Source organism: Oryzias latipes, chromosome 13 (genome assembly GCF_002234675.1).
Source record: "Oryzias latipes chromosome 13, ASM223467v1".
NCBI classification, from domain to species: Eukaryota; Metazoa; Chordata; class Actinopteri; order Beloniformes; family Adrianichthyidae; genus Oryzias; species Oryzias latipes.
In genome coordinates this window covers 3,376,760-3,519,963 of record NC_019871.2, presented here as the reverse complement: position 1 = coordinate 3,519,963, position 143,204 = coordinate 3,376,760, and the positions used below count along the sequence as shown (strand labels likewise).

General features: G+C 42.1%; 9 protein-coding genes and 1 pseudogene across 13 annotated transcripts in view; 1 reads left to right on the top strand and 9 right to left on the bottom strand.

Annotated features, from left to right (window-relative positions):
- LOC101161177 (calcium-binding protein 8) overlaps positions 1-45,460 on the top strand; it is a 57,704-nt gene extending 12,244 nt beyond the window's left edge. Inside the window, exons 3-6 of the mRNA XM_004075238.3 lie at positions 5,652-5,795; positions 10,774-10,886; positions 34,075-34,231; positions 42,341-45,460. Coding sequence (XP_004075286.3) covers positions 5,652-5,795; positions 10,774-10,886; positions 34,075-34,231; positions 42,341-42,468 — 542 coding nt within the window. The 3' untranslated portion in view covers positions 42,469-45,460. The remainder of the gene's footprint in view (positions 1-5,651; positions 5,796-10,773; positions 10,887-34,074; positions 34,232-42,340) is intronic.
- Positions 45,461-50,782: 5,322 nt separating this feature from the next.
- On the bottom strand, positions 50,783-91,665 carry galnt17 (polypeptide N-acetylgalactosaminyltransferase 17). Its single transcript, XM_023961680.1, has 11 exons — positions 91,422-91,665; positions 88,748-88,931; positions 79,370-79,536; positions 60,562-60,736; positions 58,657-58,854; positions 58,394-58,511; positions 56,596-56,781; positions 56,354-56,491; positions 54,415-54,510; positions 51,941-52,102; positions 50,783-51,848 (listed from the first exon to the last, which is right to left on the bottom strand). The coding sequence occupies exons 1-11, from the start codon at positions 91,663-91,665 to the stop codon at positions 51,714-51,716; spliced, it is 1,803 nt and encodes a 600-aa protein (XP_023817448.1). The 3' UTR covers positions 50,783-51,713.
- Positions 91,666-97,481: 5,816 nt separating this feature from the next.
- On the bottom strand, positions 97,482-105,011 carry rhbdd1 (rhomboid domain containing 1). Of its 4 annotated transcripts, none has more exons than XM_023961752.1 (8): positions 104,725-105,011; positions 102,344-102,544; positions 101,997-102,276; positions 100,363-100,495; positions 100,020-100,108; positions 98,258-98,314; positions 97,864-97,995; positions 97,482-97,793 (listed from the first exon to the last, which is right to left on the bottom strand). In XM_023961752.1, the coding sequence occupies exons 2-8, from the start codon at positions 102,494-102,496 to the stop codon at positions 97,687-97,689; spliced, it is 951 nt and encodes a 316-aa protein (XP_023817520.1). In that variant the 5' UTR covers positions 102,497-102,544; positions 104,725-105,011; the 3' UTR covers positions 97,482-97,686. The 4 variants fall into 4 exon arrangements, with proteins under 4 accessions (XP_023817520.1, XP_023817521.1, XP_023817522.1 ...); XM_023961753.1 differs by having other exon boundaries at positions 102,344-102,497; XM_023961754.1 differs by having other exon boundaries at positions 104,881-105,011.
- A 182-nt stretch (positions 105,012-105,193) lies between these two features.
- Positions 105,194-112,045, bottom strand: LOC105355452. 2 transcript variants are annotated; one of them, XM_020708035.2, is made up of 5 exons: positions 111,670-112,045; positions 111,325-111,600; positions 110,298-110,624; positions 107,068-107,159; positions 105,194-106,994 (listed from the first exon to the last, which is right to left on the bottom strand). In XM_020708035.2, the coding sequence occupies exons 1-5, from the start codon at positions 111,752-111,754 to the stop codon at positions 106,878-106,880; spliced, it is 897 nt and encodes a 298-aa protein (XP_020563694.1). In that variant the 5' UTR covers positions 111,755-112,045; the 3' UTR covers positions 105,194-106,877. The 2 variants fall into 2 exon arrangements, with proteins under 2 accessions (XP_020563694.1, XP_020563695.1); XM_020708036.2 differs by having other exon boundaries at positions 105,194-106,989.
- A 2,548-nt stretch (positions 112,046-114,593) lies between these two features.
- On the bottom strand, positions 114,594-133,744 carry LOC101160182 (claudin-4-like). The gene is made up of 2 exons (XM_004075234.4): positions 133,555-133,744; positions 114,594-115,759 (listed from the first exon to the last, which is right to left on the bottom strand). Exon 2 carries the CDS (start codon positions 115,732-115,734, stop codon positions 115,099-115,101), a length of 636 nt encoding a protein of 211 aa, XP_004075282.1. The 5' UTR covers positions 115,735-115,759; positions 133,555-133,744; the 3' UTR covers positions 114,594-115,098.
- On the bottom strand, positions 123,204-124,802 carry LOC101160429 (claudin-4). The gene has a single exon (XM_004075235.4). The coding sequence runs from the start codon at positions 124,727-124,729 to the stop codon at positions 124,058-124,060; it is 672 nt and encodes a 223-aa protein (XP_004075283.1). The 5' UTR covers positions 124,730-124,802; the 3' UTR covers positions 123,204-124,057.
- On the bottom strand, positions 125,883-127,432 carry LOC101160678 (claudin-4-like). Its single transcript, XM_004075236.4, has one exon. The coding sequence runs from the start codon at positions 127,419-127,421 to the stop codon at positions 126,528-126,530; it is 894 nt and encodes a 297-aa protein (XP_004075284.2). The 5' UTR covers positions 127,422-127,432; the 3' UTR covers positions 125,883-126,527.
- Positions 129,113-130,775, bottom strand: LOC101160928 (claudin-4). The gene has a single exon (XM_004075237.4). It carries the CDS (start codon positions 130,314-130,316, stop codon positions 129,681-129,683), a length of 636 nt encoding a protein of 211 aa, XP_004075285.1. The 5' UTR covers positions 130,317-130,775; the 3' UTR covers positions 129,113-129,680.
- On the bottom strand, positions 132,502-133,530 carry LOC105355451 (annotated as a pseudogene).
- Positions 133,745-140,755: 7,011 nt separating the features above from the next.
- LOC101159933 (claudin-4) lies at positions 140,756-141,660 on the bottom strand. Its single transcript, XM_004075233.4, has one exon. It carries the CDS (start codon positions 141,567-141,569, stop codon positions 140,982-140,984), a length of 588 nt encoding a protein of 195 aa, XP_004075281.1. The 5' UTR covers positions 141,570-141,660; the 3' UTR covers positions 140,756-140,981.
- Between the last annotated feature and the right edge of the window lie 1,544 nt (positions 141,661-143,204).

The following is a 143,204-nucleotide window of genomic DNA, read 5'->3' as shown; positions in this document are numbered from 1 at the left end:
AGTGTTTTACTACCTTCTTAGAAGCCCAAAGCGCTTTACAGTCACTGTCCCACTCACCCATTTACACACTGATGGCAAACACCGGGGCCAACGTATTACCACCAGAACGGATGTGGGGGTTCACTGTTTAGCTCATGGACACTTCAACACATGGGGGAGCAGGGCGGGAACCAACCCTTCAGATCAGAGTTCGACTGCTCTACCTGTGCTATCATCACCATGGACCAATGACTGCCATGAGTGCTACGCCATGATGTGACGGTTCATCTGCGAGCTGCAGGCACAGGAAATCAGCAGGGAGTTGCAATGATCCGAAGACAAGTTCTGCAGAAGTGAACCTGGGAACAATCAAACTTTGAAATATCACACTTTAAAGAAACGCTCCTGTTTGTTTGAGACCTCCGGAGGGTCTCCAGAGAACATTAATGTTCTACCCTTATCAATGTTCTACCCTGCTTTGGACTTGAAAAAAACTTTAGTACTACAAAAAACACCTATAATCTTTCGCAGCTGAATTTCTCCTCCAAATGCCGATAAATTGGACCTTTACCTTCAGGTACGTTCAGACGTTTACTTGAGCACATTTCAGTCAGATTTGAGCTTCATACCTTTGATCTGCAGACAGAAAATGCTAAATTCATTTGTGAGTCGTCACGTTTCATGCAGATCATATATAAGCTCGGCCTCTGACCTCAGGCCGGCACATGTATGGACCAGAATTCAAAGTTTATGGATTTGTGAAGCCCCATTGTGCTAATATATAAGAGTCTGTGTTTTACTCAAAGGAGACTAAATGTTGGAGAAACAGCCTGAGGCGGGAAAATTATCCATGTGGGGCTTAGTCTTTATCAAATGATACATTTCTGCACAGGAAGGAAAACAGAAAAGCAGAAGCAGAACCCAACAGGACCAATGAGTGTGGTTACAATCACTGAGCGATCTACGACCTTCATACTTCCTGTGGGTCACCTGCGTGTCCCGCACAGGTCTGACCATTTCTGCCCCGCAGATGTGATGAAGGCATTCTTAACATTTATAGTTCCTGTCAGATAGACTGAAATATTGGGTTCTAGTTGGTTCAAGTCTTGATTGAGCATTTTGTTGTTTGGTTGGTTGAGAGCTTGTAGATTCTAATTACTTACAGAAGGTACTTTAAGCAGCCAAAAGTCTCTCTGCAACTTGCTGACACAGTTCATGATTTATGCTCCATTTATGCTTTGCTGTTCTGCCTCATTGGCTCGCAGACTGCTTCACAGCCGATGATTGACGAGCTGGTTTCCCTAAAGTCTGCTTTGAATTCAGATTAGCAGACTGGTTGTGCTTACGACTCAAATTAAGGTGAGTTTTTTACCGAAAGTCAACAGGCTTTTACCGTTTTACATCAGCTGTGTTGTGTTTTTCCCTTTATAATAAATAATTTTGGCCACGGTTCAAAGGGAGGATGAAGAACATCCTATTCTGTGTGGTGCATTTGGTTTTCTTCTGAGGTTTCCAGGCCTTTGCAAAACAGCAGATGCCCGTCAGTCGCTCTTCCTCTCATTGGCATATACCCTCTCCGCTCTGCAGTGGAAAGACTTTGGAAACATGCATTCATTCAGCGCTGTGAAGCCTGCTGCTGACTCCCCCCACTGATGACTTGATCAAATGGTGACATGCTGACTGAACTGCCTACAAGCGAGGTGTGACTTCACAGTCCAAGAGTCATCTCACCCTCACAGAGCTCAGCAGGTCCTTCACATGAAACCGAAAGTTCCAGAGTTTCAGATGTTTTTAAGCTAAAGCCACAGACAAATGTATGAGGACTGATGGAAACAGGCTGGAGTTCTGTCAAAGTGATCCTCTTAGAGCTTTTCTGCTCTCATGTTCTAGTTGGGAATGACATGTTGACGAATCATTTTTAACACTGCAAAATTCATCAGTGCACTCCACAGAGAAGACGCTTTCCTCACTGCCGGCTTTTATTACTGCAGCTCACTTGGTCTTGGATTCTTTACTCCGTCAACTCTGGAAAGTTTAGAAAAATGTAGAGGAAAGGTCATGTTCAAGAAAATATGAAGCTAGCAAACAATATTCCCAACAGCAATGATTCAAAGTCTGGTTTTATTTTTCCCAGTCAGGTTCAGGGTCTTAGCTATCTAGTCACAAATCAAAGTCAGATGTTTGGACTATGGTCACAAGTCAAAGTCAAGTGTATGGACTATGGTCACAAGTCAAAGTCCAGTGTTTGGACTATGGTCACAAGTCAAAGTCAGATGTTTGGACTACGGTCACAAGTCAAAGTCAGATGTTTGGACTATGGTCACAAGTCAAAGTCAGATGTTTGGACTATGGTCACAAGTCAAAGTCCAGTGTTTGGACTATGGTCACAAGTCAAAGTCAGATGTTTGGACTATGGTCACAAGTCAAAATCAGATGTTTGGACTATGGTCACAAGTCAAAGTCAGATGTTTGGACAATGGTCACAAGTCAAAGTCAGATGTTTGGACTATGGTCACAAGTCAAAGTCAGATGTTTGGACTATGGTCACAAGTCAAACTCAAGTGTATGGACTAAGGTCACAAGTCAAAGTCAGATGTATGGACTATGGTCACAAGTCAAAGTCAAGTGTATGGACTAAGGTCACAAGTCAAACTCAAGTGTATGGACTAAGGTCACAAGTCAAAGTCAGATGTATGGACTATGGTCACAAGTCAAAGTCAAGTGTATGGACTAAGGTCACAAGTCAAAGTCAGATGTTTGGACTATGGTCACAAGTCAAAGTCAAGTGTATGGACTATGGTCACAAGTCAAACTCAAGTGTATTGACTGTGGTCACAAGTCAAAGTCAGATGTGTGGACTATGGTCACAAGTCAAAGTTAAGTGTGGACTATGGTCACAATTCAAAGTTGAGTGTATGGACTATGGTCAAAAGTCAAGTGTATGGACTATGGTCACAATTCAAAGTCCAGTGTTTGGACTATGGTCGCAAGTCAAACTCAAGTGTATTGACTGTGGCCACAAGTCAAAGTCAGATGTTTGGACTATGGTCACAAGTCAAAGTCCAGTGTTTGGACTATGGTCACAAGTCAAAGTCAAGTGTTTGGACTATGGTCACAAGTCAAAGTCAGATGTTTGGACTATGGTTACAAGTCAAAATCAGATGTTTGGACTATGGTCACAAGTCAAAGTCAGATGTATGGACTATGGTCACAAGTCAAAGTCAGATGTTTGGACTATGGTCACAAGTCAAAGTCCAGTGTTTGGACTATGGTCACAAGTCAAAGTCAGATGTATGGACTATGGTCACAAGTCAAAGTCAGATGTTTGGACAATGGTCACAAGTCAAAGTCAGATGTTTGGACTATGGTCACAAGTCAAAGTCAGATGTTTGGACTATGGTCACAAGTCAAAGTCCAGTGTTTGGACTATGGTCACAAGTCAAAGTCAAGTGTATGGACTAAGGTCACAAGTCAAAGTCAGATGTATGGACTATGGTCACAAGTCAAAGTCCAGTGTTTGGACTATGGTCACAAGTCAAAGTCCAGTGTTTGGACTATGGTCACAAGTCAAAGTCAGATGTTTGGACTATGGTCACAAGTCAAAGTCCAGTGTTTGGACTATGGTCACAAGTCAAAGTCAAGTGTTTGGACTATGGTCACAAGTCAAAGTCAGATGTTTGGACTATGGTCACAAGTCAAAGTCAGATGTTTGGACTATGGTCACAAGTCAAAGTCCAGTATTTGGACTATGGTCACAAGTCAAAGTCAGATGTTTGGACTATGGTCACAAGTCAAAGTCAAGTGTATGGACTAAGGTCACAAGTCAAAGTCAGATGTTTGGTCTATGGTCACAAGTCAAAGTCAAGTGTATGGACTAAGGTCACAAGTCAAAGTCAAGTGATTGGACTAAGGTCACAAGTCAAAGTCCAGTGTATGGCCTAAGGTCACAAGTCAAAGTAAGATGTTTGGACTATGGTCACAAGTCAAAGTCCAGTGTTTGGACTATGGTCACAAGTCAAACTCAAGTGTATTGACTGTGGCCACAAGTCAAAGTCAGATGTGTGGACTATGGTCACAAGTCAAAGTCAGATGTTTGGACTATGGTCACAAGTCAAAGTCCAGTGTTTGGACTATGGTCACAAGTCAAAGTCAAGTGTTTGGACTATGGTCACAAGTCAAAGTCAGATGTTTGGACTATGGTCACAAGTCAAAATCAGATGTTTGGACTATGGTCACAAGTCAAAGTCAGATGTATGGACTATGGTCACAAGTCAAAGTCCAGTGTTTGGACTATGGTCACAAGTCAAAGTCAGATGTGTGGACTATGGTCACAAGTCAAAGTCAAGTGAATGGACTTAGGTCACAAGTCAAAGTCAAGTGTATGGACTAAGGTCACAAGTCAAAGTCCAGTGTTTGGACTATGGTCACAAGTCAAAGTCCAGTGTTTGGACTATGGTCACAAGTCAAAGTCAGATGTTTGGACTATGGTCACAAGTCAAAGTCAAGTGTATGGACTATGGTCACATGTCAAACTCAAGTGTATTGACTGTGGTCACAAGTCAAAGTCAGATGTGTGGACTATGGTCACAAGTCAAAGTTAAGTGTGGACTATGGTCACAATTCAAAGTCGAGTGTATGGACTATGGTCAAAAGTCAAGTGTATAGACTATGTTCACAAGTCAAAGTGAAGGACTTTGATCTCTAGTCATGAGCCAAAGTCAAGTGTTTAGTCCCACATCTGAGCCTCGAGGGCCGGCCTCCTGCTGGTTTTCCAGAAATCTTGCCCTATCTGCTGCTGATTACCTGCATCAGGTGTGTAAAGATCAGACATTTTGCATTATACCTGGAGAAAAAAAGCACTTCAGAAGACCAAACGAACTTTCAAAGAATGATGGCGCAGTTGGATGGGTGTAGGACTGTCGTGCTGCTGCCTATCTGGGTCTCCCTGTACCTTAAAGGGCATCCAAACCCTCTGCCTGGATACCAGTAAAAGACAGGATGAACTGAAAGGTGAACAACATTGTCAGCTGTAGAAGAGCAACGACCACAAAACATGCACATGAACCACAGACTTGCGGTTTTGACCGCAAGTAATGAGCAATGAACCAAATGTCATGGTTTCTGCAGCTCCCGAGCGGCCCACATCAGAGCCTGACTGCGACAGGCTGTAGCTTAATGTAAAAAAGATTTTAATTTTAAGAAAGAGGCACAGCCATCAAAGGTCACTGTGAACAGAAATCTAAATCATCGTTATTGGTTATAGGAATTATTATTATAAGTGACTGGAGAAATATGGGGAATCGCAGAAGGGGCTAAATGTTTACATTTAACACAATAAAAACACACAAAACAGATTTACAGTCCAGAAAATCAATCTTTGAAGGTTTTCACTCCTGATTTCAGGTAACATGTTTGATCCAGGCCACACTATAGTTTCTGGAAGGACAGAAAAAGAGGGGCAGCTCATGAGGAGGGTTTTAGAAAAGCAGCAGAGGAGACGACGGACGTGACTGCAGGTGCAGAAAATGAATCTGGAATTGATCTTGTTACTTTGAGGCAGCGGTGCAAAAACATTCATATCAGAAGGGGGTCAGACTTGTGTGTGTGTGTGTGTGGGGGGGGGGGGGGACTGATCAAAAATACTGAATAGATTTTCATGTTTGTGTTGACAGAGATCCGCGAGGCCTTCAAGGTCCTGGACCGCGACGGGAACGGCTTCATCTCCAAACAGGAGCTGGGAATGGCAATGCGGTCTCTGGGGTACATGCCCAGTGAGGTGGAGCTCGCCATCATCATGCAGAGACTGGACATGGATGGTGAGTCCCCCGCCGTCCCCCTCGAACACCTCCTGATCCTGAGGGAGAACGCCGGGCTAAATGTGGGAAACAATGGAGGTTTTATCATCAAAGACACGAAACATCAAAAGCAGGAACGCAGGAATCTGTCTGTGCTGCTTCCAGACGTCGCTGTCGGCGCTAACTGTGACTGACACTTCATAAAGGATCAAACCCAAACCTGCAGCAGGAAAGAAAGGAGACAAATGCAAATACCGTTTTCGCTGAGAAGCACCCCCATCTGTCCTTATAAGCGCCTTTCAACTTTATTACAGCAGGAGAATGAAGGAGTATTAAACTTTCAGAGGTGCTCTGCTCCTCTCGTGAATCACCTCAGACTCGGGGGGGAACATAACTGCCCCGGTTTCTCAGGCTGAGGTCTGACTGCGCCTCCTGTTGCATTGTGACGGAGGAGACCCGTCGAAGGTGCCCGCCCCCTGAGATCTGACACCCGGACCCCTCGGCCCGTTTATCTATTGTCCCCAGGTTTGTTTGTGTGAGTGTGAAGGCAAGATTAATGCTTTTGTTTCTTAACTTGCAAATTTCCTAATCGGTACCAAACAGCTAAGTCCAGTGCGATGCAGGACAGAAGCTGAATGTCTCAAGAGTTTTTATAGAAACTCACCACCGAAAGTGTGGGTGGAGTTTGACATGAAAAGAAAATGTAAAGCAGTAATTAAAGACCCAGCCCAATGAAAATGGTGTGGTTGGTGTTTTTAACGAGTTCTTGTAGCATTTTTCTGATGACATAAAGAAAAGAAAATTACACTTAAAATTGCATTTCTGAGTATTTTTCTATTTAAATATTAAATCTGGAGCAGAAGAAAAACATCGTATTTGTGACATCGAAAATCCGCTGGGCGGGGCTGCAAGCTCCCTGCTCCGCCCCATTCTGATGGATGCTGCGTGGTGGATAGCTCTGATATTGCTCGCCATTTTTGTTGTACTGGTTATGTTAGGTTAAGGGTTTGAGGGGCTGTATGCTATTGGGAGAGCATGTAAACAAAGAGCTCTCAGTTATTGGTAATAGGAAGAGGGGGGGGGGGTTGCTCTTACACCCTGATCTCATTCTATTTCCGCTTTGCACTGATATGCAACACTTTACTTCATCAGCACAAAGCGGTTTTCTCATTTTCAGGATCAATGGTTGAAGAACATCCGCGTTTTAGCTCCAGTGTTGATGTTCTGTGAATTTTTGTAAATCTGCTGACGCAACGACCGTAACTCCAGTGGGTTCTGAAGCGGAGAAAAGCGACTCTGCGCCGACATGCAACACTTGACATCCGCTGATTCTGAGGCTGAGCAAATGCGGCTTTGCACCGCAAACGTGTCAAAGTGTTGCATATCGGCACAAGTCGCTTTTTTCCATGTCAGAATCTGTTGAAATACGTCAATTGGGGGGAAAAAAAAGCGTTACGGTAATTCAAAGAGCTCTCGGCATTTCCTTTTCCGGCTTTGTCCCTTTTATCACCAGGGCTTTGGCTGCAGCGTCGAGGTTTAACTGTTTAACGTCATTCCGAACTGTTGCATTTAAGCACAAAGCTGCTCATCTGTTTGAATCCGCTGGAATTATGTTAATTGTGCAAACAGCTGATGAGTTTCTGTAGTGGGAGGAGCTTGTATTATTTTAAAGTTTCAGCGTTTTAAAGATTAAACATTTGGCAACAGTAACGGCAGTAAAAAAACAAAAACAACAATTACCTTGATGACTTCACCGCTGTAAAGAAGTCACATCATTACTAACGCAGTTGCTCTGATTGGCGTTATTCCAAACACATTTACAGCATTTTTTTGTTTTTGTATTAAGGATTTTTTTTTGGATTTTAATGAATTAATTTTTCTTTTTATCCAAATTCTGTGAATTTAATCAAAATTTGGATTTTAATGTAAAGAATTTAGCTCATAATTTAATTTTAGGCACATTTTAGAAAAAGCAAACTGAAAAAGGGAAATGAAAATTCTAATGTTTGTTTTAATTTGCTTAATAATAGAATTACATTTCCCTTTTCTTTACTTCTTTAGCAATTATTTAAGAAGCTTTTTTATGCCTGCCTGCTCTTTTGTTTATTTTGATTTTTCAATATTTTTTTCCATCACAAACAACTAAACCCTTTCTAACACTTTGTACTGTTTTTATTTTTCATTTAATTCAGTATTTATAGTAACAGTATTTTTTGGTCTTCTATGGCTGTAATTATCATGAGGGATGTGCTGAAACCACACAAAAACACAACACAATTAACATTACAAATTGATAAAAGGTGTGATTAGGATTTGAAATGTGTTAATAATTTAAAAGTCAAAACCTGTAAAATGAATATGTATCAATATTTTTTTCATTTTAAGCCTCATTTTCACATTTACATTTAAACAGCATGAAATCTTTGTACTTTTATCCAAGATCGCAGAAATATTTCCAGCTAGAATTGATCCTTTTCTAATTTTAACAACATAACTTACATTTTTGTGAAGGCTTTTCATATTTATATCACATATATTGACCCAAACAGTTTACATAACCGTTTTCTTTCTATTGATCAGTGTAACAATAAAAAAGGTTCTTTAACGTGTTCTCTCTGCTCTGTCGCACTGCTATTTTAGTGTTTTGAGCCGCTCAGCCACTAATGGCGTGTGGGAAGCTGATCACATCAGAATGACCGCTAACGAGATATTCACTCCATTCATGTCTTCAGCCACGTTGGCCTGGCGCCTCTGCTGTACGCCGCAGTGTTAGCCCGTCATGTGAAGCATTTCTATTGTTTTTTTTATGTGCAGCTGCATAATAGGCGCCTGGAGAGCAGCGTTCCCTTTTGTTGGAGCTGCGTCTGCTTCACATCACTCACAGCAGAGCGTGTACGTTAGCTGCCAACGACGCGCCGTGAGTGCAGCCTGAAAAGCCTCCGTAATTACCCAGACTTCTGACTTTAGGCTTTTATTTAGTTGGAGGAACTCCATTTGTCGCAGATTTAAAAGCATCTTCTCCTCGAACCTTCCCTGAACGGTTGAACCCTCTTTAGGTTTTGGTGAATCCATCATCATTTCATCAGTGACTGGGATTTTTCCACAGTTAAGAATTCTAAAAATAAATACATCATCCAAGTATTAATGAATCCAAGACAAGTGAGTGGTTTTTCTTTGCAGTTCTCTGTTCTGAGGTTGCACTGAGGATGTCTGCGCAGACAGAAGCAGCTGCATTAAGCCAAAACAGCTAAAGAGTCTGTGAATATCAAACTTTTTGGGTTTTATTAGATTGGTTTAAAGGACGGCAACTTTTATTTGGCAGCAACAGCTTTTTGAATCCTCCAGACAAGACCTGATGAAGGAGATTAAGTTTTCAGAGTGGAGGCAAACAAACCTCACTAGCTTAATGAAAATCTTCTGCAGACCTGATTCCAGATCTCCAGCTCGCACCTTCGGCTCCTGCAGTTCTCTGTTCTCTGCACGGAGGTCATTCTCGTCTTTCTTTGTCTCAGGACATCGCAGACTCTTCAGTCGGACTGTTCAGTTGTCAGGAAAATCCATCAGTTACTATGTTGTATGATAAAGTCCGACAAAATATAATTAAAATATGATTCTTCCTAAAAATTAGCCATTCATTCATTCATTCATATTCTATACCCGTTTTGTCCCTTTCGGGGTCACAGGGCTGCTGGAGCCTATCCCGGCCACTCGTGGGCGAACGTAGGGGACGTCCTGGACAGGTCGCCAGTCTGTCGCAGTCTTCCTAAATATAGATATTTTAAATTTCCTAACTGTTGATTTGAAAAAGGATTTGGCCAAAAACAAAGCAAAACATTGGTTTAGGCATAAAAAGTGTAAGGCACGGCGGTGGAACAATTATGGTTTGGATTATTTTTGTTAGTGCATCACAATTAAGGGTTTTGGCTGTACAAACATAAAAATCTGTGTAAATATGTGATGTAGTAAAAAAAAATTTAAACCACATGTTGTGTTTTATGCTGTTGTGATAAACTGTCACTCTGCCACATGGAGATTTCCCCACTGAGGTACAAAGAAAAAGTCTCATCTTATCTTCAATTCCATTGCAATCATTAGAAGAACTCACCAAAGAGGAAAACCCAGAAGCAGGAAGGACTCGAACAGATCTGGAGTTTTTCAGCAATAGAAAAAAACATTGACAATGGCGTGGAAAAAACACAAATAAAAAAGAACAAGAGCTAGAGGAATATTCATAATAATGCCAGAAAGATGACAAGAATGTGCATAAGAAACTACAATGGTGAGGGCAGAACGGACATTTCCTTAAAGAAGAAATAATTCCAGGCAGCTGGAAGAACCGGGAATGACTCCGTCTCTAAATGAACCCCGATTTGATAAAAGCAAGAAATTTAGTAGGTAGACCTTTTCTAATTGCAAAGTGTAATTGGTACAAAGACAGACAACAAAATCATTAAAACTGTTTATTTATCATGAAACTTAAAACCTGAAACCTATATTTAGAAAAAAACCTAAATATATTCATTGGTTCGGGGGCCAGCCTTACGCTCTGACGGCTTTTGTTCTCCTATTTGTCTTCAGTTGAAAATCTTTCACGCTATCAATGACTCTGAAAAAGTCTGAATTGTTTTAACAATAACTTATTTAACCTTTTGGTGTGCCTCAGGGCTCTATCTTGGAGAACCTTTACTTCCAATTTATCTCTATTTCTCTTGAAAATTCCTTCTGCTATGTAAAGTTTCACTATTAGGCCAATTCTACCCAACTTCCCCGTCTTCTTTGTTATCGGTTTAAACTCTTAGTTTGGTTCATGAAACAATATCCCCATTTAAAGCGCATGTCGGAGAAAATACAGTTAATAACGTCAACTTTATTGAGATCCAGCTATAATACAGTTATGTGTGTGGGCGAAAACGTCTTTCAGAAACTGTGGAAGTGGCGTGCTTGCTCAGATTTTAGCGTCTCCAGCGTTAACGTTTTTCTTTTTGCTTTTTGGCTCCAGGTGACGGACAGGTCGACTTTGAAGAGTTTATGACGATTCTCGGCCCCAAACTCCTGTCGTCTGAAACGAGAGAAGGTTTCCTGGGAAACACAATAGACACCATTTTCTGGCAGGTAAACCTCGCTTCCATCAAACATGTTTGTTCCTAAACACAGCAGAGTCATAAACCGCAGACGTTCCTGAACGCATCGATTCATGAATATCACCTGGATGTCAGTAGATTTTAGGTTTTCAGATGAAGTCTTCATTTTGCTGTTTTTTTCTGAACTTTGTTTTTACCACAGCTCTCTGCTCTGCTTTTTGTACATTTCAATAATTATTTAGAAATTAGCTTGTTTCATTTTCCTGGTCATATTTCTTCCTGATATAATCTCTAGTTTATGGAATTTGAGGAGGTTTTTGCTCCTAAAAATCAGCTTCTTATAGCAAATGTTACATCCATCCCTGATGTCACTGAAGTCATCAGTTCTGTTAAAAACCTGAGGAAGAATTAAGAATGAAAGAATTCCTGAAGGACAATCATGGAGATGATGATGAAAGACAATGATGAAGATGATGATGAAGGCAAACGATGGAGATGATGATGAAGGACAATCATAGAGATGATGATGAAAGACAATGATCCAAGGAATTCAGAGAGAAATGTCCTCCAGGGTTTGATCTTTTCTTCTGGTGTTTTTAGATAATCTGCTACTGAAGATCTTAATGTTTTTGCTCGGTTAAGTTTTGTTAATAGACTGTGGTTCATGAGTCAGCCTCTTTAACCATTAGTTTGTTTATCCTTTTAAAATAATTATTGCTTTCTTGGTAAGAGTCGGGCATTTTGGAGCGCCATAAGTGGAGTCAAGAAGATTTTAGTCTTTTTAATGGAAGAATTGAAAGTCAAAGCAACACAAAAAAAGGTCATGCAGTCTTAAAAAGAGAAAATTCCTCAGAAAAACTAAAACCCGTGGCTGATTTTTGGTGCACACCTGGAAATGAGCAAAAACTTCTTGTCGGTTGAGTTTTTTGTTTTTTTTTTGTCACTAAAGAAGATGCAAAACCTTTTTTTTAACAACCAACACGTGTTTTTGTGTGGCGTGTCGATGTAGCCGAAGCTTAATAAACCAAACATTTGATGGGATTTTTCCCAAAACAAAGGTGAACCAACATCCATGAGTATCTAGGAAGAGGCATTCGTCAAGGATGATTCCATGGAAGACAAACTTACCAAAAAGGTAATCTGGACTCATGTGGACTTCGCCTTGGCAAAACCTATTCAACTTCAAGAACTAAGTCCAGATAAGCCGTTACTAAAAGTTTTCATTTTCATTGATCATCTGTGTTTTTGCCTGTTGTGTCCACTTGACCTTCACTTCCTTTAAACTTTGTTTGCTTCAACACCGTTTGAAAAATGTTTCTAGATTCACGTGAACTTTTCCCAAACTTTTCTTGACATCCACAGCATTACTTTAAGCTATAGTCACATCCGGCCGTACAGGGGCTGTAGGTACCTAAAGTATTCTGCCTGCAATAACTTTTCGGGGTCCTGCGACTAATGATGACGTCACATTATGTGATTGGCTGTACGTTGGTCTGATGATGTTTGAGATAGTGATTGGTCCGCAGGGTTACACGCTAACACCGTTCTTCGTGAGAAACATGGATGACTTGTACATGGAAATATCCCACTATATATCACAAGGGACTTATTTGAACTCCCCTTTCAGCTTATCATCTGTGGCCAGCTGTGGAGACCAGCAGAAAATTGGATTCAAGGCATTTAGCATTTGTTTCAGTGCTAATTCTTTGTTTTTTTTTGGATGGTTGTTTATTTCAGTAACTTGAATAATACATAAAAATTGGGGGGGGGGGGGGTGAGCTGTTTATTTATTTTTATCTTATAAGTATATTAATACTTTCGATGTGTTTTAAAAAGGAAACTTTGCGATCATAACTGTCAGAAGCTGACATTTGGGCGAATTAAACCAGACTGCACACAATAAAAAAACAAATATTGTTTCTCATACAGTCATTCATTTACTCACGTTGGAAAAATAAGTTTATGTTGCCAATGTGTCTCCCTATTATACATTTGGTGTAACAAACAATTATGTCAGACACTCCTTAAAATTCAAAATGGCATTATTAATTATGAGGAAAAGAACTTTGGGTCACAAAATGAAACGTGAAATGAAAACATAGAGCCTATAGCCCTAGTGTTGATGCTACGTAGCTATGTAGTTTGTCCAAGGGGTGTTACCGTCGTGTGATGTCATCATTAGTCGCAGGAGCACGAACAGGACCCCGGACAGTTATTGCAGGCCGAATACTTTTGGTACCTTCGCGGGAATTGATCCGTCACACCAAAACATACAGTGTGGTTCAGATAACAGTTGGTGTCACGTGCTTTTATGTAAACCTTGACTTTTCCTTAGCAGACGGTCGGGTTTTTCCATTGTTCTCCCTTCCAGGGGGGTCTTTTGCTCCATGCGGTGGAACCGGTACGGCACATGTGGGCCCCCCACCTCCCCTTTCACATCCATTGACCCAATCATTCAGTCAAGTAAACATACATACAGGCTGCATGATGACTGTGTGCCTACATGTCTATGATATATGAAGGTCCCCTGTGTGAATTGACACGTGCTCCTCTATGCATTACATTACTGTATTGTCCGGACCGTAAGGTGCACTGAATTACAGGGCGCCTTAAGCGAAACAAAACAGTCATACAACATGACGACACAACCCAGAATGCCTAGAGGGGCCATAAGGCCAGTGAATGGTCAGAAAGATGTTGTTCATGTATTTTATCTGCAATAATCAGCCTTTGCAGAGAGAGCAAAACAACAAAAGTCAAACTTTGTTGACAGCAACTCTCAACACGTTGTAACATAAAGGACGAAATACAAAACAAAACTCTCACTTGTTCAATTTATTTTTATCGAAGAACAGCACGTATCACTCCACCCGGCTCCTGACTACATTACCCATAATGCTCCAACGATCCATCAAATGTCATGTTTGGTGTTTCCTCCTTCACTCCACCCTCTCGGCCTCCTCCTAAAGTCTTGGTGGCACACGCTGGAGCACAGGAGGAGAAACAAACTAAACAAAATGCGTCTTGCGGTCAAGAAATGGCGCATGCAAAGATGTGAATGCTTGTGCAGATATTTGACTTTGTAGAAAAAAGCCACATTTTTTTTCTTATTTATGTACATTTGCTTTAGATACTGTAATGTTAGGCTTCATGCAAGTCTTGTTTCTTTCCTGAATGCCTGTTTTCTTCTCTTTCTCTCTTCTTCTTCTTCAACTTTACGCCTTAACTTTTTCTATCCTCGTGTTTCCTCCACATCTCTCTTTGTCTTCAGTCTGGAGCTCAAAAGATCAAGTTTAGCCTCAAACACATAAATGGTTTATGCTGCGACTGTAGGAAAGGGTTTAATCCAACACAGGAGCCCATCTTCAGTAGAACAGGGCTAAAAAACAAACTCGTTTTCATTTTTAACTTCATTCTGATCCCAAGTGATGATAAAAAGATTACGTTTATTGATAATGTTTTTCCCGTTCCAGGCAGTCTTTAAATAAAGGTTTGAATTTTTTCAGTGCCCAGTCCTGCTGTCAAAGAGCCGTTTGTCATTTAAAATCTGTCTGAAGTTCAACAGGTTTATAGAAGCAAGCCGTTTATCTCTTTTATGCTCCTTTTTCATCAACCTTCATGGTCTGCACACTCACTTTTTAAAATCTTCTTGGAAACTCAGACGTCTGAAAAACCTGCAAGATCTGCCGTTAAACAAAAACTAAACAAACTTGATCCAAAGCCTGCAGAGAAATACTCTGTGGGCATCCGAGTGAAGCTGACGAGTCTTCATCGTTGAAGTGTTGTCCTCCTCAATCTTCATCAAACTTTGCTGACCTTCCCTGAGCTCATCTAATTATGATGATCTGCCTCTGATGAACCGTGAAGTCAATCTGAAGAGCGGCTTATCGACCACGTTTTCGGAACTTCTCCAGCTTCTGAAGCAGCATCAGGCTTCACATCCATCATGCTGACGCCCCCCCTCCCATCCCTTAAAGATCCATCGCCTCCTTTAGGAGCAAAACTGGGAATGAATATTCCCAGTTTTGCATGAGTCATGCTGACGTTCAGCTCCAGGTTTTTTCAGATTAAAATCTGCAGTTATCAAACCTTTTGGCCGATTTTTTGCATGTTTCCGCTCCTGGCATTGTGTGAGGCATTCATTTCCTGTCGGAGAAGAGGCACGGATCGCGTTCCGGCCCAGATCAGGCGAGGTGTGACATCCTCACCAGCTGGAGCGGCGGCCCGTGATTCACTCGCCGTCACACAATCGCCTACCTGCTCACTGGGGTCTGCGCTTCATCACCATCCTGGTGGAAAATGGATGAGCTGCCGACCGCGTTGGAATCAACTTCAAACATCAAAACTGATGCTTCATTTTTCTTTAATTAGACTCTTTGATGATCCTTCAGATTTCCACAAACAAATACCTTCAGTTCACCAAAAACCGATGTCAAATTGGATTAATTTTCTTTTTTTGTGAAGAACTTAGAAAGATTGGAATCATTTTGTGGAACAGTCAAACTCAAAAATGTTTTCCTTTATCTAATTTTCCATCTTTGAAAGAACTCAGTTGTGCCTCTGTTGTGTATATTTGGCCCTCAGGGGCCTTGTAGGAGCCTCAAGCATCGGCCTTGTCTGTTGCCGTCTTTTTTGATTTGTGAATGAGTGTGTGACTGGGTGAATGAGTGTGTGACTGTGTGAATGAGTGTGTGACTGGGTGAATGAGTGTGTGACTGGGTGAATGTGTGTGTGAAGGCCCGTACACACTGGGACGAATATTCGCCAGGCGTTATTCGCCAGCGTTTTTCGCCACGTTTTTTGTGTTCACACCCAGGCGATTTTCACTGACGATGAGCCGAGCGAACATGCAATTTCATTCCCTGACATTAGATGGCGCTTAATGTAAACAGAAATACTCCTGTACACAAGGTGGCGCTGCGCAACTTTACGATTCTTAAAGTCGCTTTTCACTCAGAAGAAGAGAGCAAGTATTTACACGCTTGTCAGAATCATACAAAGAAAACATGAATATTTCAAGCATCAGTAGCTCCAACTGGTGCTTGGTAAGGGGGATATTTTAGAATGTCCGTCATTATTTCTTCGCGGCTGTGTAGACGCTACTTGGCGTCTATCTTCTTCGCTGGTATGTGTGCTCAGCAAGGCAGTTTTGTGTTTGAGCGCCCCCAAGTTGTGTTTTACTGTAACTTCGAAATTCGTCCCGGTGTGAACAGGCCTTGACTGTGTGAATGAGTGTGTGACTGGGTGAATGAGTGTGTGACTGGGTGAATGTGTGTGTGACTGTGTGAATGAGTGTGTGACTGTGTGGGTGAATGAGTGTGTGACTGGGTCTGTGAATGTAAAACGCTTTGTAGGCCTTGTAGGTAGAAAAGTGCGATACAAGTATACGCCATTTACCATTTTATCAAAGGTTTGCGTGTTTAAAATGTGAACAAACTCGACAAAAACACTAAATGCTATGTTTTGTGTTCAAAACTTGCTGTTTTAAGGTGCTATAAATAAAGTGATGGACAGAGAAAAAAGACAGTTTTCTTTACGGTGCTTCTTAAATTTCTGGTTCTGATCCATTTTAGCTTTCAGTCAGTTTGAATTCCTCAAGTCTAAAAGCAAATGAAAAATGTTGAACACTGTCATTAAACTTATCAGCACAGTTTTGGGTCATTAAGAATACTTAAGTATTAATAAATCACATGATAAAGATGAAGTACTTAATAATTACTTAAAATAGACAAAACTCTATTTTAGAAATCAACATAGTACATGTAGATCAAGTCTCAAAGTTTAGAAATATGTGCAGATTATTATTCATGAACAATAACATGACTTTTTGGGGAAAGTGATATAAATCCTCAAAACCATTTTCAGTGCGAAGCGTCTCTGGTTTCTGGACTCCCACGTTGGTGTCGTATGTTGAGCTTTCTTAAGCCTTTTGGTTTGGATCTTCTCCGTTTTCCTCTGACCTGCTGGTTCTGTGTCCGTCCTTCCATCGGCTCACGTCTGGAATCAGCTCACCTGCCTTCACGCTCTTCCATCTCCAGCTGCCGCTCTGTAGATCTGCCACTTTGGACTCTTTTTGTCGTCTTCTGTGACCTGGATTCTTACTGCTTTTATCGCTTGCTGCCTTAATAATAGTGGAATAACTTTTCTTTGTTTTGAGTGAGCGGGATTTCTCAATGTTTCCTGAAGTTGGAGCACTTTTTCTAACCAAGAAACTTGATTGAGTTTGGTCTGTCAAACCTACAGAAACTCCTTTCACTCTCCGCAGTTTCACCCCTGACGACATTATTGCCTCAAGCTTCCACGCCAAAAAATGCTGAAATGGAAATAAAATGTCACCTAAAGAAGTGCTGACTGTGTGGACTGCGGCTTCCCTCCGGCCAGCTCTCCTCTAACAAGCAGCTGCTGGAGGGTTTGATGGATTCATCGCAGGATGCAAACTCGCTCTGAGGGTGTTAATGCTCCTGCTGGGAAGGTGGGGAGGGAGAGAAATCATTTCCCTGTTTGCCAGGCATGGCCTTGATTAGCGCGAAGGCGGATGGGAGGGGTGACGTCAGAGGCGGCTAATCAGCGGCGACGCGAACGCTCGCACTCGTCGTCCTCTTCCCACCACCTTCACCTCACCCTCCGACGGCCCGGCCCCCTGTCAGTGTAGTCGCTGTATGGCGCGCCCCTCTTCAGACCCTGACGCCGAGGTCGGAGGTGATCATGACGGGGAAATTGGTCCGTTAAGACTAACTGTGCCGCCACACGAGAGACGGCTCCTCGATGGATGTCTGACTGCAGAAATGTAGGGAAAGACAATAATGGCTGATTTCTACAGTTCTAACACAAAAAAGGTTTCTAAAACTGACAAAACCTTCACTAGAAATGACTAATCACTGAATACTCTTACATATTTTTTTAGAATTCAGAGCCATGGAGGTCAGTCTGTTTGTAAAAGCTTTGGTAACAGTCATCCGTTCAGGGTGGGTTTGGATGGGTGATGTGGCTTGTTGGGTTGGTTGTAGAGAGGAGCGGCTGCATCTTAAGGGGAGTAAAGTACAGAATCCCCGCAGCAGGTTGGTAGCGGTTGTAGGTGCCATGAATTAATTAACCATGGTGTCTATTATGGTGAATGAATATGTTTTTTGTGTGTTTTGATTATAGAATTATTGGCGGTCATTGTAATCAGCTGGTGGGTCACATGTTTGTGGGCGGAGACATTAAGTAATCTTTATTCACCTTTGGTCTTTCCAGTGTTAGATGGAAAGTGGGGTGAGGTGGGTTGCTGCAGTTTTTGTTGCAATTCTGCAGAGAGGAGAGGGATGGCGAGGGGCGGCGCTATATAGGACCTTAAGGATTTAGGGCCTAGAAACTTTTTGCACAGAGACAGGCAGGTTTTTCACCGATTAATCAAATGGTCATCTTTGATGTTTGTGGGCTGCATGGGGGGGTAGTGGTTAGAGCTCTTGAAGGTCCTGGTTCAAATCCCAACAGGGATCTTTCTGTGTGGAGTTGGCATGTTCTCCTCATGCGTTTGTGGGTTTTCTTCCAGCGAGCTAAGATGGGCTCCACCCCCCCCCCCCCCCCCACGCCCGCCCGCCCCATGACAGAAAAAGGATTCAGTGGATTCTATAAATGGGTGGATAGGTACTAAAAAAAGGTCACGAAGTCACATTTGTTCGTGCAATTTCCCAATTTCTAATTTATACATTTCCAAATGTTCCAACAGTTGTTGTTATTTTGTTGTGTGAAATTTTTACTCAGTTTGATATTTTCCTGCGTCTTATTCCAAAAGAAAAATACACAAATCTAAAAAATTTCCAAAAATCCGGACAGATGCAGATATTTTTCCAGAGCGTTGTACCACGCGGCTCGGAGGCCCAGACTCCGCCCCCTCCTGTTCCTTTAATTGCGTGTGAGTCAGCTCAGCTACCTCGGTGATTCACATCATTAAAGAGCGTTCTGGTCCAGACTGCAGCGCGGAGACGTGTCTGCAACACATTACTGCATTTTCTGCAAGATGCACACACCCACGCATGCTGGCAGGGCGCTGGTGTTACCGAGTGGCCAGACTTTAAATGATGCCTGCCAATCAAAAAAAACTGCACTACGATGAGGAGGAAGAAAGATGCTCATGGCAGCACAGGATGGAGGAGCCTGATCCTCATGCTTCATGATTTGTAATCTTTAGTTTGATTCTGATGATCAAAGCTGCATCTCGTACTGATTCAGATGAAAATGTTTCTACAAATAATCTTAGAAACTTTAAAGAATGACGGCCAGTCAGAGCCGTAGATCCGCTGGGATCAGTCAGGCCCGTGACCTCGAGGCTCACCGTCGCTTCTGCACAGATTTATCCGTTAATGGGGGTAATTTGTCCCTGATTAATCCCACGAATGGCAATTGGGTATCAATAATTTGCTCATTAGTTTAAAGCAAACTTCTTAACCCTTTAGTTCTGGAGCTTTAACTCCCGTGTTGATGCTCTTTCGACTACCGTAACTCTTCAACCGTTTATGCAATTAACAATAATTCCAACGGACTTTGAAGCGGGATAAAAAGCAGCTTTGCACTGCTGTGCAGCACTTTACAGTGGTGACGTGTTCACGCGTTTACCCTAAACCAGCTGACTCTGTTGCGGAGAGACGTGGCCGTTGGAATGACGTTAATTGCGTAAATGGGATCAGCTACGTTTACGACATTAAAGTGATAAATTCAAAATGTTGACAACAGTGCCATCAGCAACTATAATGCCAACAAAGAAATGCAAAAAAGTTTCCAATAGATCTGAAATTCACAAACAGCTTTCTTAAACTGATTTTGCCGTTAAGTCAGAAAAGTGCTTTCATAACAATATAGAAGGAAAATCTTTGAAATAGTACTGCGTTTGTGGTCTATCATGCCTACAGCAATAGGAACAAAATACCATTTCTAAGAACTTCATTACCATCGAAATAAAAACATGTTTGTCTTTTGGCTTATTGGGCCTGAGTAACCTACTGTAAGTTAATTCTGTGATTGCATGTCAAACTAAATGTTTTCCGTCAGTATCCTTACATGTTGCTGAGTTGGACAGCCTCATTCTTCCTTTGTTTCATCCCCGGTAAATGGAGTGGTGATTAGCTGCAGTGTTCATTTTAAAACGTGTTCACATTTTATAAAAAGACATTTGGCAGAACAGACAGAAAGAAAGTCTGGGTTTAATCTGACCTTAATTGGTTATTATTCAACAAACCTTCCGTCAACTCAACTAAAAGGACAATATATGAAAAAGTAATGCGCATAAGTTTGACCTTAAAGCTCTGCATTTCCATCCTTTTTTGCATTTTTAGCTTCATGTGAAGCAAAGGTGTTCTTTTTGGCTGGCAGAGTCGTGCACGGACGTGTTTTGTGTCGTTTGGCTTCGCAGCAAAAGCCTGAACTCAACAGATGGATGTATGCAGGCTCTTGGCACCTTCTCGCTCCCTGTGTGTCTCTGTGTTTAAGCCTCATGTGTGGCTTTGAGAAGAGCAGAGTGACACCAGCCATTATTTCTGATCTGAACCCTTTTCACACCATGAAGGTAAACAGATGCTTCATTGAAGGGCAGGGGGGTATTCCAGACAGCAGGTTATGGTAGCTTCCACAGTAACTTTGACGTTAAGCTTTCAGTTCCAGAAATGGAGGTATGTTTCAGGGTATGTTTAGTTGCCATAGCGACTCATGCTCTGAACATAACCTGGTCTGGAGCAGGTTTAGTTGAAGTTTAGTTTGTTTACAGAGAGGTGAAGCAGCATGGCGTGTCCATTTGAAGATGATTTAGTGGATGAAGAAGCTCAAATAATACTTTTTCCACCATGAGAGGGTGACAAGACCACATATGGATGTTGGAAAAATAAACTTTTTACTTTGATCTAAATTAATTATTTGCTTCAGTTAAGATAAATCTTTTTTTTTTACTTAAGTCAGTTTAAAAATAACATGTAGTTTTCAGACATTTATTTTACTTTCATTCAAATTAATTCAATTAAGTTGGTGTAACTTTGGTGCTCCTGTTATATTGGCACCCTAAGGAATTGTGGGATACCATTCCCTTTGCCTGTCTGGATGGATTTGGGTTTAAGTGTGGCTTTTTGACCAAATGTGTTTAGTTGTTTAGCTGTTTTACTGTGTTTTGTCTAGTTATTTGTCCTGTTATGTTTAATTCCTTCTGCACCATGAGTGAGAGGGAGGGAGAGGATGAGTTTATTTAGCACCACTACTGTTCAAAATTAAAGTCAGAGAAATAGTAAAAGACATGTTTCGTGCTGCATATGTATATTGTTTCTTTCTTTTTATTTTTATAAAATGAGTATATCTGCAGGCTCAAACTTAGACATATGAGAGTTTAAGAAGTACAATAAATTAAAACGGAAAAATATTTAATTAAATTGGAGTAATATGACATTTAGTTAGATAAATGTGTAAATTTGAATTGTAAAATAAATATTGAGTTGGGTAAACGTAAGAACTTAGTTTGGAAAAAAATTCAATCAAAGACTTGTTACCAGTAGAAGTAATTCATTTAAGTTTTTTGATTTGATTTGATTTGAAATGGTTTATTTCAAGGAATCAAATAAGAATAATACACAAAAACAATACAATCATCAGTTATACATTCATACAATGACCTATCGAACTTAGGATAATTAGACATATTAATAAATTTTGCTTAAAATGGAGTGAAAGGAAGCAAACTTATGTAATCCCACCCCTGTTCTACCGTAACCATTTTATTACATGATTTATCATCATCCGGTTCCTAACTTTTATCAGACAGAATTAAGAATCATTAGGTGTCAATAAAGCAATAAAGATGAATTACTTAATTATTATGTAAAAATAACTATTTCAGAAATCAACATGGCAAATGTAGATCATTTATTAAAAATAAATGCAGATTACATTACTTATAGAAGTCATTTATATGATTAAAAAAATAATACTATATCGGTAAAATAGACATAACACTGTTTCAAAAATCTTTCATAGCAATAATTGCTCAAGTATCAAAAGTTAAAATATGTGCAGAATTACATTACAAAAATCATCTTCTGTCAGCTGATGAATCCAATTTATCTATTGTTTTTAACATGTTGTGATTTTATTGTGTTTTACCTCTAACTTTGTACGGGGACCTTGGGTATTTTGAAAGGCGCTTTTAAATAAAATGTATTATTATTATTATTATTAGAAATCAATCAATTTAACCATTTTCAATAATTGATTAAGCATTTTTTTGTATAATAAGTTAATGCTCTGAAATAAATTAAAATAAAAAAGGGTCAATATTCTGTTAAATGACCAAGGTTGGTATTCCTTCTGCTGATTAACAGCCGTTCTTCTGGGTTTAAACAGAGTTTATAGATCTTTTCACTGTTATGTCTGCAGACATTAGATTCAGGTCCGTATCCTAATTCAGCTGTTATCAGCGGCGCTGAAAGCTGAGGTCAACTTGTCTGCAGGTCAGAACTCTGCTGACAATCAGGGTCACTTCAGACTTTTGGAGAAAGCGATGAATCCAGGCGTCACATTATCGTCATATTACAAGTTATATATATGCGTCACAATGAAAATAGATATGAGACAAAAACTCGTGCGTTTACTTTGTCAGTTCTTTTTCTCCAAGCAGAAACTCTTTCTTTTTCAGATGCAGCTGTATCACTTTTTTGATGGGCGTATAATCTTCATACGCCGTCATTAATTTCCGACTCCGTCTCACTGAAGTATTAGCGGTCTCTTTTTATCTCCACGCGTTTCCATGGTGACTCCGGAAATCGGCGATCCATTGAGAATGTCTTTATGTACTCACCGTGCACGTGCATTAACCCAAGTAGAGCGTAATTACGCCAACTCATATCCGGTCTTTTGGAACCGACATACCCCGAGTAAACAAGTTCAGGCAGATTTCAGCCAGAGTTAAGGCTTAAAGTCAGGCTAGTTTAAACATGTTTTCTGGACTACCCCCCAGGTTTTCTGCCAAAGTCAGAAAACAAACCTCCATTTTGAAGTGACCTAAATCCTCCTCAGCTCGGCTCTTTGTTTTAGGAAGACGTCATCAGTGACCTACTCTGGCATCAATGTTTTCATTTACCGCTGGCTGGTTGGTACCGCCAACCAACCAAGTAAACAACCAGCCAACAACAAACCACTTTTTTTTATTTCATCAACATTCTGTAGAACTCAAGGTGCCTGACATCAAATCCATACATAAACACACGTTAAAACAATGACAGGCCATAAAACACAATAGATTAAAAACAAAAAAATCAAAAGGTAATAGTTCCCAATAGTTTGGGAAGGAAATGTATAGACTGAGCAATAGAAAAGGTAATAAATGTACAAATGTTATAAAAAACAGAAAACATTTAAAAGCCAAATATTTAAATAAGTTCATAACATTAATAATTAGACAAAGGCTAAAGTTAAAGAGACGAGTCCTAAAAATCAAACGTTTGTCTCAAAGGTTCAGAGTCTTCCACAGTAAAGAAAATCATTGGAGGTACAGTACAGACCAAAGGTCTGGACACACCTTCTCATTCATTTGAATGAGAAGGTGTGTCCAAACCTTTGGTCTGTACTGTATCTCATATTCACAATTTGTTTTTTCTGTGGTCTAGAAAAGTAAAGTTAACCTACAAAAACAACATATAGGGGACAGAATTGTGACTATCTGAGGGTTTAAACATTTCAGGAGGAAATGATCCCGGTAATCCAGAATCTTAAATTAAAACTCATTTACATATTTTCCTTCCATCTCATCAAGTGCAGCCGCAGCCTGATGGGACAAACCCACAGCTGTGATCAGAAGAGTTAAAGCAAATGTTTGATTGGTCGACCAACATTTCTCCGTCCGGACAGCGGAGCTCTGACCTCAGCAGGAGCCTGACATTTCCAGCATGTCCAGAGTCTCCATTAAGACCTTCTGTGCTGAAAGCTCGGGACTCGCCGAACTCCGGAGGGAAACGTGTGACAAAGGACCCCGAAAGGTTCCCCGCACGCTGTGCCGCATTAAGCTACAGGGCGCGGCACCCCGGGGTGTCCTCAGATCCTTTCTGCAGCTGCACTCCAGGTCCTGCAGAGTCGTTCTCTGCACCTCCTCTTTCTCTCAGTGCTTTATCTGTAAAGGTCAGACGGAGCTCGGAGGTGAAAATGCTCAGTCTGTAGGCGGAAAGCTGTGACTAGAATGCGTTTTTGCTCTGCCATCATTGAGTGAAGGTTTTCTCATGAAGGTGTGACGCTCGATTTATGTTCCCTGTTTGAAAAAGGCAGAAGGAAAACGTTCGGTCGACTCGTCTCCGTGAAGCAGACAGGAGTCGCTGTAAACCTCAGCACCAGTCTTTTTTGGCTTTATTTACTGATCCTGAAGGAAGTTTTATTTTGAAAAACCACCAGTTTCTCTCCACCACATCCAGCTATGGTTGTGTTCGAATTCACTCATTAATAGACTTTGTAGGGTGTTTGCCATTTTCCGGCCGTGGCCAAATATACAATTTTCAAATCCAGTGCCCTGAAGATTTCCCACAATGCACTTGAATGATTTGTCACTCTCCTCGGTCACATGTCTTCTGTGCATTGACTTCCTTCTCAAAGAAGCTGCTCCAAACACTAAAATGAAAACAGCAAAGTTATTAAAACCAACAAACAAAAGTTTCTTTGCACAGAAAAGAGTCAGAGAGAAAACCAGAAATGAGTTTTGAACTTCAAAATAAAATAAATCTTTATAAACAAAGAGTCTTAACTTGAAATAATTATATTATTTTGTATTATATAATTATTATATTAATTATGACAGTTATTCCCAAACACTAAACCCTTCTACATATTATGTGACGACTGATTCTCTCTGTAATGTTAATATTAATGAAACATGGTGGATTACCATTTACTATTATTGCAAAAATCAGACAAGTTGATGCTTGTAGCTTCTGTTTTTAAGGTTAAATGTAAAGTATGAATCCAATTTTAACGGGTCCTACACATAATCTAACCTATAAAGGAAGTTTAAACCCCCTGCAGATATTTGAAATGAACGTTTCCCTCAAAAAGTTAAAGAAAAACGGTTAAGGACCGCCAATGACCGTATCTGGGGACTGGACTGAGCGCGTATGACGTCACACATGGAAAATGGTTTACTTCATGCTCCAAGTCATTTCAGTCGCCATTTTTATTCTCGCAATCTGGACGCCGTCATGTTGGAGTCAGACGACGTCACTAAGCAGTGATTGGTCTGAGTCAGTCTGAGTTTCTATGACAACCACTCTCACCAATCAGGAGTGGGCTTGTTGGGAGGCCACATCTCGACCACTTGAAAGCCGGCCACATGAAAATCTTTCAATCAAAAGATTTAAATGTTGGATGCTAGGGCCAGGCTCCTCCTACTTTTATTGAGGCATCTGATTGGTCAGTTTCTAACTTAAATAACTTGAACTACAGAAAAGAAAATCTTGGGGAAAAAAAGGGGGGATTTTCAAGAACATGTTAAAAAAAAAGGTATTGGAGCCAGAATGGTTCTTCTGACCAACAGAATGACGGAGTAGCAGCTGTTTGTTTCTCCATAGAAAGTCTGAGGGGTTTTGGTTTCTTGGAGCCAGCCGCTGCTTCCTGTTTGGAACACCAGGGGGGCGGGGCCACTCAGTCCAGGTCACATTTACTGTCAATCTGGACCGCTGATCTGAAGGATCTCTTTGCTGCTTGCCAGAAAATCACCTGTTTAGTGAAGGAAACCAAAGACACTCACCTGCCTATGAACACATCAACAACCTTTATAGCATAAGGTTTAATATGTTGGATGTACTCTGTATTTATTATTTTGGGAGGAACAGCAATCTGTTTAGAATTTGTCTAATAAAAGAATAACTGCTCCGGCTCCTGCTTTCTGAATGCCAGTGATTGATGATTGTTTCATTGTGAGCCTTTGATTTCCTGTTTTAAAACATCTGCATCGGTGTTGACCGCCCGCTAAACAAAGGATAAAATATTGATTCTCATCATGGAGCCTTCATGAAGGCTGATTGAGGTTTGCGCTGCCACAGGTGCGAGTGTTCATTACCTGAGCGTGAAGCTGGGAGATGGAAAACGGTATCGACGCTGCCGTCCCCGCCATGATTTATGCTGCGATTAGTGTAATTACCCGCCCACCGAGTGTTCTGCTTCCACGTCTGCACGAGCATCAGTCAGCGGTGAAGCTGCGGAAGGAGACACGCTAATTGCAAACTAAGATCACGTCTTGAAAAGTGCAGCTTTAATAAGACACGTATATCAGCTCCTTCATTCCTTTTAGATCCTAGTAATTTATAGCAGAAAAAGTTTTTACTTGAAATTAATTTACTTTGAGATTTAAGATTTGAGCTTTTGTTTCTAAGGAAAGGGGACATTTACATATTAATGAACAACAAATGTGTCACGGTGCCCCCGGCTGACTCCTCCCCCTCATCAGCTACACCTGATGCCTCCAGCTGCACCTCCTCATCCTCGTCGGGCCACAGGTTCTTAAGGAGACCACGGACCTGCAATCAACGCTAGTTCGTTGTACTTCCTCGGTGCATCTCCTGGCCTCGTAAAATTCTAGTTTCATGTTTGCCTTGTTCCATGCTAACCCAGTCTGTCTTACCTCGTCTCAGGATCCCATCTTCGCTTGGACCTTTCTGGTGGTTGCTCACGCCTCGTTGTCCACGTTCCTGTCGCTCCTCTGGTTTCAACGGTTAACGCCGCCAAGACCCTCCAACCATCTCCGCTGCCTACCACAGGAAACCTGGGACTCAGCTTCATCCTCGCAGCCTCATTAAAACCTGTTCCTCGTACCTCACTGCTTGCCTTGTGTCCTTCAGGGTTCCAGCAATTGAGTCAGTCTCTGCCTGCTAACCATGACAGAACGAAATAGCAAAGCTCCTGACTCAGCTGACTCGGACGGGCTCCGCCTTGCCATCACCCAACAAGGTATGTTGCTCGGCCGCCAGTCCGACGCCCTTACTCAAATGTCCGCCGCCCAACAGGAGTTATTCCGCCGCCTGGACAACATCACGCAAACTCTGGCCGGACTCACAGCCCAAGCATCCAGTTCCACCACCCCTGCTACGTCCCCGGTTTCCGGCGACACCATCGCCGTCACGTCCGCCTCCCCGGAGGAAAACATCCGGTCACAGCCAGAACCATTCTATGGTGACGTAGAAGCATGCAGCGGTTACCTACTACAATGCCGGTTGATCTTCCAACAAGCACCCAGGTATTACCATTCCGATCAACACAAAATCTCTTTGGTGGTCAATGCACTCCGCAGTAAGGCTCTCCAGTGGGCCCAGGCTTTCTTAGCCGCTAGTCCTCTCTCACATCTCCCCTTCGAAAGGTTCATCGGGGAGTTTTGCCTCGTTTTCGATCAACCCCGCAAACAGGAAGAAGCGACCCGTCGGTTACTCAGCCTCAAGCAGCGTAACCGTTCGGTGAGCGATCACATAGTTGACTTCCGCATTCTAGCAGTTGAAGCAGGCTGGCCGGACATTGCACTCAAGGGAATTTTCTATCAATCCCTAAATGAAAAAATTAAAGATCACCTCTGCACACAACCAGAAGCAGATAATTTTGAGGAGTTGGTGACCGCCGCGCTCCGTTCGGATATTCGGCTCCGCGAGCGTCAGGCGGAACGAAGCTTAATCCCTCATCGGATCCCCCCGGATGTTTCACGTCATCCGTTTCTGGTTCCCCAACAGACGGCAGCTAGCGCCGACACCTCTAGCTCTTTCCCGGACGAACCCATGCAGATACGACACTCCAAACTTTCCCCCGAAGAGAGACTCAAGCGACGCAACGAGGGGTTATGCTTTTATTGTGGGGATGCCAGTCACATTGTTTCTCAATGTCCCAACCGTTTAAACCCCCGAACCCCTCGCTGAGTGACAGGTCACGAGGGGATCTGCCTGAAAAGACCTCTAAGCCTTTTCTGTTCATGCCTGTCAAATTTCCAAGACCTAATCATGTCCATGAATTTTATGCTCTCATTGATTCAGGTGCTGAACACAGCCTCATTGATTCTAGTCTCGTTCATCAACTAGGTCTTCCGGTTGAATCTTTGGATACCCCCGTTAAGGCTGCCGGTTTGGGAGGGAAATTGCTTTCCAAAATCACTCTTCGTACTGAACCCATTCAGTTAATTTCATCCGGTAATCACCGTGAATACCACCAGTTTTACGTTACCAACTCACCCCAAACTCCGATTATCTTGGGGTATTCCTGGCTGCGTTTACATAATCCCCAAATAGACTGGTCTAGTTCTAGAGTTAGTAATTGGAGTACATACTGCATGGCTAACTGTTTGCATTCTGCTCTTCCCTCCTCCTCCACGGCTAACCCCTCTGATCAGGAGGATATTGATCTCACTAAGGTACCGCCTTGCTATCATGATCTGAAAACTGTGTTCAGTAAATCTAAGGCTTGTGCCCTACCCCCGCATAGGCCCTATGATTGCGCCATCGAACTCCTAAATGGAGCCCCCCTTCCTAAGGGAAGATTATTTAATCTTTCTGGGCCTGAAAGAACTGCTATGGAGAGTTACGTGCAGGAAGCTCTCTCCCTCGGTCACATTCGGCCGCCCCGTCGGGGCGGGGTTCTTTTTCGTTGAGAAAAAGGATAAGACCCTCAGGCCGTGTGTCGACTACCGCGAACTCAACCAAATTACTGTGAAAGATAAATACTCCCTGCCACTTATAAATTCTGTTTTTGATTCTGTCCAGGGAGCCAACATCTTCTCTAAGTTGGATCTCCGCAACGCCTACCACCTCGTTCGGGTTCGTGAGGGAGACGAGTGGAAAACTGCGTTCACCACTCCTCTCGGGCATTACGAGTACCTAGTCATGCCCTTCGGCCTTACCAACGCTCCTGCCATTTTTCAGCGTCTAGTCAATGACGTCCTCCGTGAATTTATAAACCGCTTTGTTTTCGTCTATTTAGATGACATCCTCATTTACTCCAGTAATCTCACAGATCATCGCCACCACGTCAGACTCGCCCCGCCAAACTTCCAACATGGCCGAGCCTGGTCGGGTCATATTTATAACATCCCTTGTGGGCCGCCCTTTTTTCCCCGGGGTTCCCCCCTCCTGGGCGGGGGCGGCGGGCCCCTGCCTTGCTCCTACCTGGACCAACCGTGGGCCGGGTGGGTGGCTGCCTGGAGTGCGGAGCGGGTCTCCCTTGGGGGGTCCTGGCTCGTACCTGGGGTCGGGGCGGGGGGATGCCCGGAACTCCTGGGTGGTGGTGGGGTGCTCGTCTGGGGCTGTGGGCGTCCCTCTCCGGTGGGGCCCTGCGTTGGGCTCTTCCGGCGCGGCGGGGGGCTGCTTTCCTGGCTGGGCTGGGGCGGCGCTCTCTTTCCCTCTGCGCCTCCCTGCTCTCTGGCTCTGGGGGCCTCGCGGCGGTCCGGCTGGCCCTGGCCTGGGTGGCGGTCTTGGTCGCCCGGGGGGCGGTTGTTCCCTGCCTGTTCCCGTGTGGCGTTGGGGGAATTCCGGCTGCCGCTGCTGCTGCGGCGGGGGTATGGGTGTGGGGGTGGCTGGGCGCTCCTCCTCCTTCTTTTCACATTCCACCATCCATTTTAGAAGAACATAAACACTCACCTGAGCACAGGTGTTAGCTCACCTTTGCACTAATAGTTTGCATGATTGAATGAATGAAAGATTTCACACTAGTTGGTTTAAAGGCATAGGTATGCGTTCGTGAACACTATCTGTTTTGTGTGCATGTTGACATGTGGACATTTTTGCGGCTAGCAGGTGTGTTGATAATATTTGAGTGTGTGTGAACAGGCCCCGCCCTTTTTGTACTACATTTGAACCGTACCGTAACGATAAACAACCAGTAAACCTGTCTGCTCTATGCTGCTTCATGGTCTTACCCCCCTTCCCCTCCTATTATCACCCTCCTACCCCCCCCTCTCTCTAACGTCCCTCTCTCTTCTTCCCCTCTTTCCTTTTCCGTCCGGTCCAACACCAAAGATTTTCAAACATGATTGAAATTAATAAATTTTGGCCTCAATTACAAAAGGGGTTTATTCAGACATACCTTAAGTTTGTCTGAAGATGAATAACCCCTCTTGTTAAAATAAAATATGTCCAACACAAGAGGCCCTCAGCTCTCATCTGTTTGCCTAGCTGTTGGACAGGACAAGTTAAAAAAAAAAAAAAAAAAAAAAAAAAAAAAAGAAAATAAGCTTTTTGTTAAAGCGGAAAAATGTGAGTTTCACGTCGATTCGGTTACCTTTCTGGGCTACATCCTTGAGGCTGGACAAATCAGACCTGATCCCTCCAAAATCCAAGCCGTTTCTGATTGGGGCATTCCCGTATCTCGCAAGAAATTGCAGCAGTTCCTGGGCTTTGCCAACTTTTACCAAAGGTTCATTCGTAATTACAGCAGTATCGCATCCCCCCTCACCCAACTCACGTCTGTCAAACTACCCTATGTTTGGAATCCTGCCGCTGACTCTGCTTTCAGAAAACTCAAGGCACTGTTTACCTCCGCACCCATTCTCATCCAACCAGACCCTCATAAACAATTCATCGTCGAGGTTGACGCTTCAGACTCTGGTGTAGGGGCTGTGCTATCCCAACGAGAATCTCCTTCTGGCAAATTGAAACCCTGTGCTTTCTTTTCGAAAAAACTCATTCCTGCGGAACAAAATTATGATGTCGGGAATAGGGAACTACTGGCCATCAAACTCGCTCTGGAGGAATGGAGGCATTGGTTGGAGGGGGCAGATCAACCATTCATAGTATGGACCGACCACAAAAACTTGGCCTACTTACGATCTGCTAAGAGACTGAATTCAAGACAGGCCCGCTGGTGTTTGTTCTTTGACAGATTTGACTTTACCATCACGTATCGTCCTGGCAGTAAGAACGGCAAACCGGACGCTCTGTCCCGCCAGTACAACACCACGGATGCTACCACCACTCCTCCCATCATCCCTGACTCCCTCTTTGTTGGCAATCTCACATGGGACGTGGAAACCCGAATTCAACAGGCTCAAGGTGAGAAACCTGATTCCATTGTCTGTCCTCCCGGTACCCTGTTTGTCCCCGACAGACTCAGGTCCGACGCCATCACCTGGGGACACTCATCTAAGGTCGCCTGCCACGGGGGTATACGGCGCACCCTCATGCTCCTCAAACGGCGGTTCTACTGGCCTACTATGGATGCCGACGTGCGGCAATACATCGCTGCCTGTACCACCTGTGCCAGGGCAAAGTCTTCCAACTCCCCTCCGGTTGGTTACCTTCATCCCCTATCCACGCCTGGTCGCCCTTGGTCCCACATAGCCCTCGACTTCATCACTGGACTACCGCCATCCCGGGGTTTTACGGTCATTCTCACAGTCATCGACCGTTTCTCTAAAGCAGCTCATTTCATTCCCTTGCCTCACCTGCCTACTGCCACAGAAACCGCCAATACTCTTGTCAACCATGTTTTCCGTCTCCATGGTATCCCGTCCGACATTGTGTCGGACCGTGGACCACAATTTACCTCCCAGGTTTGGAAGGCTTTCTGTTCCGCCCTCGGAGCCTCCGTCAGCCTCACGTCGGGGTACCACCCCCAGTCCAACGGTCAGGCCGAGGGGGCCAATCAAGAGCTGGAGGCCACCCTGCGCTGTTTGGTGACCCAAAACCCGGGGGACTGGTCTGACCATCTTGTTTGGGTGGAGTACGCCCACAATAACCATCCATCTGCTGCTACGGGTATGTCTCCTTTCGAGGTCTCGTTGGGCTACTCACCTCCCCTGTTTCCATCCCAGGAGCTGGATTTGGCGGTGCCCTCCGTCCAGTTGCACCTCCAGCGCTGCCAGAGCGTGTGGCGCCAGGCGCGTGCCGCTCTCCTTCGGACTAAGGAGGGTAACCGTCAGATTGCGGACCGTCACCGCACGGTGAGTCCCTCCTACCAACCCGGGCAGCAAGTTTGGCTCTCTTCCAGAAACATTCCGCTCCAGGCCACGTCCCGCAAACTGGCGCACCGCTACATTGGGCCTTTTACCATTGAACGTATCATCAATCCCTCCTGTGTCCGCCTTAAGCTGCCGGCGGCTCTCAAGATCCATCCATCATTCCATGTGTCCCAGCTCAAGCCTGTCCATCATAGCCCCCTTTGCCCACCGTCCGCTTCCCCACCACCCACCCGGCTCATTGACGGTGCCCCGGCTTTTATGGTCAGCCGGATTTTGGATGTGCGTCGCCGTGGTCGTGGGTTCCAGTATCTCGTGGATTGGATGGGTTACGGTCCCGAGGAGAGGTCCTGGATCTCTCGCTCCCTCGTACTGGACCCCTCCCTCATTGACGACTTCTTTCGGGCTCATCCTGACCGTTGCCCTGTTCCGCCTGGAGGCGGTCGTTGGGGGGGGTACTGTCACGGTGCCCCCGGCTGACTCCTCCCCCTCATCAGCTACACCTGATGCCTCCAGCTGCACCTCCTCATCCTCGTCGGGCCGCAGGTTCTTAAGGAGACCACGGACCTGCAATCAACGCTAGTTCGTTGTACTTCCTCGGTGCATCTCCTGGCCTCGTAAAATTCTAGTTTCATGTTTGCCTTGTTCCATGCTAACCCAGTCTGTCTTACCTCGTCTCAGGATCCCATCTTCGCTTGGACCTTTCTGGTGGTTGCTCACGCCTCGTTGTCCACGTTCCTGTCGCTCCTCTGGTTTCAACGGTTAACGCCGCCAAGACCCTCCAACCATCTCCGCTGCCTACCACAGGAAACCTGGGACTCAGCTTCATCCTCGCAGCCTCATTAAAACCTGTTCCTCTTACCTCACTGCTTGCCTTGTGTCCTTCCGGGTTCCAGCAATTGAGTCAGTCTCTGCCTGCTAACCATGACAAAATGGATTTAAAGCCATTAGCAGCAGTGTATGACCAACGGGTGGTATCCGCCCTCGACCTCTGCCCTTATCTCCATAGCAACCATTATATTTTATGGTGGCCTGGGGGTGATGAACATTGCTATGTAATTTAAGGAAGAATTGGCAAAAGTAAACTTGTGGATTTCCTTAGCAACGGAGGTTTTTGTTAACCACACCGGCTTTCCTAATGTGTTCATATCGTATGTTACATCATTTCGTTCAGCTCAAACCAACCATTCGTGTTTTCATTTTATCACAATCTTTCAGGGACAAATGTGCAGGTCACAGGACAACGGCACTTTTCTGAGCTCGCCACGCGAACGCCGTCAAAACTCTACAACCTCTAAAGCAAACGGGTTTTCCAAGGAGGTTCCTGATGACGATAGATTGAAATCCTTAGGAGTAGGAGGCACCTGAAAGGGATTTTTTTTTGATGGTTCTAGATGGCAGCCTCTTTCCGAGGTCAAAGGTCAATGAAACTTCAGTTGTGGAATTAGACTTCAATTTTGTAAAGATTGCTCGAACAGAAGCTTTATTTTTTTACATACTGTGGGAAAATGTGAAAAGCGCCAAATTTCACACTTTGCAACAAAATGGCCCCCAAGCTGTGGCCATCCCATAATAATTTAAAAAAACTTCCTTGGGACATCCCCAACACGTGTGTTTTGATTTAGTTAGTGGATTTAGAAATATATTTTTTGAACTTCAGAGATTTCGGCCACATTTTTATTTGTGATGGTTTCACAATGTGGTGTCGGATCTTTAAAAAAAAGGGATTCTACATCAATCTTGTTACAGTTATATTTCATAGTAAAAGAACAAAATATAAACCATCTGCTGCAGCAGGAAGATCTTTGAAACAGCAGGTATTTTATTTTGAAAGGAACTTCTATGTGCTGTTGTCAAAGGTATAACAAGTTAAAATTACATAGAAAACTCTAACACTTTTATGATTTGTTGCTGTATATTTTTATGGGCTACATTTTATAAATGGATGGTTTAAAAACATAAATATTGTGTATTTTTGTAAACAGTGCGGTGGGACTTTGAAGTTCTCACTGGGTTCTGGTCTGTAAAACCTCGACCGAATGGCTCTTTTCATGTTAGAAGTTGCAGAACGCTGGTTTTGACGAAAGAAATCTGAAATATAGATCTGTTTTTTTCATTCAGATCCAGTTTGTTGGTGTTTGCTCTCCTGTCCGGCCGATATTTACCAAAACTTCAGAGCTGAGAGCTTGGAGGCTGTAAAAACCTGGATCTGCTTATGGATTTTGCAGACGCAGCTGCATAAATGATGAGATCTTTATTTAGCGCTCGTCTCAACCTCCCCCCCCCACCCCCACCCTCTCCGCAGTTCGACATGCAGCAGATCACCCTGGAGGAGCTGAAGCACATCCTCTTCTACGCCTTCCGAGACCACCTGACCATGAAGGACATCGAGAACATCATCATCAACGAGGAGGAGAGCCTGAAGGAGAACGCTGGGAACTGTCAGATGGAGTTTGAAGGAGGTGAGTGACCGTCGGAGCTGTCGGAGCGCCTTTGCTTCGGCTCGTCGGCTCAGGCCTGCAGACCTGCTGACTTATTGATCAGGGTGGGGGCCGGGCGGAGGTGTGCGTGACTTCCCTCTGTACGATGGTGGTGGTGGTGGGGGGGTCATGGACTTCAGAGCAGCGGGCAGCTGTGGATTAGGGGAAACATCAGCTTCTGGTGTCTTTGACCAGAAGAAAAGAAACAAACTTTTTGAACGAATCGTTTCCAGACTCGCTGGTGGAGGTGAAGACTTCAGGAAATGTCCTGTATTCATTTCTGGTAAAGGAAAGGAGCGGGACGCTCTGTGGCCTCGCTGATTGATGCCTTCTTTGTGCCGTGAAAAGACCCTAAAGCGATCATCTTTATCGCGTCCATCCATGGCAGGGGCTGGAACATGACTCCAGGCTGTGTGATTAATGCTGATTCATGACACGGTTCTGGATCTCCAGACTTTTCCCTCGTTTGTTTCCCTCAAAGGCTCCTCTCCTCACTGTTTCTGAGTGTGGACTCAGCCTTCGGGACGTCCTAATCCAACGTTTCAAAGCTCTGCGTGGCGATGACAACACAGTGACAGATGAACGCCGCGCAGCCTCAGCACCGGTGCTGCGGTCCACTGTCACCCGCTGCCACACAGGGACGGCAGAAGGTGCTCAGTCATGGAGAAATCGATACCTGCTGTCACCGTTTGGTTCACACTAAACTGAATTTATCATGGTCCTCTTGTACTTACAACATCAGCCTGCTGGTACAGAAAGAACCCAAAAGGTACTTGATTTCCCCGAGGCTCTCTGCGCTTTTTTAATCAATACAGCGTGGTGCTGAAACACAAAAGACTAAATCATGGAACCGCTGATCCAGAGAAGGCCTGCGGTGCCATTTTGATGCCGGTATTTATGGAACCAGGAGCAGAGAACGTGCTGGTGTAACAGCTGTCCAGAGGACATATACATATGCACATATATCATGACATCTTTAGACAGATTTACGTGAGAAAACGTTGGTTTGACTCTGATTCATTGTACAGGCAGAAAAGCTCTTCACCAGACTCCAGCTTCAGGGTCTGTAGGTGGAAGCGGCTTTGACAGAACGGAGAACAACCTTTTTGTCTCTTTGGGGCGTTTTATTTCTCTACTGCAGAACAATTGAAGGCTGATTGTGGACCCGGGCGGGTCATTTGGGACCCATTAGAGTCTGAGCAGCTGTTGTATTCCAAAGGTTTTATTCTTGTCTTTTTGACGATAAACAGCTGATTCTCTTTTCTTGTTCAATTTGGTTCTCCTTACATTCATAAGATCTCATGTTGTTGTTTCTTCAGAGATAAACTCTGACTTTGGCTCCACCAAACAGGAAGTGAATCTTTTTTATTTTTTTACAAAGAACTTTATATACAATTGAGTTGCATTACATTGAACAGCAATACAACATTGCATAACTAAACAATCACAATTACCTAACATAACACATAATAAGTAAAAGACTAAAAATACACATAAACATTATGAAAAAAAATCAAAACAACTTCACTTTTGTTAGTTTCTCATAAAGTTCATATTTCTTAGCAAAACCAAGTTATTTCAGTCCTTTGTTCTTTCATATAATCGAGTGACTTAAAATAAAGACAAAGCTCTTTATGAAAAGTATGAAAAAGTGGTTTGGTCTTCAAAATTGTATTTTTGGGAATTTAAACTTTCTTTGCAACAGCATGACATAAAGACATACATTTTCTAGTCCATTAGATATCACCACCAAACTGGACTGGAGCTGCAGATTTTGGAAGAATACCAAAAGCAAAAACTCTTCCCAAGATGTATCTATAACTCCACCATTAAATAATAAATGATCCACAGTCTCAATGTCATTTAAACAAAAACTGCAGCCGTTCTCTCAATAAGCAAATCGATGTCTCGGAAATTCCTTGGACGGGTAAATATCGTTAATTATTTTTAAATGAATGTCTTTTACTTTTGGTAAAATAGAAAATTTAATGAAATTAGATCTTAATTCCATCACCTCTTCTCTAGAAAAGTGTTTAGAAATGTTTTTTTTATGAGCTGTTTGGAAAAGTTTTTTGGAAAACGAACTCCGTATGAAGATGTTTGGTAGTTCTGTCTTTGCTGTCGTCCAATAGGAGAGAAGGACGTTTTAGTAAAACTTTGTTTAACAGTAGATTTTGTGACCAACGTCCGAGGAAGAACTTTGATCAGAGCATCATATTGTTTCTGATCACATAACTGAAATTTCCAGTAAATGCAGGGCAGACCATTTGCCCTTATAGTCAGCCAGTTATTGTAAAACAAGGATTTGTTTCTTCGTAACGCACAACGGCAGTTCCAGACTGATGTGCGGACTAAAATTGTGCTAAAAAACGAGTTTCAGAAAGCTTGATTGGCAGTTTCTTCAGGTCCCATTTCAGCAGAAAGTTAATTCCACCGACATCCATGAATATCTTAGAGGAAAACGGGAACCAGAAACCCTGTTTGTTCTTCAAGAACAGCCAGTTGATTTTAATGGTTCCATCTAAACATTCAACATCAAGGAATTAAAGATGATCACACTTTTTTTTCACGAGTTTTCTATGTTCAAATGAACTGAAAGTTAGCTTGATTTATAGCTTTAATTGCAGGTTTGGGGAAGAATAAAGAATGTGTTGGGTAGATTCATCTTGACAGGGATTCCATCGTTACTAGGAAAAACTCTAACCAGGATAGAAATATCTCACTTAGACCACAAATTTAGGTTACATTTGCACTTATCTACAGTTTTCTAAAAGTTTAGATGCTCCAATAATTTAGTGTCTTTGGATGAGTGAATACCCACTTTGGATTTAACAGGAATGTTATTAGGTTTTGTCAGAGTGGCATCTTTTATCGGCAATAACTTACATTTTTTCAGATTAAGTTTCAGAACAGAAGCTCTAGAGAAAATAATCTCTTGAATGTAGAATCATAGGGATCTGACTGCTGTCCCTCATAAAAATAGCTGTGTCGTCAGCGAACTGAGTGATTGCTATTTGGTGGCCTAAAACATTAAGTTTCTCAAATTTTGAGTGATCAAAATTGATAACAGTTCAACTGCAGCGATGAAGAGTAAAGGAGTGATAGGACAGACAACCCTGTTTCACTCCTTTGTTAATGGATCATCTTGGCAATGAAGTGACACTATTCGTAACCCTATGAAGTGCTTTGGTTAAATTTATAAAGTTGGGTCCGAAACCAAATCAATCTAGAGTTTGAAACATGAATTGATGCTCTAGACCAGGGGTCGGCAACCTTTACCACTCAAAGAGCCATTTGGATGAGTTTCCCACAGAAACGAAAACACAGGGAGCCGCATCATCCATAGGAAAAGCCGGTGTTTCCAGTGAACGGCATCATTTCACTTGCTTTTAACGTTCCTGAAAAGATGTTTTTCTGTCCTATTTTTTGTGTCATTTAATGGAATCCAATGAGAACTTTTTCCAGAGTCCACAAAACTAGCAAATATGTCACAATTAATTTGCAGTTTATCTGCTTCTCCAATAGATTTTCATGTTTTTGGGCTAAAGCTGCGAATTTATTCTGGGAAGTCTCACCACGTTTGAGACTTTGTTGTTTGCTAATTCCTCGTTACTTATTAATCATACTGGTAATGTTGATGAAAGGAATCAAATCTGCCCAGGCGGCATTAAATGTACTGTTTTCTTCAGGAACTTCAATTCTCTCTAAATTCTCCATCGTTGTCCTTTCTGAGTCGGAACACTGTTGGGATTACACGCCGGCGGGAGTCGTGGCGGTGTCACAGGTCGATAATCACATAGAACTTTACTTAGAAAATGTCTAGATTTAGATTTTTTTTAAACCTAGTACTTGTTAGTTTTTGGTTGTTTTTTTAAATTATTTTTCATGAACCTTTCCTGTTTACTGCTTGCCGACCGTAGTCGTCAGCACAGGAGAAGCGCTCCAGGGACGAGCAGCTCAGTGTCTGTCAGTGTCTTGTCTGCCACAGACAAACACCACTGCAGCTAGCTTAGCATCAACTTTTTTCATTTTTAACCCTTGTGCTATCTTAGATGACCCCCCCCCCCCCCCCCCTTCCATTGAGGTGTTCTCCCTACCATGACAAAGGTGGATAAAGGTGGAAAGATTTCATGTAATCCATGGACACCAGTGAAGATCACAAATCATTGAAGAAAAAAGGTTCAGAGCACTGTCTAGTGGGTCTAGATGACCCAACTCCCAATGGTAAAGTGCCTAGGATAGCACAAGGGTTACACAATATTGTCTCAGCAGCACCGGAAAGTTTGTTTGAACTGAAATAATCGAAATCGAAAATATTTTCTTCTAAGGGATTAAGTATTTCAGTCCCAAAATAAATATTTTACCAACAATCCGAGGCGAGTTCTGGGCTTAGTTAAAGCATGTCGCTCTAACCACAGTGGCAAGGCAAGTCCAGGAAGTGAATCTAAAACCCTGACTTTGGCTCCATCCAACAGGAAGTGAATCTGTTTTTGAATTAACAGTCTCCTTACAGTCATCTTAACTCAGGCCGATACTACAGTTTCATTGCTTTGATCGTATCTGCACAAAAGTCACATCAGAACAGTCTTGCAGAAGAACAAAAGAAATGTGGTTTTCTTCTTCTGACGGAATCAGTTTTGGCATATAATGTTTCCTGGAGTCTGGGAAATGATTGCTCAGCCAAATTTTTTCAATTAACGCCAGTGTGGCAGAGTCATTAAAAAGAGCGATGTTGCTCTTCTGTCCTACTTTCCACATTATACTTAAAACAGCAGCCATTAAGCATTTTGTGTGACTGAGGTGCCGCTGGAATTAGGACAAACAGAGCGAGGAGGAGGAACTTGGCGTCCTGAGTCGTTGGCCCCTGATAGCAAGGGGACCAGTAAAGTCCTCACTGATGTCTGCAGGACATGAGAACGACGTTGGAGATAAAAACAGCACAGTCTGTTTCTGAAAAGATGAAGTTAAATAAAAACCCTGAAGAAGAAGAAGAGAAATTGACTATCCTTTAATAAATTACATTAAAATAAAGACACACTGTACATTAAAAAGAAATAAAACCTAAAGGGTACCCCCCAGTAATCCATCAGAATTGGAACACAATGTTATTATCCTCCCCAATAGTACATAGAACTCCCTCCAGAGCCCACATACATAACTTTTGAAGGTCATCGATCAAATTAAAATAAGCAAATTCAACATTCACACAACTTTTCAGAAGAGAAAAAAACATAAAGGGAACATCCACACAACCAACACAGAGTAACCCATATTTCCTCGTTAACCAAATTGCGAGTTTAGCTGTTGCAAAAATAAAATTAAGAAAGGTTTGTACATGTTTCCTTGGGACCGTTTACTTGAACAATGGGAAGGAAAACACCTCCCCGAGCCTGAGACACCAGTTTTCCAAGACTGTAAACAAACCCCTGAACCTGTTACACTGTATCACCAGACGTGCCAGAGTTTCCCCACAAAAATCACACTTATCTGAGTTGGAACAAAGTGGGCTTTATATCTGTTTGTAGCCATGGCACCATGTACGGTTCTCCATTGGAGATCAGCTGCGCGTTTTTCAACAGGCAACTTGTAAATAGACCGCTAGCGTCCTTTTGTAGTGTAGCCTGTTCCAAAAACCTTAGTCCACTTGGAGGCATCCATGTCTTTCAACGACTGCATATGTCGAACTTTCACGCACGTGGTCTTGAGTGTCTTCTTTGCCATGGTCTCGAACTCCCCGTCTCCTGCATTACCAAAGGCAAGCAGTTTATCCTCATCCTGTCCAATCCTCAACATTCGGGGAAATTGGTCAAGGACAAAAAAGAATACTGCGAGGAACCAGACAAGAGCTCTCCAGGTTTGAAGGACTGAACCATAGAACGGAGGGAGACCACTCAAATCCAGAAGTCCTCTGGTCAAAAGGAAGAGCTGCTTGTCACCTCCGGCTCTTCTCAGGAGGATTCTGGCAGTTCCGAGCCATCGCATGCCGCTGTGATACAGCAGCCCCTGGGCAGTTCGCAGTCTGAAGGCCATCAGTCTGGATGTGACGTCAACTAAACCTTGTCCCCCCTCAGAGAGCGGCAGATACAGGGAAGCTTCTCGTGTCCAATGTTTACCGTTTCAGAAAAAATCGGTAAATACACGCTCCACCTTGGTGAGCAAATCCTTAGGAGGGGGAGAGGAACAGCAGATTGTGCCAGAAAATCGAGGCCACAAGGCTGTTTGCAATCAGGACCATGGCAGAAGATACCCTGCCACTCACTAAGGGCAGTGACGTCATCTTGATTGGTCAAAAACACATTGACATCGTCGGCGTAGGCGCTCACTAACAAAGAAGAAGCCATCCCACCCAACCCTGGCAAATAAACCCCGCTCATCTTAAGTCGCAATCTACACAAGAGAGGTCCAATGGCCAAAACATATAGTAGCCCAGAAATAGGACAGCCTTGCCGGATACCACAGGACATTGGAAAAGGTCTACCCGGACCGCCACCAACCTTCACCAAACTCAGCCCCATTAAAGAGCAATTTCACCCAAGGAAGAAAAATCCCACCAAACCCAAAAGCACTCAAAGTAGAAAACAAATACCGGTAGCTGTGGTCTACTCTGTCAAAAGCTTTTTCTTGGTCCAAAGAAATTATTTCACAGTGAAAATTAGCTTCGGTGCACAAGTCAAAAGCATCCCTCATAGAAGAAGAAGAAGAAGACTTCTCCCGCTTCTTCACCCGATAAAAACAATCTGCCTCCTTGGTTTTTCTCCTCATGCATGTATTAGTATTTGCACCGTTCTGTGTTTGGGAACTAACCGAACGAACGGGAAGGTCAAAAGACAGAGTCTCTTTGCAGGGAGCATTCCTAAAACTCTCTTAAAACACCGGCGTCCGTTGCATCGCACAAAAGACACGCCCACAGTCCACCAAAGACACGCCCACAGACCAGTGTCCATCAATAAGCAAAAGTCACCAAAGTTCATCAATAAACTCATGCAAGACTATGCCATCAATTCAAAATATTATCAAATTGGCTCCATAGTGTCTTTCCTTCCTCTCCTTTGGTGGAGTTTGTCCATCCGAGGATGAAAATCTTCAGTTTCTTCAACTGCAAACGGACGGGGAAGCATTCCTGCCTTCTGTTTCTCTGAGGCTGTGTCCAAACTCCCTCCTGCTCCCTAACTACTTAAACAACAATCTAGTGCCAGACCAACTAGTACCCTGGATTTTAAGAGCAATTCAAACACCGCGCTCTCTACTTTTTTTATTTTTTCAAATGGCAAATGTAACGTTTCTCCTAAAAAAGATTATGCGAAAAAATAAAATAAAATACTTTTTTTTTTTACATGAATAATTGTTCAAACACAATGCATTGTGAATCTAGTGAGAATTGAAAACCACTGTTTTTTCGTAGAGACTTCTGGGAAATTTCTAGGGCACTGGATTTTGGGGTTTTAGGTTGGGAAGGCACTACAAAATGGCAAACACCCTTTCTAGTACACTACGATTGGACACCACCTCAGTCTTTTTATTGTGATAAATTTAACCTGAAAAGCATAAAGTCACACTTCTGTCTTTTTTTTTTACCATTTACTGTTCAAATGCAGGTGGTAAAAGGTGAAATGTAATTTAACTTGTCAAGGAAGTAAAGCCTCTTAGACACATTGTAGTGCTCTCCTTCATCCTGTCACACTCCTTCAACACCCTTTTCTGGAAAATGCCTTTCATGCCCCTTAACCATTTTGGAAGTACCGGTACCAGACTCAATTCACCCCTATTCTGTACCGTGGTCTTTTTATCTTAATTTTTTTTTCAAGGTTATAAACTTTCGCCTTTATAGAACCATGAGATAAATCAAATCTTTCTTCTGGTCTTCAATCTTCTCCCATTCAGACTCTCTAAAAACTCTGCCCGGCAACAGAGACGTGAGATCACACCTCCACCCAGTTCCGTAGCTCCAAACTGCAGTGAGAACTTTCCCAGTGGACTGTTGGTCTGAATCTGCATCGCTTACAGGAGATGCATTTCAGAGAAAAAAACGATGAGTCATGGTTTTCTCCTGTAGCCAATCATAACGTCCATCTTTCATCTTTTTAATTTCAGTTCACCCCGCGAAGAAGAACCGTCAGACCTGCGTGAGGAAGAGCCTCATCTGCGCTTTCGCCATGGCCTTCATCATCAGCGTCATGCTCATCGCAGCCAATCAGATGCTGAGGAACGGCATGGAGTAGCCCCGCCCACTGTGAGCCTGCATGTGCATGGCAGTGGGTGAATGTCGAGCAATGAACTACAAGGAAAGAGAACCATCATCAGAGATTTTTCTGAAGGAAAAGCCAGAAGATCGTCTGCACCTGATCCAAAACCACGAAGCCAGCAGGAGGAGTCCTGCTCCTCCCCCTTTTCTCTGACAGGGACTCTCAAGGGCTGACGCTGCGTTCACTGTCGTCTCCGTTTCCCTGATGCAATAAGAAGAAACCTTCTCCAGAAAAATCCCTGCAGGAGTTGAGAGACGTGCCACGAGACCCAGACAGGAGCTCCATGGAAGAACTAGACTTTGAGAAGAAAGGCGTCCTCCTTCTGTCGTCCTTATCATTCCTTATTTACATCAGGTTTCATCTTTGGATGGAACCGTTAAAGAGGGTCCACAGAAAACTCCAAAGGAATCGTTTAAAACCAAAAATTCACATGAAAAAAAAAAGCATTCCATCAGAAAAACCTGTAAATAGATCAATGTAGAAATGACTCCTTCTTTAGTCATGAGGTTACCAGCAGGAAAAACATCAAAGCTGCTCCCAGTTTGGTTTTTATTTCAATATTTCAGACACCAACAAAGTTTTTTGCGCCAACGTTGTGTAATTGCGGTTAGCTCCACCCCTCACATGATCACAGATTAACAGATTAATCCTGAAAGGAGCTGAAGAAACGTCACAGATCTGGTCTTTCACAGGAACGAGGCTCGGTTCTGGGCCGGAGCTTCGTTTCCAGAAACGTCTCCACAGAAGGTCACGCCCACAATCCGTCGTCAGGTTCCTCCACAGACGCAGTAACTTCTGCAGCCGTTCTTTGTCTTACCTTTCCTCTGGTCAGCACAAAACCCCGACATCACGGATCCACCTGACGATGTTCTGCCAGGTTCAGCAGCTGCTCCATCTGCCGCCTGGATGGGGCGGCCCACTCCACCTGTGTGCAAGAGAAGAGCTAAGACGATGGTGTCAGATCCAAACGCTGCACAGCTGAGCCCTTTATTCAAGCTGTTTGTTCAAAAGAATACACAACATGCTGAGCCTTCGTCACATGAACCTGTATGGGGGGTTGACCCCAACGGGTACTGTTGGTTTTCGGGTTGTCCGGGCCCCTTGGAGGGTTGTAGAGAGGAGCGACCGCATCACAAGGTCCCACTCCCAACTGTTTTTATTCTATTGTAAAACTCTTCAAAGTGGTCTTTTAATTATGATGATAGAGTTTTGTTTTTTTAAGACACATTTTCTGCAGATCGGCAGTGGCTCATTAGAAATTCACCTCTGATTTGTGGACAGGACTGTTGGCACGGAGCAACGCCGCCCCCTTTCCCTTTCCTGTTGCTGAGAGCTGTTTGCACGCTTCTGTGCGAGCTTATATAGCCCCAAGTTAACATAAAAAGATTAAAAAAAGGCGAGCAACATCGGAGCTTATCCAGCCGAACAGTTTTGGTCAGACGAGGAAAACGAATCCGCACATGGGGGGGGGTAGGAAGAACATGACTTTCATTGGAGTGGGTCTTTAAAATCTTTCAGTTTTTAACTTTGATTTCTAAATGTGTATTTATTTTGACATTTTTTGTACTTTTTCCAGATGACCAATTTGTACTTTCAGTTTAAAATATTCATCTGTTTGTTCGTGTTACGGATTTTTGTTCATTTTAAACTTCAGAGTTGCGGTCAGAGATCCTGGATCTCCTCGTCTTGAAAGGGTCAGGAGCAGCCGAGATGTTGGAGCTGATGTTCAGGGAGCATCGATGTGCGTTTGTGCACAGACTGCAGAAAAATTAATGGTTTTTGGTTTTGTGTCGCGCGAGAACTTATTTGCATCTGGCGGATCTTTGGCCTCCGATTGGCTCGAAAACTCCTGCAGAGACTCATCTGAGCTTCTAACCCCTATTATCAAGTGCATGTGATCAAATCTATGTCTTCTGTAAATACTGCGTCTTACGTGTAGGTGTGCAGCGTCTTTCTGCGTGCATGACTGTCTGTGCGCACCGGGGGTCGGAGAGCAGCTGCGCAGACGCTCCCGCTGGAGCATCCGGATGCAGCCGGAGAGCGTCTGCCCTGGTCCTCTTCCTCCTCCTGACAAAGCCATACCCGTCTGCAGAGGCGACACGTTCATGTGTGAAGCAGTGCTGAGCTCCGAGCTGCAGGCTGGTGCGATGGCGCCACCTGGAGGGGAAGTGAGCTCCCAGCAGTCGTGCTTCTGTCTCTCCACAGTGATTTGTGCGTTTCTCATTTCAAACATGAGTATAAGTAGGCATTATCTTACCAATATATGAACATTTTTGATTCTAAACGTTGAAATGTCCTCATGACTTCAGACAGCACGTCATTCTTTGATGTAATCAATCTATGAAGACTCTCATTCATCCAGGTTGATTCCATCACAGTAGTAGGTTTAGGGGCTGTCATCTGTTTTTAAATTGACAAAGCCTCTTGGATAAAGAGGTGAAACGTCTTCTAACTTTAAAAACTAAGTCCAGATGACAGCCTAAACCTACTGCTATGATGATGTAATCAACACTTTTTTAAAAATCCTCGTTTCATTTTGGATACTACAGGCACGCCGCTCCTTAAAGATGATGCTGTTGATGTTGGCACCTGTGAACTCGCGTCCAGATTTTGGAAGACTTGTTTCTTCCATCCGCTGGCAATAATGAGGAGGGTTTCCCTGCAGAGCTGTGGTGCAGTGGGAGTCCAGAACCTGGGCGGTGGCTTTGGGGAGGGGCCTTGGTGTCCATGCAGAGCGGCCGCATGTCTACCTGAAGCCCAGCGGCTGGATCTCACTGTCTCTGATGTACCATCCTTCATGGCTAATAACTAGAAGACAAGCACATTCTGTAGTCTGCATGTGCAACGTTTGAGCATAGTCTAGAAAATGACTCCGTTATAATATTTATTAGATGCATCACTATTATATTGTACATATGGGATTCTGTACAAAAAACAAGAATTGTTGCAATAAACATGTTTTTTAAAAGTGTCTTCTGTCTTTTTTTCATTGTTTTTGGATGAAATCCTCAGCAAACCTTTATACTGTTTGGGTTTTGCACAGAAAGTTATCCTTGTGTGGCTTTACAATGACGCTGCTTTGAGGAGACCTTCTGTTTTTGTGGATTTCTAAATCATTTTTGCATAACCTTTGCACATTTTTTTTTCTCTTCTTCTCTATTTTGCACATTTCTTTTGCACATCTCTTTACCTGCACTGTTTTGTAAATAGTTTTTGAAATTATACCACATTTTCCTTGTTCTCGTTTTTTATTTTTATTTTATATTATTCTTGGTCTTTTTTTCCCCTGTCAGTTGTTATGGTAACAAAGAAATATCCCACATGTTGGATCAATAAAGCATTTCTGATTCTGATTCTGATTCTGATGAATACATTTGCAGGTTTGCATGGGTTTGCCGGTTTCATTTTCAACCACAGTGTGGCGCTGCAGTTCACAGAAATGATGGCTTTCGCTGTCAACATTGTTGTAAATAACAACTTTATTTAAACAAAGGTTGTGTTTGACCATCAAAAACTTAAGAAAAGAAGTTAGTTCAGGATCAAATGAGGTCAAAGGTTAAAATAACTTTATTTATGAAAAAAAATTGTCTCCAGAATCAATGGGATCATTCCAAAGTTCTCTTAACCCTTGTGCTATCTTAGATGACCCCACCCTTCCATTGACGTGTTATTCCTACCATGACAAAGGTGGATAAAGGTGGAAAGATTACATGTAATCCATGGACACCAGTGAAGATTACAAATCATTGAAGAAGAAAGGTTCAGAGCACTGTCTAGTGGGTCTAGATGACCCAACTCCCAATGTTAAAGTGCCTAGGATAGAACAAAGGTTACAACGAAATCACAAAATTACATGTAATCTTTCCACCTTTATCCACCTTTGTCATGGTAGGGAGAACACGTCAATGGAAGGGTGGGGTCATCTAAGATAGCACAAGGGTTAAAAAAGGTTTTTAGGATTCTAGACATGTTTTTATTTTAGTGCTGATGTTTTCTGTCTGTTTTCTGTCTTAACAGAGGACATGATGTCTTAACAGAGGACATGAAGTTGGCTAATGTTAGGGTAGAAGATGTCCATGATAGAGTGAGGTGGAAAAGGATGATTCGCTGTGGCGACCCCTGATGGGAAAAGCCGAAAGAGAAAGAAGTTTTCTGTCTGTTTTCTGTCACTCGTTTTCTTTCTCTCTCCAACGTCTTCTTGTCATTTACCAGGCAATTCACAACAAGAAAGTTGTTCTTAATCTTTCCTGTCTGGATAGACACATTCTATATAAATATTACATTAAATTTGTGCATTTGAAGTGTTGATTTTTACAAACTAACGTTAACTTAAATACGGTTGAAGTAAGACTTTCAACATTTGAAGAAAAAACACAACAATTTCCTTTCCTCTTTTTTTCTTAATGTAATATAGTTTATTTTTCCACAACCCTTACTGACCTCAACGACTCCAACAGCAGCAGAAACTGTTTCCGGTTTCCCTGTTGACCCTCATTTCTACTTTCAAAGTAAAAGTTTTCTGTGGTTTGACGGCAGTGATGCCTCAGACGCCACATTCCTGTCTGTACGGATGTTTTCTTGTGTCCATGTTCTCTGTTTGCTTCAGTGTGAATTAATGTGTTTTCACCAGGTGGATAAACAACACCAAGTCCAGCTCTGAAAGGGATTTGGCTCAGAGATGTTTGTGAACCATCTGCTGCTTCTTCAGCTCGTCTGCTGGAGGAAATTTGAGTTTGCTGCAACATTCGAACAATCAACTGTATCTGGGACTCTTCTGAGCTTTTATTCTTTGCATTTATCTCTTTCACACATCTCCTGATGGTTGTTATTTCAGAGATGCAGAGGCTTCATCTGCTGAACCAACAGGACGTCCAGCAGCTCCGTCTACAAAAAAAGGATTTTTTTATCCATAAAGTTTTGATTTGTCGTTGGAAAATGATGAGAATCATGGGAGTGAAAGATGATGCCCTTCATTTTCCACATCAGTGAATGTCCGGCCATCACATGAGCCGACAAGGCGCACAGCTGACACCAGATGACCTGCAGTCAGGACCATATGGCACCAAAGATGACACGATGCGCTCGGTCGGCGCGGGTTTGATTCCATCAGGAGCTCAGGCCGCTTTCATTTTGGGCTCCCCGCTCTTCAGTCCAACAGTTTGAGAGCTGATTCTTATGCTCAAGTCAACCTAGACAATTTATGTGTGCTTAGTTCTTAGTTTTACGTTTAACGCAGATACCTTTCTGACGGAGGGCTGAGAGCAGGGCTCTGTGATCAGCATCCAGAGTGGAGTTAGTATGCAGGCGCCATCCTCACGCCTCTCCAGAGCTCGCTCAGAAAAAGCGCTCTGTGCTCCCAGCAGATTCCTGCTGTTTCACTTCCACTAAAGCAACTCTTCAACTTCAGCTGGATTCCAGTCATGGATGCTTATCAAAAAGTGTGGTCTCTTTTATCCTGCTTCTCTCAAGTCCCGCTGCCTCACATGTTGGTGTAAAATATTTAGGTGTTTTGCTGTTTTAGACGCTGTGTAATCGGAGGTTATGTAAAGTATTTAAAACCACGTTGGTGCACGACCTTCAGGGCTTCCCTGAAGACATTTCTAGATTTAACTTCTACTTTTCATGTTATTTTTAATTATACACATCAGCGGTAAAGTAAATTCATTTGGGACTTTGTTGGTATCAAAAAGGGGGTATTATCTTTTCATGGATTGTAATCAATTTAAATTAATAATCTTTGCACATTAAGACAAAATTCAGTTGAATCTGACCTTGTGAAGAAAAAAGGACAGTTACATTGACAGACACTTGTTTTTGGTCCACACTAGGCTTTTGATGCTTAAAAGTTCATCTAACCTCTGGTCTGGACCAGCACTAGCACAATCTGGTCTGCTTGAGACTGAGGGTTTTGGTTTCCCTGCAATTGGACTCTGGTGCAACTGAACTCTGGTGCGGTTCACTACAATGCGAATGCACCAGATTTTGGTTTCCCTGCAGGTTTTTGGTTTCCCTGCAGAGTTTTGGCTCCTGCAGAGCCCTGTGTTTTTACTTGATCTCAACAAATGGCGTATACTCGTATAGCGCTCTTCTACCTTCCTCTAAGGCCCAAAGAATTTTACAGTCACACACACATTCACACACTGATGGCAGCTCTGCTGCAGAACACTGGCGCAAACCTTCCACCTGAGGCAAGGTGGGGTTCAGTGTCTTGTGTCACTTCATTGTCACGTCGACATATGGGCGGGCAAGGCGGGAATCGAACCTGCAATCTATTCTCTTTACTCCTCTCCACTATTCTTGATAATTTATTGGTTATTTAGTTCTCCGTGCCTCTGGTTGGTGCGGTGCGATTCATTTTTTGTCTCTCTCTCCCCACTGGGGGAGCGGGAGTGATGTGGGAGTGATTCCAGATTCCAGTTGGTTCATCTGTGCTCCTGTCCTCGGCCGCGGACCTCGCCTCTGGCTCGTCTCGCACCCCCAGCCGTCCCCCAATTCCATCTGGATGAAGCTCATCTGCTGGACTATTTAAACATGTAGTTGTAAAGTTAGAAAAGCTAATTCTCTCTAAGAGTTCTGGTACATCGCCTGTCCATCCTGGGAGAGGATCCCTCCATCATGTGGACATCTATGAGGTTTCTCCTTCCCTTCCCCATTTTTTTAGGAGTGTAGTTTAATTTAACAATTACCTATTGAATTTTATGTTAATTTCATGTTCTTATACGGTTACCGGTATGAAGCCCATTGAGACAACTATGTTGTAATATTGGGCTATATATATATGAAAAAAAAAAGTGAACTCTGGTGCATTTCACTGCAGTGTGAAGTCATTACTGTCATTACTGTATTTTCACTGCGCCAACAGTCCCACCCACAACTCAATAACGATTATTTGAATGATCTACTGCCAATGTGCAGAAAATTGTTAAAAAATCTTTTAGGCTTTTTGATTTTGGCAAAAAAACTGCATAATTATAGTTAATAGACTACTTAGGAACATTTTACATTAGAAAAAATATATATTTGGAGTGGGACTTTAAAAGGAGTGGAATTTTTTTGTTTCTTTAGAAATTCATCAGCTTACCGTCCATCCGTATCATTACTTTTTACATAATATCATTTCAATATCATACATGACTGCTTAATTTATTGACAACACCTCTTAGTAGGAAAAAAAGAGCATCAGTCAAATCACAAACTTAGTCCAAACAGCTTGTGTGCTATTCAGAAACTCAATCCACTTTGGACAAGACATTTTTTTGCAGTAAAAATAAATAAATTAATAAGAATAATGAGCTTGTTTCACCTTTTTTTTTTTTGCTTTTTATCCAATAGTTTGACTAACTTATCCTCAAATTGATTAAAAACTTTTTTTTCCCTCCTTTTGTAAGACATTTCAGCTCTTCTTCTTCTTTCATATTTGTAAACCTACCGTGATATTTTTCCAGGTTACCATCTGACGCCTTTATGGTTGTTTTTTTTTTTTTTTTTTTAATGTAGTTACCCGTCTAAATTTTGTTTAAATTCCATTGCGTTTCTTTAAGATTTGATGATTTGCGAAATTGCTCTTATTTCGAAGGCCGACTTCCGCTTCCGGGCGTTTCGCGCCGAAAGGAAAACGAGGTAAGAGAAGAACGGTGCTCTGGTGAAACGTCTGTTATTTGATTTAAGATAACTTGTACCTGTGTGAATACAGTGATGTAAGTAGACGTCTGTGTGTTCATTTGAAACACGTTTTGTGTGTGAAATATGTGTTTTAAGAGCGCTACAATGCTCAGCAGAAAATGCTAATATTTGAAAGATGGCGGTTAGCCAAACTTTATAACATTTCCTTAGAACAGAATTTTTTTAAAGTCTTATAATAGCACAGAGCCTTTTGGACCCTTATCTTATATAAATTGATACATAAAATTAATATATAAAATGATTAAAATTATCATTTTAAGATAAAACAATAGTTTTTCACAATTTTGAGTTTCAATAATAATAATAATAATAATGAACTTTATTTGTATAGCACCTTTCAAGATAAAAATCTCAAAGTGCTTCAAAGTAAAACAAAGAATATGAAAAGAATTATAAAAAGGCAATTTAAAAAGATATGTTTATAGCTGCTGTTTAAAAGAAAACAGAGTCTGCAGAATATTAGCCTTTTTTGTTGGTAGATGACTTAACAATGTGCCTAAACGTTACAAACAAAATATAACGTCATTTTAGAAATTACAAATAAAATAATAATAATGATTAAAAATGATGAATATATTTAAGCTTTACTTAAAAAAGGCCAAACCCAAACCAGGAAAGTAGTTGTTTATTGGAAGACAATTCTTAGGAGCAAAATCCATCCAGAAACATTGAATGAATATATGACATCATACACAGATTTCCTTTTTTTTTTTTAAATACATTTCCATCTTAGGAAGCCTGCAAGTAATCCAGAAAGTGGTCCATCCCTGACAGGATCCCCGTTTTCCTTAAGCAGATCCGAGCCCTGAAAAGTGCATCTCATTGGTTTTGGTGTCTGCAGGATGTATGGCACACAGCAGATGATGGAATAAATGAACTAACCCTTATGCCCATACAGAACTCATGCTACACAACGTTTTCAGGACAGCCTTTTTTTTTTAGAAACAAAATAGAATCATAACTTTATCAAGCTTTTATTTTGGGAGGAAAAAAATGTATATTTTTCTGTTGTTTTTTTTTTAAATAGCTAAGCAGATGATTTTAAAGACATCCATCCAAAAGAAAATAAAGCAAATTTATGCTCAGGCATCATTGCATTTTTTAAAACCATCAATATTTACAAAGACTAAAGATTAAAAAAAAAAAGTGAATTTCAATTTTAAATGATCATAAGCTTATCGATAGCGTAGAGTCATTCTTGTCTTACTTATAACACCTATTCATGGACTCTGATAAATTAAACTTTCTCCGTTAACACCTTAAAGGACAAAATGCAGATTCAAATATTGCACAGCATTCATGAAGGCATAAACCGTTTCCATCCAAAACTAAACATGGCATAGTTCCTGTTGACGTGATGCATTTCCTGAAAAAACACAACGGAGGAGGGACACGCCAATCATGACAACATCACACTGAAGAGCTGTAAAACTTTGAGAGAGTTCTTCGCGTTCTCAGTAGAAAGGTTTTGTTACCGTCCATCCCCTGTGAGAAGAGGAGGGGTCTGTGCTTCATTGTTTGTGGCTGAAAAGAAGCCGTTAATGCTTCATGGCGTTCTTGATGGTCCATCTCTGGCCGGTGCACGGCTGCAGGACCAGCAGGTGGCCGAAGTACACGTTGGCAGGCACAACCTCCAGGCAACGCCCGGTGGCTCGGTTCTTGATCCAGTCGTTCTGTCAACCAGCATTAACAAAGAATGGACTTTAATGCGATCAATCAGAGCTTGTTGCTATGGAGACAAACAGCTTTTTGGCGTCGGTCTCACCTGAGAGAACTGCCATGTCTTCTGCTTCACATTGGTCACTTTGTCACAGTGGAGGAGCTGTGGGAAGCTGCTGACCTGATCGTCCACCACGCACCGAGTGTCCTCGCCGGTGCTTCCCAGCGGGCCCAGGAACAGCTGGCTGTCCTTGGTGTAGCGTCCCAGCTGTTGGGAAGTAGAAGGAATCGTTTGAGCACTTTGTCACAAAGCTGGATGTAAATCTGTCTGCTCAATTCAGCCTGATGCTTAAAATATGGCTGATGTTATTCACACGTATTTACGTGCGATCAGCACAAAAAGTGATGGAAATTCGTGTTGGCCATATGTTATAACGTGCAGCCAAGATGCGCATTGCTGCATTGCCAGCGCGTGTTTTAAGTGTGTCCAAGGTTGTATTATCTTTTGCGTCCAACAACAGATAATGGGACTTAGTTATCTGTCACAGATCTACAGTACAAACCCAAAGTTTGGACACACCTTCCCATTCATTTGAATGAGAAGGTGTGTCCAAACGTTTGGTCTGTACTGTCGGTGTGTGAAATGTGTTCTCCGCATTTGACCCTTCCCCTGGAGGAGCAGTGAGCTGCAGAAACAGCCGCGCTCAGGAACCATTTGGTGGTTTAACCCTGGCCACAACCATAATCCTAACCTTAACCCTTCCTATAGGTCCCTGTGGCCAAGAGAGAAGTTCGGGTTGGACGCACGGACTTCAAATATAATGCGCAAATACACTTTCTAAAAATAATTTTTCTAAGCATAACAACAACTTCTGTTCTTTTCTTAATACATCAATGTTTTCTATGAAGAATCTCATTCATCCAGGTTGATTCCATCATATATTACTCCATATATTTGAATTGACAAAGCCTCTTGGATAAAGAGGTGAAACGTCTTCTAACTTTAAAAGCTAAGTCCAGATGACAGCCTCTAAAACTTCCACTAGGATATCAATGATGCAGTACTTTTTGTTTTTTTAATGTATGTCTTCATGAACACAAACCTCTTAGCCAATGAAATGAAGATAGTCTTTTCCTGAATGGACACATTTATATCACCTTTCATGCAAATACTTTGGTTGAAGAAACACTAAAAAAAATATATATATATATACTTTTGCAGAGAAAGAAAAATCTAAACACATTTTATTTATTTATTTACCGTTTAGTTATCCAGGCAAGACAGATTAAAAAATATATTTTTATTTTTAAGTGTGGCCTGGCAAAAGCAAATAATATTACAAGATTTAAAGTCTTAAATTTAAAACTTTAAATCTTGTAAATTTACAACTTTTTCTTGTAAATTTACGAGTTTTAAAGTGATAAGTCCACAAGATTAAAGTGGAAGTGAGCATACAGAGCAGCAGCAGCAAGTGAACGCCTCGCAGCAGCAGAGCAGACCAACATCTAAACTCAACTAAACAGGTGAGCTGAATGTTTATTGACAACGTTCCAAATGTTTGGAGGCTCCTTTGTATGATTTATGTTTTATTCATTGTTTGGTGTCTTGTAGGATCTCTGCAGCCTGATGATGAAGACATCTGTATCCCTGCAGATGTCCACTTCAATCCTTTCTTCCTCCACCAAAGACAAGATCTCTTTCTGTGTGACGTGTCCGTCTGATGAGGCCCAGTTTTCAGCATTTTCAACGTTCTTATGCCAATATAATAGACTATTTTCATTCCTCTATGTTGTTTGTGTGCATGACAGGTTCATGATTTAAGGTGACAAATGGACTTCTGGGTGTGTGAATGAAAAAGAAAATAAAGCAGCTACATCTACGCCCAAACGTGTCTCTGAGCTCCTTATTTTACATATGAAACTCCGCTTTACCGACACCGAGCGCCGGAAAGCCGGCTCCACTGACAATAATCTGGTTTTGAGTCGCCAAAAGGTTCAGAACTTCTTTGTTTTTGAAAACTATCCGGAAATAAAGCGTCACAAAAGACTCCACATCTTTCACCTCTGAGCACGGCTCCAACAAACAACTTTGGTGTTTTTTCTCGTTCAATCTTTTCTCTTTTTTTCTCATAAATGCATAAATATATATTTTTTTAATTTAACAGTTATGATTTTTTTCTAGTAAATTTAGGACTTTAATTTCTTCATTTAAAATACATTTTTTGTTTGTAAACTGGCCCCTAAAACTCTGTCGTAGAAAAGGCTGTTGACGATTGCATGACAATGTTTGTAAAAAGTCTGTTTTAACCCACTAAAAGGTTTTTTGCTTAGGTCTTTTATTAAATCATTTAATTCAGATATTTGTTGAATTAAAATCAGATTTTTCTTTTCTTTGGAAACTCTAAACTCAAATCAATCCAGGGCTCCATGATTGACCGATTACATAAACATGATCCGAAATGTTGTTGAGTTCACATCTTAAGTTTAGTTTGAAATCGTTTTACAGGAATAACGTTTTTGGATCAAACTTGTCCTGTTTTTCTAGTGACAGAGACACTGTTTCAGAAACCGTTGTCTCACCTGAGGACCCCAGCCATGGCAGGGATGGAGGATGGCTGTGTGGTTCTCCTTCATGCCCTGATCCATGCACAGATGGCTTACTTTAGAGTTACGGATCTGCAAAAAAAAACACATCATTCTAAAACTGGATCTGTCCATATACTGCACTAAGAAAACTCTGTTTCTTCTCATTTATTTGTCACAATTAGATGTTATCCAGTTTTTTCTTTTTTGAACACAAGAAACATCTCGCAAAGGTTTTCCTAATTTGTGCTTCTGTGGATTTACATTATTTTTAACCTTTACTTAACCAAAATAAAGACCTATTGAAGTCAGGTCTCTTAAAGGTTAATCTGGGCAAGAGGTCATGTAACCCTTGTGCTATCCTAGGCACTTTAACATTGGGAGTGGGGTCATCTAGACCCACTAGACCAGGGGTCGGGAACCTTTTTTGCCGAGAGAGCCATAAACGCCACATATTTTTAAATGTAATTTTGAAAGAGCCATACAATAATGTAGTGTCCCTTTCCCACACTGAGGCACGGAGACTTAACCTCTTTTAAGGTTCTTTATTCTGGTTACTGCAGACCACAACAAACGCCGTACAATTAATTCAGCAACTAATAAGTCTCTCCCGCCGAGACGAGAGCGCTTCTCCCAACTTTATATTCACCTGCTCCCGCTCCAGCCCTCCCATTTCCCTTATTTGGCCCATAGCTGAACCCCATTGGTCCAAATTACCTAACAACAGGCTGAGCGACAGAACTGAGGGCCAATCAGATCTCTGCTTGGTGCGTGCCAGAACTCAGGCGACCCAACAGCCAAGTTAAACTCTGTCCGCGACAATATGTTTAAAAGTAAATATACAAATGAATGTGTGCATTTGATGTAATTTCAACATTTTTAAAGTACAATAAGTCTGTGGATTCTTTTTAATATTGTTATTCTGTTGCTAATAAATGATGAGTATTTCTCGTGGTAGTTTTGCTGATTGTCTAGTCTGGTTGATACGTGGTGAGTTTCTGCTTCATGCAGGCGTTGAGACTTTAAACGTGATCATAGGTCTGAAAGTTCTGTAGATGATGATGTGAGAAAGACTGCTCACATGCAGACCTGGAGCCAAACACACACTCACACGCCACAGTGAGTGACAGGCAGCGGGTTTTACGTTTTTACAATCCCTGCGCGATTCACCTGCTGCCGGTCCCCACAACCCCTCACCCCCACCCTCTGCTTTCTTCCTCACACATCCCGTCTCCGCAACTGCGCGCTCTTTCTCAGAGACGGGAGCGCGCAGTTTTAGCCACGGCAATTCACAGGTTTTCAGCTGGCACAAACTCTGTGAAATAATAGATAATAGTAAACTGAAAATGCTGGCGCAGATTTCTCTCTCTAAGCACCGCTACTACTGCGCGCCTCTGGCATCGCATCGCACCGAGGACTGGTCTAATGAAAAAAAAAAGTATAATTAAAGATTTGTCTGCGAGCCACATGTGACCATCAAAAGAGCCATATATGGCTCGCGAGCCATAGGTTCCCGACCCCTGCACTAGACAGTGCTCTGAACCTTTTATCTTCAATGATTTGTGATCTTCACTGGTGTCTATGGATTACATGAAATCTTTCCACCTTTGTCATGGTAGGGAGAACACGTCAATGTAAGGGTGGGATCATCTAAGATAGCACAAGGGTTAAGTACATCCTGAAATGTTCATGTGGTGTTTTTCTCTGCATTTCTCGACCGAATTTCCCCGGAAAATGAAGCCATTAGCCATCACAATTCTCTTTGTGATGGAATATACGCAGGTTTCCAATAGACATCTGTCTCTAATAAACGCCTGGCTGTCTGCCAAATTATTTTAATAAACGCGGATATGCAGTATTTGATTCTTCAAAGCTGCTAGGTGGAACCTGCAGGCTTGCATTGTCCATTAACGGACTTTCTTCTTGCGTGACTCACCTCACCGTAGAACAGCGTGTTGTTGTACCTCCTCATCTCCGGGTAAACATTGTCCAGGTACCACTGGAAGCTCTTGCACTGCAGGTTCTTCCTCAGGACAACTCTTTGAGAAATATCTCCATAATCAATGCCGTGATTCTGCGAGATGACAACGGTAAACAGAATGAAACTACATGTCGCGCTGTCTCCTGTAACAGCTGCAGTGGATTTGCGAAATGAGACCGGAACAGCCAATTCCGCACCTCCATGGGAATATTCCAGGCAAGGTAAACGTTGGACTTGTACTCATCCATCCACACCTCGGCAACACGGAGAGCGTTCCGCCGCATGTGGAAGGCAATGTTACTGTGGTAGGGCTTCTTCATTCGAGCGATGTGAGCCACTCTGGAGCAGGGCAGCACCTCCATACTGCCCCCACACAGCCACACCTGACAGAAAGGCCTGCTTTTACTCAACAGTGACATTCCTTAGAGGTCATTTGAAAATCAAAAATAACTGGTGAGGAATCGGTGCTACGTCATCTGACTTGTCTTAAAGCAACTGAATACAACTGGAGAGTGGACATGGAATGAACTGCTCTTTTCAGTCTTGTTATGCCTTTCACAGATGGACAATCATATTTTTGAATGTAGACAAGCTTTGTCTGATTAGCTTTATGTAGAATTTCAGAGGGACGACTACAATCATATCTTTCGAATCACTGCTTTAATTCTTTCAACTCTTCTTTTTGCTGTGAAATTCAATTTTAAAATACTCATGTGACCACTGGTTCTTCACTCTATTGCAGCGTAAAGTTGGTTTCTGTTGGAAAACCTCTCGAGAGAGTTGTTAGGCAGTCAAATCAGGCTCTGAACATGAACTACTGTAGAACCAGTTTAGTGAAAAACTGACAACTAATATTATTTGATGTTTTTTTTACACGAACTTCCCCGTCCACATTTACTCCAATGTAAAAAGGTCCAACTGTAAACGGAAAGAAACGTTTTCATTATAGAAAATTAGTAACTTTTGTGTTCAGGTTTAATACTCACAACACCTGTACTTGGTAAAATTTTTAAAAACCTCACGGTTTGATTCCATTTCTACATGACCCTAGCTTGTGCACAAATTAAAGTGCAGTCTTTTGATTGGGAGCCAACCCTAACGGGCGTGATCAGACAATATGGTAATATCAAGAGAGCAAAAATACTGACCTAAAACCAGCCCAATTTTTCTTTTCTCCTTTTATATTTACCACCATAAATCATCTCTTCCCAAACCTGTTTTCTGCTTCTCCTTGTCAGGACAACCCTCTTTACGTCCTCTTTAATTTTGTCCATAGACTGCTTATTCTCTAGCCTTTGCCAATGACCAAGTCATTGACGTCTGAACTCATCCTTTCGTCTAAAAGGCATCCTTCCCGTTTTGTCCTTTAGAGACACTCATTCATGATCCTCTTTATCACTGTTAATGTAAATGTCAGCATCTTCATTGATGTCACCTCCAATTGTCCCTTCTATCTTTCAGTGAGTGCTACTGTCTGCGGTCCAAACTTCAGCATTGATCTTACTGCAAATCGGTAAACCAGTAAAGTCCCCCTCTAATAAAGTTGTCGCTTTTTGCTCACATGTTTTTTATTTTCAACCACTAGAGGGCCAAAAAAAATCTAGTTTTAACTGTCTGACACACATGATGCCCTCACTTTACAAAGGAGCATTCTTAGCTGCTTGGATTTGGATTTTTGCCTCATAAAGCCCAGGTTCCACTCTTTAATCAAGACCTCTGACATGATTCAGAGGCACAGCATAAACAAAGAGCTAAAAGAGGCTTAAACACATTCCTTGAGCAGGTTTTATGTCTGTGCACACAAACTCTCAAAGCTTCCTGCTGCAAGTGACCTATTTATCTCTGTTGTGCCGCACACACGGGGTCGGTCCTCCAGGACCTTTAATGGGGCCTCATTCATCAGTGGTGTCACACGACGTTGGTCACTGCTCCACTTAAACCTACAGGGGGTAAAACAGGTACGGGGAGCAGGAGGAAAATGGGTGACACACAAACCCTGATCCCCAGCTCGATGTTCTCCCCTCCATAGACGTCCATGCCAGAGTCCAGCAGACCCAAGTCTGCAAAATAGTCACGGTTGGCGACAAAGGAGCAGCCAATCATGGCAGGAGTCCTACAATGAGGAAAACATATGAAAGAATGTAACGAGCATGGGTGGTAAACATCTATCAGAGGACTGGTTGGACTTGGTTTTAATCTTTGGACATGAAGACAGGTTTTCACCTTTCGCCTCTGAATTCACTAGTATTTGCACTTGCCTAATGGGAGCAGACATGTCTCCCTCGTCCCACCACTGCTTGGGGGGATTGATGTACATGCACCAAAGCTCCCAGTTGTAGCCATGGCCCGAGTTCTCGTATCGCTCCACCTCGAATGTGTCGTGCTTGATGTTGTCGATGGAAGGCAGGACGATCCTCCTGTGGTCCTCTTTTATTCTGGCAAGAACCGGTTCTGCCCTGAGAGAGGGAAGTGCACACTTTACCCCGGTTTTGAAGATCTGATGACCTCCAATTCAATGCGATTTTATTTATAAAGCCCAAAACCACAACAACAGTCTTCTCAATGGGTTTTGTACTGGTAATTGTAAAGTAAACATAAAATCCTAAGGATCATGAATTCATAGAATTCCTGAATGAATGGAAATTTCCACATGTTAAACCAACAACATCACTGATTCTGTTTGATTTAACTGAGCCTATCTCAGGATGCTGTGTGCCTGCTTCAGGAGAACTGGACCAGCAGCATTTCAATGTACTGGTAAAACTTTTCCAGATCTGTTCTGGGGCAGATCACGAAGTTGTCTCTTATGTAGAAAGCAAAAGTTTGTGAATGTATTCAGTTTTGAATACATTTTAGGGTTAAGATAAAGTTTCTTTAAAATGTTTTCAGAACTGGAAAAAACGTTCAGGATTTTCAAACATGGGAATTTTAGGAGCAGACCAAAATCTGAAGTGGACCGAACCTCTCAAAATGACAAAGTTTACTTGATAAGGGGTAATGCCCAAAATTAATTCTGACAAAGAAGGCAAAAAAGCCCAATGAAGAAGACCGACTTGTTTTGCTAGTCCTTCCCCTGTTAGACATCACTGTAAAAGGCCCCTGACCCGCCTCACTGTGGTGCATTCACTGACACTATCTTCTAAAATTAAGTTTTGAACACTCTACTATGAAACTTATTTTTTCCAGATTAAGGTGTTAAAATACAAGTAGTCTATACTTTTGAAATAGATAAACAAGTTAAACCAGTTTAACTGTGCAAAAGATTGTTCCGACCTAAAAAAATATCCCAACTTCTCTTGACAACTTTAGAAGCTCTTCTTACTTCTTATTTCTCATTTTTATGTGGATCATAATTAGATAAAAAGAGCATACTGCCACCAACTGTAACTGTATGAAGGATGAGAAACTGTGGGATCTGGACTCAGGTTTGGATGGTTATCGATAATGAGAGCATTTGCTAGGGAGAAGTCTAACAAGGCCAACCTTTGTGCTCCACTTCGTGTCACTACAGATTACCGGGTGTGATTATTATTTTATTTTATTTTTTTAACTTGCCCCTGTACTGTAATGCTTTATGGAAAATTAAGCTTAAAAATGGTAAAGACTCAATAAGGCAAGAAGCCTCAAACACTAACAGGCGTAATTTAAACTGGTGAGCACTTTATCAGTCTGTAGTAGCAAAGCTTTTTACAGCATATTATGTAAAGAATCTACAATCAACTATTAAAAAAAACTATGTGCATTTTGAATGTTTTTGTCAGTTTCCTTCCAATGAACAGATTTACCTTTAGAGGGCTGAAAAAACATTTCATATTTAAGAAAAGGGAGCCGATCCTGAGGGCGTCCACACCATGAAGCAGCCAAATCAGTTAATAAAATTTTAAAACGTCCTTAGCATGCACTTTTATGAAATAGATTCCTGACTGAACTGCTTGCCTTAAGCCTTTTTTTGCTTTAATGCTCCGTGTTTAAAGCCCAATTCTCCAGGCTCAGCCCTCTTATCTCCTCCATCATGAGACTATCAGCTCTATCTAGTAGTTTTATAAACGATAAAGAAAAGCTGAAATTAAATGTCATCAAGTTTGGATAGCAGAACTCAGCTGTGCAACATTAGTAAGTCCATTAATGTGCTTCATCTTCAAAAAACAAACCAAGTCACTCACCATGAAGGGGTGAATTCCACATGGGCATCGAAAAATCCTGTCACCTCTGCCGTGGCCACCTTCCAGCCCTCGATTCTGGCCCGGATCAGCCCCTCTCTCTTCTGGTTCCTCACTATCTTCACCAGGCCCGGGTAGCGCTTGTTGACATACTCCTCCAGCGGTGCCTTCAGCTGCTCTGGAGACCATTGAGAAAAAAATGACACAGACCAAAACACAAAGAACAGAGATGGCTTCCTGTGCCAGACAACACATGTGAAACCACGTCTCCCTCAGCGACAGCTTAAGCCAGAAGATTGCTGGCACTGTCATGGTGAAGAACGCCATCAGGCAAGACCATGTCTGTCTACGGAGGAAGCTGATATGTGCTAAAGCTTCTTTCCCGACTGCCCTTACAGGTGGGAATAGGCTGTCTGCAGGCACAAAAAACGGGCAAACGTGCATCTCACCTGTAGCGGAGAAATTAGATGATCAGAGCTTAGTTTGTGTGGGCATCCTATGGGTGTCCTACGGGGAACCTAAACATCACGTACACCTCCTGTGTTACTAGATCTACTAGATGTGGATGGGCAAGTCCAAGCTTTACGGGCCAGTGTGTCTGCATGATTTCCAGATATTCAAGTCCCACTCATGACTGATTATCTTGTTTAGGTTAGAACATGCCAGTGCAGGGTATGATGGAAAATATGCAGCAATGCGGCCCTCGAGGCCTAGAGTTGCCCACCTCTATATTTTGATTTGATTTGATTTATTGATTTATTTCAAGCATTGTAGTCAAAGCAATAAAAAAAATTACACATATTTATCAAACTCATTACAGAAATGATGAAATGCATAGATTAAAAAGACAGAAAACAAAACAAAAATGTCACTTAAATCACATTTGCTTAATTAAATACAGTGATCATTAACTGAAGTATAAGTAGAGTTTGATATATTGCTTGAAAAGGAGTGGGAAGAAGCAAGCTTATATAATCCCACCCCTACTGAGTTCATTCATTTGATAGTTTTACAGAGTTTTAAATCCGGTTCTGATCAGATAGATTCTCTTCAAGTAACAAAATCCAGTGCCTAGAAATGATTGATGATCTTCAGAAAACATTCATTCATGATTTCAATAAACAGTAACGATACCGATATGTAATAATAATTGATTATCATTAGAACACATGATAAGATTAAACCAGAAATTATTGCTACACATTGCAGATCAAGTAAATAAAATCAATAGCTTATTGATTGTAATTTAAACATTTCAGTTATCATTATTGCACATTACAATGTAACACTCAGTGGTTGTAATTAAAAGAGCTTTGATTATTTCACCACAATCAAGTTCACACATGTATTTGGGATTATTCAAGCACCTGTTGATCCTTGAATCCTCTTATCTTCATATCCTGAAATAAGAGTTTCTTTATACATTTTCTTGAATATTTGAATATTTGAACATTGTTTGAGCTCATTACTTAAACTGTTCCAAAGTTTAGTGCCACACACCGACACACAGAAACTTTTCTTTGTGGTTCTTATCAATTTGATCTCGAAGTTCCTACATCCCCTCAGTCTGTAACCTCCTTCATTTTCTAAGAACTGTTTTTGGATGTTGGATGGTAACAATTTCCAGCTGGCTCTGTATAAAAGTTGCGCAGTGTAAAAATCAACAAGGTCATACAGTTTTAAAAGTCTTGATTGATAAAATAGATTGTTCGTATGATCAAGATATCCGGCTTTATGTACAACTCTGACGGCTCGTTTTTGAAGTAGAAAGAGATGATGTAGTGAGCTCTTGTAATTATTCCCCCAAATTTCTATACAGTAGGTGAAATATGGTAATATTAAAGAACAGTACAATAAATATCTACTGTTGTATCCTAATATATGTTTAGATTTATTTACGATTGAAATACTTTTTGAGACTTTAGTTTGTATGTGTCTGATGTGTGGCTTCCAACTTAGTTTGTCATCGATACAAACCCCTAAGAATTTGATTTCTGTAACACGTTCAATTAAGACATTATTTATTACAATTGAGGGCTCTTTATTTGTGTTGTAGTTTCCAAAAAACATCACTTTGGTTTTATTTAGGTTCAAAGACAATTTGTTGTAATCCATCCATAGTTTTATATTATTTAACTCTGTGTTCACCACCTTTATAAGTTCCCTTTGATTGTCTGTAGAATAGAATATATTTGTGTCATCAGCAAATAATATGAGTTTCATAAGCTTTGAAACATTGAATATATCATTTATGTAAATATTGAATAGCAGCGGGCCCAGAATTGATCCTTGTGGGACACCACAACTTATCTCTTTGGTTTCTGATGTATATTCATCAAGCTTGACAAATTGTTTTCTTCCCGTTCAATAGCTTTTGACCCAAGTTAGCGCTAGTCCTCTTATCCCATACACTTCCAGTTTGTCAAGTAGGATGTCATGATTGAGAGTGTCAAATGCTTTTTTTAAGGCAATGAAAACTCCAGCTGCATATTTCTTTTTGTCCAGAGCATTTGTGATTTCCTCCACAGCATCAATGATAGCCAATGAGGTAGATCTATTTTCTCTAAAACCATATTGGTTTTCATTTATAATGTTGTGTTTTTCAATAAATAAAGCTAATTTATCATTGAATATTTTTTCTAAAATTTTTGAGAATTGTGGAAGAAGAGAAACAGGTCTATAGTTTGTAAATTGGTGTTTGTCTCCACTCTTATAGATGGGAATCACTTTGGCTATTTTCATTTGGTTTGGGAATCTCCCAGTTTGTAATGATAAGTTACATATGTATGTTAGAGGCTTAGCTACACTATGAATGACTTTTTTCACCACCTTCATATCTATATCCTCACAATCTTTTGAGTTTTTACTCTTGAAATTATTCACAATTGATATCAGCTCATTTTCGTTCACATCAGAGAGAAAGATTGAGTGTGGGATCCTTTCTATGGGTGGGTTATTGTCTTTGCTAGTTTTGCATTTTGGAATTTCCGCTGACAACTCTGGACCCACGTTTACAAAGTAGTTATTGAGACCGTTTGCTGCTTCATTGATGTCATAGCTTTGACCCTTCTCATCTGTAAAGTAATCTGGATAAGTTCGCTTTTTTGTCCCATTTTTAATGATGTTATTTAATATTTCCCAAACTCGCTTTACGTTGTATTTATTTTCATTCAGTAGATTATTGAAGTACACTTTTGTACTGAAACGTGTTATTTCAGTTAGTTTATTTTTATATGACTTATATCTTTGTTCACTTTCTCTTGTCCTCTGTTTTAAGAATTTTTTATACAGGTTATTTTTATTTTTACAAGCATTTTGTAGACCGCTGGTTAACCAAGGGCATTTGGCATATTTGTTCTTGAATTTATAAATTGGACAGTTCTTATTGTAAAGTGACCTAAATATTTCTAAAAACATTTATAAGCAATATTGACAGCTTTCTCTCTGTACACAGAGTTCCAGTTTTGTCTGGATAAGTCATTATTCAGAGCATTCATGGTTTTTTCATTTCTTAGCCTTTTGTAGACTGGTTCTTTTATAATTTTCTTTGTCTTCACATTGATGTCAAATAGTGCAAAAACTGGTAAATGATCAGTTATGTCACATATCATTAGTCCACTCATATGAGTGTATTCTATATTATTTGTAAAAATATTATCAATGAGAGTAGCACTTTGAGTAGTGATTCTGCTGGGTCTTGTTATGGTTGGATATAAACTCATAGCATACATTCTGCTGATAAAGTCGTCGGTTGCTTTATGTTTGCTGGGGTTTACCAGATCGATATTGAAGTCTCCACAGATGTATAATATTTTGTTATTTAGAGAGGTAAACATCTTTTCCATCCAGTCACTGAACACTTCTAAGCTTGACCCTGGCGACCTATAAACACAGCCTATAATGACATTTTTTCCTGAATTGTTACATATTTCAATTGTAAGACATTCCAGTATTCCATCCACTGCGACAGACAATTTATCAATTACTGTAAACTTTGTATTTTTTTCCACATATATTGCGACTCCTCCACCTTTTTTGTTTACTCTGTTCACATAGTTAAGTTCATAGTTTTCCAATTCAAAGTCAGCGTCCTTGTCGCAGGTGAACCAAGTCTCAGATATGGTTATGATATCTCAAGTGTGTGCAATTCACAGTAACCTTAAGAATATTTCACAAAACACTTATGACAATCGGACGTCCCATTTTCCTTTTGTCTTTAAGATGGCTGTACGAGTGTTGAGAGAACTGCAAGACACACCTGTACTCCCTTTGAGATGCAGTCACTCCTCCTGGGTTCAGAAAACCCAAAAACCTGCAGGACCCATAAAACTCAACCCCTCGTATGGGTGCATGTGACTAAGGCTTTATACCAGTGGTGTCAAACTCGAGGCCTCAAGGGCCAGCCTTTTAGTTTTTTTCAAAAATCTTGCCTTATCTGCTGCTGCTTATTACTTGGATCAGGTGTGTTTAGCCAATGAGGAGCTTTAACGTCAGGTTGGATGAAAAACATGTTTGACACTGGCCCTCGAGGTCTGGATTCTGACACCTTTGCTTTTTACTGTTGCTGAAACTCAACCTGACCCACAAAGAAGTAACCCCAGGTCATAATACCACTACCACAAATTGGGGGCGGGGCTATTCTAACAGGAGCAACTTCTGAAAGACCCAGAGACGATTACCAGTACTGCAAACAGTGCAAATCAAACAACAGTTTTTGTTTTAAATATCAGTGGAGGATTCCCCACACGTGTTTAGTCCATAAATGCAGCACAATGGCTAATATTTTGGAGCAGAGAGTTTTTCTACAAATATGGAGTTTTTTAATCATGCTTGCTCTACTTGAGAGAGCACTGCTTTAGGTAATTCTTCAAAATAAAAGCCCTAACCATCAACATAAAGGCCTAGTATTTGTTGCGCCACAAATATATATATATATTTTTACAATAAACAACAGTGTACAGGGCTCCAGACTAACTTTTTTCACTAGGAGCACAGTGGCCCCTAACTGAAAATTTTAGGGGCACAACCAGAAAATTTAGGGGCGCATACCGTAAATCAACTTGCTAACCAAATCTACTAATTTCCACTGTATTACTAATAAATACTTTAATAATAGATGTAGAAATTACAATGTGCTGTTTCAAATTCAGTGTCACATTTTATTCTGCACTTTTGAAGATGCAACAAGAAGGTAAACTGACAAAAGCATCGCTGTCATGACAGTACAAATAAGTAAAGAAAACGGATGGAAATTTATCTTTGTGACACCAAATAGGTGCAGCCAAGATGCACAATAAGCGTGTTTGAGATCACCCAGGTGAACTCAACGCTGCGCAGATCACCTGGTGTGTGACATATATTTTTGTTTTTGCTCCAACATCAACTGTCAATCATCACAAAAATATCGCGAGAAAGGGGTGGGAGCAAGGGTCAAACTTACCCGGACACAGCTGGAAACTGAACTGACTGAAAGCTGCCCTACAGACTACAAAACAATGCATTATGGGACATGTGTCCTGATGGTTTTTGTAGTGGAGGGATTAATTAAAATAATTTAAAATACCAATTCATTAAAAAAGGCTACATACATCACAAAACATTAAAATAATCATAAAATATATAATAACACAGATCATACTAAGGGGGAGAAGAATATTAAAACTAAATTGAATGTTAAGGACAACTCCGATTTCCTGTTCTCTTTCAGTCTTGCTGCAGATTCGCTTTCATCTCACAGCCCCCCCCGGCCTGGTCTCCCCAATGATCCAGGTGAGGTGCTGGTTCATCTCAAACACGTCTATTGTTGCATTTTCCCCACGTATTTTCAGTGTGTCTAAAACTAATGTTGTTTTTGCTCGAGCGTGTTTAAAGTTCAAGCCCCGTTAGCTGTCACGCATGTAGGTGTGGGACATTTATTCTCCTCAGCTGACCCAACTCCCGCAGGAGCGGTGTGCTGCCGTAACGGCATAAACGCTTTGATGCGCCGCCGTAACCGTAACCAAAACCTAAACCTTCCTCCGGGTCTGTGCGGCCCAGAGAAAAGTTCAGCACGGACTGCATGTATTTAGAAAATTACGAGCGAATAAATACGTTCTAAAGGAAAGTAAGGAACTCCTTAATGTGGTCCGGGGAGGGGGCTGTCAGGTGTCCTGCTTTCAAGCCCGGTCATTGTCCCGCCCCCAAGAGTCATATACCCCACTGTGATTGGTTGCTATGTCAGCTCCGCGCACGACAATGAAAAAGTGTCATTCATACAAACTGGCGGGCTGCAGTAACATTAAACCTTCATATTAAGGCAGGAACCGCAAAATATCACCTTGGGGGCCGCAAATAGCCTGCGGGCCGCGAGTTTGAGACCCCTGCTGTACACTCTGGCACTGGTACACTAGCCGCAGGTCGGAAGAACGAATCAATAGTTCGCTTACCCATAGTTCAGACGCACATATCAGGTTGTGATATTTGTCTCCGTTTCCTTCCCACAGATGTTTACGCGCACTTGATTATCTCTAGGCCCCTCCCCCTACATGCATTTTAGCCACTCCCAGTGGCTTTCCCTATTCCTCTCTCACGCAGTGGCCGCCTCACAGACAGGTATCACGCGAGAGTGTACGTGCTCGCGTTTCATGAGTATGTGCGCGAGTGTGTATGTCTGCCTGCGTCCGTGTGCGTTTGCGTCTCATTGATTATTTCATTGATCATTGACGTGCCCCTTCCACGTTTAATGTATAAAAAATACGAAGGGTGGGGGAGGCAAATTTACTGGTCGCGCATGTGCGACTGGATGTAAAATTCAGTCGCACACTCTCAAATTTTGGTCGCAAAATGCGACCAATTGCTCGCAGTCTGGAGCCCTGGTGTAACATTGATCTATGGTGAAGATAAAAATAATAACCCATAGTTCTATGTTAATTTTTGAACAATCAGCTCCAATAAGAATGTGCAGCCCAGCAATATTTTACAGTTAGAAAATCTGGCTCTTAATGTCATTTCATTACCATAATCGCGTTTCTTTGTGGCCGATCACGCCATTACCTCCAGAGATAAATGTCAGCTGGTTTGAATTTCCCTCCCATTATGTATGTTTATTGTTCACATCATGGCATCGTGGAAATGTACCATCTGTGAACTTTGAAGTAAATTCAGGCGTAGAAGAACATTTTATGACATCCACTCTGGGGAAAAAAATAATCCTTTATAGACAAACGTAGTCATCGTCTCCATTCAGTCCTCTGTCAGCAGAGTGGTTCCTTCAGTGACTGTTGAGTCAGAGACTGATTTCTTTACTGCAACATCAGACATTTGACGTCTCGCTTGGGAGGATTTTTTGTGGCGATTTCCTATTATTCAGTCAAATTTCTCCTTTATATCTAGCAATTATCGTCAAATGGACTTGCTTGTTGAGAAGGAAGCAACTGTACTTTAAAGATTTAAGGTCAGAGAGGAAATAAACAAATATTTTAAGAAAAGTTTTAAACAAATCTTTATGTTGTTTTTTTTTTTTTAAATAAAAGAAGTTTACAGCAAGAGCTCTGGAACAGAGAACTTCTTTTGTTCCCTACTGTGCTTTTTGAAGCTCCAGCAGACTTTAAACAACACCAGAGGGAATCTGTAGCTTCCTGAGCTCCACCTTTGATCTCAATCAAGTCATCAGATCAGCATTTTCCCGGCGGAGCCAAACACTCACCCTTTCTTCCTCTTTATCACAAACACACACTCATTCTCTGAAACCAAAACATGTTTCTCTTTCTTCGTGTCTCCTGTCTTATCTGCTCTCTTTGTGGAGTGCTCTCTTGACGGCGGGCTCATTTCCCATGCCGGGTTTTCCTGCTCTCGCACACTGAGGATGCGGAAGAAGATGGGTGACTCATGCAGAGAGAGTGTTATGTCTTTGCCTGCTTCGCCCTCTGTGCCGTGATATTGTCTTCTGCTGCGTGATGGATCACTGTCTGAGGAGCTGCTAAAGACTCTGCTGGTGGTAGTTGGACTTAAACTCTATTTTCTCTCTGGTACCTTACAAATCTAGTCATTAACCCTTGTGCTATCCTATGACCCCCCCCTTACATTGAGGTGTTCTCCCTACCATGACAAAGGTGGATAAAGGTGGAAAGATTTCATGTAATCCATGGACACCAGTGAAGATCACAAATCATTGAAGAAAAAAGGTTGAGCGCACTGTCTAGTGGGTCTAGATGACCCAACTCCCAATGTCAAAGTGCCTAGGAAAGCACAAGGGTTAAATCCTGATACACACAATTGGACCACATCCTCCCATCAACTCTGGGAAACTAAAGCATTGATTAAATCATCTACTGGAAGCTGGTCTCTTTCTGGCTTCAAGGATCTCTTAAGATCTTCTGACTTCAGTCCACAAACCAACACTGCAAACCTTCTGCTTGTTGCTGCACTTCTCTACCCCACAATGCATTTCTCACAGACTTTTTCTTTTGCACTTGATTTGGACATTTTTCAGCAGATAAAGCCGTCAGTGGCTTGCAGCTTTTCAAACCTCACTGGTCTGAAGACATTCAGGAGATTCTAGCTTTTAAACTCGTGATCTTTGAAATATTAAGCTGGTCCATTCTCTTTGAAAATGTTCAGAAAAGGCTTCAAAGCGGCAAAAACTTTGTTTTTCTCTCACAGCAAAGAACTCCTGAAAACTTTCATTTCAGATGGAAATATCATTCAGGCTTAATAGTTTAGCAGACATCTGGGTCTTTGACCTGTACTCTGTATTGATCATTTGTACTCTAAATACCTCAGGTAATTTATTTACAATCAAGTATTTGAATTTTAAACATTTTTTAGTCATTATAAACCTTCTCAAGACATTATTTTGCAGATGTTATTTGGTTTAGGGTTAGGTTATTGGTCCTTTTTTTCCCATTTTTGAAAACATCAAACAATTTTATACTTTACAAATTCATCCTGTAAACTATGTGCCAGCTTTTACAGGATGCTGTATTAATTGGATTGCTTTGACTGTGTTCAAATTTTCAAGTTAATTTTCAAGTTAATTCAACATTAAGGTCTTCGTCTGCAGTTTTTTGGGTTGTTCTCTGGCCCATGGAGGGTCGTAGAGAGGAGCGACCGCACCTTAGCCCTTGTGCTATCTTAGATGACCCCACCCTTCCATTGACGTGTTCTCCCTACCATGACAAAGGTGGATAAAGGTGGAAAGATTTCATGTAATCCATGGACACCAGTGAAGATCACAAATCATTGAAGAAAAAAGGTTCAGAGCACTGTCTAGTGGGTCTAGATGACCCAACTCCCAATGTTAAAGTGCCTAGGATAGCACAAGGGTCAAGGGGAGAACATGTGAGCCTTGCAGTTCCCTTAAGGCTCCCTTCCTTAAAGGGCCTATATTATACTATTCTAAAGCCTTTCAGACTATATTATATCCATATATGTGAAAATATATTACCTTTGGCACACTAAAGAAGGATTTTGTTCATGAAATATGATTTATTTTCGCAGTTCATTTTTCCACCCGGAAGTAGGACGACTCTATCTCTGAGGCTCTGCCTTTCAGTTCTTGTGGGTGCTGCCCATTTTATGACGTTGACCTAGAGGCGACCTCGGCAGCGTGACAACATCTAAACTTTTACAATGATGGATGTGCATACTGTGCCTAAAAAAGGAAAGCGTTCTGCCGATTGCGGCTTAGCTCCACAGAGAAAGTGGGTGTTTGTGTTGGCCTGGGGGGTGCTGGCAGCGCAGACTCTGCCTGGTAGGGGCTGCTTTTCCCCACTTTGAGACCTTTCAATGTGGGAATCCACTCGTTTTTGTCGATTGGGAAGGGCTGGTGCTCAGAGAGCAGGTTTTAGAGCGGGGGTCGGGCAAACTTTGGGCCAGGTTTGATCCAGCCCGCTAAACAACATCAGAGGCGCAAGATCTTTTTTTCTACTTGCCACGTAATCGAGAACGCCCGCATAGACGTGACATTTTATTCCACCCTTCTGCAGTCTGAGCCCCTATCTAAAAATCCCTGTCAAATAGAACAGAAGACAGTCTGCACTCTCTACATCGGAGTTCACCTTAGCGGTCTCACAGATTCTTTTAGCGCAATTATGCTGCTGCTTTCTTTGTAACCCTTGTGCTATCCTAGGCACTTTACCATTGGGAGTTGGGTCATCTAGACCCACTAGACAGTGCTCTGAACCTTTTTTCTTCAATGATTTGTGATCTTCACTGGTGTCCATGGATTACATGAAATCTTTCCACCTTTATCCACCTTTGTCATGGTAGGGAGAACACGTCAAAGTAATGGTGGGGTCATAGGACAGCACAAGGGTTAATCAAGCAGGGCACCCTGTTCTGTGATTGGCTGGAGACCTTGTTAATCAATCTCCACTGTGCCTGTACAGATGCATGCAGCTCTCGTCACCATTAGACCTTTGTTTTCATTCTAAGATCCTGGATTATTCTTCTATGAAGTGTGAAACTCTGAGAGTTTTAACAAGAGAGAGAAGTCTGAAAATGTTCATGTCCGTCTAAAAAAAAAGTGTAGAAGTGTGTAGTGAGGAGTTCACAGATTATTTTTAGAACGTAAATCAGGCAAAAAACAAGGGACCACTGTACTGAGTTACAATACCTTGAGGGTACAAAAGGGCTTAGGAATAAAAGAAAGACATAAGAAGTTTACAATTAGACACATCAGAAAAGACAAAAGTCATGTGACCCTCACAAGAAAAAGTTTGGAGACTTTTGCTTTGGAGCAGGGGTGGGCAAACTACATCCGGGGGCCACAGGCTAAACTACTTCTATATGAAACTCCTTAATCTGGTCCACCGAACTGGAAGAAATTATATTGATAATCCTTAGTAATGTTTTATTTTCCCTGTAATTTTCAAAGTCTCCCCATGGATATTGCACTAAAATAAACAAATTGACCATTAGGTGCAGAGGATTGTTGTGCATCCATGTGGTTTTGGATTGGGATGTAAGATTTGTTGTTTTTATTTTCCAATCAAACAGCACATGAATGCAGCATTTCTTTTAAGATTGTGTTTTACACAAGGTACATCAAATGGGGCAAATCGCTCTAAAATGATAACAAAAGCCACAGTTCTGACATGCCTGTGTCTCACCTACTTCACCCTCACTCACCCTTATGTGATGTGTAAGTGTTCACTACAACCTTTGACCTGCAGCATGGCCATAGTAAAAATGTGCTTGAAGACATTTACTCTCTACGGGTTCACAGACCGGTCTCTGACCTTTTTATTTCCTGCAGGCCACCTGCGTGCCCCATAGAGGTTTGACCATTTTTTTGCCTGCAGACAGCCCTTATTCAGCTGTAAGAGCGGTTCTGAGTACGGCTTATGATATTAACTTGAACATTTTATCATTGAAACTCAGTTCTGCGTCTCTAATGAGCAGCTTTAACCTTCAACTTGCTCACATGCATTTTTGCGAAAAACCTCTATAATCCTAGTATTACTCTCCTTTCGTTCTTAAATCTTCAGCATATTTTTAAGGTAGAGTGGTATTAGCCAGAGCATCGGAATCTTGGATTAAAGCTTCGCAAAAGTTGACTCCTGCCGTTGTGGCTGATGTTCTTTTTATGGAACTGACCTATTTCTATTTCTTATATCAAAAACCATCAAGTATTCTGTGTAAAAGTCAAATAACGTCTTTTAGTTTCAGTTGCAAAAAGCATTTAAAGCAGCTTGGGGTCTTAGACAGGGGTCAGGGTTGTTCAGTGCGCATGGATTACATAATTTCAGGCTAATCTTCAAAGCCTGACATGTCTTTTATCTCATTTCCTTGAGATTTGTCTTTGATTTCCGTTCTGTTGGATCACTCCCTTCGTTTCTTCTGGATGTGCATTGCACCCTCTTCTCCTCTGTCCGACCTCATTTATCTCAGAGCCACTCATCCTCTCCCTCTTCCTCTAATAGCCTGGTTTCCTCTCTCAGCCTCTTTATTATTCCAAGCTTCTTCATCTTCGTTTCTCTTTTTCTTCCTCCCTCCCTTTCAATTTGCCTATTTCCATTCCCTGCAGCACTCCTTACTCCTTGACCTTTCATCTTTCTTTCACTTTCATCTCGTGTCTCTGCGAGGACTCTCTGTCTTTGGTGTGCCTCCTCCCTCCCTGTAACTTCGCCTGCTGTCATCTCGTACCCTGTCTGTCCCTTCATCGCAGAAAGGCCTGCTTGATAAATAAGGCGGGGACATCTCTCTCTTGAAATCCATCTGAGCGTCTATCATGCAACAACATTTGACACCATCAGTCACTGAAACGTCAAACGTTACCATTTCACTCAGAGGCTGAAATGAAAGTCCAGCTAATAATTGTGTAAATACCTATTAAAATAATTGCAATATCAGAGACCTCGCTAAAGCCAGAAAAAGGGCTTACACTGCCGGCTTGAGAACACGGATTTTCATTTTGTGAACCGGAAAAATGAGCAAGGCATGGGGGGTGGCTTTTTACATACACAACACAAAGTTGTGGAGACAATGTCTGGCTGTATTGATGATACAAAGGAAGATATTTCTATAGAGATTAGTATGGAGAAACAAAGTAACGTCATCGTCAGTTACGTGTATCGAGCCCCTGCATCCAACCTTAGAAGTTCCACAAGTGCTATTGAAAACATGTTTGCTAATATTTCCAAAAAGGTCAAATTTCTATTTGGTGATTTTACAGATTTGTTGAACCCAAACAATCACACCTTGACAGAAGATTTTACTCAACCAATGTACAGTTTAAGCTTATATCCATTGATAGATAATATTCTCTCAAACTGCCTAGAAAACAGAATAAAAAGTGGATTACTGATGACTCACATCAGTGGCCTCCTTCCGGTATTTGCAAACTATGAATGTGTTTGTAGAGAAAAAAAAGAAAAAAGGCAAATAGTTTACAGAAGAAAACTAACAGAGGAATCAATAAATGCATTTAAATCACAAGTACAAGCACAAACTTGGAAAACCCTGTATGGAAACTTGAAAAACCGCAATGATGTATAATTAGCTTTGAAAAATTGATGCAGGACTTTACATCAATATATGAAAAAAACTGCCCATTTATAAAATCATGTTGAAGCGGAACAGAAATACCAAGAATTAAAAAAAAAAATCAACCATTATCAAGAGATCATACAAAAGAGATTATCATAACCAAATATTAGAAAATAATAAATAAAATACTAAAGGAATCTGTAAAGTATTGAACAGTGTGAAAACACAAAGAGAAAAAAAAATTATCAGACTGTTTAGTTAGTAAAAATTAGATGTTTAACAATGTTCAGGATATGACTAGGGAGTTTAATGAATATTTTGTAAAAAATAGGGCCAAAGTTAGCCGGCGAAATAAACTGTACTGTTGAACACTACATGAAGAGAAATCCAAACTCAATCTATTTGAAAGCTGTGGAAGCAAAAGAAATTCTAAAAATTGTCAAAGAATTCAAAAATAAAACATCTACAGACTGTAACAGAATTAATATGATGGTTTTAAAATGGTCATTGATTCCATTGTTGACCCGCTAACCCACATTTGTAATTTATCATTTTAAACAGGAACATTTCCACAAAAAATGAAACTAGCTAAAGTAATTCCATGACACAAATCAGGGAACAAACATCAACTAACAAATTACAGACCAGTGTCTTTACTCTGCCAATTCTCAAGAATACTTGAAAAAGTATTCCTCACAAGGCTGGAAAATTCTGTTGAGAAACAAACTAATATCCAACGATTAATATGGTTTCAGAACAAACTACGCAACAAACAATTAAAAATAAAAATATACAAGATGTCACTGATGGAACTTTACATGGCTAGAAATGATCAATATGAACGAATGAGCAAATGTCACTCTTGCATAGGTGCTATACAGAAGGTAAATGGAAGGCTTCAAGAATGAATAACTGTAAATGGGTATATTCACAATATAAAGTGGGAACATACATGATTTTTTTCTTCTATCCACTCCTTTTTGCGCACATTGTTTTGTTTTTTTAATCTATTTTTTAACTTTCGCATTTTCTTCATTTGTGTTTGTTTGAAATTAATGCCGTATACTTTTAGTCTTGTATAGCGTTCTAAGCACTTTACAGTTACAGTCCACACACACATTCACACACTGATGAATACCAACCTTGGTCATTCGACAGATTATGGACCCTTTTTTAATTTACATCACAGCATTACTTTGTCATTAAAAAAATAAAAATAATAATAAATGCTTAATCAATTATTAAAAATGGTTAAATTGATTGATTTCTAATGATATTACTTCACTTGCACCAAAAATTGAAAAATGTATTCATGATTTTTCCTAATGTAACATAATTCTGCACATATTTTAACTTTTGGTACTTGAGCAATTTTTGCTATGAAGATTTTTGAAACAGTGTTATGTCTATTTTACTGATATAGTATTATTTTTATTAATCATATACATGACTTTATAAGCAACATAATCTGCATATATTTTGGATAAATGATCTGCATTTGCCATGTTGATTTCTGAAAGATAATTGTTTACATAATAATTTAAGTAATTCATCTTTGTCATGTGCAAAAAAAAAATTTGCAAAAATAAGTTGGCAAAGTTTAAATTTTTTAAGCGTTTCAAGCAGATTCAATGAATCAATAATAACCCAACCATGCAACAAGGAAAAGACAGTCCCATTGGTTGTCTCACTGTGTGCTCTTCACATTTGACCTCTAGGGGAGCTGCAGACACAGCCGTGCTCAGGAACCATTTGGAGGTTTAAACCCTCAAATCCAACCCCTTAATGCTGAGTACCAAGCAGGGAGGCTCTATTAAAGTGTATTCGGACTGGACACATTTGGTTCTTCTAAAGTGAACCAGAGTTTGTTTCACCCGATAACTCAACCGGACCCTGTGTTATCAAACAAAAAAATGGTCCAACTGTTTTTTTCTGCCTGGTTTAAGCTTTTTATCGATCTGTCAGGTCAAGTAAAGAGTAGCCGTCAGCTGATGGCCCATTTCCATGCGTCACATTCAGAAGAATCAGTGAAGCTGTACTTGTAAAGTTCACACTCTGACGAAGGCTCGAAAAACCTTCTTACATGCAGAACACGGCACACTCTGCTGTTACCTTGTAGCTTTTAGGATGAATTATCTTTAGACAATGCCATAACACACAGCAACGAATTTAAATGTTGATCGATGGATTCAGACTCATGAAAATATTCTTCTTTACGTGATACACATTGCCTCTCACTGTTTTCCCGACAATCTACATGTCATAAACACTTATCAGTGTACCTTCTTAGCTGTCTTCTTGCCAGTAACCGCCCTGCAGCACGCTTTCACCAGAACAAAAAAGCGAGTAAATGAAATATAAAGTTTTAATGAACTAAAAGCACAGGACTTCCATAATTTCTGCCTGTAGTTACTTTACCCTGCCCTCGTAATTCCTTACCAATGAGTGAAGAGATCAAGCTTTATTCCGGAACAGGAGAGTTTCCTTGAAGGCTATCTGAATGCAGACCAAACATAAGGTTCAGGACTCATTCCGGATCAAATTAAGCGGACTGGGTCCAGATCAAACCGTTTTCCTAGTCCAGGGGTCGGCAACCTTTTTTACTCAAAGAGCCATTTGGGACCGCCCCTAATAAAAAAGAAAGCTCCCGGAGCCACAACCCGTTTTGACATCATTATATATATTATGCATGTATATATTATTCAAAGGTGCTCATTACGTCGATCGCTATCGATCGACCGGTCGATCTTCAATGACATGAGTGTAGGTCGCGGGCCAGAAAGACAAAAAAAAAAAAAAAGTACTTCTTTAAAATCCACCAGCCAATCAAAATCCACACTGAGAAGTACGGGATTTGATTGACATGTAGATTGGCCAATCGGACATCGTCTGAAGCATACGTCGCTGCAAATGCACATTATGTTCTTTAAAGAATGATACCGCGGCAGCGTGTGGGAGGAGCTACTGGTTCTGGTCCGATCTCTGCATGGAGCGATGTGTTTATCAATGCATGGTAGACACTGAGAATGTGGAGAGATCAGGTTTATTATTTTGAAGAGTTCTACTTGGTAATCATGTTTCCATGTTTGAGTTCATAAAATCATCCCAGGGAAAGTCTCTGATTCAACACCTGCAGGGAAAGCTGCGTCTCAATCTGACGCCCGTGTTTGCATCTCTCTGACAGAGTTTGAAGCCAAAGCCCCTCCTCCGCTTCTTTACCTGCTTTTCCTCTCTACCTGTTCACCTGTTCACATCCTCTGCAGCTGAGAGTTGGTTTCCCCTGCGCTCCTCAGTGTGTTCTACACAGAGAGCGCAAAATATGATAGTCGGGGCGCTCCGGCGCAGCACAAGGATGAAAAAGCAGGACGCAGATTATAGCGGGGATAGAGCGGGTTGAGCAAATGAATGGAAGAAGGCGGCCCGCTGAAGAAATATTCAATATTGTACACATTTTATTATTGGTCAGAACTATCTTTTATTTAGAAAAATCTTTTATTTTATCAGTCCAGTACGAAAAAAAAACATCAACAAAAGCTGTGTTGGGCGGTTTTTGGCTGTGTCTGGCGGTTTTCAGATGACTTTTCGGCTGGAAACCTGTGACTATCTGGCAACGCTGGCGCAAACTCTCAGTCTGTCATCAGTCTCTGCCCCGCGGTACGTCGAGTTCCCGGCAGAAGATCGGAGTGTTTATTAAAGCTCATTACGAAGCTGTTTTTTATGTGGCTCGCGCTTCGTGCGGAGCCAGCAGCGCCTTTGAAATGCCATGAAAAATGAAAAAAATAAAATAAAATTGTATTATTATAAAATACTAATTATTTTCCAAAGTCACAGGGAGCCACAACAGATGGATGAAAGAGCCACATGTGGCTCCGGAGCCATGGGTTGCCGACCCCTGTTCTAGTCTGAATTCACCTTAAGTCTCTTTGATATGACTCCACCATGGATTTGAGCCCATGACCTACCAGCCTCAGGAGGGGGACACTGCGTTTAGGCCACTTAGTTGGTCCCCCAGAATTAATGGTTAAGAGTAAAATACAAGTTTGGTACCTTAAGTTTAGGCACAGAATTGAACTGTAAAGTTGTATTTTTATGACAGGGATGGAATGCAGAAATGTAGATAATGTACATAGAAATTTAGATTTGGTTGTTGATACTTAAAATAAGTAAAGTATAATTTTGCTACAACAAGTCCTGAAAAGCATTCAGTTGTCTTAAAGTGAAGTGTCTAAGTCTGTCACCAAGACGTATCATCTCATGAATGGGCTTTAACAGGGTCGTGACCTGGGGTTAAAGCATTTCTCTCCAGCTAATTAGGTAATGTGCTTCAGAGCAAGGAAATAAGAAAAGGAAAACTGACAGAGAAAAGTACTTAGAATAATTAGTATTCATGGAGACCATAACCCAAATGGAAATCCTTGTGAAATTGCAAAAGTATTTTATTTTGAATTAGGTTCTGATAATTTTCTTATAAAACAACAACAATAATAATTGTATTTTTGATTTTGTTTAGACAGAATAAGACTCAATGGTATATTATTCTTTCATTTTATTCCTACATTATTCAGTTTGTAAATGTTTAACAAACATATACATATATAGGTTGCCAGAAAGGCCCCTTTTTCTTTACTTGACTGACATGTTTATAGTCAAACCATTTTAGATTTAGCTGTCTACATTTTTAGAAAACAAAAGCAAAAAAAAGACTCATTTAAATAAATAAAACACTCTATGCTCAATGCTCTACTTTATTTTATAGATTTTTGACTTGTTAGTCTAATTTGAGGTGCAAATCGTGTACATGTGAATGCAGCTAATTCTTGCTTCTTTTTTTCTTTAGTTTATATTTCTCTGTCATGTCCACCTATAGAAAAGGAGGAAATATTTCTATAGCTTTTTGGTTTGTTGCAATAAGATGCATCAGCCTGTGATGGTAGCCACAAAAACTTGCTGCTCTAATGTTAGCAAAATCTAGCCACAAGGCGACCCAAATTTGGGCCCCCCTGTGCCGGTCCCCTGCCCAAATTAAATACAGGGTTGTATCAGGAAGGCCATCCGGCGTAAAACTTGCTGCCAAACCACCTGTGCAAATCAGTGAAAGCTGATTTGCTGTGGCGACCCCTGTAGGGATATGCCGAAAGGTGAACAAGCAAACTGAACAAAGAAATAATTAAACGCCAACGAACCCCATTGTTGATATACAACTCTGGGATGTAACGTGAGCTTTCTGGTGGGACTGGTCTGTAAACAGCTGTTATTCTGGAGTTTACATTTCAGAATATGAAAATGTCCTTTATGTTGGCTGACAAAGGACAGCTTTTATTTTTCAAGTTTAAGTTAAATATTAATGTAGGACCAGATAATGTCCTGGGAGATCCCATTATATGCCTAACCCTGGTCTTGACTGTTTCCCAGCTGTCCCTTCACTCCTTGTTGCTGATCATCTGACTCAGGTGTTTCCACATCTAACTGACTGAACACACCTGATGCTGGTAATCTGCAACATGTAGAACAGAGAGAGCCAGAAATCAAGTAGGGTAGTCGAGCTCAAAAACCAAGGTTGGACAGCCATGCCATGGCATGGTGGTGGTAGCATCACGATGCGGGCATTCAGTCTGAACAATAATAGAAAAATATATGTGGAATTAAACTCTTGAATGTTTTAATGACATTAGGTCCAACTGGAAGTGATGTTTCCCCAGAGAACAATGGTAAGGTTCTGACCCAAACGCAATCAAATGTGGAATGACTCTAAACAAGAAGAAAATGAAGGTCAATAGTTTCCCCACTACGTCGTTTTATTATGCAGAGACCACAAGTTCTGGGATGTGGTTCGTGTACTGACCGTCATCGCTGTTGTCGTCCACCAAGATGATCTCTTTGAGCAGGTGAGCCGGCGTATGATTGACAGCCGAGTGGACCGATCGCAGAATCACAGATAAGGCCTCGTTGACAAAGATGAAGATGAGGGAGATCTGTGGAAGATCTCTTGGGTAGCTGACCTTCCTGCATCTGTAGGAGAAAAGTCAAACGGTGTTTTGAACATTAAAGTGTCCTTTTGTTCCAGTGACTTAGAACCAAACCTCCTCTGGGGAGATGCTGATGTTTCCCTTTCAGCCCGCGGTCACAAAGACCTTTTCTCCTCTCATTTGCTTTTTACACAGAGTGTGTTTTGCTCACAGGAGACCCTTTTTACAGCCTTTTTCTTAGCTTTAATGGAGAGAGAGGGGTGGTTCTAGATTTAAGTTTAGAAGAAAAGGCTTTCCTCTGTTTGGGTTGTAATCAGGAATGTTATTTCCTGTGTGAAACGATGCAGATCACTCTTTTTTTTTAATGAAATCAGTAAAAAATCTGTAAGACAGAATTCAACTTTTCAGGGGAGAATTGGTACAAACCTGAAAATATTAAGTGATGTAAACTTTTCTATAGGTTTTATTGACTGATGTACTCAGATTACAGTAATGTTAAGACAAATCTTTGCGACAGGTTTAAATGGAGTTCAGAGGCAACGGTAATACTATAAATGATACAATTAACAGTTATGTCAAACTAGTCCAACATGATTCCCTCTATGATCTAAAGATCACATCCACAGTGGATCTTCATGAACATGTGATAGTTTTTGTTTCCTTATGGAAACAGTGAACATTTTTCTGCTACATTTCCTGTTTTTAAAACATGCATTCTAGTTTATGCAAAACAAAACAAAAAGTTAACATTTCGTACAAAATCTACTTAAAAAAATGTGTATGAAAAATGAAAAGTATTAAAAAAAGTTAGGTTAGTTAAAAATAGTTAAAAACACTTGTGTGCGCTTTTTATGGGCGTCAAATATTTACACTGCAGAAACACAAAACTCAATTATTTTGGTCTAATATTTTGTTGTAACATCTCAGTAACTTCATATAAGACAAAATCAACTTTTCTAGCAACTTTTCAGTATTGATGGAACAACTTGTCTTTAGGGTTGGGCGATGTCCCTTAAATTGGCCGTTGACGATGTTTGCTGTCAACCATCGGGATGGACAATGATATCCACGGGGGGGTTGGGGGGTATTTTTACATTTTTCGTTCTTATATAACTGCTATTCGTTTTTTTGCTTTTTTCATTTTATTTCCCAACTAATGTTTAATCCGCAATGATCCAGTATAAACTGAGGGAAGTGACTTTAACAAAAACAGTAACAAACAAAATAGAAAAGAAGAAGTCCGCTCCCGTGGACCGGCGGAGCGCGGACTTACAACTTTGTGTTTGAGGGGAAGGGGGGGGGGGGTGCTTTGTTACATGAGCGCTATGTGTGGGAGATTTAAGACTGCGATCCGTCCTGCAGCTCTAGGGGTACAAACAACCGAACTCAGAACCGGGTCTAAAAGTGTGTGTCTGAGCACAGCTCGGATCGTCAGCAGACACAGCGGTTTGAGCTTCAAAGCAGAAATGTCGCTCAGTCCTTAGAAAACATTCAAACAATCACGCGGATTTGTGTTTCCAGTCGTGTCCCGACTAAATAAAGGCTGATGTTATTCTTACATGTTTACGTGCAGCCAGCAAGCAGCACCACCCAAAGCTAATGTTGTTAGCCCGTGTTAGCATACTGCTAATCCTGGCTTCGTTCAGAAAAAGCACTGACCACACGGATTAAAATTCAAATGATGAGCGAACAGGTGTTTCATAATAACCGTGACATTATTAAAAGCACATTTAGAAGATCATCTCGTATTTTACCGAGCTGACATGTCAATGTATATAGCCGCTCGGCGCTGTTTAACAATGTTTTGTATTGAAGTGTTACATTCAATAAAGTTTGAAAAAAAAGGCCGCTCGGCGGAATTTATATCCTTCCGGTTTTCAAACCCTACTGCGCATGTGCGAATGATTTATTCCGACGGAAAGTGTGACCTTAGTGAACGTTTTTATATTCTGAAAACATTTTTCTGTGCCCATGTACACGGTTGGATTCTAATCCGACCATTGATCCCATCAAGATATTTTGTACATGTAACCGCGGCTTATGGTGTCGACGCGCAACGTGGCGGGGGCGTGGCATCACGATGGTGGTCTCTCCATCGGGATGTCAGTCACCCATCACGATGGACGATGATATCGTCCATCGGCACAACCCTACTTGTCTTAAGACAAAACATCTTCAGTTGTTTGATCTCAAAACATCTCATTCTCTATCTCTAAGGCTACGTTCACACTGCAGGGCTTAATGCTCAATTCAGATATTTTGAAAAAATACGATTTTTGTGCAAGGCCGTTCACATTTCCAATTAAATCCGAACTTTTGTGATCTCCTGTGTGACCGTGAAATGACCTAGAAGTGACCCGATGCGCAGAAGAGTACTCAACAGTGAACGACGTCACTCGTTGTTTGCGGAAGTAGCTAACAATGGATGTCAACAACAGTGTTGTTGGAGCTCTTTTTGCATTATTACATTTACTTTCACAAAGGAGCAGCACAATTACAATCTTCTCCTTTAAAGAAGGCATTGGAGCTGGGATCGTCTGTACCCACTGTTGTGGAATGGAGATCAAACACAAAGTTATCCATACGGCTGCTCTGCTCAGAGACACAGTTCGCTCATTCCATCGGCACCCGAGCCCGGACCGCGCAGGGTCCAGACGTCACGGGGCATGAAGCGCTCCTACCCCGCACCCCCCTTGTGAGGGGTGTAAGAGATGGGAGAGGCGAAGAGCCAGCGGGGCGACGGCGGAGTGGCGCTTCTCACCGGGCCTCCGCGGAGCAGCAGGTCGTCCTGTTTGAGCTCCAAAGCTTTCTCTGGAGCGAAACACCGTCTATGCATGTCATTAAACCAGAGCAGTAGTAACACACGATCGGAATGAACCGTTTACATGAACAACGATCGGATCAACAATCGGCATAACCCACCTATCTAGGAATTTTGATCTGAACGAGTCTGATCAGGACAGAGTATTCCGAACAGCGGGTTTACATGACACATTTTTCTTCCGATCAGGCGTTCTTTCTGATTACTTTTGTCCATGTAAACGCAGCTAGTGACGTACGGGTCGGATACATGTGGCCTGGCCGTTCAGACGGCGGTCGCATTTCAAAAGATCTCATACGTATCGGATTCAGGACCACATACCCAAGTGGCATGGGTCGCAATTTGAAAAGATCGGATCTGTGTCGTTCAGACTGTCATGAAAAGATCAGATACAGGTCGCATTGGGGCAAAAAAATCGGAATTGGTTCATTTCAGCCTGCAGTGTGAACGTAGTCTGTTAAGACAAGTTTTTCAAATGTTTTCAGGCAGAAGTTTGATTAGTGAATGATGAGTGTTTTGTTTCAACAAACAGATTGTTTGACATGATAAAACTGAAAGGATTTATTTTACTAATAACATGGTACCAACGCTTTTAAAAGGACAAAAATTTGAAGGTAAACCTACATTTATTTATATTTTAGGACACATTTATCTTACCAGAGTTATTGACCGAAATATGACAGTTTTTTAGCTAATTTTAATATTTAATTTTGGGCAAGACATCAAAAAATCAAAAGACCAATTCTTGTTTCTTGTTTAACTTGTTTTGAGAAGAACCTTTTTTTTCATTGTAAGAAACATAGTCATCTTTGAAATTATGACACAACCTGAAAAATACAAGAATACAAGACGGAATGAAGGAAGGTTTCTCTATGTGGTTGCATTTCTCATCCCTCATTATGTTCAGAGCCCAAATTGAACATAAATCCAATGCTTGCGGTCTGACTTGGAGAGATATTTTTCAACCTCTAGATCATTTTTCAGGAGTTTGGTTGTTTTTTTTCTTACATCACAAAAGCGCTAATGTTCACTGTGGGAACAAACACGTGGCAGATGCTTTATTTATTAAAGCCAGAGGATCTTAAGTCAGCATGAGGACCCAACAGCAGTGCGTGGGAAACAAATGAACGTGAGAGTGTGAACTTTACAAGTACAGCTTTGCTGATTCTTCTGAATGTGACGAATGGAGATGGGTCATCAGCTGACGGCTACTCTTCATGTGACCTGACAGATTAACCAGGCAGGTTCATACCAGTCACTTTACGTCAATATTCTAAATTCTGGCGCCCCCATCAGGTTTCGACCCCACCTACTGTCTAGAGAGCCTCTGTCCAGCACAGACTCATCACACTTCTGCCGACATCCTGCTGCTGAGCCGGAATTTATCACACTCCAACACGCTTCGCACGCAGCTTTTATCCCAGCAACATAAGAGAGCTCCTGGGTAACGAAGGAGAACTTGGGGTCCTGTGGCCCACCACCCAAGACAACATGCAGAAACCGGCTAACGGCATTTTGATGTTAGTGACTTTCAAACGGATTGTCTGTTTGTCCTTAATGCCCCAGAGCAGGGGTCGGGAACCTGTGGCTTGGGGGCCATATATGGCTCTTTTGATGGTCACATGTGGCTCGTAGACAAATCTTTAATTATACTATTTTTTTTTCATTAGACCAGTCCTTCTCGGGTGCGATGCAATGCCAGGGGGGGCGCGCAGTAGTTGCGGTGCTTGGAGAAAAAAAATCTGCACCACCATCACTTTGCTATTATCTGTTATTTCACAGAGTTTGTACCAGCCGGAAACCTGTGAATTGCTGTGCCTACAACTGCTCCCTCCGGTCTCTGTAGTGGACTGAGTTGGACTGGGTGGCTGTTTGGTCATGTTCTACTTTTCGGAGTTCATTGAACGCATCAAGCAGAGATGCTGATTGGCCCTCAGTTCTGTCGCTCAGCCTGTCGTTGGGGAGTTTGGACCAATGGGGTTTAGCTATGGGCCAAATAAAGGAAATAGGAGGGCTGTTGTGGCAGTGAGGGAATAAAAAAGTTGGGAGAAGCGCTCTCGCCGGGACAGATTCCGAAGTTGCTGCATAAGTTGTACGGTGCTGGTTTCGGTCTACAGTAACCAGAATAAAGAACCTTAAAAGAGGTTAAGTCTCCGTGCCTCAGTGTGGTAAAGGGACGCTACATTATTGTATGGCTCTTTCGAAATTACATTTAAAAATATGTGGCGTTTATGGCTCTCTCGGCCAAAAACGTTCCCGCCCCCTGCTCCAGAGTGAAAGAGGCCTTCTTAGAAATAAAAAATCTAACCTCCTCCACCCTGACATACCCGTGCGTGTTGGATGAGTGTTTGTTACGACCATGAAGAAAAACTAAATGTTTACCCCTTTTAGCATTGGAACCAATTTATAGCAAATATTGTTTAAAGTGTATTATGCTTGAAAATACATTTAAAATATATATGTTTCAGCTTTTTTTTATCTGTAAAACAATACGACAATTATAAAAATTACGACTAAATCAGGACAAATTCCAATTTTGGGACTCCTGTTCCACCCAGTACTTTGAAGGTTTCACAGCCATTTACAGTAAAGTCTGGGCTCAAAATGTTCTGCAAAAGAATCAACATTATTATTTTCTTCAAAAAAGACTGGGACTGTATTTCACAGTTTTTTTTTTCATATCGGGTGATAACGATATATATCACGTTATAATCCAAAATAACTACTGTATTTTTGTCAAATGTGGAGACTCTGTACCTCATAACAGAAATGTGTGGTCATCAGCAGGTTGCTCAGATTTAAACATTTATTCTCCGTCATACTTTCAACATAACCGATGAACTGAAGGAACAGGTTTAAAGCAAAAGCTTTCAAGTTTCAAAATAGTACATAGACTATGTCTGAACTCCCACCCTAACCCCTACATAGTGCACTATATAGGGCGTTCGACATTTTGTAGTGCTAACCGAATCTACAATTCCAAAAAACAAAAAATGTATTTAAATGTATTGTTTTAGTAAATCATTGCTTTTATTTTCAGAAGACGGTGGACTCATAATCGTTGTGAAAAGCTCATAACAATAAAATTTTAACTTTTGGAAATCGATGACGTCATATGTGCCGTTTAACAAAAAAAAAAGTAGTGAGCGTGGTGTACGCAATTGCTTTTAAAATTCAGGGCACTAGATCGTTTGTAGTTAGGGGTTAAGGTGGGAATTAGGACACAACATACATAAAACGGAATGCTAAACTGTTTGATCAGTTCCATTCAAAAACAAAACATTAATTCTACAAATAAATTCTAATGTTTTCAAGTTTTGCAGAACAAACATAAAATTGACCAACATTTTAGTCAACATCCTGTGAATAAGCTAGTAAGTACAATCCAATAGTCAGGATGTCTTCTGGTAGTGTAGACTGTTGCTGCTGTGCAGGTCTGACCTTTGTTGTTTTTGCTGCATAATTCTCAGTCTGAGATTGAGAATATTTGCCAGCTCTGCTTTAGGTGATAAAAATAACGGTTGGTGGTATTTCCAGTTTTAGAAGAAACGTGCCTTCTGCACAATTTGCAGTGCAATTTTATTTATCCACCACCTCTTGTCCAGTCCGTGAAAATACTGTCCGACTATAAACCGGTCCGTGTTTACATTGAGGCGACAGACGAAACAGCTCGTTAGCATAGCATCGTTAGCATCATAGCATCAGCGTCTAACGCCAGTGCCGTCTCCAAATCAACATCTGTCTGTTCCTGCAACAAGTGAAGGACCTTCATCCTCCAGTTCTGACTGGATACTGTTAAAAATCGCTGCATGTTCCGCTGTTTCATCACCTTAAGCTGAACGCCACACACAGGTGAAGTAAACCCGGGGGTGGAGTGTGTCTCATGTGCGTTTGTATATCTTCTGTGATGCAGAGAAGGAGGAATTGCCAAAAATCTAAATAAAGGGAGAGTTAATAATCATGACTATGTTTACACAAACGTTTACTCGCCATGTGGCGACTAACCATCTAACTTTCACTCGCCAAAGAGAAGAAAATCTTCAGAACTGGAGATTAATTTAAGCCCCTTCAAAATAAAAATCTCTCACGATAGACTCATTCTTCTATCAAGTAAAAATTGTATCGCAATATATTTCACTATTGTTTTATCGCCCCGACCCATCAAAGACTGAAATAAACCTGAATAAATTAAACAAAACTTTAACTGTGAAGATGAAGCAAAATGATGAAGAGGATAATGGCTGTGCTTTACACCTGGTTGATTACACTCGACTGCAGATCGTCAAACAGCTGTGAAATATTCAGTTAATGACTCGTGAGTGAAACATCTGCTGGCGATCAACTGTTCCAAGGGCGGCCACTATGCTCCGACTGAACTATTCGCAAAAGTAAAAGCCCTTCGGGGAACATTTCAGTGTCTTTGAGGTGAAGGTTAAAGGGACACCTACAGGCAAAAACCATGGAGTGCAACCAAATTAAGACAACGTAGTCCAGAGTTGTGACCCAGATGATCAGACTTAACGTAGAAAATTGGTTTTAAATAGGGATTTTATTTATTAGTAAAAGGAAATTGTCCAAAAATGCCTTGGTCTAGATGACTAAATAATTTCCCACTTGACCTGATCGCTGACTGTGCTGTCTTTGGCAAGAAAAACAGCTCTTAAGTGTTTGTGATGACTAATTATGAGTGTTTCTCAAGTCCAAAGGTATTTTGTGCAATTCTTCTTATTTTTTTTAAGGTGTTGCTGTCACAAAAATATGAAAAGTCTTTGTTTTTTCTGATCTCCGGTGATTAGGTTTTTCAAAATTTTCTGGAAAGATTCGTCAATATTTTTTCAGTGTAGAAAAAAGGTTACCACGATTCACAAAGACCTAAAGCATTAGATTTGTAGCCACTTAGATTTAAGTACTCAGTAGTTATTTAGAACATGAATCATTATTATAGCCTTTTTAAAATTAAGAAGCTTTTGGAGTTTCTCTCTATCTGGAAAAAATATATGTATAGCCTAGCTTGGCAGCATTCTGTTGGTTGACTGATTTGCTTTTCTTTGCCTGATCTGATTTACTTCAATTTGGCATCCTTGTCACAAAGGTTAGGTCTTTGGGCATTGTTCAGCTTCACTAAAGCTGTGAAAAACCTATTTTAGCTAACCTCACATTGTTGCAGTCTGTTTATAATACATTAACATAATTAATTAAAATTCTGAATTTCTTGGAAAAAAAATTCTTGTTTTTTCTATTTGTCAGCATGACTCAGCACGTTTGAGCTAGCATAGCACGTACCATTGTAGCTAACCTTACCTTTAGCATGTCAGCATTGTATTTATCAATTGGTGGGTAAATGTTTTGCTTTTTTTCGGATGAATTCACATATTTAAGTTTTTAATATTTTTTTTTTTGGCAGAAAAGTAAATTACATTAAAAAATATGTGGCGTTTATGGCTCTCTCGGCAAAAAAGGTTCCCGACCCCTGATCTAATGTAAAAGGGTTCCATCTGATTGGTCGAATGGATAACGGGATTTATTTAATTCGTTAAATACTTAAAGATTTCATTTATTGTAATTTTCGCAATTTTCACCAACTTTTGCGATATCTATATTACACTGCTCAATATTGCGATGACGATAAATTTGCGATTTATTGTGCAGGCCCAAATTCATTTATCATTCTTGTGGTTAAATGTTTCACTTTTCTATTGCATCTTTGAGCTTTGTTCAGCTCCTCTAGCTGTCCAAAACATATTTTTGGGTAATGAACCTGAATGTTGTTTTATATTTTTAACATTTTAACCAGTCTTTAGTGCTCAAGCATCTCTCTTTTCCCAGGACTGGATTTTTTGGATTTTATTTTAGCATTTAATAGTTAATTATTTATCATTGCTTTCTTGGAATAACTCTTAAACTTTTCCTTGCCAGACAGCTTCCGTTTAAGGGATTCATTGATGGAACACATTGTAGAATAATAAAAACAAATGCAATTTCAGATGGTTTTAGCCACAAAAGAAAGTCAGTCATCTCTTTACACAAAACAGCTTTTGTTCCCAAGATAAATGTGATGATTATATAAAATGATCATTTTGAAAAGGTAAAATACTTCTTCTCAGCAGCGAATGTCTGAAAAGCACAGCCTTTCATTGGATGTTCATTCACTTACTAGAAAACTAAACAGACGTAGCCCACTTTTCAGCGCAGAAACTGTTCCATTTAAATTATTCAATGGACCCTCAACAGCTGTAATTAGGTTTTTTCCTTCCACTATAGGAAATGTTCCAATTAAGACTGCTTATGGCGCAATGTGCGGTGAAAAAAACTGCTGCTGAATTATTTACGCTCATTTTAAAAGGCTGTCGGGACCACGGTGGGCACTAATTGTCTCTTTTTCTCGTGTGTTTTTTTTTTTACTTTTTAAAGTTTTCAACTGCCGTGGACTCACTTGCTCGGCCGGTGGTCCGGAATGGTCCGATCCAGAGAGATTCTGTCACTGAGGTAAGCGTTGTAGCCGTACTTGTCCCGCAGGTGTTTGGCGTCGCTTTCCTCGCCCGGTAACAGCGTGGCAGCGAGGCCGCCTTTACCTCGACCCCCGAAGCCTTCAATCAAGCCCAGGGATTTGGAAAGGCCTGAGCAGAGCAAACAAGAGGAGACCGCACTTCAGGATCCTTGAGTCCGGCTGAGTCACTCACAGTGAGTGGCTGTCAAAACAGGCAAATTCTCAGCTGATTACTGATCAATTTTCAAAATACTTATAAGAAAAACCTAGAAAACAACTTTATTTTTGTTGTGGAACCACAACAATTTGTTTGAGGATGTCAGGGTTAGGGTTAGGTTTTTTTTTTTTTTACCATTATTCAGCTTCGTTACAAATATAGCATTTCAGTCAGACAACTCATGCAGTAAAGAAGATGTATTCCATATTTCTTTTAGTTTGGCATAAGGCTCCGTTCAGACACATAAAACAAAGATCTCCATAGAAAACTAACAGAGCTCACAGCTGGAAGCCGGGGAGGAAGGGGGGGCAAAATGAACGCAGAGCTCATGGAAATGGAAGAAGAGGGATTGGACCGCACACCTGGAACTTAAGTGGGACGCAGAACAGGTGAGTTGATTAGACTGAACTGCCTGAAGGGAGGAGTAACCAGGTAAATGCACTGCTCGAGCTGCCTGCCTGAAATACTCCCAAGGTCGTTCATTTAGTTGCTAATATAGTTTTTGTTTACTTTAATTAACTTTTTCTTCAGCTAATTCATCGACTCATGCTATTGTTTATTCTTGTTTTGGTTAAGTTTACCTTTTTGCTCACTTTCTCTTTTAGCATATTTAGTTACTAGCAGTAGTATTTTAACAAACTTAAACATTGAAGGGCCTACATAATGCAAAATCAACTTTATTTTTAGCTTTTAAGTGTTTTATAATGTTCATTCCTAACAAAAAACAACCCAAAAGCGGTCATCTGATCTGTTCACGCTTTATATTTTCATTCCTCTTAAAACCTGCTCTCTGAGCACCGGCCCCTCCCAATCCATGAAAACGAGTGGGTTCTCACATTGTGACATCACAAAGTGAAGAACAGCCCCTTCCAGGAAGAGTCTGCGCTTCCAGCCCCACCCCCAGGCTAACACACACTTTCTCCGTAGAGCTAGCGGTGACCGGTAAAACGTTTGCTTTTTATTTGCACAAAATATGAGATTGGACCATCGGCTGCAGCTCGCCACACTGGCAGAAGCGCGAATTTGGATGTTGTGGTGTGATTTGGGCGTCAAGAATCAGAACTTTGGCGAAGAAGACGTGTGGCATCAACCGATCATGGACTCATGGCATGTGACCTGTTCAATCAAGGGGTGGAGCCCAAGACCAATATGGAGGAGAATCTGATCGTTCTCCTCTTGAACTTTAGGATATTTTTCTTATTTGTATGGAGACAATAATAAACAATTATTTTAACTCAATTCTTATTTTTATATTTTCCCTCCACTGACTAATGCTGGACAACAATTTGTCCGACTGGGTCAAGGAGAGACGGAAGGTTTTATTTTTAACATGATGACGCCAATAAACCTGATCTCTCAACACCGTCCTTGTCTTCCATGCTTTGTAAATAAGATATAGGTTGTGTCCGAATTCCCACCCTAACCCCTAACTACTATAAAATTATTTAGTGCTACTATGTAGTGCCCTGAATTTGAAAAGCAATTTGGACACCATGCTCACTACTTTTATTTTTTAAACGGCGGATATGACGTCATTGATTTCAGAAAGTTAAAATTTTGGTAAAAACTGTTACGACGCAATGCATTGTGGTCTATATACGCCGATCGAGTAAGCAAAGATGCACACTGGTTTTAAACTGACACCTCTGGGATATTTCAAGGGCACTTGATTTTGGAATTGTAGATTCGGACAACACTACCAAATGGTGAACGCACGATATAGTGCACTATGTAGGGGTTTGGGTGAATTCGGACATTCCCTAAAACTTAGGGTGGTAGCTCCTCCCACACGTGGCGGGAGCGTCTCGTTTATGCACAGGCAGCCATCACTGGGTTTGATGTGCATCAAAGAGAGGCAGCTTTAGAGCCTGTTCTGGGAAACGGCGCCCCCACAGGAGCAGGTGTTGCAACTACAACCGGGTTTAGTGTCTAAATGGACTAAAATAAAACAAAATTCTCTGCACATTTTAAAAACCTTTTAATGTCGTTAATTTAGCATTTGAACATTTTTAAGCATCATCAAAGCCCTTTTTTCATGAATTATTGTCAAATGTTTTGTCTTTGTTTTGGGTCAATTGGAGCCGTTTCTTTTTGATTGTTGCAATAAAGCTCCAGCAGTGAAGCGAACATCTTATCTTTTAGTGTTCTGCTGGACTTCTCCACAGACGAGAAGAAAGAAAGGAAGAAAGGAAGGAAGGAAGAAAGAAAGAAAGAAAGAAAGAAAGAAAGAAAGAAAGAAAGAAAGAAAGAAAGAAAGAAAGAAAGAAAGAAAGAAAGAAAGAAAGAAAGAAAGAAAGAAAGAAAGAAAGAAAGAAAGAAAGAAAGAAAGAAAGAAAGAAAGAAAGAAAGAAAAGTCATTTTTGCGGATTCTACTAAGAGCAAATGGAGCTTTGCGCGCTTTACCGTTCAGCTGGCGGTAAACCACATCCTCCAGAGAGCTGAGCCTCTTCAGCAGCACTTCGTGGCTGATGCTGGGCCCCTGCGCGGTCCCATTGGCCCGGAGCCACCTGCCGTCCGCCGGCGGAGCCTCCGGACCGGCGGCTCGGACGCTGCGGGTGTTGCACTTGGTCCAGAATGTCATGAAGCCGGCGACGGCGAGCACGTTGAGCAGCAGCAGAACCCTCCATCTTCGAAACACAAAAGCCATTAAAAAGTCCGGGCTCCGGGTGCGGGAGGGGGGCCGGTTCGGTAGGAGCCGCGCGTGCAGCAGCGGATCGGAGCTCGCTGGCTCGGCGGCGGCGTGCGTGAGGCTGCGGGGCTCATTCGCGGCGGCCGGTCACATCCGCAGACGCAACGCCGGCATGGACGCTGCTGCTCATAAATCTGCTCTCACCGGCGGGCGCGGGGGTAATTTCAGGTTTCATCCCCCCCCCACCACCCCGCAGAGGAAACGTGGGCGCCGCGCCAACGACTGTCATCCGCGTCACCTCCACCGGTCGACTGCTGTTAGCCGCGCGCGCGGTGGATGAGAGACAAAGACATCTGGATCCTGCAGAGCAGACGCCCCGCGGCTCCCTCCCTCCCCCCGCACCGCTTCCTCTGCGGTGATGCGGCTGGAAACGGCGCGTGGAGGCTCACGGGGATCCGCGCGAGCGCCGCGTCCACATGTCCGCCTTCATCAGTGAGGAGACTGCGCTGACTGAGGGGGGCTTTAAGAGGCGCAGCATCCTCTCCTCCCAGAGAAGATCCGGAAACTGCAGACCCCCCCCCCCCCCCACCGCACCCCCACCCCATTGGATGGTCGTTTCCTCTTCTTTTGGGCCTAAAACACAGAATTGATGGAGTTCTAAAACACCAGGGGCGTTTCAGAATGTTTTTCTGGACAGAACACGCTGCGGGCACGCCTAAGCCACCCCGTTATTTCCAATACATTGTTTTTTTCTTTTAAGAAAAGTGAAAGAAAAATGTTTTTAGGCTGAAAAGGGAATCAAGAACAAATAATTAGTCAAAAATTGTTTTTCTTGTAAAAAACTAACTTAAATCACATGAATCTGATTTAGATCAATTAATGAATTATGCCAATAATGTCCACTTCTAAAGGACATATACTCTACAAAATGATGAAAATAATGTAGAGTATCCAAATATCCACATATTGACTCCTCCCCCTCTGATTTTCTAAAAAGGAAATGGGTTCCAAAACACCAGATCCCATAGAATTATATAGAGAAATGAACGGCTGTTACTCATTCTATTGGTCAGAAGTACCATTCTTGCTCTGAAACCTTTTCTGTGTCTTTGTAATTATTTTTTTTTACTATTTGTTTTTGTTGTAAAAGTTTTTCAAGTTCTAAAATGGCTAATCAGTTGTCTCACTAAAAGTAGGTGGAGCCTCTTGACACCAACGCTCAAAACATTTGATTGACAGCTTCCGCATAGCCCACTTTCAAGCGGAAGGGGTGTGGCCTTCAATAAGCTGGCGAGAGCGTTTGCCACAAAGTTGATCTTTTCCCATTTTTCTGGCAGACAGGACCTAAAATGGTAAAATCAAACCTATTTGGTGACATGTTTGAGGCTGATAAACGGACAAAAACAACTGCTGTGATAAAGCTATTGTACATTTATTTGAATCTTTATGTTAAGACAACTCGTCAGCAGTTCACTCTGAACATCTGCAGTTTTAGTCCTGAAGTAACGAAGACAAAAAGGCTGCAGACTCCTAGGAAAGACATCAGCAATGTAAAAGTACCCGGGTCAAAATTACCCGCAACTTCATCGTTGAATAGAAATTTAGCACAGGCGTTCCATGGAAGGTCAGAGTCTGGGTTTTCCACAACAGTTGAGGACTTTGAATGAAGAAAAAGGAAGACCCGTACTTTAGTCAAAACAAAACCAAAGTGGGTTAAATTGACCCGTAACAAGGGTCAATTTTTATTTTAGAGTAGCAGTTTTTGAACCTTTTCCAGACACATCTTAAGGTGATTTTCTAATTTTAGAACATAAAAATGTTACAAAGCATCATCAGTTTAAAGCTCTTATTTTTTTTTAAACTCATTAATCTCAGTAAATCTGTTTGAATCTTACAGAAGATACACAAACCATCTGGCAAAAAGTGTGCATATAAAGTTACATATTTCTATTAGAAATTGTGCAAAAGTGAGTCACACACAAAGATGCTGTGAATCAAGGTGTTTGTCAAACCTGCCGTGCGCTCAGAAACACACCCACTGGGACTTAAAGGCAACCCAGGAGTTTTTGTGTGAAAGATTTGCGGTGGAGGAGATCAAACCCAGTGTGACAAACCAAGAAGGAGATTATCTGTGGGGGGGCTAACAAGGAGGCGAAGACTCGACACGGTGGGGAAAGGTGGAAAAGAAAGGTGGGAGGAGAACAAAGACGCCAGGGAGGAATCAAAATTCAAAGGGAGAAAAGCTCCTGAAGCGGCGGGAAAAGAACAAAAGAAAGAAAAGCAGGAGGGATGGATTGGATGACAGCCGCACTGAAGCCGGCGGGTAAAACAAGACGCTTAGGAGTAGATTGGACTCGATTGGATCGGAGGAGAAGGCGATAGTCTCTGCTCAGGTAGAACCTGCAGGTGCAAACCGGACGACCTTAAAAAACGTGGCTTGAACTGAAGATGACCTTAACCCTTGTGCTATCTTAGATGACCCCACCCTTACATTGACATGTTCTCCCTACCATGACAAAGGTGGATAAAGGTGGAAAGATTTCATGTAATCCATGGACACCAGTGAAGATCACAAATCATTGAAGAAACAAGGTTCAGAGCACTGTCTAGTGGGTCTAGATGACCCCACTCCCAATGGTAAAGTGCCTAGGATAGCATAAGGGTTAAAGTCGTTTTTATCTAGTTAGAGGTTTGTTTCTGGATTGGGAGTGGATGGACCCATGAGAGGCCCTCAACAAAGCTTAGTGTGCCCCTCCCAATCACCATTTTTGGAACATTGATTTGTTGGATTCGTGGATTTTCTACCAACCAACCAGGAGTTTTGAATAACTTGCAGATGAACGGAAAACATTTCACGCTACGTTCACATCAAGCTCAGAAAAAACGATCAACCGAAAGTCAATTTTTGCACTTTTTAGGCTTCTGCGTGCAAAACTGAATCACTACGCAACTTTCTAAGTCTGTTTTCCGGCTCCATGCACAAACACTTGAACGCCCATTAAAAGTTAAGCCAATCAGGGGCTCGGATTTGGTGGTGACAAATGGATGACGTCCTTTTCATTCATGGAAGTGCCAACCGTTTGAAAATTGATCACGGAGGAGAAATGAATAATGAAAATGATGTTATCGAAAATGTTATAAAGTTCCTGCTTATTGTAATAGAGCTGTGAAAGAAAAAGCCTGGAGCAAGACTCACCAGATTTACACAACTTCAACATTTCTTCCAACTGTGAGTTCACACGCTGGTGTCGGGTCAACACTGGACCGGACTGAATGCTAAAGAAGAACCCGTTCTCATCGCCTTCTTGAAGGCGCCTCACAGCGTGTCCATGGCATCAGGATTATTGACAAAAACAGGTGTTTTCCTTAAGCCTTCAGTGTTTTTTTCTTGATTGGTCAGAGTTTGAATGTAACATCAACCGGGAGTTCTCCACCAACATCTGGTCCAGCTGTTGGATTACTGTGGGGAGCCTCCACTGCATGGCGGCTCATGTGTGAGACGAGTGACTTTCAGAGACGCTGTAAAAAGGGAGCGTGAGGAGTGATCCCAGTTTTCATTTCTGCCGCACCATTTTTTTCTCCTCCTCTGGGGGGGGATGTTGTGGCAAACTGACCTTCACGCTGGATTGGCACGGGGTTGTTTTCCGAAGGCTCAGCGGGTTTGTGCAGCAATACGGCAACTAAGGAGTTTATTTAAGATCAGGAGAAGCAGCGAGGAGGCCCGTCAGAACCGCCATGGTGCTGAGGAGCAACGATGGTGGACACATCAGCAAACATTTCACCCTTTAACCCTTGTGCTATCTTAGATGACCCCCCCTTCCATTGAGGTGTTCTCCCTACCATGACAAAGGTGGATAAAGGTGGAAAGATTTCATGTAATCCATGGACACCAGTGAAGATCACAAATCATTGAAGAAAAAAGGTTCAGCGCACTGTCTAGTGGGTCTAGATGACCCAACTCCCAACGGTAAAGTGCCTAGGATAGCACAAGGGTTACAACAAACCGAGGAGGATATGAACCATGTCATAACATTTACACTTTGATTTTTAAAACAATATACGACATTTTAACGTGGAGGTGATTTGCTGCGGCGCCCCCTAAAGGCGACGGAGAGATTTCTGAATTTCTTCAATAACCTGTGTGAACATTTTGATGATAAAGATGTTGGTTTTTACAGAATTCCACAAGTAACAGAATAAATTCACGGTTTCGTAGAGAGACTCCAAACAGAGGGTGAGATCTCTTTCCATGACCCTTTTCTTCTCGCCCTCCATCCTCACGAGTACCGCTCTGTGGGGACAGGAACCGCTGCATCGACTCGATTCCAGCGGGATTACCGCTACAGAACCAGATCTCCAAGTTCACCCTTTGACTGTACATAAGACCTGGACTGAACGTCTCCTCCCCCCTGGCGTTCCAAACAGGAAGTACCTGCTGGTTCCAAGAAGCCAAAATCCCATAGACATCTATAGAGGAACAGCTGTTACTCATTCTATTGGTCAGGATAACCATTCTGGCTCTGATCCTTTTTTTGATATCTTGATAATCCTCTTTTTTTTCATATTTTGTCTTTATCTTTATTCTTTATCGCAAATTAGTCAATTTATAAACTGACCAATCAGATGCCTCAGTAAAAGTAGGTAGAGCCTGCTTGCCCCCACATAACCCTTGTGCTATCCTAGGCACTTTACCATAGGGAGTTGGGTCATCTAGACCCACTAGACAGTGCTCTGAACCTTTTTTCTTCAATGATTTGTGATCTTCACTGGTGTCCATGGATAACATGAAATCTTTCCACCTTTATCCACCTTTGTCATGGTAGGGAGAACACCTCAATGGAAGGGTGGGGTCATCTAAGATAGCACAAGGGTTACACCAGATTTTTCCGAGCTCGCCTTCAAGTGGTAGTGGTGTGGACTTCCAACACGGTTGTCATAGAAACGAAAACCCAATGACTGCTCACTGATATGTCTGGCTCCAACATGGCGGCGTCTGTGTTGTGAAAATAATGGCGACTAAAAGGACTTGATTTGGTTGCAGTTGGAAGTAAACCATTTTGATGTCACACTTGCTCAGTTCAGTTCTCAGATTAGCCAAAGAGCGATTAGCCATGTGGGCGGGGCATGAGTAAAATGATCGTCCTTGTGGTGGAAACAACTTTCATCCCAAGGTCAGTTCACGAAGCTTCGGGGCTTCAGAAAGCAGTGAGGAAAAGGTCATTATGAGACATTTGTTTGAGGTCATGAACTGATGAAGAACATTCTCCTCTGGGAATTATGGAATTATCATTTAAACCAGACCTGCCCCCAACCATCACACTACCACCACCGTGTTTGACTGCTGCTCTGATGTTCCTGTTGTTCAGCAGTCTTTCTCCATGAGCTCTTCTATGCATCCATGTTCGTCCAAAAGTCTGACAGTTGGATCGTGAACTTTGACCACATGTCCATCTGCTTGTATGAGCTCCTGCTTGGTTCTTGGACTCATTTTGAGTTCATCTCGGTGTGATTTCAAATCTTTATATTTTGTGATGAAACCCCAAAAACAAACTACATAAAAAGATCAGAGATGAGGAGGAGGAGTCCTCCCTGGAGAGACTGAACCAAAAGTGACTGAAGAACCTGGGAAGGAGCTTCTCAGCCGGAGCAGCTCCCCCCTGATGCACAGCAGGACCTCAAACAGCCTGAGAACCCCCCCCCTAAAGCGGCCTCCATGCATGCTCCTCCACAAACCGGAACGTGCATCACCTTCAGAAGACAAACTCTCCTCCTGACCTCGGATGTCCTGAGAGCTTCAGAGAAATGAGAACAGAAATGGACTTTAAGGGCAGAAATCTTCACGTCAGGTCATCACATTTATTTCAGAGTTCCTCTGGAGCAGCAGGACCCTGCGGCTGCTGGTTCCAACACGCTGCCGGTCTGAGGATCCTTTCACAATAAGAGCTGGTGATGTCATCCTCTAGGAGGCTTTTAAAACACAAGTCTGTAAAGCTCTGCTGGACCTCCTCAAACTTCAGTCTGTCCTCCTGAAGCTGTTCCTCAGCTGTCGAACCTCCTCAGCCTCCTCCACCGCAACTCGTCAGCAGTCGGCTCACTGGGCAGGTTGAAGCCGTACGGTGGCGGCGCTCCTCTCTGGTAGTTTTGTCCTGAATAAAAAGCGTTTTGGTCAGATCTGAGCTTCTGGACGAGCCGCTCACCATCCCTCCAGCTCCTCACCTCTGTCGTTCAGACTGTTCCTGATCGCCGCCTCCAGCTGCTCCTCCTCCGTCAGCCCTCCTGTGTAGGATGCCGTGTAGGGCGGCGGGGGCTGGAAGTTTCCAGAGTGTCCTCCTCCGAAGCCGCTGGAACCTGGAATCGCAGGATGAGGTCACAAACAAATTCTCTGGATTTCACTAAAGCAGCAGAGAGATGGAGTCCCGGTCTGAGCGCGCTCACAAAGAACCAGCGACATTTATGCAAACTGAGCGCCAAAGAAAAAAAAAACCTTAAACGACAAATCAGCTGATCACTTTTTAACTTTTGAGTTGTTCTGTTTTCTGCACCTTTATTCAGGTTTCTTGCATCCACGTGAATACGTCTAACCTCCGATCTGCAGGTTCTGATACCGTACCTGAGCCGCTGAAGGTCGGGCCGGCCCGGGACCTTTGTCCAGTCCAGCTCACGAACTCTGCAGGACAAACGCAAAAAACAGAAAACATTTCCCTTCAAGCAAACAGTTGATTTAAGACTCTTTTTTTTTAAAGGGGTTCAAAGTAAAACTGCTTCAACATTCGGTCTCATTTAAAAAACATTTCTTCTGCCCAGAAGCACCTGAACGGACATCAGTGCATCATCTGCATAAAAACGTGACCCAAAAAGATTCAAATGGATTCATTTTAATTAATTAATGCTAATTACTTGCCAGAAAGATTACTTTTTTTCTCATCTAAATATTCCACAATAAGAAAACTTTTTACATCTCACCAGATTTAAACTTTCTTTGAAATCTTTAGATTTGGTCCACAGGCAGATTTTTGGTCTCACAAAGTGAAAACTTCATTTATTTTCTAAACAAATGTCCGTCTTTTTGCTTAGAATCAGACGGAACATTACATCTTTATTTTTGCAGTTTCTAGGTTTATGCAGCAGCAAAGCATCATTTGTGAAAGAACTTTCAAAAGCTGAGTCCGGGTTGGAACTGTAAAGGCCCGTACACACTGGGACCAATATTCGCCAGGCGTTATTCGCCAGCGTTTTTCGCCACATTTTTTGTGTTCACACCCAGGGGATTTTCGCTGACGATGCGCCAAGCGAACATGCAATTTCATTCCCTGACATTAGATGGCGCTTAATGTAAACAGAAATACTCCTGTACACAAGGTGGCGCTGCGAAACTTTACGCTTCTTAAAGTCGCTTTTCACTCAGAAGAAGAGAGCAGGTATTTACGTGCCTGTCAGAATCAAACAAAGAAAACATGAATATTTCAAGCATCAGTAGCTCCAACTGGTGTTTGGTTCGGGGATATTTTAGAATGTCCATCATTATTTCTTCGCGGCAGTGTAGACGCTACTTGGCGTCTATCTTCTTCGCTGGTATGTGTGCTCAGCAAGGCAGTTTTGTGTTTGAGCGCCCCCAAGTTGTGTTTTACTGTAACTTCAGAAGCTCCAGACACGTGAGCAAAAGCGCCATTCTCATTGGTCGAATAGATTTCGACGCGACGCGTCAAAAAAAAAACCCAACCTGAGGCGTTTTTTTTTTGACGCTTTGACGCGTGGCGTTTTTTCGCGTCGGTGTGCACACTCACATTGGTGCCCTTTGTTTAGTCACGAGGCGTTACGTCGGCGAAAATCGCGCGCGAAATTCGTCCCGGTGTGAACGGGCCTTTAGGCTGGATCTTTGGGGTTCGACTTCTGGACTTCACTCAGGAACCTCTGAGAAGGAAAAGCAGTGCAGGAAGTCAGAGTATTCCCTTCATTTCCATCAGGCTGTGCAGGAAAAGCTGAGGATCCGTTTGTTCAACAAACGATGCTGCTTTCTGTCAGATTTTCAGAAAAATCTCACGTTTGAAGGAAATTTGATTGAAGCTGTTTGGACGAGAGATAAAAAGTATTTTCCTGTTTTCTTACCATTAAAAAGTTTGTGATGTTTCAGCATGAACTCGAAATTTCACATCCATCAGTTTCCTCTCAAAACAGTCTGTGACCCCCCCCCCCCCCAAATAAAGGCCGTTCCAATTCCAGTTTCTTTGAATCTTTTCCTCTTTTGTTGTTTTGATCTCATCTCCAGGCTGAGATGCAGTTTTTGCTTTACAACTGTAAGCTCCAGGTTCAAAGGTCACCGATGGAATCCGACTACGCCGTGACGTATTTGAGAAACGTGGAAAAACTCAAACCTGCGCATTTCTTCATGAGGGTCTTCAGCGGTCCCGCCGTGTACAGCAGACCCACCAAAATTCCTGCCAGGTGACCAACAAAAGAGGTTCTGCAAAGGCAGGACAAGAAGGAACCACACCGTTAAACAACGCTGCCGCCTGCTGGACACTTTAAGACACTTCCATCTGCATTTACTACAACAATTCCATTTTATTTGTATAGCCCAAAATCACAACAACAGTCGTCTCGATGGGCTTCGTGTGGATAAAAGTAGAGATCACGAACACGTCTAACTCAATAGAACAACACCGTCCTCCTGTCAGGACGGAAGGTTTCAGGTGCTTTGGGTTCCAGGTAACTCACCCGGGGGAAGTGATGTGGATCAGCACAAGCTCCACCCAGCTGACGTAGCGGTTGGAGACGGGGATGCCCATGACGTAGGTCACTCCTCCGGGGTGGTAATGGTTATTGAGCACCTTCAGAGCAAACAGGACGCCTACAAACACATTTATGAGACGAGGTGAGGAGAACTTACAGGAAGTTTACTTAAAACGGGGGTGGGGCTTTCTCTGTCACCAGACTTTGGCTGTGTCCGAATTGCCGGACACAACCTTTAACTAGACTCCGCCCCCTTCGGCCTTTGACCTTTACAATCCACTTGTGGTTTCTGTAGAATTGTATTCATTGCTCCTATTTAGATTTTTACCTGTACGACTAAATTTGTTTTGACATTTCTAAACCTTATTTATCCATGTTTGTTTTTCTCACTTTTGCTATAAAACATAATAATAATAAAGCAGACAAGGAGCTTAAATTGAATCAGGGATGTGTTTTATTAAAACCAATGTCTGATGTGTGAAACTGCTGCATGTTCCTGAAACAATCGCGCTTCTCTCCAGCTAAATTTACTGTCAGCATCTGTTAGTGAATTCAGCTGTTGGCATTTCAGTGAAGCTATTTGGGGCCATTTTTAGGGTTTATCTGACATGAAGTTTAGTTGTCTTTGTAGTATCAACAAAAACAAAACACGCTCATTTGTATCTTGTTTTTTTAAATCTTTCTAATGTTTTAGTTCTATGTAAGGTTAGCTGTAGTCTTTAGTCTGAGCATTTCCGGCTCTACTGTATTTCTCATCAGGCCCCACATTTTCTTCCCCTTCAGAGCTGCCCTGTAACATTAATGATAATGGCAGTTTAGTGTTTTCCTAACTTCAGTGAATGCAGCACACGCACACCCCTGATCCCCCCCCCGCTTTTTGTCCAACTGCTGAACTTTTGAGCGATCCAGACTGACGAAAAGCGGGCACCCGATGGTTTTTTTGTAGAGAAAAAAATAAGTGGGACATTTCTGTTCTTATGGTGCCAAACCGTGGTGTAAACATGACATCATTTCCGCTGACATGAGGTCACAAAGCGTGTGGTAAGAGCGTCATATCGGTCATTAAGCACCACGGACGACGAGAGGCTGAACACAGAGGTCCAGAACCACCTCATCCTTTATGATACTGCACATCGACAAAAAGGACAGAGCCTCATCCGTAGACAGTCATCTGCCGTAGCTGGACCGCTCCGGCGGCTGCACCCAAGCTGGACTGGATATAGTGGGAGGCCAGGGTTACTCTGCAGCACCATGTAACCCTTGTGCTATCCTAGGCACTTTACATTGAGAGTTGGGTCATCTAGACCCACTAGACAGTGCTCTGAACCTTTTTTCTTCAATGATTTGTGATCTTCACTGGTGTCCATGGATTACATGAAATCTTTCCACCTTTATCCACCTTTGTCATGGTAGGGAGAACACCTCAATGGAAGGGGGGGGTCATCTAAAATAGCACAAGGGTTAAAAGACGTCAAAAGATGATCAGAGTGGACTTTAACATTTTTTGAAAGCAAAGCGGGACATAAACACATTTTAGAGGCGTCCTGTGTATTCTGTTGTTGACCTTTTTTTGACTGAGGTCAGGAAAGGATTTCCTGTGGCTTTGTTAAAAATGGTACCTGAGAATCCAACGGCGCACGCTGCACTGTAAGACTGATCCTGGGTCAGCTCCGTCAGCAAGCCCTCCAGCACCAGATAAACGCATCCGGTGAGCAGAGAGAAGACGGACAGCAGGTAGAGGAACCACGCCCCGCCCAGCCGCCGCTCCAGCCGGACCCCCTTCCACAGGAAAGACACCATGTTGAAGTAAAGGTGGAGGTCATCGGCGTGGTGCACGGGGGACAGCAGGAGTCGACGCCAGTCCTTATACCGGTAGGCTTGATGAACGCTGATGCAGGTCTGAGGAGCAAAACGGGGATCAGGATGGAAACTGGTTCTGAACCGGTTCCAACAGTCGGGGGCTTACCTTCATGAGGGGGGCCGCGGGGAACAGATAAAGGTACACGTTGAGGGCCATGACGGCCAGCGTGACAGGGGGGATCCTGTCCAGGCCCACCTGGAACACCTGGGAGGCCAGGAGCAGCAGCCCCAGGTGGGACCTTCTATCTCTGCCTCGCATTCTGTCCACAGGGGGGAGCCACAGAGTCACAACGTTTACACCAGGAATCTGAGAGAACAAATGTGCGGATTGTTGACACGGTGTGAGTCTGTCCTCATTTCCAATCATTGTTTACGCTCTCCCCCTCTAGCTTACAGCCCCTCACACCCCCAACCCAACATTAGCGGTGCAACAAAAGCAGCGAGCGACATCGGAGCCATCCAGCCGTACAGTTTAGATCCAGATTCCAGCTCAGACCAGGAAAACCAAGACGTTCGTGGAACTACCGGGTTTTTCGGGCTATGATTCACTGGGCGGGTACAGTTCGGCCGAGTGCACAGCTAACACTGAGGAGCAGCTCATGTGGAATTCTTTTTAAAGCAACAACCACTAGAGGGCAGTACAGGTATGCATCAGTCTTACGCCGAGGTAAAGAATTCAACAGATTTAGTGATTTGAAGTGACATTAAGGGTTTAGGTGACTTGTTGGTGTGTTCTTTTAACTGAATAATTGTTTATAAGCCGCGCTAATATATTAAATACCTCCAATGCCTCAAGAAGCTAAATAAGCCTCAGTGTGTTACGGTAGTGCAGAGTGGAGATAGTCTGTTCTCTACGCCATTACTATGATTTGACCATAAAGTCCGTTCTTGTTTCCGTATTTTGTTGAATATATTTCTTCCAAAAGTGCAACTTCTATTTGATTTTTCTTCTTCATTGTGTGTTTTTTAGCTGCTGGGACTTTTACTTCACAGTAGGGTTGGGTGATAAAACAATAAATATATTGCGATAGAACTTTTTCTGGGTAGAAGAATGCGATAGACGTTTGTCTTGAAGGGTCTGAAATTAACACTCTCAAGTTGTGAGCATTGTCTCCTCTTTGGCGAGTAAAAGTTAGAGGGTTAGTCGCCGCATGGCGGGTGAACGTTTGCGTAAACTTATTCATTAACTCTCCTTTAGGTGAATTTCTTCCGTTCTCTCCTCCTCCACCGTCTGCGTGCCATAAACAAACCAACAGACAGACGAGTAAAAACACGGACCGGTTTAAAGTCGGAAAGTATTTTCGCGGATAAATTAATTCATTCATTTTCTAAACCTGTTTTCTCCCTTTCGGGGTCACAGGGCTGCTGGAGCCTATCACGGACGCTCATGGGCGAAGGCAGGGGACACCCTGGACAGGTCGCCAGTCTGTCGCAGAGCACGGAAAAATACAACTAGATCAACTCATAGAACATAAATTAATACGGGCTGAGCAGTTTTTTTTTTAGATCATGCGATCATTTTTTTAATCAGGCGATAAAGATGTATATTACGATATAAACCAAATAACTGCATTTATCAAATTTGAACAATCTGCTCCTAAGACAAATAACCATCAGCAGATTTAAACATCCAACAGTTGATCTGAGAATTTGAAACTTGAAAGCTTTTTCTTTAATCGTGTTCCTTCAGTTGTTATGTCGAAAATATGACAGAAAATGAACATTAAAACCTAAACAACCTGCTGATGATTACACAGTGTTCTAATTTGACCAATACAGTTATTTGGATTGCATTGTGATATATGTCGTTCTCGCCCAGCATTATTTCTGTCACAAATATGATTATTGTCTCGATTCACAACAATTTGAATAAACAAAAGCTGAATTTTCCTCATATGTGTCCTCCATCAGCAGAAAAATGCTACAAGAAGATGTTAAAAACACAGCTTTGCTTGGACTGTGTCTGTGAGGCGTATGAATAGGTTTTCACATCATTTGAGATGTTTAGTCTGTTTTTATTTGTATTCTCCAGGGGGCGGGGCTTCCTGTGCTGTGAGGCGTACATTAACCCAGTTTGTGTCCAAGTTTGAACCCAAACCCAAAGCTTTTCTCCTTTTTGTGTCTCTTTAACGTAAAACTGCTCCTGTTTTTATGTTTTAGCCTTAAGGCGCTTTAAATGTTAGCTTTAAGGAGAAACATTCGTCAAGTTTTAACTTGTAATCCATAAAGTTTGGTCAAAGCAAGTTAAATCTGCTCTGCTGGATGCTGTTTATTTACAGGTTTTAACTTTTAACTCTTAGTGAATTATGTTAAAAACTGTTAAAAGGTCATGATTAGATAAGAAATGTTGATGATTGTCGATTGAAAAATGTTTTGTGTTAAACTTCAAAAACAGACCAGCAATAATAATTCAAACATGTAAACAGTTTTTTTAACCAAACAAACAAAAACTTTATAAATTACCCTTAAAATCATAAATAAACTTACTTTGTAAAGAAAAATAGCGATGATAAAAGTTACTTTGTCTTCAGTTCCAGCTTCCTCGTCTCCAGCTATGCTAAGCTAATGCTAACGCCGCCGCGAGTTCACCGTTAAATCCGGTAAATCAGCGGGAAAATCTCTCCGGGGGTTCTCTGCTCTCACCAAGTAACGGGACTGCCGGTACCGGACGTCTTTAGGAGACGTCAGCAGTTGATTTCAGGGCGTTTCATCACTTCGGACGGCCGCGAGGCCACGAGGAGGAGCGTCCCGGGTTGTCACGTGACAATAACAGAGTGACGCAATGACGCAAAAGCGCAGTTTAACGCAACCATAGCCTGTGTCCGAATTCCCTTTCCAATCCCAAATTAAAATAAATAAATAAATAAATAAATAAATAAATAAATAAAAACGAAACAAAAAACAAAACTATATAATTTATAGTGCCCTGGATTATAAAAGAAATACGGAAACTCACTACGTTAAAAAAAAAACTTTATGAAACAGCATTCCAAAGTACAAATCACATTATCAAATAGATCCTCACAAACATCAGAAGCAATGACCAATGTTACCTTTCCAAACAATTAAATAATTACAGTATATAAAAAAATTACAGGGACACAGTTAGCAAAAAGGAAGTTTGCTAGTAAGAAATAAAATAGCTAATAACAATAAATAAATCAGAAGAGGGATTAATTCATCAAACAAAAAAGCACATATTGTTCCAGTGTTACATGCACTGGACGAACTAATCCTTTTAACAGATTTAAAAAATTGAAACATCTTTATCATAAATCCAGTAAATTTTGGATTTTTTTTTTTTTACTCTCCACTAATGTGTGTGCAATTTAGATTGGAAGAAAATTACAAATTAATCCTATTTTCCACCTTTTTATCATCAGAGTTGAAATTTGTAAGAATTTGTTATAATAATAAAGGTATAATAATATTACTTTTTAATTTGATTTTTACAAATCGTTCTAATTGGTTCCAGAATTCAAGGGAGAATTTAGAAAAGGCGAAGAACTGATTTGGGGGAATCATTACAAAAACTACAATTATTTTCTATATTTGAGAATTTGGATAGAAACATATTTGTGGGGTAAACGTTATGTAGAATTCTTTTGATGTAGTTCTTTAATTTTGTTATTCATACAGAATGTATTTCCAATGGATGTCATTTAAAAGGTTGTTCTAATAAATTTCTCCTATAGGAGAAATTTTTCTTTTTTGATTTGATTTATGTATTTATCTATTTTAAGTATTGTAGTCAAAGCAATAAAGAATGTACACAGATTTATAAAACTCGTTAAAGCAACGATGAAGTGCATAGATTAAAAGAACAGAAAATAAAACAGACAAAAAGTCATTTAAACCACATTTGCTTAGTTAAATTCAGTGATCATTAACTAAAGTAGAGCTTGATTTATTGCTTGAAAAAGGAGCAAGTTTATATAATCCCACCTATTGAGTTAATTCATTGTATAGTTTTACAGTTTTTGTAATCCAGTTCTGATCTGAAAGATTATTTTTAAGTAAAAAAATCCAGTGTCTATTAATGATCGATTATCGTGGTCATCCATTCGTTTTTCATACTTTCAAAAACTTTTAACATAAAACCTTCAGTTTAGCCCAAATGTGATTTGTTGAGAGTAAAATAGAACATGAAGATGTAAAATATTTAGACATACTTTGGAAAAAGTGAAAACATTTATAGAGAAAAAGATCAAATCTTTTGGGTAGAAGAAGCCATTTGGTTTTTCTGTCATTTGGCAATAATTCAAAAAGACGTTAAAATGTGATGGAATTCAAATTAATGAACGTTTTAGGAGGAGACTTTTTGATTGGCTGGAAGCTCCAGGTCTTTACCTACAGCGGATTTAAAACCATGACAAACGTTTCTATGTGGAAATTTGAATCAAATTAAAGACAGACTGACATTTCAGAGCGACTCCCTCAGTTATACAGCAAAACAATCAAACTGGATAAATAATCATGCTGCTCCATCAGTCGGTGTGTATGAAGAGGATTTTGTGTAACGTTTTACTGCAGACGGCCTTTTCCGGTTCATTAATACTTTGTTTGTTTTATTGCAGACTTTAACATTTGATTAAAAAGTCAAATTTCTGTAAATGTGATCAAATGATAACTTTATCCACTCAGGAAACGTTGAGCGTGTGTTTTCCGGAATCCTGCAGTCTCCTCCTCTCACTGGGCCTCAGAGCTGGACCGTCATCAGCAGGAGGGTTTCTCTTGGGTTCCCGCAGCCGCCTGCTCTAAAAAGACACGATTCACGGTTAAACCAGTAACTCGAGTGACGGCGCACGACGAGGACGAAGGCTGTAGTACCTTAAAGTAGACGTAGAGGGCAGATGTTGAAACCGTCATCATCAGCAGCACCACAACATGTCTGATGATGAATTCATTCAGAGAAACTGAAACTGAAAAGAACAGAGACTAAATGAATGCTTCAAACTGTTGTTGTAATGTTGCACCCAGAATGAACCGTCTTCTTCTGCCACAGGTTTGACTTTGAAATGTCGAACCCCTTTGGCCCTAGTCACTACTGCCCCTACGGGTGGATAAGGGCTGACCGTGGTCGAAAAATGGGCAAACCTGCGTGGCCCGTACAAAATATCTAAGTTGTGGACCGCTCACTGAGAATGTTCAACCACAATTTTTTTACGAACATGCCGTACAGGTCGTAGTTGAGACGCAGGCGTGTTGTACAAATAGTTCCCATTTTCAACCCCTTCCAGAACCTGCAGACGGCCCGAGGAGCCCATTACTGTTCCCTGCGCTCCCTCCGTGCAGCCTGACTGTTAGAAATGAAACAGAGTGTAGGTTATGTGGACATCTTACTGCCACTTATCACGCGCGGCGTTCACATGGTCGGTACGGATTACGCATTTCACTATTGACTGGAGTTACTGGACGACAGCATCAACCGTCTGTCATAAGACCGTATAACTTCCATCAGCCTTATGAATACTTCACGACAGTTTAAATTAGATCTGTAGATTTATTCTTCTAAATTTGAGTTTGAATGAAAAACAAAACATTTTGGTAGTATTTTTGATTTCTGTGACATGTGTTTATAATCCCAACACAGAAACGGTTCTAAATCTACACTCACACCGCCCTCTGCAACACGCGTTCAAGTGACCACTTTCAATGAAAAGTCCATGTTAACATGGATATATTCATTTTGGGCTTCCGCGTTCAGGACTCTTGTGTTTACACGTAGCTGCCTACCTTTCTGAGATTATCTACTTACAAAACGTGGCGTTGAACGCGTGTTGAAAGTTCAACCAGGTTGAACCAAGAGATTTGTTAGTGTTTTATAACCCTTGTTCTATCTTAGATGACCCCCCCCTTCCATTGACATGTTCTCCCTACCATGACAAAGGTGGATAAAGGTGGAAAGATTTCATGTAATCCATGGACACCAGTGAAGATCACCAATCATTGAAGAAAAAAGGTTCAGAGCTCTGTCAAGTGGGTCTAGATCAGTGTTTTTCAACCAGTGTGCCGCCGCACACTAGTGTGCCGTGGGAGATGGTCAAGTGTGCCGTGGGAAATTGCCCTCATTAACTGATCTAAAAACATTTTCCATCTCCAGGATATCAGCTCTTTGTTCATCCAAACAGGCCCTGATAAAACACTGAGTAGTTAGGAATATAAAAGATCTTAAAATTACTTTTTCTTTGTGTTTATTTAATTCTATTAAAGAAATTTTAATACGAATGACGCTACCGCGATTTCCCTGCAGCTATGACAGTTTGCGGAAAAGTCCCGTCCCTTTAACTGTCTCCACCAATCATTCTTGAAGGCTTAATCACACGTCATCAGTCTGACCAATCAGAAGTGCTTAAAGTCTTCACTTCCTTGTTCTTAATTCTGCTGATAAAGTCGCTCAGTTCTAACAAAAATACCTGCTAAAGCTCTTCTTTAGCGGTGTAGCTTTCCACAGAGTCCGGTGTCAGACCGTGAAACAAGTGGACAATACAATGAAGCTCAGAGACGCGAGTCTTTCTGCAAGTTTTCGGCAGTTTTCACACTACATCTCCCATGATGCATTGGCTTAAAGGTGTCCCAGCGCAGTGTCCCAGCGCACAATGAGTTGTCCTTGCGAAACGCTTTGAAACCACAACAAACAAACAGTTTCTAAATTTTCTAATTTAACTTTCATTTCATCTCTTAGAAAAAACAGCCGCAACTTCCTGCTTTTCCGGCCACAATTATCACAAAAATGCACGTGAGATTGCGGGGGGGCTGTCGATCAAGACCATGAATCTCTGTTTTTTTTTGTTTGTTTTTTTGGATGCTGGTGTGCCGCGGGATTTTTGTCAAGGTTAAAGTGTGCCGTGGCTCAAAAAAGGTTGAAAAACACTGGTCTAGATCAGTGTTTTTCAACCAGTGTGCCGCGGCACACTAGTGTGCCGTGGGAGATGGTCAAGTGTGCCGTGAGAAATTGCCCTCATTAACTGATCTAAAAACATTTCCCATCTCCAGGATTTCAGCTCTCTGTTCATCCAAACATCCTGATAAAACACTGAGGAGTTAGGAATATAAAAGATCGTAAAATACCTTTTCTTTGCGTTTATTTTATTTTATTAAAGACATTTTGATAAGAATGACGTACCGCGATTTAGCTGCACCTTCGGCTGTATTTTGGAAAAGTCTCGTGTTGGGGGGGTTAATCACATGTCATCGGTCTGACCAATCAGAATTGCTTAAAGTCTTCACTTCCTTGTCCCGAGTTAGCTCGTAAAGTCGCTCAGTTTCGACAGAAATACCAGCTAAAGCTCGTCTTTAGCGGTGTAGCTTTGCACAGAATCCGGTATCAGACCGTGGAACAAGTGAATAAAACAATGAAGCTCCGAAAAGCGATCTTCGGCCGTTTTATGCACTACATTTCCCATGATGCATTGGGTTGTGAGAGTGACAGCGCAAAAGGAGATCTGTTGTTAAACGTCTTCAAACTAACGAACACACAAACTGTTTTTAAATCTTCTAACTTAACTTTTATTGCATCTTTTAGAAAAAAACAGCTGCAGTTTCCAGCTTTTTCTGTAACAATTATCTCAAAAATGCATGTGAGATTGTGGAGGGGCTGTAGATCAATACAGACTATGAGTTTCTCCTTTTTTTTTAATTTTTGGATGCTGGTGTGCCGCGGGATTTTTTTTAAGGTTAAAGTGTGCCGTGGCTCAGAAAAGGTTGAAAAACACTGGTCTAGATGACCCAACTTCCAATGTTAAAGTGCCTTGGATAGCACAAGGGTTAATGTTGATCAAACGGTTTGTGTCCGGCTGGAATTGTATGACACCAAGTCTTTCACAGATGGGAATAGAGCTGTGCAACAAAAAGTCTGGAACAAGATTCACCAGATTTACTCCACTTTGACATTCTGCACCAGGACCCTTCCAACATGCGTCAATTAACAGTAGAAGAAGAAGAAGCACCTCCCTGCTTGTCCGGGGTTGTCCAGAGTAAACACCTTTTGCTAAAAGTGCGTCACACGCCCGGTGTGAACGTAGCCTCAGAGGAAACTAGAACGATGGGGAATGAAGTACCTAAAACAGTGAGACTCAGCGGCTGGCTTTGGAGCTGAAGGTTCTGTGAGTTGATCTGGACGTGGTGAACGCAGATGTAATCTCCTTGGTGGAAGTAGCTCGCCTCAAAGAACGAGAAAAGGGCGGAGCTATTGGCAGCCGGCAGGGTGTTGTTCAGACTTGTGGTGGAGTTGAGAAAGATGAGCCGGAAGACCCCGCCTTGGTACAGATCATGGGAGGAGCAAGTGATGGTAAAACTGGTACCAAAGAAGACCTGTAACCCCTGATTTCTAGCCTTGGAGACCCCGCTGGTGGAAGAGATGGAGATGTTTGGACTTTCCAGGGAATCTGTAGGAAAGAAGTGAAACTGTCAATCCAGACTGAGCGGAGAAGTTCCTTCATTTACGGATGTCACACGGATACTTTCAAAGCTTCTACTGAAGGAAACACTTCAGATATGCTGATTGGATCAATTCAGTTTCAAATCCAAATAGGCCTGAGGAGAAAACATACATTCATTCTAACAATGCTCGATGCCCGCCCTTAACCCCTTAGCGCCCCGGCCGTGGAACAACCGGGGGGGGGGATCTGACCCCCTCGCCGCTCCGCCATCACAGACACCACTTTTCTGGCATTAAACCAACATTCCATATTTAGATTAGGATCTTAAATGAAAGCGTCTTTAATGAAACACGTTTAACGAGTGTTTCTTCTAACGAGGGCTCAGCAAAAACCGTTTTCTCCGTTTTTCTGTTCATTGTGGTTCATGTCAGTTAGAAGAGGAAGAATAAATATTCTTTACCATAAGGATGCAGCTCGACTGCTGTGGAGCTTCACCTAAATCCAGATGTTTTTATATCCCAAAACTGCTTATTTTATGACAGAGTCAACAACATTTGACATGTTTACCATCATCTGCTTCACTTAGTTTCCTGCACTCTTTGCAAAATCATAATTGTACACATTTGAACTATCAAAACTTCATTGTTTCTGCTTTTATGTCAATAGAAATGGATGTTTTTGGGTGATAGGATCTGATGATACTGACCTGAACAGGTGATCTCCACATTCAGAGGCTTAATCTTGCGTACATTTGATGACTTGGGGATTAAAGGGTTGTCGGGTCTGTCTGGAAAGGTATCGATTCTTTTTATAGACACCACAGAGCCACAGTTGAGCGATTTGCACGCACCATCCGCAAGCTCAAAGTTCCACCTGGGGAGAATATCGTATTCAACTTCTGCTTCCCATCTTTCCTGCCTCTTCCTCTCCAGCCAGCCAGTGCAGCGGCTGGCTCCTCCCACCAGCCTGACCTCCTCTGAACCTGCAGGTCACAGACACGACTTCAGTGGCTTCAACACAGCTGACGGTCAGTCAGGATTCTGGTTTTTACCTGAAGGGAGTTCAGCACAGAGTCCTGGGGAGAAACCAGAAACAGGGGGAAGCATCAAGACTCGGTCTACGTCAGCTGAGTTCATCACAGCTCCAATCTTTGATTCAGTTTAGGCAAAACGGAGCAAAAAGACATTTCCATCACGAGGCTGTGATCAAATATTTCACACTCGTTCATTAGTGAATCCTTTAGAAACAAACCCAAATTTCCTGTTTTCATGTCTTCACTGCAGCTTTTTCATGAATACCATCCAGAGAAGTTCTCTCTTTTTTCCATCTGAGCAGGAAAAACATCCGGAAAGCTTCTGATGTCAGATCACACATGCATTCACAGACGAAGAACAGAGTCGTACCTGAACCGCAGAGAGTCACCAGCAGCATCATGGCTGGATGATCCATGTCCTCCGAGTGTCTCCAGTCCACATTCATGTCTGCTGCCCCCCCCCCCCCCCCCAAACTCTGCGGCCCCTTTTTATCTCTGACCAATGACGGCTCAGAACGTGTTTCACAACGCAATAACTGAAGAACCGTCCGTCAATGTTATGAGTTTTTGAGCTTCAGAAATAAAAAAAAAGTTGAGCAGATTTTAAACCTTTTTGACTGAAATCAGTGGTTCAGGTCATTTTAAAGATGTGAACTGTTGGAGAACAGAAGAAACTGATCAGACTGGGAGGAATAAAAGGCCATGAAACGAGTCTGGAATGAAAAACAGTAAAAAAAAAAAAAGGAGAAGATTCCTGAGATGAGCAGCGACCGAGTTCACTGAAGGCAACTTAGAAAATATTTACAAGAATTGAATTATATGGATGAAGTGATTGGTTTTTCTACAACAGTTTTACCTTCTTTTACGTTTGCAGGACATCAAATTCCTTTCAAAATAAAATGCACCCTGTGTCAAATGAGAGCCTCCTGCCGCAGAAGACTTGAGATAAAAATACTAAAAAATCGAGTCAAACACGGATAAGAATCTGTGCTTAAAGCTTATTCTAATGATGAATCAGTTTTCTGAAATGTTAATCTAAACATTGACGACAATTTAACTAAAACAAATTAACCAAAATGTAAAAAACAATGTAAATTGTTAGCATTGAAAGCCAAAGAGCCATTATGGAGGGAAGAGAGAGCGGCGTGTGGCTCCAGATCCTCAGGTTGCTGGTTTAACGGATCAAAGTTTAGCGATTTTTTTAATTTAAAGATGACTTTTCATTTCCTAATGCATATCCAGATGTATAGATTATGTTCTCGCCTCTAATCTGAGGTTTTTGTATGTTTTACGTCAGTCTAAAGTCAAACACCAAGTGATCAAAAGTCTTGATTGAAAAGACTTTGACCAGGAGAAAATGACAGAAGCCACTCTTTTTATCTCTCTAAACTTTAGTTCAGATTGTTTCTAACCTTTAAATGTTAGGAGGCTTCATAGTAACCACTGACGACATTAAAAAAAAGTCTAAATTTCAAAGTAAGAGTGAGGTTCTTCTGGTCAGATAAACAGTTTCCTCTTTAACCGTAAATCTTTACATCAGTGTTTTTATTTCAGGTCTTCCGTTTCTGATGCTCCAGCCGATTTCATGTTCGCGGTTTGAACTGATGTTGGACCTCCTGTGGTCGGTGGACACACGTGGGTTTGCTTTTACAAGAGAATTCAAGTACATAAAACAAAAATTGAAACTGTTCACACATGTTCAAAACCCTGATATCTTTATACGGAGAGCACGAGACGCCCGGGGTAGATGTTTGACGTGTTTCGCAAATTTTCAGTCTGAATCCACCCAAGGGGACCCTGGTCCGGTCTCGGACCTTGAACCGCTCTAGGACCAGGAACCGTTCTGGGACCAGGAACCGCTCCGGAACAAGGAACCGCTCTCGGACCTGGAACCGCTCCGGGACGCAGGAACCGCTCTGGGACCCAGGAACCGCTCCGGGACCCAGGAACCGCTCCGGGATGCAGGAACCGCTCTGGGACCCAGGAACCGCTCCGGGACCAGGAACCGCTCTGAGACCCAGGAACCGCTCCGGGACCCAGGAACCGCTCCGGGACCAGGAACCGCTCCAGGACCCGGGAACCGCTCCGGGATCATGAACCGTTTTCGGGACCCAGGAACCGCTTTGGGACCCAGGAACCGCTCCGGGACCAAGGAACCGCTCTGGGACCAAGGAACCGCTCCGGGAATAGGAACCGCTCCAGGACCCAGGACCCGCTCCGAGATCATGAACCGTTTTCGGGACCGAGGAACCGCTCCGGGACGCAGGAACCACTCTGGGACCCAGGAACCGCTCCGGGACCAGGAACCGCTCCGGGACCCAGGAACCGCTCTGGGATCATGAACCGTTTTCGGGACCCAGGAACCGCTCAGGGACGCAGGAACCGCTCCGGGACCCAGGACCCGCTCCGAGATCATGAACCGTTTTCGGGACCGAGGAACCGCTCCGGGACGCAGGAACCACTCTGGGACCCAGGAACCGCTCCGGGACCAGGAACCGCTCCGGGACCCAGGAACCGCTCTGGGATCATGAACCGTTTTCGGGACCCAGGAACCGCTCCGGGACCCAGGAACCGCTCCGGGACGCAGGAACCGCTCCGGGACCCAGGAACCGCTCCGGGACGCAGGAACCGCTCTGGGACCCAGGAACCGCTCCGGGACCAGGAACCGCTCTGGGACCCAGGAACCGCTCCGGGACCGAGGAACCGCTCCGGTTCACAGAGACTTAACCTTCATCACAGAAGTGACGCACCGACCCTCCAGCTGTCTCCATCTCCTCTTCTCTTCAGCGCATCATCACCACAGACTCTGAAGGAACCAGTTTACTTCAAGTTTTGATGCGTAATGCAATAAACATTTGTAAATGAATGTAAACGTGTTGTAAATATTGTAATGATTTTTTGTTTGATTTGGTTGATTTGGTTTGAAAAAAGGAAAAACACAATGAAAGTATCGCATTTATTCAAGACTTTAGGTCATGCATTCATTTGCGGAGGATGAGAAAGGGAATTTTCTCTTCTTTTTCTATTATTGATCCAATTAAAAGCTGAAAAATAACAAGTTACACCCCAATAGTGAGGAGTTTGTGCTGCTTCTGTCAGAAATGTATTTTTGTATGAACAGATCAAAGACTTTGGATCTAAACACAAACCTGACGAGGCTTTTCACACACAGGGTTACTCTGGTTGTGCTTCATCAACACAAACATGATCAGTGCTAAGTTAGGTTGATGAACATGTCCAGAAACTCACTAAACACTGTTGTATAGAGGAACTGAGGGCTTTGGTCACAGATGGACCACGACACATGCCTTTAATGTCAGACGGAGGTTCTGTGCGGTTAAGCTCTGCAGTGGCTCCATCAGCAGTGACGTCCTTGAGTCTTTTTTAAGCCACCGGTTCTTCGTATTCCGTCTAAAAAGTCGTGCATTTTCAGGCTGTGTTTGACCTTCACACGTAGTTCTTGATGGCGTAGCTGTGCCGCGCGGCCGTCCTGGCTGGGATGTACCCGCTGGAGGAGCCGCGGACTCTCTGTGGAGGACAGCTCAAGCACAGGATGGCTCCTCCACAGAGCAGCAGTCCAAACGCCACAAAGCCGATGTAGATGGCCGCTCCCAGCTCCCTCTTCAGCACCTCGGGGACCCGCGGGTTGTGGAACTCCGTGATGATGGTGTTGGCCGTCCACGAAACGGCGACCACTGTGGTGAGCGCCGCCAGGCAGAAGATGGCCCCGGAGCTGAGCACGACCTTGGCCTTGAAGCGTGGGTGGCCCAGGCAGTTGGTGCATCGCGCCCCCAGGAGGAAGATGAGAAACCCCAGACAGCCCAGCACCATGCTGATGCAGATGAGGCCACGAGCGGCCTGCAGGTCGGGCGACAGGTCCAGCAGGGCGTCGTAGAGCTTGCACTGCATTTGGCCGGTGTACTCGCTGACGCAGGTCATCCACAACCCCTCCCAGAAGACCTGCATGACGACCAGGTGGGTGCCGATGAAGGCCGTCACCTTCCACATGGGCAGAGCACAGATCAGGATGGTGCCGGCGAGGCCCGTCATGGACAGACTGATGCCCAGCTCCTGCAGCGCCATGGGACAGGAGGAAGCCTCTGAAGCCCTGAGAAGCACAGAGACGTGAAAATGAGCAGGCCTCTGATGCTGCATTTCAAACATTCATGCATTCATTTTTGCTCACCGTGACAAAACTCTTCTAAAACTAAAAAGATTGATCCCTTCTGGGGTCCCCAGAGCCTAACCTGGCGACTGTTGGGTGAAGGCGGGGCATGGCACACACTCAGTCAGTGAACCTATGAAGGATGTTTTTGGACAGTGGGAGGAAGCCGGAGTGCCTGGAGAAAACCCAGAACTTTAGAAAGGACCCAGCCGGGATTTGAACCATGGCCTTCATGGCCCGTGACCCCGAAAGGGAAATATCAGGTTTACGCAAATGTGTCGTTTTCTAGGATGCAGTTTCTGCAGAGCAGCAGGAGTCCATTAGAAACCTTTCTCTGAGTTGTGGGCGGGACTGTTGGCGTGGAGTACGCCTGCCTTCATTTTCTGTTGTTTACACGCTCTCCCTCTAGCTTACAGCCCCTCACATCCCCAACCTAACAATAACGGTGCAACAAAAATGGGAACCAGTATCGTAGCTATCCAGCCGTACAGTTTAGATCCAGATTCAAGAGCAGACGAGGAAAACAAAGACGTTCATGGATCTATTTGTCTGTAAATGGATACATCAGAATGGAGCGGAGCAGCGAGCTTGTGGCCCCGCCCACTAAAGCACCTTTGTCACAGCTACAAGCTCTTCCAAACAGTATTATTGTGACTGCTCCTGATTCACAACTATTTAAATTAAGAAATAATCTTAAGCTTAATTTTCTTTTTAAATGTCCTCATCATCAGAAAAATGCCACAAGAACACGTTGACAACAGCCTTTTCATATGTGTGGGTCTGTAACACGTGTAAAAAGACAAATGAGGTCAGTCAACAGAACAGACAGCAGGAGTCAGTGTTTGACTAAAGATGAATGACATCACAACGGGCTCATCTGTTCCAAACTTGTGTTAGAATATTGTTTTTGAAGGAATAAAACCTTTTTTTTCCGACAAATCACAATAAATATTTTTATGAAAACGTATTGTGAAACATAAATAATTGTTTGTAACACAGTTTTATCAGAGGATTAATGTCTGTGGCTGACGGCACATTTATCCTCCACAGAACGGATGTTTGATCAGCAGCTGATGACAGGATTTCCACTCAGGCCGGGACACAGGAAGTGTTGACAAAAGTCAAAGAAGCTGGACTCTGGCTGGGAATAATGTTGCGCTTAACATCAGGAACCTGCAGGCACTTCCTGTCAGGTCAACGAGAAATCTGACCTCTGATCTTTAGCTTGAAAAAACTTTCCTGACGCTCGCTTTTAAATTTAAAATCTTCCCCCCAAAAAAGATTCTTCAACAAAGAACGTTATTTTGTAAACTTCACATCTCCACCTGATCCAAAGTTGGTTCCAGCGTTTGTTTACTAAGCAGACTCTGACAGAGCAAAACCTGCTTCACCTCAGACCGCTGGTCTCTGAGACATGTGATCAGATCCTGACAAACTGGTTCTCGCTCTTTTCAAACGTAAACAAGAAAAAAAAAGTCCCATGAGAAAATGTAAAGAGGAAGGCTTTTATTTTGAAAATGTATGAGTTACAAAAGAAGACTGAAATGTTGGTTTTATTCGGGTGTTGGCAGAAAAAGAGGCCTCATGGTAGAACGTCTGTCCTGAAACTGGTAGATGATGGGTTCGAGTCCGCTGGAAAGTTTCAGGCTGTGCGACGCTCCACCACAGGACGGGGGACCCCCAGGAACTGGAAATGAAAATGCAATTCAGGGTGAGCCCAAACGGGTGGTGGGTCCCTGCACCTCCCTGTCTTCAGTTCGGTGCAGGGACGTCGGCCAAAACCAGACGTCTTGTTGCACGGGCCAACTGGCACACGGACGCCAGCGCTACGACTGCAACAAAGCCGATGTAAAGACACGCCCCCATCTCCACCCTTCCAAGTTCCTGGTCTTGGAGCGCCATGGTCATCCCGTAGGACGAGGTCCACCGTCCAGCAGACGATAAGGAGCACCACGCCTGACAAACCCCGAGGACCAGCTTGGTACCCTGACCGGCCTGTGAAGATGAGGATGAAGATGAGCAGCCCGGCGGAGCACGTGATGACGATGGCGAGGGCCACAGAGGACGGCCCCTCAAGGTCCAGGCTAAAGGCACCAAGAAGTCACAGGATCTGCAGGACCTGTCTCCTCATGAATGATGATGAGCGTTGTGACTCGCCACGTGGCTGTGGCGCACATGACCAGCAATCACAGCCAGAGCGCAGCCAAGCATGGACACCATGGTTGGATCTGAAAGATGGAAGAACGTTGGATTCAAACCACAAACGGCAGATGGAAGATCTGCAAGCGGAGATTTGAGCTCGACGTTGGAGAAGCGTCTGATTCTAAAGGGGAGTTGGAGTTTGGTGGACTCAGCTCCAGGCAGGTCCAACAGCAGGAGACCGTGGGGGACCAAGTGTCTCTGAAAACAGAGTCAAGGACTTCAATAACCAACCGGAAATCAAAATAATCGAGAGGGACTCGGCTGCAGACACCAAGTGTGTGACATCATAGGCCGGAGGCAGAAATTGGTTGTTTTGTTTCTGGTCTGAATGCAGAGTCTCCTCGCTGTATCGCGGTTCACCTTTATTTAGTGCAATTTCTGATGTTTTTCTCCATGAACTTTCAGAGATTAAACAAGAGAGGAAAGTGTTAAAATGTTCATGTCTGTAAAAAAATAAACATAGATAACCTGCTCAGTATTTCTGAAGCCGCTGCTCTGCTACTCTCACTAAAGTGCAGAGAAGTAATAATTGACTTCAGGTACTTTGACAGAAGTAATCCAAAGGTACTTTTTCCATGTCTGGAATTTTTGTCATGTTAACAGGCAAACATAGACAGTAAAGAATTGAGATTCATAGAACAAGAGGAAAAAACACTTATTTTAAACCACAAATTAAATTAAATTAAATAAAAAAAACGTTAAAAAGTAACTTAGAAAAAAGTACAAGAATTTATATTTCTTGCTATTAAATCTTTTTTACTCTTTGATACATTTTATTTTGACATTTTTTTCCTTTAATTAAAAAAAACCCAAATTGATTGATTTATATTTGGTAGTAGTAAAAAGGAAACAGTAAATTTCCATTTGATTAATCACCATTTTTCTAAAACAGTGCTAATCTTTTCATTTCTACCTAGAGTCCCATGATGTCAAAGCTTTAGTAATGTCTTAAATCTTTCGTGTGGCGTTTCCAGGCGTTTTATTGCATGTAAATGAGTCATTTTCCTGTTTTGTTAAAGGAAACCAATTGCGGTTGCCATAGGAACCTGCAGCACTTTTCAAAAAGAACCGCGAATAGTGATCATACCTCCCTTTTCCAAAACAAGACTTGCTTCCGCCGGTTTCGGTGGAAAAGGAGTCATGTGACCTGAGAGCAACGAATCAGGTGACGTACGGAACGTACATGAATACGTCATCAGAGACGACACACGTGAGGTTTTTCCCTTAAATGTTAAAAAAAGCCTTTTAATGCAAGAAAAGACGCTTTTTTCAGATATTTGACTTACTTCCACCGAAAAGCACTCACTTCAAAATTTTAAAAAACGTAGTTATTTATTTTTTTGAATAGACACATTTTATTTCCTCTAGAAATCCAACTTTCAGGTTATTGATTTATTTTAATTCCAAAGTAACACTCCAGCACCACAACATATTTAAAATTCAGAGCCTAAATAAATGAAGGGAATTATTTTATAGAAGAGATAAGGGAATTCAATGCTTTTTATTTGTATTTATATGTGTTTGCCAACAGTCTGAAACCCATTAATAGGTGAAATCACAGACTAAAACCCTAAAAAAAAGCAAACTTGTCACATAATAAAATAGTAAATAGAACAAAATCAGATAAAATAAAACAAATATTCAATGTTTCAAATTTTCACAAACCTTTGATATACAGTGATCCCTCGCTATAACGCGGTTTACTTTTCACGGTTTCGCTACTTCACGGATTTGCATCGTGCATTGTGTTCTGCATTCTGATTGGCTAAAAAGTCACTCTGCTTCTTCTCTACCTGTGCGTCAATAACGTTGCAGTTTAATATGTACATGTACGTAAATCAGCGTGCCAAATTTACGTTACGTTACGTACGTGCAAATTCTCTTGCAATTTCGAGTTTCTCTAAAACCCATAGAAAAAGAGTGACAACAACTGCCTATCACTATGTTCTTCTCCCGAACAAACACACCTGCACCGTGGGTTTCATAAGAAGAAAACACTGCAGAGCGGAGTCAGGATGCAGCGGCTCAGTCTGAAGAGCAGTGAAATACACCTGAGTCACTATTTGTACGACTGTACTTTGTATTTTTTTCATAATCATTTTAAATTTTCTCCCGTTTAATCCAATTACTCGGGTCGCGGTGGGCGGGGCTAATCTCCGCTATTAGAAGCCTTCTGTTCACATAGATGATTAAAATTATTATTTGACAGTACAGTACAGAGTTGTTTGTTGGAAAAAAAAACGTTTCTAAAGTACTTTTATTTGTGAAACAAATGCTTGAGCCTGTAAAATGGTCTGTTCTTCCTTTTCAATGTATAATAGAGTATTTAACTGTATATTAATTGTAAGAAAAAAATAAAGGTTTCTACTTCACGAATTTTGCCTATCACGGGTTCTTTTTGGAACGTAACCCCCCGCGAAAAACAAGGGTTTACTGTATGTAAAAAGACTAGATGTAACCCTTGTGCTATCCTAGGCACTTTAACATTGGGAGTTGGGTCATCTAGACCCACTAGACAGTGCTCTGAACCTTTTTTCTTCAATGATTTGTGATCTTCACTGGTGTCCATGGATTACATGAAATCCTCTCCACCTCTATCCACCTTTGTCATGGTAGGAATAACACACCAATGTAAGGGTGGGGTCATCTAAGATAGCACAAGGGCTAAAAGTACAGGTGTCACCACTAAAAAAGTCAAGGTGAGGATGGGAAGAGACAACAAGCATTTGCCAAAGCACACATTCGACAAAATGCCCCAAATATAACGTGAGTAAAAACGGAAGATGACATGAAACAGCTTGTCTTGCTTTTCACTGTGGCGCATGGAGGCCAAAGCAGCCGAACCAGCATGAGGAGTCAAACTCGCTGGTCCCAATACTATGATCCCAATTTTAACCCTTGATGGATGATCGTGTTGATGGAAAAAAGGTTCAGAGCACTGTCTACTGGGTCTAGATGACCCAACTCCCAATGTTAAAGTGCCTAGGATAGCACAAGGATTAAACCAGTTTTACTCAATTAATCTGACTGATCAGCTTCTACTACTAGGTTTCATTCAAACTGTCAGCAAAAAGTTTTCCATTTAAGTGTACTACAAGTTTATACCAAACGTAAGGCAGTTTACTAGACGTTTACTTTTTATATACTACATATTATAAACCTAAAATGTTCTAATTTAGTCTGTTATTCTATTAGTGTACCTGCTACACTACGTATCCTTGGTTGATGGTTGGCTTTATTTACTTATACTCAACTTACAAAATAAACTTAACGTGTGATATACTTTTTGCTAGGAAAAGAGCCTGTAATCCAGCTGTAGTCTCTGCAAAACATGGTAAACACAAGCCTTTTGAATTTCTGACTAATGTTTTATACCAACAATCAACCAGTTTACTGTTTAAAAACAGTTTGAGGTTTTTATGTGAATTACTTTGAAAAGTCGATTCTTGTTCCTAAAAAAATTGATGTTTTTGTCGTGACTCCAACAGTTTTAGTTAGTTTTTTTTTTCCAAACACAAAAAAATAAATATACTTCGGTTGTAGTATGAGGTCTAAACAGAAAGGTCAGAAGTAAGTCCTGAATTTCTTTACACGAAAGACACATGAAGTGGGGCTTTAATCCTCACTTCTACATTTAAATTTACCTTAAACTCCTCATTTTTATGTAGAGGTTTGGTAAAAATTGCATCAGTAGTCCAGTAAAACGATGCCCTTTGCAGATGTTGTTGTGATAAATTATCCCTTGATGACACCTCTAAGGGAATAGGCAGAAATTTCCTTTGTCAGTTTTTTTTAATCATCTTTCTAAGAAGTGAAATAGTTTTAAAATGAGAGCAAACTTTTTTCTTAAGTTCACATACTCAGTAAACGTGAAGCCACACCCTGTTGAGAAACTGTGTGGTTTCTCCCTACATCCCCCACACCTGAACACCTGAGCTTTACCTCTCCCAACATCTGGCAAACAAACAGACTTTTCATGCACTAACCACTGATGGATCACTTTTATATTGCGTATACGGCGCACACATCACGTTCAAATTACGTAATTGAAGCACAAATCCCTGTTGAGTTGCATGTAATCACGTTCTACGTTGATTTTCATGGTCTTTTGCAAACTTCTTCCATGGTTTCAACCTGGTTCATATGTGACACATCTGTGAGAAGTTCATGTAAAAAACAACTTTTTCTCACCTATGACCAACTTTCATCTGCGCAAATTGTACGCAGTGGCGGTGTGGCATGGTTTTTCCTTACATACCCCAAGGACTGTAACCTATACATTCATGTTGATGTACCATCACTTAAGTAAGAAGCCACCAACACCACCAAAGGTGTTTGAGTCAGGTGTAACCCTTGTGCTATCCTAGGCACTTTACCATTGGGAGTTGGGTCATCTAGACCCACTAGACAGTGCTCTGAACCTTTTTTCTTCAATGATTTGTGATCTTCACTGGTGTCCATGGATTACATGAAATCTTTCCACCTTCATCCACCTTTGTCATGGTAGGGAGAACACGTCAGGGACACACACACTGACATCGTGTTCGCCTCCTTTTCAGACCTGCTCTTCTCCTCCTGACCAGTACGACAGTGTCACGCGCCGCTGCTGAAAGCAACTTGTTTTCAGCTGAGACTGCCGTGCACGTTGATTCATCAAACCGGTTTCGGGACTTTTTCCCTGTAGAGTCTGGAATGTGGAAGAAAGTGACGGGGTGCGTCCCCTTTGATGACATCGTCATCGTGAAGATAAGGAAAAGAACTTGCAGGGCACAGACTGATAAAAGCTTATTCAGATGAGGTCATAACTTTTCTTGTTTTTTTGAATCAAGTTTTTACTGGATGTGGAAAATAAAATATAACTTATAATATATAAATAATAGTGTCTAGGTGACGGCTGTGACAGTTTCCTTAAAACAAATCACACTAGTAAATTAAAACATTTACTGAGTCTTTAGAGAATTTTTTGTTAATTCTACTTCATTTAATTGTGGCCTATGACTTACAATATTCTATATTTGTCCTTTAAAACATTTCGTGTGTCTTTATCCGCTGTTTAAAACGTCTAACCATTTTAAAAATCTGTGCATAAATTTAATTTGGTGGCAACAAGAAGTACTTTAAGGATAAATGATATAATCTTCATTTAAATATTTTAAAATCTCTCTAAGTAAAAGCAAAAAGTTGAGTGTTTTTGTAATTGTTTATTTACGCTCACATGTGGACATTTTACAGATCCTTTCGTCTGAATTGTGACCCTTAAGGCTCAGTACATGCAAAAGCAAAAGTTTAAAACCTGTCCCATCCTTCTTCTTGAAAGTGGACTGATGTAGAGCCCACATTCCAGTATCTCAGTCTAAAAGTTTTACACGTCAGATTCATTTCCCTGTAGAAAAACCAAACAAACCCCCGCTGGTCGTGGAACAGGTAGAACCTCTCAGGCCGGTTGGGAACATTGTTTTCCATTCTTCTAGTTTGAGGAATTTTTTAAACTTGTTAGTTGTGTTTACTGTGACAAAAAGCTACGTTTTAAGGAGCAAACCAGAATCTGGACTCATGTGTAGTAAATGTAGACACTCCATGTAGCAAATACAGAAAATCTGCCTCGTTTGATGAAATCAAGTTTACTGGAATTTAAATACAGTTTTGACCAGTTTTGAATACTCCTTGAAATAAAAGTAAAAAAAAATCGTCATTAAAAATGAGTAAAAGCAGCAATCAGAAGATTTAACCAAACAAAAGTTTTACAGTGTAACTTCAGAAAAGGTTGCTAATGTTTTGAGAGTATTGTAGTGTACATATTTCTGCTCCTCTGTTTCAAAGATCACAAAGAGATGTCGTCCAGGTGTGCCGACGCAGCAGGTAATGCAGGTTCTCCATCTCGGCTAGATTTATGGTCACATTCCAGAAGTTCTTGGCTTTTCTCCAGGCTCTGGTTTCTCGGAAGAGCCAGTTTCATAAAGTTCATCAGTGGTTCGACCGGCGGTGCTGGAGATGTAGGAGTTTTTGGAAAAACAGTCTTTCAGCTGCAGGACGGTGCTCTCAGACGTATTCCCGGCCGCTATTGTAGGACTTGGGTTGACCGTAGGACTTGGGTTGGCCATAGGACGTGGGTGGACCGTATTTTACCGGATACTCTGGGCTTTCGGTCGAGGGAGGGCAAGCGCTGCAGAGGAGTGCCCCGCCCAGGATGAGGAGAGCAGCAGTGCCCCAGCCAATGTAGAGAGCGGCTCCCAGCTCTCTCCTTTGCGCTTCGGTCATCATGGGGTTGTAGAAATCCCTGATGATGGTGTTGGCAGACCAGCACACTGGGATGAGGACAAGAATGCCGGCGCAGATGAAGACGGCCCCTGCAGCGATCATCACTCTGGCCTTTCCGCGCTCTTCCTTGATGAAGTTGGTGCACTTCCCCCCAGCGACGGCCAGGATGACTCCCACAATGGCCACGATGATTGCGAGGACCATGAGCGCCCTGGCGGCTTGCAGATCCTGCGGCAGCGCCAGCAGGGAGTCGTAGATCTTACACTGCATCTGGCCTGTGCTCTGCATCACGCAGTTCATCCACAAGCCCTCCCAGATGATCTGTGCCGTGACGATGTTGGCTCCGATGAAGGCCGTCACTTTCCACATGGGGAGGACGCACACGATGATGGTCCCCATGAAGCCGACGATGCCGAGGACGAAGCCCAGCATCTGCCGTCCCATTGACACCATGATGAATCTTCAGAAGGCGATCAAGTCCAACAAACAAGCAAGTCAGGTGAGTTTGAAGAGGTGAGTGAAGGCTTCTGCACATCAACAGGGTTTTAAGGTCTTGGTCGGGGGCGGAGTCAGTGAAGCCCTTCCCTGTTGACCCATCTTTTACCTGTCCAACCAGATTCTTTTCATTATGTCAGGCAGACAAGGCAGTTTCGACGAGATGAACGTCTCTCCAGATTTAAACTCAACCGGATGCTGGGTTCGGATTGGACAAGATTTTGGAAAGTTGCATCCAGTCACAACTTTTGGGTCAAAACAAAATGCCGACAGTGGGCGGAGTTTCACCGGAAGTCAGGAAGACGCCTTTTATGGGTTCTTCCTGCCTTTAGTTTCAACCACTAAATGCTGGAAACAGTTTCACAGTTTTACCTTCAGGCTGAAGCGACTGACACCTCAGTCTTTGATTAGTCTGCAGGTAAACAGAGGTGGAAGAAGAACGACTGATTGTATTTATACATAAACACCTTTGACACAAACTCCTGTTCAGACAGAAGAACAATGAAAGTCTGTTCAGACCAGCTGGAAGAAGACTTTCCATCACAAGATGCCTTCAGACCCCGGGCCTTTTCAGCACCAGGAAGTCTCTTAGTCTACGTGACATCTGGTTGGTGGTTCAATTCTAGAATCGCCAGTCTTTGTATTCTAGGGTGGGGCACCTTAACTTCAATTCTAGGAAACAATTTTGGACTAAATTGTCAACCAAACCATATAAAGTTCTGTTTTTATCACAGAGAGGAAAGATAAGTGTAGAAAATACAAAAAAATAATCTTTCAAGGACAATTTATTATTCGTTCTATTTATTTAAAGGGGTAAAAAAACAGAAAGTTGTCTTTTATTACTTATTTCTTTGTGAGTTGTGATGCTTTATGTAATACATGAACATGTATAAATAATACTGTGGTTTCACAGGGTTGATTGATCGATTGATTTGGTTTTTTTAATCAGTTTCAGCAAAAAAAGAATGGAAAAAGGCAATAAAATTAAAATTAGATACTAAGTGAAGAAAAGAAAACAGTAATGTCTTTTTGATGTTATAATTGCTCCTTATCATAAATAAAATATTCTGTACTAATGCATACAAACACACAATGAATCCATTAATTATGGTGATTGTTGAATAGAGTTTAATTCATAATGACACATGACAAAAAGAGTTTGTCCTACTCTGGTCTAAGTATGTGTATAAATATATATATATATATATATATATATATATATATATATATATATATATATATATATATATGTTTTGAGCAAAATAGATGGGGTTTCTTTAAATCTAAACACCAGTTTCTACTCTAGTCGTGCTAAAAAAGTCTTCACCAACATAAATGATTTTTTCCCCTTTTTTTAGTACTTCCAGATGCGTTTTATGAATCAATCCACACAAAAGTGGAAACTCCTCACAATCATCCATTTATTGGCAGTGAAATATTCAAATCAGTCTGTTGCAGACAGAAAAGCAGCACTTCTTACACAACATGGTCTGTGTTCAAGGAAACAACATGGGAATATGAAAGCCAAGCATTACACATATTTTTCCTGGTCGCACATTTGATAAGACACAATATTGTTTTAAGAGTTTTGGACAAAATAAGAAAACAGGGCCAGTTTTCTGCAGGCTCTGCAATCACAGAGATCTAATGTCATTTCAAAGTCAGATGGAATTCCGGTCATTGGTGGGAACCAGAACACAAGCTGTCTTAAGCTGCCGTCGTGGCAGGAATGCAGTTTTTGAGCAAGTCCTTCCTTCTAGATGTACTGTCGAGGAGAGTACATGGCCGGAGCGGCGTTGGGCTTGACTGGTACGTATGTCCCTGAGGCGGAGTACGGCATGCTGGATGCAGGGGCGTACGCAGGCTGGTAGATGGAGCGGTTCATGTACGGACCATACGGGTACATTTGTGCACCTTGATTCTTCTGGTAGTAGTTACTATGAGGGGGGCATGAAGTGGTGAAGATGATCCCTCCTATAAGCAGACATACAGACGAGACCCAGCCGATGTAGATGGCAGATCCCAGCTCTCTCTTCTGAGTAGCAACGGTCAAAGGGTTCACGAAGTCCGTGATGGTGACGGACGCAGACCAGCACACTGGAACCAGGATCAGAACCGCCGATAGGATGATGAGGCAGCCGCTAATGATCACTGTGTTGGCTTTGGAAGCGTCTTTTTCTAAGCAGCTGGTGCACTTGACTCCAACAAACGAGAGGACGAAGCCGATGAAGGAGAAGATGAGGCAGGCGATGACCAGAGCCCGGGCCGCCTGCAGATCCGGCGTCAGGCTCATCAACGACTCGTTCAGCTTACACTGCATCTGGCCGGTGCTCTGCATCACACAGTTCATCCACAAGCCATCCCACACGATCTGTCCCGTCACGATGTTGGCCCCAATGTAGGAGGTGACCCTCCACATGGGAATCCCACTGCACACGGCAGCCAGGACGAAGCCTATGAAGCTGATGATCTGACCCACCGTCTCTTTGACGACCCTCCCCATGGTGAAGAGGCTCTTTTCGGCGGTGGATCGACGCTGCTCTCTGTGCTGTTGTTTGCGGCAGAATGAGAGGCAGCAGGGCTGCCTTGTTGTCAGGTGAGTTCCTCTGGTCAAACAGGATTCCTCGTCTTCTCTCAGGAGGCGTGGCATACTCTTTAAAACAATGGATCATCTCTGCCTCCGGGGCTTAAAAACAACCTTTAAAATGCAGATTGATGATAAGAGAGCTCCTTTACTCTCTCAAAGTTCTGAAACCAAGTTCCTGATTTCATTATCTGACTAAATCTTATCTTTTGACAGAATTTTGGTTTTTGTTGGTTTGAAACTGACATTTACTCACTTTTTTTATCCCTCTGTTGTTTACATGTCTTCCCTCATCAACTCCATAATTAGATCAGCTCAGGTTCCAGTCCTTCCTGGTTGTTGTCTCGTATTCCTTCATTCCTTTGTTTAGAATCAATCTTTAGGGTTTGTTTTTGTTTTTTGCACTGTAGACTTGCAGGAAGTCACCCGTCCGGTTCTGAGAACATTGTTGAACTCTGATGAAACTCTTAGTCAGAATAATTTGTGGAACTTTAGCGGAAACCATTTGAAGCTTGATTTACTGTTCAGGAAAAATGAAGGGGACTTCTGCTTAGAGGGACTTGTTTATTCCAGAATGAAACAAGTGAAACCCAGTCAAAGATGGAATCCCCCCAGTTCTCTGATAGCTTCTACAGCTTTCATAGACATGTAGACGTGGCTACCAGCACACCATCCATTCCATCCTTATCACCATTTTTAAACATTTTAATCTCCTTAACTCCAAATCAGACATTGGCACAAATTCAGAAGATGCAAGTCCATTTTATTGGTCATCGTCAGGCCTTACCTCCACTAATGTCTGGCCCAACAGGAAATGTGGCCCAACAGTACCACACTCTGACAGGATCAAGATCAGCAGACGATCTGTCCACCATCAACGGAGATGAACCAGCGAACTTTCATCAGGAAATAAAACCAAAGTGAGTTTGTGATGCTAACGTCTGTCAACTAGGGCAAAAAAACAAACAAACAACCCCAGCACCCATCAAGGGGGAGATCTATCCATTTATCTTCCAAACCTGCTCCCATGTACGACAGAGTATGAAGGCCACCAAAAAAAGTAATATAACGAGATTTAAAGTTGTAACTTTGCGACTGTAGATCTCATGAATTTACGAGAATTGCGTAACAGTACACAAACCAGAATGACTGTAGAAGTTGTTCGTAATTTGGGGATTTTTTACGTCACAGAAACCGGTTTTACAGACTGTTTTATTTGATATAAAGAAAATACAGTTAAAATCATGACTCCTCCACCACCGTGCTATACAGTTCCTTTGCTTATTTTGGATTGGACGGGCTTCCTTTTCTTTTTTCCATGACGATTTCATGACAGAAAAAGTTACAAAACCTTTCTTAGGAAAGCATAACGACTGAAAACGTCATGACAGAAGACTCCTGATTTGTTCCTTTTCAGGGTTACTTAAGTTCAAATTCCGACCTCTTCCTGTATTTTGGTGCAGTTTCACTGTATAACACATTGCTGAAGGCACTTTCGCCAAAAAATGTTAACCTTCACAATTTCAGAAGTATTTTTCTGTTGTCTGTGTTTTATTTCTATGAAATAAGAGTTTTAGGACATGAAGAGCTTCCCGCCACAATAAAAGCTGGTTTTTCAGCTGAGGGGCTAGAAAAAGCTTTGAGGACCTGAAGTTCCCTCCTGCATGTCGTACAGAAACTGGAGTGTAAACAAGCGGGTGACACACCTTTCATCAGCTGATTCCTGCTGACTGCTGTGAAAACAAACTTCTCCTTTCCCGTGTTTGACTTCAGTTTAATTCAAAGTTGCAAAGTACAGAGGCTTAAAACCAAAAAGTTTACATTAGGCTTTTTTAAAACTTGATTCCATGAAGAAAACATTAGAGGTGAACACAGATTTCCTGTGTTCAAAGGTCATGACCCTCAGGCAACAGTTCCAGCTTCCTATGAGGATCAGAAAGCCAAACTTTTCGTCTTCACTTCAGACATTTCCAGGAATCTCTGGAAAACAGCTCAAAGTGCACATCGTTCAACATCTCAAGCAGATAACCTTTTTCTTTTTTCAAAATAAAAGTGAAAAGTTTACATTTTTCTAACAAAGACAATCAGTAAAAAGTGTAGTTTTAACATTAGGCACTAAAACACAAGTAAAAATTTCCCCAAAATGAGTTGAACAAAAGTTTGAGAAAGAGCAGGGAAGCTCCACGGATGGGTTTCACTGCTGTGAAATTGGAACGCAGTCTCTGTTTCTGTGCTGGACTTCACTGAAAGACAGCGAGGACTTCATGGGGGGAAGCTTCGGTGCTTTTGGAAGGATCGCTTCTTCAGAGTCCGTGCAGGAACATCTCACACGTATTCCCTGGATGTGGAGGCGGCCTTCACCGGCGTGAACTTGGGCACATATCGGGGCTGTTCGTATTTGGGCGGGCAGTTCCAGCACAGAAGCCCCCCTCCCATCAGCAGCAGCCCCGAGGCAGCCCAGCCAATGTACAGGGCGGCCCCCATCTCGTACCTCTGGGCTTCAAACGTCATGGGGTTGTAGAAGTCGTTGATCACCGAATTGGCGGACCAAGAGACCGGGACGAGGCAGAGGAGGCCCGAGAGGATGAACATCACCCCCCCGCAGATGCAGGCCTTGGCTTTGGACTTCTCGTGGTCGATGCAGTTGGTGCACTTTCCACCAGCGATGGCGAAAACCAACCCAAAGATCCCCAAGAGGATGGAGATGATGCACATGGCGCGAGCCGCCTGCAGGTCCTGCGGCAGAGCCAGCACAGAGTCGTAGACTTTGCACTGCATCTGACCCGTGCTCTGCACCACGCAGTTCATCCACATGCCCTGCCAGATGGTTTGAGCCGTGATGATGTTGGCCCCAACAAAGGCAGAGACCTTCCACATGGGCAAGGCGCACACTATCACGTCCAGCAGCCAGCCCAAGACGGCCAGCAGGATGCCGCTGATCTGAATCCCCTGAGAAACCATCGCGCAGGCTTGAACGCTCACCAACAGGTGACAGAAACTACCGTCTCTGCAGTTTATAGTCCAGAGTGGGACAGAGACAGGACAAGGGGGGGGGGGACTGTTCCCATTGGTCAGAAAAAGTTTACACACAAACAAAGCTGCCGTGTCCTTTAGCTGTGCTGACGGCCAGAAACGCAAGCTTCAAGGTCACAGGCAACTAACAACTACAACTAACCTAAACACGCCGTTATGCAACGTGACCTGAGACAAACGGTGACAATGGGAGACATTTTTAAAAAAAGAGCAGAAGAAAAATGTGCACTTCAGGGAATCTCAAGAGTATCACGTCCAAGTCGTCCTCAGGAAGGCGGATGACTCGTCTTGAAGAGCTGCTGCTCCCCGTTTGATTTCACTCCAACCAAACCAAATAAATGTTTCCTCATAGTGATGGAAAACTGTAGAAAGTCAGCATGTCAGCAAGTTGGACACCATTTTTGTGATTAAACTTCTTAATAGGAATGTTTGATAACTGGATGCTGCTTTCTTCTTCTAACAGTAGGGGGCAGTGTTTCCAAAGGGATTGGCCAAATTCAAAAGTAAACACATTCAAAAAGGACCAGATTTGATGACTTTGGGTCCAACTTTATCCCAATTTCAAAATCAACTTTTTAAGCTTTTTAAAGTGTTATTTTTGTTCATTCATCACTAAAAACAACCCCAAAGCTGCATTTTGAACCATTCGCACATTTCTGAGTATTCCTCTAAAATCCTGCGCTCACCGGTCCCTCCCAATCCACAAAAACTAGAAGGGGTGCTGACATTGTGACATCACAAAGTGAGAACAGCCCCTTCCAGGAAGAGTCCGTGCTGCCAGCCCCGCTTCCAGGCTAGCACACACACCCACTTTCTTTTTCTGTGCACACCATGCACATCCATCTTTGCAAACGTTCAGATGTTGTACGTTTTCCTGGGTGAAACGCAGACACGCTGCCGAATCCGGCTCTAGGATGATGTCATGAAATGGACGGCACGAAAGGCGAGAAAAAGGGTGAAAACGGCGAAAGGTGGAGCCTCAGAGATCAAGTCGGAAAACGAACTGTGAAAATAACTAATTTCATAAAAACTCATTCTTTAGTGTCTAATAAGTAATATATTATATATATTGTTGCACTTTACTCTGAAAGGCTTAATAATAGCAACTATATAAATAAAAGAAAAAGAAACATTTTTAAGTCAAAAAAAGTCCCGCATGTTCAAAGTTTGTTTCTCTGCCGCCAAACTCAGAATACTGTTGGAATACCAGGATGACCATGGCAGTCATTTTGACTGCTCGGATGTTGTTTGTATATATAATCTAGATTATGTTGAAAAGATCTAAGAGTATTTGGGACAATAGGTGAAGACCATCAGACCCATCACTAGAGGAAAACTCATTTGTTCTTATGGAAAACTCATCTTCTGCTACCTTTTCCAATTAGCAATCCTTTAAACTATGATTTGGTGTGAAAATATGATTAAACAAACAAAATCAAATGCATGAAAATATTTCCAATTGGTTTTAGCCAGTTGTTTTTTTTTCTTTTTGCCACAGTATCTCTAGCTTTAAAGGTCTGCAGCAAATTATTCATATTTATTGGATTTATTTTAGTGGATTTAACTTCAGAAAATGGAAGGATTACACAAATTATTCATGCAGGAAGAAGCGCTGTAGCCTTTCCACCTTTAGAGGGCGTCGTAGCTTTGGTATTGAACCCTGTATTTCTTTTTTTTTCTCTTTCCTCACCTTATTTTGTTCTTTTATCCGTTATTTTTTCCCTTTGATCATGATTGCAGTTTTACTATTTAGTGTGACATTGTCGTTTTCTTACTCTCAGTGAGAGGATTTTGTTTTGCTTTGTTAAATTGAGCCATATTTTGTTTTTTTGGAGTATTTATGAAGTAATATTTAGACATTTTGTATGAAAGTGACAAAAATGAAAAAGTTTTGCGTTCATAACAAAACTTTCATTTTCTACAAATTTGCAAAAGTCACAAGTTAAAAAACTCTGAAAAGAAAATAATCAATAGGGTGGGGGAGCGTCCCAGCTGGGATTCAGGTTATAATTTTTCGGGTACGGTTGCATCGAACCACCTCTCCTCGCCTCCTCCTCCTCCCAGCCAGAACCGTTGGATGAAGCTGGGCAAGGACTCAAACCTGGCGTAGATATTATCTTTTGGGGGGGGGGGGGGGGGGGGGGCAGTTGGAGCTGAGAAGTCCGCCTCCCAGAATGAGCTGGGCAGCCGACGCCGAGCCGATGAAGAGGGAGGGTCCCAGCGCCGTGCGGGATGATGGGGTTGGCAGTGTAGCTCACAGGGACACACATCTTCCACACAGTTGGTGCACTTGTCCCCGGCGATGGACAGCAGGATGGAGATGATGACGAGGGGGCGGGACACCTTCACATCTGTGCTCAGAGCCAGCATGGAGTTGTTGACCTTACACTGCATCTGGCCTGTGCTCTGGACTGAGCAGCTCATCCAGACCCCCTCCCATGTCACCTGAGCTGTGACGAGGTCATTACCAACGAAGGCTGAGAGCTTCCACTGAGGGAGGATGCAGGTCACCATGACGCCCAGGCCAATGCCCAAAATCTGAAATCCAGCAGATACCATGGCTCTCTGCGGTCGCCCCAAAGCAAGAGTCATGTTGCTTTAAAAGACCCCCAAAAGTGACACGTCTGAGGCTGGAGCAGGTGTTGTATGCAGTGAGGTGGAGCCTACGGCATCTTTCTGCCTCCAGGTTCAGGCAATTCTCAGCCCTCCAGCTTCAGGTGTGTGTTTGAATGTGCAGCAAAAAGAGATCAACAACAGGGGAAGCGACTCCCTGTTTCCACACTTTCAGGTAGTTTCTGTCGTCAAGGAAACAGCAACCAAACACTTTTTTGAAGCATGATCCTAAAACACTCAGTGTGAAACTTTTTACACCACTGAAGCTTCCTCCTGCAGGACCTTACCGAACCTTTTGTGGCCTGAAACACATTAAGGCGGATTTTCTTTCTTAACACACAACTAAAGATTTTTTCATTTACAAAATTAAACCGTGCAGAGGGCAGAAAACGAAATGTGAAAACCCAATTCCTAGTTTTCTTGAAAAATTATCAGACATTCGTGTTTAGACAGTTATCATTTAGAGTCAGCCCTAAAAATCTGGACCCTTTAGAGGTTTTTTTGGTCTGCTCTGACAGTTGCGTGAGCGTGCCGGTAAAGAGAAGACGCTGACCTGGTTACAAGCAGTCGGTCCTGGAAGAAGAGCTCCCGCTTGTCCCGTAGGAGAACGTTCCCGATCCAGGGCAGATGGTGAAAATATTCCGCAGTAATTCTTCCGTGGAGATCAGGCCTCAGCCGGTTGGAGAAGTGGCAGTGCAGGGTTCCAGTTGTCTGAAAAAACGAGGGGACAGAAAGAAAAAAAAAAAAAAAAGGGGGCGCAGGGAGGTAGAAAGGAGATCATGAATGAAGGCAGTGTTTCAGAGCCAGGAGGACTTTCAGGACTAGAATACCTGTTTTTTTTTTTTTTTTTTTTTTTTTCCATCATTAAAGACACCCGAGCTGGACCTTGAAGAGTCTGTTCCTCGGATGGGGAGACGGGGAGGAATTTGTTTCATTAAGACTCTGAGGAAAGATGGTTTCAGGTGGAGGAGTCTCTGCTGATAACCTCCTGCAGGAAAAGATGGGCCAAACTCCAAAGTTAGAGCCATCAAACCGAGTACTGTGCTTTTCTGACAGGTTTAATGTTGTTGCCGCTCAACTCTACAACAGGTAACTAGAAAATGCTGGTGGGGGTGGGGGCTGGCGTCCGCAGTCACCAGAACCCTTTGTGGAACAGGTGAAAACACCTCCGGCACGTCCGGTTTGGATGAAAACGTCGGCCAAGTTTGCAAAATCCACAACTGCAGCTCCTAAGTGAAGCGTGGAGTTTAGGAAAATGAGGTTTCCGGGATTTTGGTGAAAAACCTGGGTCTGTAGCTGTGTGATAAAGAAAGCTGATAGGGCTGCCCATTCTCTCTGCAGGGAGAGCTGGAGAAACAGGCAGGGTGGTGGATCTTAAGGACCAGGAATGAGCGGAACATCATTTGCATATTTTTGAAGGTCTCCTCTGACAAAAGCATGCGTGGGCGTGCAGACGTCAAGGTGCGCCTTGAAAAACAATCATCTGACTGCAGGAACAGAGGAACTCAATGTGCACGGACAAAAGTCAGCTTAAAGGATAGAAAAGCTTTGATTCTTTCGTCTGGAAACTCAAATTCAAACAGCTTTCTTTAATTTAGGTTTGTCAAAACTTACAGCCAATTTAATAATGTATACTTTTTTGAACCACAAACAATTATTAAGAAAAAAGTAAAGGGCTCCCTGATGTCTCAAACAAACCAGATTTTTATGTCATCTCAATCTCATGTCATCAAAAGATGAATTTTGTCATCTCACTAAATTTCCCTTCGGGGATTAATAAAGTTGATCTTGAATAAAATGAATGCCAAATTCTTCAGCAACTCGAGCTCACATTTGTCCACCAATTCAGGTTTACATTAATGTTCTGATCCAGGGGGGTTATCCAGGAAGCAGGTTATGCTAGCTCCCACGATAAGTTTGAGGCTAATTAAGTTGATAACCTCAGCTTTCGGTTCCAGAAATGGAGGTATGTTTCAGGGTAGGTCAAGTTACCATAGCAACTCATGCTCTGAACATAACCTGGTCTGGAGCAGGTTTAGTTGAAGCTTAGTTTGTTTACAGAGAGGTGAAGCAGCATGGCGTGTCCATTTAAAGATGACTTAGTGGATGAAAAAGCTCAGATAATACTTTTTCCACCGTGAGAGGGTGATAAGACCACGTATGGATGTCGGAAAGAAACTTTTTTACTTTGATCTAACTTAATTATTTGCTTCATTTAAGATAAATCATTTTTTGTTAGGTCACCTAAAAATAACACGTAGTTTTCAGACAATTATTTTCCTTTCGTTCAAATTAATTCAGTTAATTAGGTGTAACTTTGATGCTGCTGTTAGATCGGCACCACAAGGGATTCTGGGATATCATTCCCTTTGCCTGTCTGGACGGATTTGGGTTTAAGTGTGGGTTTTTGACAAAATGTGTTTAGTTGTTTAGCTGTTTTACCGTGTTTCACCGTGTTTTGCCGAGCTATTTTGTCCTACTATGCTTACGTCTCTGCACCATGAGTGAGAGTGAAGGAGAGGATGATGAGTTTATATAGCACTCCTACCACAGCTTTGTGTTATGACAGCGACGGGAAAGTTTCTAATAAGTTTTTGCACTCCGTGCATTTTTTCCCGTTCTTTTTATTGTTATAAAAATGAGCATATCTGCCGGCTCAAACTTAGACATATGAAAGTTCAAGAAATATAAGTAATCGAGATGGAAAAAAGATTAATGGAGTAATCTGTGACATTTAGTTAGATAAATACGTAAACTTGAGTTGTATAAACAATTATTGAGTTTGAATAAATTTAACTAAATTATTTAAATTATTTTTCAGCCGTGTTACTTTTTTGATGGACTTATAATCTTTATCCGCCGTCATTAAAATCTCAGACTCCGTCTCACTTCCGTCAAGTGTCGCGCTTTCTATTTCTCTCTCCACGCGTTTCCTACGGTGGCCCAGAAGGGTCACAACACAACACATTAACTTTATACACAACACACTAACTTTACACACAACACATTAACTTTACACACAACACACTAAATTTACACACAACACACTAACTTTACACACAACACACTAACTTTACACACAACAGATTAACTTTACACACAACACATTAACTCACAACACAACACATTAACTCATGGCCGAGAAGGGTCACAACACAACACATTAACACAGTGAGCTGTGGACGGAGCTGCACGCGCACTCCTCTCCTCTCCTTTTTTCCGCTCCGTCCTCTCACACAGGCACGTGCAGTCCCCAACACACACACAGGGCAGAGCAGAAAAAAGGAGAGGAGAGGAGCGCGCGTGCAGCGACAGAGGGGGGTGTCAGAGCGGAGGGAGGAGTGTGTGTTCATATTGTGTGTGTTTAGAGGAAGGAGAACCGTAGTAAAGACAAAGTTTCTGGCAACACTGCTGCTAGCTTCTCTTGTAGCAATAACATGCTCCCTCCACAGCTCACTGTGACATTACTTTCTGTTAGGTAGTTAGCTGCTCAGCCCAGTAGAAATTTCAGAATAAAAGCACTTCAATTGCTGCTTTACTTCCGTTGTGAGTTAATGTGTTGTGAGGTAAGTTAATGTGTTGTGTTGTGACCCTTCTGGGCCATGAGTTAATGTGTTGTGTTGTGAGTTAATGTGTTGTGTTGTGAGTTATTGTGTTGTGTTGTGAGTTAATGTGTTGTGTTGTGAGTTATTGTGTTGTGTTGTGAGTTAATGTGTTGTGTTGTGAGTTAATGTGTTGTGTTGTGAGTTAATGTGTTGTGTTGTGAGCTATTGTGTTGTGTTGTGAGTTAATGTGTTGTGTGTAAAGTTAATGTGTTGCGTATAAAGTTAATGTGTTGTGTGTAAAGTTAATGTGTTGTGTGTAAAGTTAATGTGTTGTGTGTAAAGTTAATGTGTTGTGTGTAAAGTTAGTGTGTTGTGTATAAAGTTAATGTGTTGTGTTGTGACCTTTCTGGGCCACCGTAGTTTCCATGGTGACTCCAGAAATCGGCGATCTATTGAGAATGTCTTTATGTACCGTGCGTTAACCCAGGGTTACCAAGTCGAGCGTAATTACGCCAACTCATATCCGGTCTTTTGGAACCGACATACCCAGAGTAAGCAAGTTCAGGCGGATTTCAGCCAGAGTTCAGGCTTAAAGTCAGGCTAGTTTAAACATGCTTCCTGGAATACCCCCCAGATGGGTAAATTGGTCCATGGGACCGGAGTTAATGGACCAACGAGGACCGCCGTTTTTGTTTTGGCAGGTTGATGATCCACAGCTGGCTTAATTTAGTAAATCAGTCTATAGAAGTGTATTGTTTCGAGTTCCTCAGTGTCAGATTGTTACGCCCCTTTTTTGGGTCCAGGGGTACATAGAGGGCCATATTATAAAAGTAAATTTTTTTTCCCCTGACTTAGAACATAATTACAAAACACCAAACAATTCTCTCCATACAAAATATATCAAATGTATTTACAAATAAAAGAACATCAATAACTTGACTGGGAAGCAAAAAGGCTTCAGGGTGAACCAAGGCCATAATAACAAGCAAAACTCCAACCTTACCAGGGGCCTGTTTCAGAAAGGAGGTTCGACCAACTCTGAGGTTGAACTTAAACTCTGAGTTGGTCAATCGGGAGATTAACAACTCTGAGTTTTCAGAGAAATTGATCCGAGTTAGGTCAATCAACTCTGAGTGGACTGATTCGGAGGTAAGCGTCCGCACCGCGACTATAAGAAGCCATTATCAATGGAGCGCAGATATCATGAGTCACCATGGCAACCGTGAAAAAAAGAGGTCTGCGTATTTTTCGCCAGCTGAACTTGACGTGCTGCTGCAGAGTTACAGTGAATATGAGCACATATTCCAGAAGAAAAGCAACACCGCTGCATCTGCAAAACAGAGACAGTTAGCGTGGGAAAACATAGCTGCTCAAGTTAATGCCTAAGTTTGCATTTAAATCATTGTTATAAAATATTGACTGTAATAACTTTTTAAATATCGTAAGGAGTGAAATAAAAAATGGGGATATTTAGGTGTACTTTTGAAGTGTTATTCCTGGTGTAAATGCATGAAATGCTGCATAGTGTACAGAACCAATCTGGGGGGGGAAATGCATTTAACGTCGGTAATGTTTAGAGGACTTTTTTGTTAACCTTCCCCTCTTGCAAACGTTGGTCATTTTAATATTAATACATGCAATTGTGTTTTTAAAAGTGAAGTTTTGTCTACTGTTGAACCTTTCGCTGCGCGAAGACTTCTCCTTTCTTTTCTCTCCTCTTTCCGACCGACCGTGGTCAGAAGCACGGGAGATTTCCTTCAGGGCCGAAGGGAATTCTCCTTCGGGGTTCACTTCCCGTTGGAAACCCTCAACCTGCAGAGCGGATTAAGAATGACTCCAAAACAGTTATTCTGGGAATGACACCTTCTCTTTATTTAACTAAGTGCTCCGTCCTCCGAACACACAATATAAACCACGCACACACCTCTGCTCCGTGCTCACCCCCCCCCCCCCATCTGCACCTGCACTCGCCCCTCCCCTTCTCTCTCGTGGATCGCACCCCGCTCAGCACAAACACACTGCAACACTACCCTTGTATTGATCAAGTGGTATAGGTGTATGTGGGATTAAGAAAGTAAGCAGTGCTAGCAAATTGTGTTTCCAAAAAGTAATTGTTACATTAATCTAATTCAATGTCCCTGATTTCATTTTCATGTAGATGCAATCCTGCAGGAATTAAAAGAACATGGCAGCAGCTAAACATGAAGTATAAAAACATAATTCAATCAGGTCAAATGTGAGCATGTCATGGATGTAGGCTTTGTTGACAATATTTGACATATGAAACATCTACATAGCAATAACTAATGTTGTTTTCATTGTATATATGTAATTGACTGCAACGAAAAACGGTAACGCTCAAACAGAAACGTATGGGGAAATGACAAAAAATTGAGTCTTCTCAAAATCCTCGTACGACGTAAATATAATTCTCTAGGAATTAATGCAGCCTCCTCGTCTATTGGGTCCTCCAGAAAAGGACAAGCCATTCTTGTCACTTAGACCGTCTCTGTGTGACGGAAGTGTGGGCAATGAAGGTTAAAGCGAAACATACCGCTTCGTCTTTAAAATGGGGAGGGGACCGGCAGAAACTTTGAGTTTGGAGAATAAAACCTGCTCCCGACCAGGTTAGGTTCACAGCATAAGTAACCATGGACACTGACTCCGAGTATAAGTTACCTCTCTTTCAGAAACGGGTTTGACTTACTCTGCTTTCTGTGGTTTAACAAACCTCCCATTCTGAAACGGAAAACCCAGGATTTCCCTGATTTCAGGGTTAACGCACTCAGAGTTTACACTTAACCTCCTTTCTGAAACAGGCCCCTGAACTAAAAGAAAAGGGAAAACAAAGACAAACACTAACCTTCCTGGACCAATATAAACAGGAAAAAAGGAGAACTAAAGAAAATGGTCCAAATGGTGCTTTTGAAGGCTGCTGCCATCTGCCTGGGTCCAATGGAAGCCACGCCTGAAAATAATCAGGCAAACATACACACAAAGATCCACAAAACACAGAAGTCCCACTCTGACACAAAACAAAACAAAAAGAAATCCAACCCAAAACACAGCTCGTCTGCTCAGCTCATGGTTTTGTCACGTTCCAAATGATTTATTAAATGTTTTAAGCTTCCGTCACCAAGCCTGGTCTCCTACATTTTGGTTCCTACACCACCATTTGCTGACAGAGACCAGACTTTTCAGTTCCAGCTCTCAAACTCTGGAACGCTCTCGTCTTTTCTGTAAGCTTTCTGTAAGATCCCTCAGAGGTTTGAAAATGCCACTCATCTTTTTACTCAGGTTTTTTACTGCATAGAGCAGATTCAGCTTGTTAAATTTTATTGTTTGATTGTATTTTTTTGTGATATTTATATTTGATCGTGTGTTCAGCACTTTGGTTGCGTCTGCTTTTATCAGTGTCATACAAATAGTAAAATACAAAGAAAATGTCCATAGATGGGTGTCAAATTTTGTGTTTTCAGCTGCAATCTTTCTGCACTCTGAGAGTTTTCTGAATGAGGCTCGTTCTCCACACCTTTTTTTTGTCTTTGCTGCGCTCTTCCTCGATGAAGTTGGTGCACTTCACCCCCCCCCCCCCCCCCCCCCCCCCACAAAGAGCAAAGAGTCCCTACTGATCCTGAAGAAGCGGCCGTGGTGCAGCGGTAGGGATCGTAAGATTGCAGGTTCGACTCCCGCCTTGCACGCCCGTGAGTTGCTGTGTCCTTGGGCAAGACATTGCACCCCATCTTGCCTCTGGTGGTAGGCACCTGTGTTTGGCAGAGGAACCGCCATCAGTGTGTGAATGTGTGTGTGAATGTGTGTGTGACTGTAAAGCGCCTTGTCCTTGTTGGTAGGAAAGCGCTATATAAGTAAACGGCATTTACCTTCAGAGTCCTGGGTTTGTCTCTGCATCACACATTTCATTCACTTGCCGTTAAAACAGGATTATCTTCTTTTTATTTGATTGTTCTGTCCAACAACTGAGCAAACAGATGAGATCTGAAGGCCTTTATTTTTATCGGACAGGTTTCACTATTACAATAAGGCCTTATGTATCTTCGGACAACCAGGGTGTATTTTTGGAGAAACCCCTTTTTGGTTTTTTTTGTATTTGTTTTAAATGAATACTTTCTTTTTTTTTCCAGAGGGAAGAGAGAGGGGAAAAGTGTGAGGGAAGGGGGAAGAAAAAACAGGAAGACCACTACAGAAAGGCTGTGCGTTCATGATGAAAACATTTATTTACAATCTGAAGCAAACTATTACAAAAGTCTTAATAAAAAAAGTTCTGAAAATGAAAATGGTCGACAGAAATGTCCATGAAAATGCTTTGGGGGCAGAAATGTTTCTCCAGCGAGTTTCTGTCTGCTGGGATTCGATGGAATCGTTGCAGTCTTTTGGGCGTGGTCGCATCAAACGGTCTCTCTTTGCTTCCTCTTCCTCACACGTAACCTTTGCTCATAGGGCTTTTGGGGGGGCAGTTGGAGCAGAGAAGTGCGCCTCCCAGAATGAGCAGGGCAGCCGACCCCCAGCCGATGAAGAGGGAGGGTCCCAGCTCCATCTTGTTCATGTTAACCATAGGGTTGTAGAAATCCTGGACGATGGTGTTGGCGGTGTAGCTGACGGGGACGAGGCACAGAAAGCCAGCAATGATGAAGATAACGCCAGCTGTGACGCTGACCTTGACTTTGGCATTCACATCTTCCACACAGTTGGTGCACTTGCCCCCGGCGATGGACAGCAGCAGGCCGAAGATGCCCAACAGTATGGAGATGATGATGAGGGCGCGGGACACCTTTATGTCCGTGCCCAGAGCCAGCATGGAGTCGTAGACCTTGCACTGCATCTGGCCTGTGCTCTGGACCATGCAGCTCATCCAGATCCCCTCCCATGTCGTCTGAGCTGTGACGATGTTATTACCGACGAAGGCTGAGACCTTCCACTGAGGCAGGATGCAGGTCACAATGGCCCCGATCCAGCCGATGACGCCCAGGCCGATGCCCAACATCTGAAATCCAGCAGATACCATGGCTCTATGCAGTCGTCCCAAAAGCTGGAGGTTTAAAAAAGATGTGTTGCTTCGAAAGATCCCCAAGAGTGTTTGTGGCTGTGAGGCTGGAGTGGGTCTTTTATGCAGAGTGAGGTGAGGTGGGGCGGACACACCTTTGACGCCACCGTGACGTCTTTCTGCCACCAGGTGCAGACAGGTCTCAACCTGCTGGGTCTTCAAATTTGGTGAATTCCAGCAGGTGTGTGTTTGAAACTGTGACTCAGTGCAGGAAAAGGGCACAAAAACAGGGGAAGCAAGAGCAAAGTTTCAGCTGGTCTCTGTCGCCAAGGAAACAATTCAGACAGACCTTTTTGAAATTGATCCGTGTGATCCTATGAATGGATTCAGACTGGAAACATTTGGTTCGCTTAAAGCAGGGGGGGTCAAACTCATTTTCACCGAGGGTCACATCAGCATAGTGGCTGTCCTCAAAGGGCCAGATATCACTTATACATGTGACTGAAATGACTGAAATGTAATGAAAATAAATGTAACTACTGCCTAATGTTAAATAACTCATTATTTATTTATTATAATTTTTTAATGTGATAATTGCAGTTGCATAGAAAACATATGTTTGCTTGTTAATCTAGCATAAATCCTTTTAAATTTGATTCTTTCAGGTTAGGTTATATGGACAGTGTTTACGTCCTAATGTTTAGTTGCCCAATCCCATATTTCAAGTCCGATTCCCCAGAGATATGAATAAATAAACACCAATTTTTATTTTTTATTTTAAGAAATGAAAAACTTTTATGCTCTCGCGGGCCACATAAAATGACTAGGAGGGCCACATTTTGCCCGCGGGCCTTGAGTTTGACACACATGGTTTAAAGAAAACCAGACTTAGTTTCCCCTGGTAATCTGGAACCGATTTTCAGTCTGAATACAACCAAGTAGACCTTGGTCCGGGACCAGGAACCGCTCTCGGACCCATCTTTCATCTTGCACCATGTCTCTGCCGTACCAAAGTAACAAGACTTCTACCTGACGTTGATACAGACATTTAATATTGGTCAGCGAGATAGAAAAAGTTTGACTCAGTGAACTATCCCGACAAGGATTGCAAAGCACAGGACTACCATTAATCCTTCTCTCGTTGTTTTGCCCCGCCCTTGTAACTTCTGGCCAATGATGGAAGAGATCTTTAGTCATGTGCTTTTGTTTACAAGCTTTTGTTCAGTGTAGAAATCTCTGGTTGATGGCAGTCTGAATACTGACCAATCGCAAGGTTCAGGACTCGATCCGGACCAAACTAAGTGCAGTTGGTTCGGACCAAAAGACTTTTCCGGTCTGAATCAAAGACATATATCACCGGACAAAGCATGTGTGATGTCATCCGTAGAAAATGTTTTATGTCCGGCTCCAGCAAAATGAAGCCAAATCAGTCGCCATTTTTTCCGCAATATGGGCGTTGACATTTGGAGCCAGTCGAGAGAGATTGGTTCGGGTCGTCTGAGTCACGTTTCTATGGCAACTACTGTCGCCAATTGTGAGTAAGCATGTTTGAATACCACACCCCTTCCACTGAAAGTGGCTCAAGAGAATCTGTCAATCAAACACTTGAGGTGGGAGCCGGCGAGGTAAAGCTTTTACTGAGGCATCTGATTGGTC

Coding starts and splice junctions, on each gene's coding strand:
- rhbdd1 (XM_023961752.1), bottom strand. CDS start 102,496: ATGCGAGGCAGAGATAGAAGGTCCCACCTGGGGCTGCTGCTCCTGGCC. Junction 100,109..100,362: donor ATCCACATCACTTCCCCCGG/GTGAGTTACCTG, acceptor CTGCCTTTGCAG/AACCTCTTTTGTTGGTCACC. Junction 97,996..98,257: donor CCCGACCTTCAGCGGCTCAG/GTACGGTATCAG, acceptor CTGCGATTCCAG/GTTCCAGCGGCTTCGGAGGA.
- galnt17 (XM_023961680.1), bottom strand. CDS start 91,665: ATGGCTTTTGTGTTTCGAAGATGGAGGGTTCTGCTGCTGCTCAACGTG. Junction 60,737..79,369: donor GGACGACAACAGCGATGACG/GTCAGTACACGA, acceptor AATGGTCTCCAG/AGCAGCTGAAGGCACCGCTG. Junction 51,849..51,940: donor AGACATGGCAGTTCTCTCAG/GTGAGACCGACG, acceptor GCTGGTTGACAG/AACGACTGGATCAAGAACCG.
- LOC105355452 (XM_020708035.2), bottom strand. CDS start 111,754: ATGAACTCAGCTGACGTAGACCGAGTCTTGATGCTTCCCCCTGTTTCT. Junction 111,601..111,669: donor CTGTGCTGAACTCCCTTCAG/GTAAAAACCAGA, acceptor TGTGACCTGCAG/GTTCAGAGGAGGTCAGGCTG. Junction 110,625..111,324: donor TGTGGAGATCACCTGTTCAG/GTCAGTATCATC, acceptor TCTTTCCTACAG/ATTCCCTGGAAAGTCCAAAC.
- LOC101160928 (XM_004075237.4), bottom strand. CDS start 130,316: ATGGTTTCTCAGGGGATTCAGATCAGCGGCATCCTGCTGGCCGTCTTG.
- LOC101160678 (XM_004075236.4), bottom strand. CDS start 127,421: ATGCCACGCCTCCTGAGAGAAGACGAGGAATCCTGTTTGACCAGAGGA.
- LOC101159933 (XM_004075233.4), bottom strand. CDS start 141,569: ATGGTATCTGCTGGATTTCAGATGTTGGGCATCGGCCTGGGCGTCATC.
- LOC101160429 (XM_004075235.4), bottom strand. CDS start 124,729: ATGGTGTCAATGGGACGGCAGATGCTGGGCTTCGTCCTCGGCATCGTC.
- LOC101160182 (XM_004075234.4), bottom strand. CDS start 115,734: ATGGCGCTGCAGGAGCTGGGCATCAGTCTGTCCATGACGGGCCTCGCC.